Consider the following 144,179-nt stretch of genomic DNA (forward strand, 5'->3'; position numbering starts at 1 on the left):
CTTTATTTTGGGGGACTCCAAAATCACTGCAGATGGTGACTGCAGCCATGAAATTAAAAGACGCTTACTCCTTGGAAGGAAAGTTATGACAACCTAGATAGCATATTCAAAAGCAGAGACATTACTTTGCCAACAAAGGTCCGTCTAGTCAAAGCTATAGTTTTTCCAGTAGCCATGTATGGATGTGAGAGTTGGACTGTGAAGAAAGCTGAGTGCCAAAGAATTGATGCTTTTGAACTGTGGTGTTGGAGAAGACTCTTGAGAGTCCCTTGGACTGCAAGGAGATCCAACCAGTCCATTCTGAAGGAGATCAGCCCTGGGTGTACTTTGGAAGGAATGATGCTATAAAGCTGAAACTCCAATACTTTGGCCACCTCATGTGAAGAGTTGACTCATTGGAAAAGATTCTGATGCTGGGAGGGATTGGGGGCAGGAGGAAAAGGGGAAGACAGAGGATGAGATGGCTGGATGGCATCACTGACTTGATGGATGTGAGTCTGAGTGAATTCCGGGAGTTGGTGATGGACAGGGAGGCCTGGCATGCTGCAATTCATGGGGTGGCAAAGAGTTGGACACGACTGAGTGACTCAACTGAACTGATGCAGTGCTTGGGGGATAAAAGAGGTAAAAAATGGGCCCTGCCCTCCAGGAAGTTGGAATCTAGTTTGCTAAAGAACTGTAGATAAGAAATGGTAGCCATGGAAGGCAGCCTGTGTTGGGTATCCATTTTATGACTCAGGCAGGACCACTGCAGGCAGGGGGCAGCCAGAGGTCATTCAGAAAAGGTTGGTTTATGTAGTTTATGTTAGGTCTTTGGAGATCTGGAATGATTCAAACAGGGAAGAGAGAAGAAAGGACGTTCCCTAGGGAGAAATGAAATGTACAAAGATACTGAAGCAGGAATATACAGGTTGCATTCAGGGAACAATTAAAGGGCAGCTTACCTGGAATGGTGATTTCAAACTACCTCTCCAGGTGGTTAACTATAGCATCAGTAGGGCTTGAAGTACAAGAATTTTTTCACCATTATAGTTGTAGAAGTCATGGGTTATCCCCTAGGCTCCAAAATTTACTGTATCAGTTAGCTATTGCTGCATAACAAATAGCAAGCTTTGGTGGGATACAATAATAGTACAGATTTTTGTTCACAAGCCTATGGATCCGCTGATGAGAGCTGGATGATCTAGGATGGCCTTAGCTTGGACCCCTCTCACAGTCGTTGAACAGGCTAGCCTGGGCACGTTTTCACAGTAATGTCAGGGGTCCAAAAGGACTAGGAGAAACACATCAGTACTTTGGAAAGCTTCTGCTTGCATCATGACTGCTAACATCCTCAGATCAAAGCAAGTCACATGGCCAAGTCCAAAAGCAAGAGATGGGTTAATAGACTCCATCTCTTGAGTGAAGGAAACAGCAAAGTGGCAAAGCAAAAGAAGTGGAAGGGAACTGGGGCCACCTATGCAATCAATCTGCTACATGCACTGAAGAGAGAATTATGTTAGAAATAAGCACTGACCACAGAGACAATCATTGCCAATAATGTAGAGGACCCTGTATTCCTGAAATACACACAACCAAGTAGTGAAGTGAAAGTTGGTCAGTCGTGTCTGATTCTTTGAAATCCCATGGACGAATTCTCCAGGCTAGAATACTGAAGTGGGTAGCCTTTCCCTTCCCCAGGGGATCTTCCCAACCCAGGGGTTGAACCCAGGTCTTCCGCATTGCAGGCAGATTCTTTACCAGCTGAGCCACAAGGGAAGCCCAAGAATACTGGACTGGGTGGCCTTTCCCTTCTCCAGTGGATCTTCCCTACCCAGGAATCGAACCGGGGTCTCCCGCATTGCGGGCAGATTCTTTACCAATTGAGCTATGAGGGAAGCCCAACTAAGTAATGCTATAGCAATTTTTCACTCCTGGCTGTTGCCAATTTTTTTTTTCTTTCCATGTTAGCGGCTCTGGTTTCTGCCAGAATTTAACATTGACAGGGTGATGCTGCTTCTTTTCTGGAAGGAAAAAAGAAGCTTTATGTTATTAAGGGGAAAAGAAAAAAATGAGAAGAAAGAAAAAATAGAACCAGCGAGAGAGACAGTTATTCTATTACCTTGGGAATCACTGTAGTGCATGGCAACGGTATCAGTTGAAAGGAGTGTAAAAATGGAATTCCCAATTCAGATGGAGGGACAGGGCCAGTGATAGTCAAAGCAACACAACGATGTACTAAAGGAAAAAGTATTTTCGTAAGTTCCTAGAAGATTAATGAGAAGTGATGTATTTTTTTTCAGGTTTGACATGTTCAAATATTAATTCCACAAAATGACAAAAATTGCAAGTATCACGGATTCCTAGCCTAAGCATTCAGACCTAAGAAATATTTAAATGCAGACCTTTTACACGTCAAGTTCTGTGTGAGGCATATTCACCTATGCAGTGTTACACAATAGCTCACATCATTAATCCCATTTTATAGATGAGAAAACTGAGGCTCAGAGGGATCCATTAACTTGGCTAAGGTTGTACGGCTAGGAATGGGTGCATTCTATGGCTGCCTTCTCACTTTTGGCTCAGTGCCCTTTCTGTTATACTTTCTAGCTTGCCATTCACGATTTTCAGAAGGCGGAGTATGTGGGACAGTCAGTGACAGGAGGACAGAAAAGAAGATCCTGAAGGGGTGAGCAGAAACCTGATCAGAATTTTGCCCCTTTCCCTACTTGAGCTCCTGCAATTTAGGTCAGTGATTGCTACCCGCATGGGTGTCGGTCTTACCAAGGTACAGGAAGCCCCGGGTTCTGAGCCTTGCTCCTCCATGCATGGAACACCACTGTGAACTCAATCAATCATACAACAATGGAAGAAACTGAGGCCTAGAGCAGACCAGGTACAGCTTGGGTCCTATGACAGAGAACAACTCTCATGCCCTTTACTTCTCACCAGGCTGACTTCACCAGGAGCTGACAATTAGCTAACTGAGGCTGAGTTTTTCAAGGTGGGTGGCAACTCCTATCTGTGGGGAAAACCTTAAGTAGATTTCTGTGGGCAGAGGCAAAGGCCAGGGCACAAGAAGGACATTTTCTAGCCACACAATCTAGGCAGGTTAGTTGATTCCTCTGAGCCTCAGTTTTCTCATCTGTAAAACGGGATTAGTTAATACCTATCACATATGGTGTTGGAGAAGACTCTTGAGAGTCCCTTGGACTGCAAGGAGATCCAACCAGTCCATTCTAAAGGAGATCAGCCCTGGGATTTCTTTGGAAGGAATGATGCTGAAGCTGAAACTCCAGTACTTTGGCCACCTCATGAGAAGAGTTGACTCACTGGAAAAGACTCTGATGCTGGGAGGGATTGGGGGCAGGAGGAGAAGGGGACGACAGAGGATGAGATGGCTGGATGGCATCACTGACTCGATGGACGTGAGTCTGAGTGAACTCCGGGAGTTGGTGATGGACAGGGAGGCCTAGCGTGCTGCGATTCATGGGGTCGCAAAGAGTCGGACATGACTGAGCGACTGAACTGAACTGATCACATAGTGACATGAGTTATTCTATAATACTGCATATGTAAAAGAAAGGGGGTGAAGGAGGAGATGGGGACTAGGAGCTGGTGGCAGCAGAGAAAGTCCAACAGATGGGATTCCCAGGCCATCTTCTGGTTTCAGATATACCCTTGGGAAGAGCTACTTCTTCAATTCCCTAACAGGGAGTAACTGACAATGAGTTCTGATTTTAAAACAAGAAGGGGGTGGGGGAGGAGTGCTCAAAATAGGCCCCAAAGGGAGGAAGAAAGGGGGAGAAGGGACAGGAAGTTTGCTTTACCTGGGCTTTAGGTACAGGTGTACCCCTGACACAGATGACCTTTCATGGTCTCCTTGGCCCATAAAGCAGCCCAGGTGCCTACTCCCTTACTAAATAGTCACCTTTTCACCATAGTTTCAAACTGCCTCCTCTTCCCTCCCCTCTTCAAATCTGTGAGTTTCCCCATATTTTGTATTCTGCTTGATTTCCTAACTAGCCAGCACTTGAGCTCACCGTGATCTGGGCTTGACTTCACCCAAACACCCAAGGTCACAGCCATGGACAGTGTTCAGCTCTCCCTTGACTTGGTCCTTCGGTGGCATGAGGTATGACCGGCCATTGGCATACCTGCTCGGAATTCTTTCCTTCCTTCTCTGATACCATGGTCTTGCCGGGATTTTCCCTCCCCGCTTCGGAAGTTCCTTCCCAGTGACGCCCTTCTCAGGGTTCTGTCACCAGCCCTTTCTCCTCACGCTGCTTCCACATCTCATGCCCTGTCTGTATGCTGACAATCAATAATCTATCTCCGCCCCCAACTTCTCCCATAAGCTCCAGGCCAATTATCTAATTGCGCTGAACATTTCCACCTGAAGGTCCTGCAGAAAACTCAAACTTGTGTCCAAAGCTAAAATCATTGTTTTCTCCTTCACTGGTACTGTTGTTCATAGTGGTTGAGTGCACCGACATCCTCCCAGACCCACGGCTGGCCTCCGCATTCCACACCTAGTTATACAGTCCTGTCAGTTCTTCCTAAAACCTTTAATGAATTCACTGTAGCTGCTGGTGTCACAACTGAGAGCAGTGATTTTTCACCTGGATTAATGCAGTCCAGTTCATCTTCCAGCCTTGCCTGCACCCAGCCCCCGCTCTGCTAGAGTAATCTAAAATGCAAACATAGCCACATACTCTCCTGAATAAAGACTTTCAGGGGTTTCCCCGTGGTCCAGTGGCTAAGAATCCGCCTTGCAGTGCATGGGACACAGGTTCGATCTCTGGTCTGGGAAGGTCCTACATGCCGCAGAGCAGCTAAGCTCATACGCCACAGTTACTGAAGCCCGAGCATCCCAGAGCCTGTTCTCCACAAGAAGAGAAGCCACGGCAATGAGAAGCCCACACAAAGGAACAAAGAGCGAGACCCTGTTCACCACAACTAGAGAAAGCCTGCATGCAGCAAGGGAGACCTGCCACAGCCAAAAAATAAAATAAATCTTGTGCCTCCCCCCTGCCAAACTTTTAGATGACCAAGTCCCAACTCCTTGACTGGATCTTCATGAGCTGGTGCTTGAGAACTCTCCCATCACCTCACCTTTCAGACACAGAACCACTGTGTTTCTTTGAATGGCTCTTACCATCCTCTCTAATTTTGCATATACTGTCCCCTCTGCTAAGAGCCCTCCCTACCTGATATATGCCTATTTATTTAAAAAATTTAAAATTTGGGTTTGCATCTCCTATGCAAAACCTTTCTTGACACCTTGGAAAATGTACCACTCCTTCCTCTATCTCTGTCATGAACTGCTATAATTTTACTTATTCCACATAATAAAATGAATGATTTACATGCCCATGCCCTCTCCTACAAGTCCATGAATTTCCTAAGGGCAGGAATCAGTTCTTACTCATCTTTCTATCTCTTCAAAAAATACTGAATGGCTAAAATAGACACTGTAGCCGGTGCAGTGATTTAGAACATGTACACGCTTTGGAGCCAGAAAGACCTAGGTTCAAATCTTGAGCAAATTAGTTTCCTTAAGCCTCAATTTCCTCATCTCTAAGAATGGGGACAATAATGGGAGAAACTCCATTATCTGACACAATTAGAGCTATCAGTTGATCAATTAACAGAAATGTTAGGTAAAGATGAGAATTATCAAAAGACATTTATGTATCTTAAAAATTTTATTTTCACTTCAATCACATAGTACGTATTTGTTCAACAATCTCTTGACACAGGCCCAGGTTTATTATCTGGAGTCTCCTCTCTTTTTTTGCATAAACTAAACCTATCTTCTCTTCTACAACTTTCAGGTTTGATTTCTTTAAAACAGAGTAAGAATTAACAACAACAAAAAAACCAATGTTTGTAAAGTCAATGGAGTATAGATCTTCCTATGCTTTTATGATTTATAAAAACATAAATCGTTTATAGTTGTATTGCCTGGACTTAAATTGACAGCACTAAAAAAAAAAAAAAAGCAATCTGCCTCTATCTAGTCTTTTCAGGGAATTCATCTTCCTTTCATCAACACATCTTTCTCTGGCACTCATATTTCATTGATTTACATATTGTTCAATGAAATTATATAATCAGAGTAACCAGTACTGGTGGCACAAATACACTGGCAAACAGAACAGAGAGGACTCAGGTGAGCATTACTCCCCACCCCTAGTGGAGCTGAGCCAACCAGGTGTACAAGCCCCAAGCAGTGAGTGTATTAATCATGTCATTTTAGTTCTGGTTTTTCATGCTTTGACATCCAGAGCCTTGCTGACCCCGGAGACACTGCTCCTCCCAGGACTAACCAGTTCCTAGAGAAAGGAAGTCATTCCAATCTGCCTGTGAGCATGCCTTCCATCAGCTGGTAAAGAATCTGCCTGCAATGCAGGAGACCCCGGTTCGATTCCTGGGTTGGGAAGATCCCTTGGAGAAGGGAACAGCTACTCACTCCAGTATTCTGGCCTGGAGAATTCCATGGACTGTAGAGTCCATGGGGTTGCAAAGAGTCGGACACGACTGATCAACTTTCATTTTTTCACTTTCACGCCTTCTGTGTGCAAACCCCTCCTCCACTGAGCTCTTACACTCAGGACCACTGTTCCCTGCTCAGATCACCCCAAGGCCAGGAACCAGATGTGCTGGGGGGAGAAGGGGAATAGCTGGAGTATTAAATTAGGCATATGCAGACCACGACCTATTGAACAAGGAGCACAAACCACCCACATCGGGTCAGCAAGTTGCTCCCTCAGCATCTGAACCCCCACCCAGAGGAAGTGAAACCCAGGGTCATTTTGATTGAAGGCACAATTTCAATACACTCACACAAAGAATGTTAAGTCATAAGATTTATTACTTACAGACCCCAGGAACCAGGGCTGGGGGCCCAGCGAGCCAGGGGAAGGGTAGTCCTGCGACGTCCAGGTGTCCAGTGAGCAGGAGATAGAGAGCAGGGTAACAAGCGCCCATTACTTATCAGGTGGCTGCGGTGGAGGCTGCAGGCTCAACTCAAAAGGGTTATTTTAAAAGGAGCCTGGGGAAAAGCAAAGTGGGGACTTGGGGCAGGAACCGTAAGCTCAGGTCCTTATCTATACGTTCAGGCTTTGGCTGTGAGCAGCACTATTATCCTGTAAAATCCTAGGCAGCAACTCAAAATAGCTGTTTTCTCATCACACCTGCTAACTAGGGACACTTGCTACGCCCCAGAATCCGCTGAAATTCTCCAAACTAGTCAATCCAAAGCCAGCTTACCCTGACTTGCCTGTTCCTTCCTGTGAAAACCAAAACAAGGGCTGCAGTCCATGCTTTTCTCTTGCTCCCTCTGCTGCCTGAGGGATGCTGGTGCTTCCCCGTGTGGCCCCTGGGGTGTGGCGTGACCCCTCCTCTTGGGATCTGTGAGTGAAACAAGCTATCTTCTCAATGGCTGGCCCTGCTTCACCAAAATAATAAAACCTGTGTTTTGAAGTGGTGTGCTACACACACTGGTCTGTGGGTAAGAGGACATGGGGTGGCTGTTAGCTCGAAGATCCAGTTACATGAAGAGCACATAAGAAATCTGCAGTGGTCACCTCGGGTGACCTGAGGCTCTTGCCCAGGTGCGAGTGCATGCGTATGCATGCTCGGTCAAGTCTGACTCCTTGAGGCAAGAGTACTGGAGTGGGGCGCCCTTTCCTCTTCCAGGGGATCTTCCCACCCCAGGCACTGAACTCAGGTCTCCTGCATCTCCTGCATTGGCAGGCAGATTCTTTACTGCTTGAACCACCTGGGAAGCCCTCGTGCCCTCGCCCAAGTGCACAGCACATCAAAGCATCCCAGTGTTGGTTAGCTATTGTCACAGTGGGAAGAGGTCCCTGCCCTCGGGCCACTTTCAGACAACCAGAGCATCTGTCAGGGGTTTCTCTTATAACCTACAGAGGCAGATAAAGGCTCCCTGTGAGACCTGACAGAGAAGCAGGAGTTGGAACAGGTGGAAAGAGGTTTCTGGATGAGCCAACAGCAGCTGCCAAACCCTCTAGGAAAGGATATAAGTGGGAGGTTTTCTGCGCTGAGCACAATGCCTTGGCCACAGGAGTTATGTGAGCAAGTTTTTATTTTTCTTTTAATATAAACTGAGGCAGGTACAGGCTCAGCAAGAGGTGTGGGACTGCTGCAGACCAGCTCTGACTGTGTCAGTGTTTCGATGTGAGCAGAATCTTCCCTCTTCATGGAGAAGCATGCAGCATTGGGCCATTTCCCACAGGACAGCGTCACTGTGCATTCATAAACCTCTAGTCCCTTCTATGGCATTTCCCTGGTGGCTCAGTGGTAAAGAATTTGCCTGCCAATGCAGGATAGGTGGGTTCGATCCCTGGTCTGGGAAGATCTCCTGGAGAGGGAAATGGCAACCCACTCTAGTATTCTTGCCTGGGAAATCCCATGGACAGAGAAGCCTGGCGGGCTATATTCCATGGAGTCAAAAGAGTCAGACATGACTTGGCAGCTAAAAACAACAAGTCCCTTCCATATGTCTGGACTGGGGCCAAGCCCCAGGCGAGGTTAATTAACCAGGACACAGACCCAGCCTCTGAACACCTCACAAGTGAGATGGTCCCTGCCCGAGACACAAATAGGGAAGGCTGGCCGAGGCTGAGCAGCTGCTCCTGGGGCCAGCAGGGAGGTGGGAGCCCCAGCACTCTCTCCTATCCTGAACTCAGAAGCCAGCAGCCTGGGGAAAGGATTGTTTTTTCCTAATACAGGGGCTAACACCTTCTGGACCTGTTTGGCTCCAAGACTGGGTCATGAGTCAGAAAAGCTGTTCTGTTCCAGGCACGACATGGTCACAGAACTGGGGTGTGTTTCCTCATCCGCAGAGAGGAACAGCCTCTAACTTCTCTCTTTCCTGACAAGGGTCCTATAAGGTCGTGAGAATGCAGGGAGAGACCTAGAGACCATCCTCAGCAGGGGGCCCCAGCCCTCACCTATCTGCTTGGTGGAAATCTCACTATTAGTCCTGTTAAATCCATTTCTTCTTTTATCTTTGGTGAACATCTACAACATGTTCATGGGATTCCAAGAGATGAGAAGGTGCTCAAGTGGCAAGGGACTTCAGCCACAGTCCCTTATGCAGAGGAGATGAAAGGGTAACAGAGGCCAAGATCAAGTTCCTCACACAACTTCAGTTTAAATTAAACTTCCTTTAATGAAATAAAAAACAAACGGTGCATTGCATAATATTTTGTGGTCACAGTATAAAACAATACAATTAGTTCATATAACATTGGATATGGACAAAAATACACAAGACCCTTTCTTTTGTCTACGGAAAATTCGGCAGATCTGTATGTGCCACGCTAAAAAAGAAAGAAAGTCAACTTTTTTCTCCTAGTGATCTGCACACAATAATTATCACTGAGAATTTGGTCAAACAGCGGAGGAGAACTTACCCAAATCCCAGTTCCCTTCTTCCTCTGTTGTCATAGGTGAAGATTAAAAAAAAAAAAAGGGTTTTCTGAAAGTAGCAAGTTGTGTAGTATTGCTTATTATTCCTGCTAAAGAGGCTCAGTCTTTGGCTCACAGATGTCAGTGACAAAATCATGGCTGCAGGCAGTCTGCAAAGCAAGAAGCAAGAGCCACCAGGGAAAACAGACAAGGATCTGGGCAGGAGAAGCCACTTTGACCAGGATCTTAGGGAAAGCCACATAGATAGGAGAGGAGAAAAGACACAAATAAATACGTTTCTAAATTAAGATTTTAAATCCAGTTGGTGAGTCAGAGTTCCACTGTCCCATGAAAAATCTGAAAAGTTGTTAAAAAGTCAGAGCTGGCATTTTCTTTTTTTTAAAAAAGTGAAAAGTGTATGTAAACATTATAAAGTAAACAATGGAAAGTACTTCTCAGGCGTTTATCTGAATATAGCTTAGGCTCTTTCTGGGGATATTTTTACGATTAGAAGAAAAAAAACAAAGTCAAACTTTCTATCAAGGTTCTCTGTGTTAAGCAGTGCACTTTCATCCGTGTCAGTCGTGGCTGGGTCCTTGCCTTCATGCCAGCGCTTCTGCGGTAACCTTTTCCAGAAGAGCACTCAGCAGGGGGCCCCATTTGGTATAACAAGAGTACATCTCACACTCTGACCAGGACGCACGTTCCAGCATGTTCACGTCCCTGGAAGGAAGGCGGTCCTTGGTACCATGCCCTGTGACTTCTCCCTACTTTGTACCAGCCCAGTGGATGGAGGGTGGGGCTCGGGGCATGGTAGATGCCGTAGAAGCCCCAGCCTTGAAATGCAACAGCAGTCCGAAAGGAGAAGGTAGAGTGTGTGAGCACGTGCCACCTTCACTGCCACCGGCTGTCTGCTGCGACCCATCCACGTTTTTACACACACCTGGGGCCCCCGGGTCACATCCAAAGCCAAGTATCCTTTCCTCCTTCCAAGGGCCTGTACTACAACAATCCTAAACTTTCTTTTAGGAGGCTGATCACTGTGAGGGCTCAAAGGGCACTGGCTGTTCTGAACGCAGCACCTGTGTCTATTTCCTGTTTGCACAATCACCTGTGACTCACCTCCTCTGAGACGGCACAGTTGGGAAATGGCATGTAGGAAATACCCAAATCTAGCGCTATCGCAGCCTCTTCCCCTTCCCCTGGCCGTTCGTGCTCTGGGAGAGCGGGCCTGCGGTACGTCTTCCCGCCACAGATGCTAGGCCCGGAATCCCTCTGTTCTGCTACCGTTAGTACAGAATCTAGTTTCAATCATATGAGGGGTCCCCTGGGTGGGCAAAACCAAAAGGAAAAATTGGGTGGCAATCTGCTGTCTGGGGGGTGACTTGGTCATATGTGCAAAACGAATCGTGGGCAACAGAGGAGGGAAGTAGAAGGGAAGATGGTGAGCTGGGAGCAGTCTAGCTCGTCCGGCCCATTGTGACAGAGAGCCACACGTGAATGGCCATCATTTTGTATTACTTTATTGCTCAAAACAAACCAATCTTTTTTTCCCTTTTGGAAGACAAAGTAGTATTAGGTCCTTCAGGGTAAAAGCAGGCAGAATGCAATGTGGGGATTGAGTCACCAGTGAGCCTCAGGAAACCCCACTGGGATGCTTCTGAAAGGCCAGCGCTGTGTGGGGGCAAGACACAAATCTTTTTGGGACTGCTGTCCTACTCCTGGTACGAGTGATCGGGCAAAGCGGACCACTCTCAGATCTACTTTGTAGGCTGTTCACACAGCAATAAATTGCTGGGTTTCCTTTGTGTTCCTAATAGGAAAGCAAACACACCACAAAGTATACCCTTTCTCACTAACCCCCTGCAGGGGATTTTTTAAAAGACTTGAAGGACTGACAAGGTGACAGAAAATGCATGGTTCTTCTGGGTAATTTCTGATTCTGTGAAGTCAGTCTTGCAAGCAGCAATTCGACTTCACATTAAAGAGCCCAAGTGGCTCGTGAAGGACATGGGGTGTCAGTGGTTCCCCCTGAAGACCCACAAGGCTTTAGCCTCTAACAAAGGGCAGGACAGGGAAGAGAGGTGGCTCCGTCCGCCTGACACACCCCTGCACCACTGACCCTCTGGCACAAACTGCAGAAATCGAACTTCCAGGATATCCCCCTTCTGCAATCTCTGGGGCCCCCTGAGGCATGGTAGCCTCGGAACTGTGGGAGTGACTGTCTGTTCCTTTCCTTGTCTCTGACCTCTTCCTTGCAGGGCTTCTCACTGCCCTGGACAGAGGGGGCTGTGCATTTTTCTTCATACTCATTCTTAAGGCTAAGGTGGCAAGATAAGGTGCTTGGTGGAGAGCCAAATTCTCAATTCCAGGGCCATTTCAGCACTCGCACATAAAGCAAATACGAAAGAAGTGGAAAGGGGCAGAGAAGCAGAAAACCAAAACCAAAATGCATTTGGGCTTGATAGGAAGTCACGGACTGCAGGTTTAGATTTTAAATGTAGCCTAAACCCCCTGGAAAATAGGGGGTGGGGAGGGTAGTAAAAGCCACACATTAGCCTTCAGCACTGGTCTGTGTTGTCCCTCGGCCGGGGTAGAGGGTCGCCTTTAGCAGCTCTCTCAGCACATCTTCCTCTGACTCGGAAGACGTACGGATCTCACCCGAGACAAAGAACTCTGAACGCCTTCACCCCTTTCTCACTGCAACCCCTCAAAACAAAAGGTAGAAACACACACAAGTCAGAGATCTATAAGCCAGTAGGAGAAAAAAATTAGAGGTTAACCATTAAAAAGCCGCCGTCAGGAAAACACACACTCAATTGTTCCATCAGAAAGTGCCGTGGGAAGAAGAGCCGTGTGCTGGTAAACATGTCTGCGCTCAGGACTTGACATGCAGAAAAGAGAGAGCGCCGAGTCCCACCTGAGATTAGAGAGGACTGGTTTTTAGTGTAACACACTTCGCGTTAAAAGATTGCTGTCCTCATCTCGCCCAAACCGCTCCTCGACCGTCCCTCAGTCTCGGCCTTTCTGGCACCAATTAGTCCATCTCCATGGACATGAGCCGGCGGCGCTCTCGCCGGGTCTCCTGGACTTCCTTCTTACAGCACCAGTGGGAGCTGCAGTACCCGATGAGGCAGGACAGGAGCCCGATGACAGTGGACAGGCCGATGCCAATCAGCAGCGGGTACTTGAAGGCGTTCAGCACTGGGAGGGAGAGATCAGAGGGATAGAAATCATGATGCAAGTTGCAGGGTGTAGGGGGTGTTGCGGGGATGGGGACAGCTCAGGGAAGACCATCGCCTCCCCTCTCCACTGCCCCGGGTCTCCCCCAGGAGTCTGACCTCACAGGTCTTGCACCTAGCACAGGGCTTGAAACAAGAGCAGCTCAGCCATAGGTGTCCAAAAATGAGCAAATATATCCCCACCCAATTCCATAGCAGGCAGGGTGGTGGTGGGCGGAACCCAGAAAAAAAAAAAGATTTCCTTCAATATCTTTGAATGTCAACTTGCTTTTTAGGGTTTTGGCAGGAGATTGATTTTTAAAAGTCAGTATAAGGGCACCACACATTCAGCAGCAGATGCATCCTTAAAAAAAAAACCTACATAAATCAATTCTATGCATCAGATAACTGAAGTGTACTAGGGGAGCTATTTTAAGTAACACTATAGTAAATTATCTAGCAAAGTGAATAATCACTCCCTGCTTGTTCAGTAAATCTGGATTTTCATATGGAATGACTTCAAGCAAGACATTTCTAAGAGGCAAATATGGTATCACTGACTAAGTTGCAGGAACGCATACAGTTCAGATCCTGCACCTACAAAGTCCCCGTCCCCCGAATTACCAGCAAACCTTGGGTGGAGGCTGGCACCATGGTTGTTTGCCCGACATTTAGCACAACAGCCCCATGAGAGATTATCATCCCATTTAACAAGAGAGGACACACAGGATTAGAAAGACTAAGTCATCTGTGGAAGAGCTGGGGCTCCAATTCCAGTCCCCACCAAACTGACACATCGTCAGGGAAACGCACTCGAAGGCTCCTACTTAATCCTTCCAGGCACCTGGACTTGAATTCTGTCTGTGAGTTTTTTCAATTCACACTTACTCTGACACTTTCTGCAGAGAAGACAAGTTTTCCGTTAACCAAGGAAAATGTGTCCCCCACTCCAGGAGGCTAGAGAGCAGAAGGGTGGGGAGGGGGCCCCCTGACCACTTAGTTAGGCTGACTGGTCGTCAGTGTGAGCCAACAAGATGGGGAGCTCCCCCTCCCATCTCAGGGTTCTGTGAAGAACCCTCCCTATGCGAGTGAATGGGAGGAGCCCCCTTTCACCAAAGGTAGGACCAGTAAGGGGCTTTCCCAGATGGCTCAGTGGGTAAAGAATCCACTTGCAATGCAGGAGACAAGGAGACTAGGGGTTCGATCCCTGGGTCAGGAAGATCCCCCAGAGGAGGAAATGGCACCCCACTCCAGTATTCTTGCCTGAAAAAGCCCAAGGACAGAGAAGCCTGGTGTGCTGCAGTACATGGGTTCTCAAAGAGTCAGACACGACTGAGCGACTAGCACAGCACAGGACCAGTAGAAGGGTAAAAGGGGCAGGAACTCACTCACGGCCCCTCCAAGAGACCTTGACCCACCCTCTCGATGTTGTTCTCTGCCCCTGCCTGGCAGAATCCGTGCCAACCCTAGCATACAACAAAGCGACTATGTCTAGAATTTACAGAATGCATTGAAAATCTGTCCAGTAAGTTTAAAAAATCATTTCCCAGTGGTGCCTCCAGCACACCCGGTACCTAAGCTGGGAAAACAGCAAGGGCTGAGTGTGCTCTTTCTGGGTACACGCCTGAGCCAGGCTAGAGAGAAAGCAGGCACATTCCTCAAGGGTGAGAACCTGGATCCCATCCGCGGTGGCAAAGCACGCGGAGAAGCCATTCCCCAAACACTGAGAAGGTTATTTGTGTGTCATTCTTACCATCCATCTTCACAGTTATAAAGATGGGCTTGGACTGGATCTCTGCCTCCTTCTGCCAGGAACCTGTGGGTGACTTCACCCATGGAGTCACGGAGCAGTAGTAGTTGCCAAAGTCCTGGTCCTCGGAGCCATGCACTTGTAGCAAGAATTCCAGCATGCTCATGCGCTCCAGGCTGAGGCTGCTCTTCCAGTCCCTCTGGGCCGTGTTCACAATCCCCTTCCGATCCAGTGACGACAGGAGGACGGGAGCCTTGTCCAGGCCAAAAGAGTGCACGGCAAACCAGGACACGTCAAAGGCCATGTCGTCTACGGATGACCAAGCCAAAACCCTGGGATCAGTGGCACAGGCAGAAGAAGTTCCATGTATGGATAACACACCTCAGGTGACGTTAGTGGTAAAGAACCCGCCTGCCTAATGCAGGAGACATAAGAGACTCGGGTTTGATCCCTGGGTTGGGAAGATCCCCTGGAGAAGGACACGTCAACCCACTCCAGTATTCTTGCCTGGACAATCCCATGGACAGAAGAGCCTGGCAGGCTACGCTCCACAGTGTTGTAAAGAGTCGGACACAACTGAAGTGACTTAGCACACGTGCAGCCTGACTGGGGGCCAGCACGGTTCTGGGGACCTTAGGTGTCCCCGAATCCTCTCAACAACCATACATGAAGGTGCGGTCACATTTTCTAATCTCTGGAGGGACCCATTAACCTTGTTTGAGATCACATAGCCAGGAGGTTGCAGAGCATGTGGCTTAACCCAGGAGTTCAACTGCAGAATCCACCCTTTTAACCAGGCCACTGCCACCACCCAGCTGAAGGAGCACAGCCCCAAAATGTCTCCTCTACAGAACTTGGGAGGGAAAGCTTGTGTGTGGTGACATAGAATGCTCTCTCCTCCAAAGAAAGCAAGGCCCTTCAGCATTTCAGGCAGAAGAACCCAAGACTGGAAGGTCACTAGTCGTAAGCGACAATACGGACATAAAGTGAATTGTTCAAAGACTCTGTATGATTTCAGTATCTTTAGATCATGAAATTTTTGCACCTTGTTTTATGTCCCTGGATATGTTCCAGTGTCTCCTAGTTTATAGTCTATGGGAACTTGAGTAGAATTTGTATTCTAGTGTTGTGTGAAAATTGTATAAATCTTATTTATGTTGAATTGGCTCAAAAAAAAAAGATACAAGCTTTCAGTTATAAGAAAATAAATACTAGTGATGTAGTATACACATGATGACGATAGTTAACACTGCTCCGTGATGTATATGAACACTAAGAGAATAAATTCTAAGAGTTTTCATTACAGGGAAAAAAAACACTTTTTTGTATCTATGTGAGATGATGGATGTCCACTAAACTTATTGTGATAATCATTTCATGATGTATATAAGTGAAATCATTATGCTGTGTACCTTAAACCTGTACAGGGATGTATGTCAATTTTATCTTAATAAAACTGGAGGGAAAAACGGAAAAAAAATAATAAAATGAATCGTACAAAATGGAGAGTTGTAAACAGTTTAGATTTTTATCGTTCACTGTGATTTTTTTTCCCCCCTGAAGTGCTTAAGTTCAAAACAAGAGGAAAAAAATGTCAAGCTGAGAAAATTGAACACGGTTTAACAGTCCCAGTGAGTAATGCTGTGGAATCGTAAAGTACTCTGCAAAATTAAGGTTCTAACAGCCTCAAATAAATTAATGTGGGCACAAGAGTAAGATGACTTTGGCACAAGTGGTAATTCTCATCGAACGTGGAAATAAGACTGCACATCCTAAGCCTCTGACCTCTTCTTCTAACAGTTACCAAGTGACACCAGCTGCGTCAGGTCCGAGAGTCACCCAGCAGGCAAGAAAGCGGGCCACAAACACTGCTTTATCTTAAATTCACTTGACAAGACTTTCTATACAAATGTTAAATGACACAATTTTTATTAAACAAAAAGTAATATCCATTTGGTAAAAATACACTAATAACCTCAAAAAGCACATTATAAGGCAAATAAATCATATTCAGATGCTTACACAGAGAAAAAGAATGTAAGCAAAATTAAAAGCAAGAATTTTTTTCTTTTTTGTGGGAGGCCACGTCTCTCAGCTTGTGGGATATGAGTTCCCTAACCAGGGATAGAACCCTGCAGTGGTTAAGCATGGAGTCCTCACCACTGGACCACCAAGGAATTCCCCTAAAGTGAGAATTTCTACAAAATTGTTCAAATGATAATTCCTTTTCAACTCACAATAAAAATGTTAAGTGCCCAGTTGCTTTAGTCATGTCCGACTCAGCGATCCCGTGGATTGTAGCCTGCCAGGTTCCTCTGTCCATGGGATTCTCCAGGCAAGAATACTGTTAATGGCCACAGGCAAATCTCAACTCTACATGTGATGTCAGCTCTCTACTCTGAGGCACCAAAATATCATTTTTTTCCTTCCCATCAATCCACCAAGGCATTTGAGCAAAACCTTTGATTGTTCCCAGCATGCAGGCCATCTCTTGCCAAATGACCCACTCCCGGAGGGCAGAGGGCGTGTGGTCAGTGTCCTCACATCCTGGCCAGTGCCTGGGCACAGCAGATCACTCCCAGGCCCTCAGTGAAAACCAGCTCAGCGCGGCTGTCACCTGCAGACGCTGGGTGTTACTGAAGGCAGAGAGTCACAGCTGTGTCCATATTACTTGTGCCCGGACTCTAACCCCTGTCCCGCTATGCCTTACAGTATGGTGGCCAGGCTGTAGAGTCAGGCTACTCGGGCTAGAATCCTAGCTCTCATCAGCTGTGTGACCTGGGTGAGTCACTTAAGTTCACAGTGACTCAGTTGCCTCCTCTCTAAAAGGAAATTACAATAGCACCCATGGTTAGTCAGCTGTATAAAATGCTTAAAATAGCACCAGGAATGTAGTAAGTGCACAGTAAAAGGTGGCCGCCATGAACATCCTTATCTCCACAGTTCAACATACACACTCTGTACTAGGAGATGCTCTGACAGGAAGGGCACTGCCGCCTACAGCAGATGCTCCTGGCACTCTGCCCTGACCAGCTGGAGCGCTGGGCCCCCAACTGCTCCAGGGGTCGGCTGCTAAGCTCTCACACCTGAACCTTCTCCAGAGGACTGTCCTTAGCTGACAGAAGCCACCTCCAGGAGAGCCACCCCTGGAGGTGAAGAAACGCTACCCCTCCCCAGCCATTCACTGTGGACCATGACCAACGACTGGGGAGGGTAGGTATAAAAGCCTTAGCTCAACAAGGTCACTCACACTCTATGGTATAATCCATGCTCTGCAGCAACCCATAGGGAGTTACACTTGTTCTGAATTCAGATCTTTGCCTGGCTTCTTTCCTAGTTCTACCTTGATCCCCTCAGTCCCTCATGGTTCCTCCTGAGGGCACATCTTCAATTAATCACTCGCTCGCTTGTCTCAGGCTTTGCTTCTAGGGAATCTGACTTAAGACCCCGCCTCTAAAGAGCTGTGATCCTCTCCACCCCTCCCGCTGCGGTGGCACTCAGCCCACTTGGGCCACATGTCCTTTCCAGAAGAGAATTCCTTCACAGCCCATAGGAAACATGAGGAAAAATGAAACCACAACTTGTGTTTAATTATTCAGAATCTTCTACCCATGTAGTCCAAGAGTGCAAAGTTCTGGAAAATTGTGATGTGTAAGATAACAGCTACCTATAGCTTTTGCAATTACACTGCAATTACCTATAGCTTTTGAAATTACATTGGAGGGAAAGACATGTTAAGGGCACAATTGGTGACCCATTAATTTATGAGAAAGACATTGAAATGTTACATTTTTGTATACTTATAAATGAGCTTAACATTTTTTTTTTAATTTTTTATAAACAGAAGGATTGTGGGGGAGGGATAGTTAGGGAGGACATATACACACTGTTATATTTTAAATGGATAACCAACAAGAACCTAGGTGGCTTGTGCTCAATCATGACCAACTCTTTGCAACCCCAAGGACTGTAGCCCACTAGCCTCCTTTGTTCATGGGATTCTCTAGGCAAGAATATTGCAATGGACCATCTATATAGTATAGGCAACACTGTTCAGTGTTATGCGGCAACCTGGAGAGAAGAGGAGTTTGGGAGAGAATGGATACATGTACACCTACGGCTGAGTCCCTTCACTGCTCACCTGACACTATCACAATACTGCTTGTTAATTGGTTATACACCAAAACGAAATAAAAAGTTTAAAAAACATTTTTTTTTATAAATAAACTTTAGAGGCAAATATACTATTAAATCATTTCAACTTTTGCAAAGTACCTCCCTGCTCCCCCTTTCCTGGCAGCCTCCACAGGAGCGTTGGCTCCTTCCTGACCCCAGAGGACAGAGCTGACTGATCTTTGTTTTGGATGGTTTTTTTTTCCCTTTTCCTTTTCCTACGTTTTCCATAAACCCTTCTCCTTTTTTTTTTTTTTTTTACCTCTAAAGCTCAATCATATTTAGGTTCCTGACAAGAGTCAATTTTGGTATCAATCAACTTGTGCAGGGTTCAGTAAACTGTAGCCTGCAGGTCAAGCCAGCCCACCACCTGTTTTTGTAAATGAAGTTTCACTGGAACACAGCCAGGCCCATTTGTTTATTCTCTTTGGCTGCTTTCCCTCTACAACAGCAGAGTAGAGTAACTGCCTCAGAGATCATCTGGCCCACAGAGTCAAAAAAACTGAAAATACTCCCTACCTGGGTCCCTTACAGAGAGATTTGTTGACCCTGAGCTAGATACACGTGAACCTTCAGCCGGGGGCCATGCAGGAGTCAGACTTCAGGGGGTGGAGGCCCGGGCCTCTGCTCCTGTTGGTCACACAAGATCAACTACAGCCCACCCTCAGTTTACGGACAGCTTGCCCTTAACATAGAACGAAGACCTGCTTCATTTCCACCCCAGGGCCACATGTCCAGTGGTCTCCGCAAAGAACTCAGTGAGCTCTGCACAATTTGGCCTTTTCAAGGTGCTAATCTGTGTGAGGTCAAGGCTCTGCCTACGATGGAGAAGGCAGCACAAGACACCAGAGGTCAGAGCACGGGCGGCCCCTAGGCAGGGAGTCAGGGTCTCCACAGGCTCTGTAGGAGGCAGAGACACACCTGCATACATTTAATATTCTTTCAAACCCTGAGGATCTAAGTGAGAAGCACAGCACCTCATACTAAGGGGGCCAAGCAGGAAAGGTGTAAGGCTGCTGGCCCACAACTCTTGGGCATCCTGTTGGCCCTGCTAATATTTTCTGCAAAGAAAAGATTTACAAAGATTTCCTAAAAGTTTAAACTGCAATAGCATACTCTGGTTACTTGCCACTCATTTACTCTGATTTGTATTTCTCAAGTGTTAATCACTATCTGATACTACATATATGGTGATTTCTTTCTTGTCTGTTTAATAAACCAGGCTGCAAGCGCCATGAAAGAAGACGTAGAAAATTTTGATCATGCCTCTCTATTCCCAGTATCTAGAACAGCACCTGTTTATAGGAGTTCAATAACTATTTGAAGGAATAAACGAAAGACAAAATGGAAGGGAGCTGGACTCTTCCAGTGGGTTGCAAACCAGCTTGAATTAGCCCCTGAAGTGGCCACTGGATCACCATGAGAACTTACATTCAAATGTCTAGCTGTGTTTTCAAACCATCTAACAGATAGTGGCATCCACTTTAACAAGTCCTCAGTAAATATCTACTGAATACAAAGGACCGAGCTAGGCACTTTGGGAATAAATAGCCAATCCAATCCCCGACCTTCACATTTGTAACACAGTAGGGATGATATGAGAAACACTTAGAAAAGCAGTATGAGGAAGGGGAAAGGATGGAGAGAGGTACCTGGATCCAAGGCTGCTCCTTCGACAGTGACGATGCAAAACAATTTAATGAGATCTCCCCGGATAACCGACGGCGTGTCCGAATGCACAGAGGCATTGAATATAGGACCTGGAAGAAAGTAACATCACTTCATGATCCTCTTTCACACTTTTGTTTAAACCCCATTCTTGGTGCACAAATGTACATCTAAATGTGGGCTCCCTTTCCTTGGAACTGGGCTAGAAATCCACTAAACAGGTTTTTAAGTCCACAAAATAGGTTTTTAAGGATGTTTTTCTTCTTTTCAGAGAGACATGAATTAAGCTACTTCCAACTGAGCTTCACCTTAAGATTCCAACCACTGTCTCATTTCAAGACCACCCCACCTCCCATCCTGGTACAGTCAGGGATGTTTCTGGCTCCACACAGTTCACTTCCAGGCCAGAGTGGCTCAGAGATCAGAGCACTTGGGACTAAGTCAGGGACGCTTTTGGTCCCAACAGACTGAGTAGCTTCATTGTGCTGGGTGCTGGCAACGGGCCCTGCTGTTACGAGGCTGACATCCAGTAGGGAGATAGGCAAGCCAACAATGATGATGTTGCTGCAAGGTTCGGCTGAAGGCGATTTCACTCTGCTGGGGGAAACGGAGGCAGCTTGTAAATTCCTTTTAAATACCACCCAGACAGGACCTGTCCCTGCCTGCTTCACTGGAATTCTCCCTCAATACCCAGTTTACTTTTATAAATGACCCCTTTACTTCTCCCAAAGGCCAGAAGATGGATCTACACAAACCATGCTGACTCCTCACAGTATCACTGATTCACTGCTGTAAGTTGTAAGGTAATGAGCATATGTATGGACAAGAAAATATGAAGGGTAAAATAAAAATTTAGGGCTAGAAGTTAGTAATATTTACCACAGTCAGTTGGATGCATTTGGCTGTAGGGATAATCATCATTGGCTGTTTCATTACTAGGCACAAATAAATGACTTATATTAAAAAAAGGTATGCCTTGTATGGAAGAAATCTGTGGCTCCAATCCCCTCCTGAGGCAGAGAGAGGGGCTAGGTACTGCATTCTTTGGTTTTAACCCTTTGATAGCTTACTTTTTAGGTGAGATTATTAAGCAGCTTTAAGCTAATCTGATCCTAAGAGCTTAATAGTTACCATATCCCAATTCTAACATCTAGGAATAGGCAAGCCCGAAGATGATTCCAGAATACCAATGCTATGGGATTTCCCTTGCGTTTTCTTGAAAGCAAAGATAGATGGCCCTGGACACTGATTCTGAAACTCATTCGAAGCTAAGAATACAGATGTAGCTACCTTTAAAATCAGATTATCAGGAAGGAAAAGGTACTTTTTAACATCCAAAAGAAATGACTGTGAGAAAGAGAGTAAAAGGTCATGTGAACCAATGAGGCAAAGAATTGAAAAGCCTATACTTTTATTTCAACATGAGTAGTAAGATGAATTCAACAGAGGGCTTTTCTAACACGGAGTTCATGAGTAATCTGTGTTTGCTGGGAGAAAGGTGAAGGATGGTTGTAGAACATGGAAACCTTGAGGCATCAGACAGCTCTGGTTGGTTCTGCTGAGCACTCAGATTGGGCCTAGGGGATGGAGAACCCAACAGAATGGCAGTTCCAGGACACAGGGAATGGGATGAAAGTGAACAGGACAAGGAAACTTTACGCACTTCTGGGCATCATGTCCCTCAAGTAACTGGGCTCTTGGCCATGGTTTGCTCAGGTCCTTACCACCCTGGATCTGCTCTGTTTATAGCAGTGAGGTGGGAAAGGATCAAGCCCGTTGCTCTGAGTTGGCTCAGTGGTGATGACTGGGGGGACTTCATGCCATTTATGGTCATCTGTGAGGACAGGTTAGTAGCAACCATGGTGAGCAACGGGGACTACGTTTTTTTTCTCTGACTCGAAATTTCATGGTTAAAAATAGAACTATACTATGGGGCTTTCTTAAAGTGTTCCAGGCGCCTTCTCAGAGAACATGAGATAATAAAACACAAGGAGAGCCTCATGGTGGATTCCGGTTCCTCTTTACTTAATTAGAAACAGCAAAGAAATTTGGACATATTTTCTTTACCTTATTTGGACACATTTCCCTACCTAATTTGGACAAATTTCACTTTCTTTCCTTTACATTTCCAAAGAAACCCAACATGCCTTCTGGATCACACGTTACAGTTCTCGTTTCTCCTCGTGGCCGTGGGAACAACAGAGGATCTGTGCCATTCTCACCACACAGATGAGGACCAAGGAAAAGGCCTGCATTGTGAACTGGTCACAGCAGTGGATTTCCTTCGGACGAAATCAACAACTCACTGTTAATACGGGTCATTATCCCAGGCTTAGAAATATTTTTATTGTGGTCAATTTCTGGATAATGCTGCTTTTGTGAGGGAATGTGTCTGGTTAACTTCACATATGACAGATTATGGCACAGATAATCTAAGTGAACTTCTAGGGCCACTACATGTCCCCAGGTTCCTATCTGTAGAGTACACGGACCACTTAACTTTTAAACACAAACATTGACACAAACCATGCTCCAACTCTAGCCCCTAAGAAAAGGCTATAAAGGACAGTATTTCTGTGAAAGCCAAAACTGCAGACCATCTGCATGTCATCAGTAGGGAATTGGTTAGCCAAATTCTAGCAGGTGTAGTCATTAAAGTTGGTATTTACCTATAATTTTTTATAACATGGAAAATGCTTATCTTATAATGTTAAAGTGGGGGAAAGCAGGTCATAAAATTGCATATACAGCCTGATTTCAAAGTCACGAAGAAAACATGTAAGGGAAAAATTCTAAGATAACAAATACCACTAATTAACAGTCTCTGGTAAGATGAAGGGTGATTCTTCCTTGTATTTTATTATATTTTCAAACTTCTCCATTAAGAAGAAAAATGTTATTATTATTCTTTTAACATCAAATATTAAATATTTAACATCATCACATTTAAACCATATAACCACATTTAAACCCCTGATACTTTGAGTCAGAAGATGTCACAACTCAGTAAGGCCCCTTGGGGAACATGGTCCTTATACCAACAGGTAAGTGTGCTGAAAACAGAGGACAAAAGGGTGGGTACCAGGAAAGACCTCTCTGTTACATGTATTTTACTGTGTGCCGATGATTTTTAGGAAGTGAAAGCTCTTCAGCATCAAGTCAATATTCTCGTGGAGCTATGCAGGGCTACTGTAATGTGCTGGGTGTTAGATTTGATGCAGCTCCTCTTAATTAAACTGTGAGCCCATGACAACTCCCTGGATTCAATAAAGCAAAAACCTTAAGCAGTCTATTCAGCCTGTAAGCTACAGTGATTTTATCTGTTACGATGAGATTTAAAGAACTGAGTAATAGATTCAATACCCACTCCTCACCTAGAAATACATATAAAAGATTTTATGTCTCCCTTCTTTCTCATAATAGTTTTAAAGAAACATCAAATAACAAATGCAAAACAAAATGGAATAAAATCCTATAGACAATAAAAACAGATAACGCAAAGAACAAAACCCACATATTCATCTGAATCTCAATAGTCAGAGAGAAAGCATTTGATAACACCCAACACTAATTCGTAATAAAACATTCAACAGATTAGGGATGAAAGAAAACTTCCTCAACTCAATATTTGCTGTCTATGAAATACCCATAGCTAGCAAGATACTTAAGGGTAAAAGATACTTAACAGGAAAAATTCCCTCAAGATCAGGAAATAGACAAGGATGTCCACTTGTTCCACTACTATTCAACACTTTACTAGAGATTCTAGCCAGGACAATTAAGCAAGAAAAGTAATTAGAAGGCATTAAGGAAAACTGAATATAAGAAGTAAAACTACCTCTATTTGCAGATGATATGGTCCTATATTTAAAAAGCCTAAGCCACCAACAAAAACAACAAAAAACTATTAGGACTAATAAACAATTTCAGCAAGGTTGCAGGATATAAGACCAATTTATAAAAGTCAGTTCAGTTTCTATACACTCACAATAAATAACCTGAAAAGGAAATTAGGAAAGCAATTAATTTACAGTTGTATCAACAATAAAATACCTAGGACAAATTTAATGAAAGAAGTTCAACATTTGTATGCTGGAAACTACAAACACCACTGAAAATTTTTAAAAGACCCGAATACATGGAAAGACATCTAATGTATATGGATTAGAAAACCATATTGTTAAATGGTAATACTCTCCAAACTGATTTACAAATTTGGCACAATCCCTATCAAAGTCCCAGTTATCTGTAAAATGCAACTATTAATGAGCTGATCCTAAAATTCATTTGGAAATGCAAGTGGCCCATAAAGCCAAAACAGTTTTGAAAAACAACAAAGTCAGAGCAGAGTCACACTTATTTCAAAACTTACTAGAAAGCTATAGTAATGAAACAATGGGATTCTGGTACAGGAAAAGATACAAGGATCAACAGAATAGAACTGAAAGTTCAGAAATAAATCCTTTTATTTATGGTTAAATTATTTTTGACAAGTGTACCAAAGTCAATGGGGGAAAGAATATAGACTTTTCAACAAATGGTGCCAGGACAACTAAGTATTCACATACGAAAGAATAAAGCAGAGTCCCAACTTCATACCACAGACAAAAATTAACTCAAAATGGACCATAGCCCTGAATGTTTGAGCTAAAACCGTAAACTCTTAGAGGAAATCATAGGTGTAAATCCTCACAGCCATGGATTAGGCAATGGTTTCTTAGATATGACACCAAACCCACAAGCAACAAAAATAAACTATAGATAAATTGGACTTCATCAAAATTAAAAACTTGGGTGCTTCAAAGGACACAATTAAGAAAGTGAAAAGACTACATACAGAATAGATATTTTCAAATCACATATTTTGCTAAAGGACTTTTGTATTCAAACTACGAAAAGCTCCACTAGCCAACAATAAAAAAAAAAGTCAATGAAAAAAGAGTAAATGGTATGAAAAGACATCCCTCCAGAGAAGATACACATATGACCGAAAGCTATTAATATCTGAAAAGATGCTCAACATCAACAGTCATTAAGGAAATACAAATTAAAACCACAATGAAATACTACTTCATTTACACTTGTTGTTGCTCTTTGGTCACTAAGTCGTGTCTGACTCTTTTTATGACCCCATGGACTGTAGCCTGCCACGGGCCTCAGTCCATGCGATATCCCAGGCAAGTATCCTGGAGTGGGTTGCCATTTCTTCTCCAGGGGATCTTCCGCAATCCGGGGATCCAACCCTCATCTCTTATGTCTCCTGCACTGGCAGGCAGGTTCTTTACCACTGAGCCACGAGGGAAGCCCTCACGTATACTAGGTTGGCTATAATTTAAAAAAAAAAAAAAAAAAAAGATGGAGAATAACAATAACTAACCAGTGAGAATAAGGACAAATTGGAACCCTTACACATTGCTGGTGGGAATGCAAAATGGTGCAGCTGCTTTGGAAAAATATTTGGCAATTCCTCAAAGAATTAAAGAGTTATCTTATGACCCAGCATCACTCCTAGGTGAGAAATGAAAACTTAATGTCTACATAAAAACTTGTACACTAACGTTTATTCAGCATATTATTATTATAATGGCCAAAAGATGGAAACAATCTAAAGGTCCATCAACTGATGAACAGCTAAACAAAATGTGGTATATTCTCACACTGGAATATTATTCAGCGACAAAAAGGAATGAGTTATTGATACATGATATAATATGATAGACTCTGAAAACATAATGCTACAGGAGAAGAAGACAATACAAAAGCCCACATATACGTTTCAAGTTATATGAAATGTTTAAAAAGGCAAATCTATAGAGACAGAAAGTAGAATAGTGGTTGCCAGAGGCTAGGGGTAGAGTTAGGAGTGATTATTAACAGGTACAGAGTGTGCTTTTTTGGAATGATTAAAAAGTTCTAGAATTAGATACTAGCAATGGTTGTACAATATATATCTGTGAATATACTAAAAACCATTGAATTGATATTTTGAATGGGTGAATTTTATGGTATATTAACCTTATTTCAATAAAGCTATTATTAGAAAATAAATAAGAGACACTTGGTATTTTCTCTGTTCTTTCTAATTCCAAGGGTTTAAAATCAATATTCACTCTTTATTAATCTAAAGGTTGAGAGATTATTAGATGCCAGAACAGAAACCAACACAACACTGTAAAGCAATTATCCTCCAATTAAAAAATTAAAAAAAAAAAAAGAGATTATTAGATGCCAGAAGATTATTTCATTATACACTATAAAAAGTTACAATAATACAAAATAATACTAAAATAAAATAAACTTTACTAAGATTTAGTTTACCTTTAATATAAGTACAATTCAACAAATATCTTGCATTCATTGTACTGATTCAATTAACACTTGAATCTTTATAGGTGAGTATGATTTTATACATTTAGAAATTTCTAACTGGCAGATTTAGTGAAAACATTCAGTATTAAACTCAAAAGTGATGATCCTTCACTTTGATATTCTAAATAAGATTGGGAATCAAAAATTTTTAAATTATCTACCTGCTGAAACACACATAGATTTGTCAGAGGAGTTTAATGAATTACACAGATGAATAAGAAACATTTCCATTTGAGAATACGAAAGTGAAGAGGAACTAAAAAGCCTCTTGATGAAAGTGAAAGCGGAGAGTGAAAAAGTTGGCTTAAAGCTCAACATTCAGAAAACAAAGATCATGGCATCCGGTCCCATCACTTCATGGGAAATAGATGGGGAAACAGTAGAAACAGTGTCAGACTTTATTTTTTGGGGCGCCAAAATCACTGTAGATGGTGACTGCAGCCATGAAATTAAAAGACGCTTACTCCTTGGAAGGAAAGTTATGACCAACCTAGATAGCATATTCAAAAGCAGAGACATTACTTTGCCAACAAAGGTCCGTCTAGTCAAGGCTATGGTTTTTCCTGTGGTCATGTATGGATGTAAGAGTTGGACTGTGAAGAAGGCTGAGCGCTGAAGAATTGATGCTTTTGAACTGTGGTGTAGGAGAAGACTCTTGAGAGTCCCTTGGACTGCAAGGAGATCCAACCAGTCCATTCTGAAGGAGATCAGCCCTGGGATTTCTTTGGAAGGAATGATGCTGGGGCTGAAACTCCAGTACTTTGGCCACCTCATGCGAAGAGTTGACTCATTGGAAAAGACTCTGATGCTGGGAGGGATTGGGGGCAGGAGGAGAAGGGGACGACAGAGGATGAGACGGCTGGATGGCATCACTGACTCGATGGACGTGAGTCTGAGTGAACTCCGGGAGTTGGTGATCGACAGGGAGGCCTGGCGTGCTGCGATTCATGGGGTCGCAAAGAGTCGGACACAACTGAGCGACTGAACTGAACTGAACTGAACTGATGTGTGCTATTAAAAAAAAAAAGTAGATCTTCCCAACTTAAGGCATAAAAAAATAAAATAAAATAAAAACATTTGACTTACCAAAGATAAATCATTCAGAACAGACACCAAAATGCTCCTGTTTTAATTAACCCTCTCACAGATGAACACTGCTAATAACTACTGTTAACAAAGCAGATTGACAGACACAGTCACACATACCAGCACAGCTCTGGAGACTCGACTAACTGGAAATCTTTTCCCAGTCCAAAAGCAAAGGTGAGGCCCAAGGTTGGGATACTCACTCGTGTATGGAAATATTGCTGTGATAAATCAGACCAAGAATAGCACCTACCACCTTCAGTCCTAGGGACCTCAAAGAGTGAAAGCTATGAGCTGGATAAAACTTGGGTCTTAGCTCTGAATCTTTCACTCTTGGCAAGTCATTTAATCCCTCTAAAGGCCCAGTTCCCTCTTATCTTTATACTCTGCCATGTTCCCTGAAGGATTTGATATAGCTGTGTGTCAACTGATCTGTTTTAAAAATGAGGGGGTTGGGTTTCCCTGGGAGGCCAGTGGTTAAGAATCTGCCTTGCAACGCAGGGGATATGAGTTCAATCCCTGGCCTGGGAAGACTTCACATGCCGCAGGGAAACTAAGCCTGTGTACCACAACTACTGACCCTGTGCTCCAGAGCTGGGGAGCTGCAATTACTGAAGCCTGCACGCCTACGCCCTGTGCTCTGCAGCAAGAGAAGCCGCCACAGTGAGAAGCCCACACAGGGCACAGCTAGAGAGCAGCCCCCACTCTCCACAACTAGAGAAAGCCTGTGTACAGCAACAAAGACACAGCACAACCAAAAAGAAATAGATAGATATTTGGGGACTAACTAAGGGTCAAAGTAAAGGTAGTATGTTCACACAAAAATCTGCACCCAGATGTTCACAGCAGCATTACTCAGAATAATCAAGAACTGCAAACACTCAAATGTCCATTAGCTGATGAATAGATAAAATGTGGTACACTCACATTATAGAATATTATTCAGTCATAAAAATGAAGTGCTAATGAGAGTTTATTTTGCATTAAATGCTCAAGTACAAAAGGAGGGAATATGTGGTTTTCCTGTGTTTGATTCTTTAAAAAACAATCAGTGGTATTTGTAGTTGTGAGTTACATGGGTTTTTGCAGAGAGAACAGTTTGCTAGAGCCACCAAAAAAAAAAAAAAAAGTCTTGCTAACACTTCTCAAGCACTTTGAGATTCCTAAACTTATTTTCTGATATACAAAATGTATTTACTGGCATTACTTTGCATTTCTCAAGACAAAAATGACATTAAGTAAAAGTTGTGTGTAAATTTGATTCACAGGTACTTAAAAACTTTAAAGCTGCAAATGAAACGAAAGGTCCCCAATATTCAGACAATGATATTTTCTTTTTCTGACTAGGAGTTTATATCTCATTTATTTTATAAATGGTTTAGTTAAAGCAGGCTTCAATGGTGGCTCAGATGGTAAAGAATCTGCCAGCAGTGCAGGAGACCTGGGTTCCATCCCTGAGTTGGGAAGATCCCCTGGAGAAGGGAATGGCAACCCACTCCAATATTATTGCCTGGAGAATTCATTGGACAGAGGAGCCTGGTTCGCTATTGTCCATGGGGTCGCAAAGAGTTGGGCACAACTGAGCAACTAACTCTCCTTTTCTTCTTTAAAGCCCTGTTCCTTTTGACATTCAAGTTTTCATTGTACTACATTTTTCATGTAAGACCAAATCCAGAACTGCATTTTACAGTTTTTTACTGTTTTTTTCCTCTCAGTGCTGCTAAAAAGAAAAAGCAGCTAACATTTTGAATTTACAACATGCCAAAAATGACACAGAAATTATTACATTTATTTTTGTTCTTGTTAAAACTCTGTGAGCAACATTTACCAAGATAGCATGTTAAATTACTGGCATTCTCTGGGTACTAAATAAAAGGCTGCAACTCTCTAACATTAATGTATATACACAACATTCCCTAGCGGTCCAATGGTTAGGATTCTTGCTTTCACTGCTGAGGGCACAGGTTCAATTCCTGGTTAGGGAGCTAAGACCCAACAAGCTGCAAGGTACAACCAAAAAAATATAGACATAGAACAAAAAAGAAAAAATACTAAAAAAATAAAAAGAACAAAGTACTGATACATATTACAATGTGGGTGACTCTTGAAAACATGCTACATGAAAAAAGCCAGACATAAAGCTCTATATTACATTCCATTTATGTGAAATGTCCAGAATAGGCAAGTTTATAGAGACAGAACGAAATAAGTGGTTGCCAGGGGACAGGAGGTTGGGGAGCAGAGTTGGGGGTGTTGAGGGGGAGGACTGAGGGTGTCAGCTGAGGGTGCAGGTTTCTATTGATTGTAATGAAAATGTTCTGTAATTGATAGTGGTGATGGTCACACAACTCTGTGAATATACTATGCATTTATATTAATAGTGTAGTATAAATATTGGGTTGGCCAAAAAAGCTTGATTGGGTTTTTTCTGTAACATCTTATGGAAAAACTTGAATGGACTTTTTGGCCAACCCAACACCATAGTATAGTATTTAAATACTAAATATACTATAGTATAGTATATTCTCTGTTGACTCAGTGGTAAAGAATCCTCCAGCACATGTAGGAGACTCGGGTTCAATCCCTGGGTTGGAAGGATGACTTGGGGAAGGAAATGGCAACCTACTCTAGCATTCTTGCCTGGGAAATCCCATGCACAGAGGAGCCAGGTGGGCTATAGTCCATGAGGTCACCAAGAGTCAGACACAACTGAGCGCACACATAGTGTATTTAAATACATACTATGTATTTAGATGGGTGAATTGCATGGCATGTGAATTACATCTCATTTAAGCTGTTTAAAAAAAATGAAGACACTGGATCAAAACCCTAGGGTCTCTTCCAGTCAATCTATGACTTACCAAGCTCCCCTGCTCACCTGAGGTTTGGAAGTCTATCTCAATAGGATTGGAGAGACTGGTTGCTGCTTCTCGCCATAGGCTGCCCCTGACAGGAGACCAGGCTGTCACCACACAGCGGTATAGGCCTGCATCTGAGACCTGAGTCTGGTACATTCGATAGCGAAATTCATCTTCCTGCACTTTCTCTAACACAACACCATCCACCCGCGATGCATCTGTCCAGTTCTCCAGCTTCACCACGGAATCCTGGTCCAGGGAGATGATGTACTTGGTTTCGTTGGGACTAGAGAGGTCCCCAACAGGTTTCTCAGCCGTGATGAGAACAGAGTAGCGTGGCGACTTAATATTTTTGGAAGACACTTTGCAAGTCATCTCAAATGTATTTCCGGCAGCGAAGAAAGGCTTGGGCTGCCTTGCCTTCACCACAAGCACAGAATCTGCAATGAAGTACCAGAAAGATGTGATTTCTAACAGGATTAGCTAAATGGATATGTATCTGAAAGCACAATGTCAAGGAAATAGAAATTTATTTGCAAATTGCCGCACAATAGCATTTGGGAAAATCTGGAAACTCAGAAAGAAAATAGCGTGTGTCAGAAAGTAGACTGAACACCACCACGCTGCAGGAGGCAGAGCAGTCTGCCTCAATTTAATAGGTGTGAGGGAACAGAGGATCGATGGGTGAGAATTTGCTTTTAAGGATTTTCAAGTCCTTGAGAAGTCTCACCCAGAGTGAGAATTTGGGAAGCTACTGGTGCCATCACGGATGTGAGCGAGAACTTGCTTCTAGTAAAGTGGGGAAGATGCAGCTCTAGGCAGTTCCACCTGCCTCTCCCCACTGGGGCTCCCCTGGGTGCAAGGACAGTACCAGAGCAAGTGAGAAATGGGTTCTACTGCTGTTCCACCATACGATGGTAACATTATAGAACAGGTCATTACTAAAGTGACTGCAACATACACGTGTAGATCTTTGTATGAAGATCTGACTACAAAGATGCATAGTCATTTCCAGAGACGCAATTAAAATTTAATTAACTTTAATTCTGAACCAGCATCCAAGGCTACTATCTTAAAGGTTTAAGTGTGTTACTTCCTGTCTCTCTGTAAAAAAAAAAAAAAATTAATCTCTAAGCATATAAACATTAGAATTCATCTATATTATAATATTAATAGCTCAATATCTTCCAGGCACTTGGAAGATACCTAAATGTTTGCTGAGTGGATGGATAAATGAGTTAAATATAACCCTTTTACCCTTTAATGATATAATTCTGTAACCCATCCAGTTACAAAACAAAATTTTTATGTTGGGGTTTTTTGAGGAATAGTTGTTCCATCAAACTATTAGGACAACACGTATGTCACAGGGTCTCTCCAGAATTACTGATTCCTGAGGTTCCACTGAGCCATTCACATTCTTTCTTGAAGCTTCAATTTGTGAGATTAGAAGAGATAACTAGAGGTTAAACAGGAAAAGAGTTCAAGGACTGTGTCCTCAGGCATCTAATGTTTGAGGGTCAGAAAAGTAAACAGAAAGCAGCAAAGGAAGCTGAGAAGAGGTCAAGGTTGGAAAACAGCCCAGAGAGGATGGTGTCCCACAAACCAAGGAGAACCCAAAGTATTTCCAAGAAGAGGGAATGATCATCGTGGTAAATCCTGGTAAGTCAAGTAAGATGACTAACCATTAGATTTTGCAATATGTCACTCACTAGTCATCTGGATCAAAAGCCAGACGAGAGGAGATTAGAGAACAGGAGGAGACAGAGTAGAGATGCTGAGGACAGACAAATCAAAGGAAAGAAATAGAAAGGGGTAGGCAAGGGGTGTGGAGAATAGAAAGATGGAGGTGGGGGAAGCAAGATCAAGATTCAGTTCAGTTCAGTTCAGTCGCTCAGTCATGGCTGACTCTTTGCGACCCCATGGACTGCAGCACGCCAGCCTCCCTGTCCATCACCAACTCTGGGAGTTTACTCAAACTCATGTCCATTGAGCGGGTGATGCCATCCAACCATCCCATCCTCTGTCAACTCCTCCTCCTGTCTTCAATCTTTCCCAGCATCAGGATCTTTTCAAATGAGTCAGTTCTTTGCATCAGGTGGACAAAGTATTGGAGTTTCAGCTTCAGCATCTGTCTTTTCAATGAATATTCAAGACTGATTTCCTTCAGGATGGACTGATTGGATCTCCTTGCAGTCCAAGGGACTCTCAAGAGTCTTCTCCAACACCACAGTTCAAAAGCATCAATTCTTTGGCGCTCAGCTTTCTTTATTGTCCAACTGTCACATCCATACATGACTACTGGAAAAAGCATAGCTTTGACTAGATGATTACTATTACTTTGGCAAAGTAATGTCTCTGTTTTTTAATAATCTGTCTAGGTTGGTCATAACTTTTCTTCCAAGGAGCAAGAGTCTTTTAATTTCATGGCTACAGTCAGCATCTGCAGTGATTTTGGAGCCCCCCAAAATAAAGCCTGTCACTGTTTCCACTGTTTCCCCCTCTATTTGCCATGAAGTGATGGGACCAGATGCCATGATCTTGGTTTTCTGAATGTCGAGCTTAAAGCCAACTTTTTTACTCTCCTCTTTCACTTTCATCAAGAGGCTCTTTAGTTCTTCTTCGCTTTCTGGCATAAGGATGGTGTCATATGCATATCTGAGGTTATTGATATTTCTCCTGGCAATCTTGATTCCAGCCTGTGCTTCACCCAGTCCAACGTTTCTCATGATGTACTCTGCATATAAGTTAAATAAGCAGGGTGACAATATACAGCCTTGACGTACTCCTTTCCCAATCTGGAAGCATTCTCGTTCCATGTCCAGTTCTGTTGCTTCCTGACCTGCATAAAGATTTCTTAAGAGGCAGGTCAGGTGGTCTGGTATTCCCATCTCTTGAAGAATTTTCTACAGTTTGTTGTGATCCACACAATCAAAGGCTTTGGCATAGTCAATAAAGCAAAGGTAGATGTTTTTCTGGTACTCTCTTCCTTTTTCGATGATCCAAAGGATGCTGGCAATTTGATCTCTGGCTCTTCTGCCTTTTCTAAATCCAGCTTGAACATCTGGAAGTTCACAGTTCAAGTACTGTTGAAGCCTGGCTTGGAGAATTTTGAGCATTATTTTACCACCGTGTTTGAGATGAATGCAATTGTGTGGATAGTTTGAACATTCTTTGGCATCACCTTTCTTTGGAATTGGAATGAAACCTGACCTTTTCCAGTCCTGTGGCCACTGCTGAGTTTTCCAAATTTGCTGACATATTGAGTGCAGCCCTTTCACAGCATCATCTTTCAGGATTTGAAATAGCTCAACTGGAATTCCATCACCTCCACTAGCTTTGTTTGTAGTGATACTTCCTAAGGCCCACTTGACCTCGAATTCCAGGATGTCTGGCTCTAGGTGAGTGATCACACCATCGTGATTATTTGGGTCGTGAAGATCTTTTTTGATCAAGATTAGCTTAGCTTTAATTTAAAAAGACCACAACAAGAGATCTAACAGCATGTTAATAGGCCAATGGGCAACAATGGGAGTGATCTAGAAAGATAGGTGTGTTGAGAGGATAGGCTGCGTGGAATTCAGAGTATGGAGGGCTCTCAGTTATCAGAAGTGAGATTTCTAGTGTAGGGTGTAAGCTTGAAAGTGAATAACCCAAACAGGACAAAGGTCATGATGACTAGAGAAGGGGACAGGAGACTGAGAATGAAAGGCTTCTCAACCTCAGATGCCCCTGAGAACCATCTTGGGTGCATCTGAAAATTTCAATGCCCAGATTGCAAGTAACCTCAGGCCAGTTAAGACAGAACCTCTTGTGCGACTTAAGCTTCAGTACTTTTTTAAAGCTCCTCGGGTGACTCCAACATGCAGCCAAATATGACCCAGTGCCTATAAGGATCATGAAGACAGCAGGACAGAGGGGCTGTGAAACAAGAGTGAGCATCTCCACAGAATGCATGGGGAGGACCCAGGAGTGATGGCAATGAGAGGAGGTTCAACCATCTGATGACTGGAGACCTGAAGTTGGATGTTTTTAGGGAGGAGGGAAAAGGGCCTGGAGGCTGCAGTGAGGGATGAGCAGGGCACCTGCCCCATCTAGAATGGATTACACAGTGAGAAGAAAACAGCACCACTCAGGAAGACTTCGGGGAAAATGGTGTCCTTGGGGAGAGCTAGGTGGGGCATATTTACTGGGAGAATGAGAAAGGAATATTCAGAGATGAGGTCAGGAAGCGGGAGATTTTGCCAAGTTCTAGAGGGCCCAGTGTGGGGTTTGGGGATTTCAGAGGCATGGCAATGAGGCTACAAAAGCATGTGGAGGGCTGTGAAGGAGGTCCCAGGAGGCCTGGCCTTCCTGCAGTGACAGACTAGACAGAGGATAAAAGCCTTGACCAGTCTGATGTCCCAAGGCACACAGGGCTCTGAGCATTCAGGAGGAGACTGCATCAAAGAAACTGTTTCCCTGGAGTTCTTGTCAGCTAGCCCCAGGAACGGTCTCTCTGAATGGGTGACTGGCCGCTCAGGGGCAGGTGCCATGGCCTGGGGCTGCCCACTCACTCTGGGATTATCTCGAATGTGCCTGCGTCTAGCAGGAACTCATGGACACTGAAATATCCCCAAAGGACTGTGTGAAGTTTCGCTTGAGACCAGCCAACGGAGCAAGAGTGCTGATGGCTTCTCTGGGCACCTGAGAGCTTCCGTGAGATAGTCTTCTATCTCCAACCAAGCCCCAGCCCTCTCATTAGGACTTATCTCTCTCAGGGTCAGCACTGCAAAGGGATTCATGCTGAGGATAAAAGGAACAGTCTCTTGACTGCATTTCTTAGATTCCTAGTTTAAAGGGAAACCTGCCAGGTGACTGTGAATCTGAAATGCAGAGCAGGACGACCGAAGCCAAAACAAACCAAAAATGTTCATGAACGAGAAGAAAGTGCCTACCTTCCAACGCCCAAAATATGTTGATGGGCTTGGAGAAGACATCCTTGCTCTTCACCCAGCTATTGTTACGCTGTTTGGTCCAGGCAGACACAACACAGTAATAATTGCCCCTGTCTTCCTCTGTAGTCCTTTGGATCCGGAAATTGAACGTGTCTGGGTGCTCCTTAGAAAAAATGAAGTCTCCCTCCCGGGCCCGCTGCTTGCTCCGCTCTCCGTACTTGAGTGTCCAGTCCCCATTCATGACGGCCAGGAGCTCGCTGGTCACCACATCGTCATTGCGCCGGTTCACCCTGTAGTACCAGGACACTGTGAAACGGACGCTCGCCTCTGGGTTCTTCACATCCACTATCCGGCATTCTAGCTCGGTGAGGTCGTCTGAGAACTCGGGGACCTTAGAAGCATTCAGGTACACCTGATAGTCTGGTTCTGAATAAGAGGGGGCCAGGATAAAAGAAAAAAAAAATCAACCAATCAAATCAGACACAGCAATTTCCCAAGAATTAACAAAAGGAACAAGACAAGCACTATTCTTGTCCTGACGATTAAATGCCCATCCTACCAACTACAGAGAAAGAAACTGAAGTCTTTACAATGCACAAGGATCCTCTGAGGTTGTCACAAAACTTGATATCACAAGTTTTGTTATCACAAAACTTGACAAACACTGGCCCCACTATGACCCTCAAGAAAAACTCCCAAGGCCAGAAGCTAAATATCTCCAATCAGAGTCTTTATCTTCCCAGAGGGGTGGGGTCGGCTGTCAGTTTCCCCTGGAGGTTAGTCTTTTGAGAATCTCTTAACTGGTATCCATGCTTGACCAACATGTCCTCTAGCATGCAGGCAGTGCCCAGAGACCTCCAAAGCCCTCACTGGAAAATCTCAGAATCTCAGAATACGTTTTGTCCTTGAGGCCAGTCAACCCCCCATGGCTCCGGTTCCTGCCCTCCTTGGCTTTGGTCCACAGGTAAGGTCCTCATTTCCCATGTATGTTGGTCGCTCAGTCATGTCCACCTCTTTGCGACCCCATGGACTGTAGCTGGCCAGGCTCCTCTGTTCATGGGATTCTCTAGGCAAGAATACTGGAGTGGGTTGCCATTCTCCTCTGCAGGGGATCTTCCCAACCCGAGAGATTGAACCCAGGTCTCCTGCACTGCAGGCAGATTCTTTACCCTCTAAGCCACCAGGGAAGTCCCCATGTATAGTCATACTTAAACTCCTCAAATAGCATTTTTTTTCCACTGACACATGTAACTCTCCCATTCAATTCCACCAACCCTGAAGCTAGCTCACTGTGATCCTGGCTCTAGTAAAGCCTGCTCATGATGACCACTCTGCTTCTCGCCAGGCAGGTTCTGATGAGGAAGGGAGGGAAGTCAGAGTTCTCCTCATGTCCCCACTGCCACTGTCACAGGCCGGTTCTTTTTCACTTGTATAAAAAGCCCTCCTGCTACGAGGTCATGTTGGCATCTAATCCATTTTTGCAACTCAACATTTCACAGCCTCCCAGAAACTCCTACCGAGGCCCCTTCACGCTTCCTTCCCTCCACCATCACCCTCTCTGGGTGTCACACCTAGTCATCTGAAGTCCTCTGTTCATCACAGTCTCACACCTCTGGTGACCTGTCTGCCGAGGCCTCTCCTCTTGACTTCACTACAAATGCGCTCTTTCTTTCATCTCCTCTGCGCCCCCTTCCTGGGTCCCCAGGGCGTGACACCCTTTCTCTACGCTCCCATAAGCAGCAAGTTACTCCCTGTTTGAAGGTCTTGTCCCCAAGCTCCAAATACACAGCCTTCTATGCAGTAGTCACTTGGTGTGAAGCCTTTTAAAAAGGCTACATTTTTCTCCTGTAGCACTTTGCCTGTTAGGAGAAGAATAATTCTACCTACACAGAATTTTCCATTTGTCAATACGATATTCACATCACCTCCATCAGACAGTTTAGTTTTATTTAATGTTGCTTTTATTTATGACTCATACAAATTATAAACTGCTGAGGTCAAGGAACTGTTCTTTTGTGATTTATACTTCTAACGAAATGTATAACATCATGACTTCCCCAAGAGTGATTCAGTGGCCAGGAAATGGAAAGAACTCAAAATCTTAATTCCCTCAAATGTCATATTCACAAGCATTTAGTTGCAAGTGAGGCTGGACCCCGTGCCACAAAAAGTTCAATCAATGCTGCTCTGCCTGCTGATGAGAGAATGTCTGCAGTGACACGGATGTTACAGAGAAACACGCTACACTATCATCTGCCACCTTGTCTCAGGTGAATGCGTTGATGATGCATCGCTGGGGGGTTTCCTGGCCCTGGGCAGAGTGCTAACACACACACTGCCTCTCCAGCAGCTGCTGACTCTGGAGCTGACACTGAAATGTCACATGCATAAGGCAAGGCATTCCCAAATGACCCCACATCCAGGGTTTCAGATCCTTCCCTCATGTCAGAGTTGGGCACGGCAGCAGGGGTGAGGACAAGGTCAACCAAGTTTACTTAATGCGGAAAGGACAGACTTGAACAGGTTGTGCATGCAGCAGACTGCCCTCCTCAGTCCTGGCAGGATCAGCCACCAACACCGAATCACCAGAGTCCTCTCGAAGCAGGAGCAACCTGCTGCGCTCTGACCCTTCCCATGGGTCACCACATTAACCTGAACAACAAACCGTGAAGCCGTAAAGAGCAGTGGTGAGGAGCCAGGGGTCTGGAAGACAGACTGGGTCTGAACCTGACTGTGCCATGACTGGCTGTGTGACACTGGGCAGATTACTCAAGCTCTCTAGTGGTTCACCTGCAAAACTGGGGAGAATAACGGTAACCACCTCATGATGTTATCATGAGGATTAGTAGTTAAAATACAGGTGAAAGTGCTTAGACTGGTTGCTTAGCCCTGGGGTTGGGGGAGAGAGGGTATACTGGCAGAGGCAGGTGGGGAGCAAGATGAACTGGGTTGCAAACATGTTATTGTTGAGATGCAATGGAGACACCAAGTCAAGATGCCAAGGACAAAGCTTGGTGCCATCGTTTGAAACTGGAGACTAAGAAAGAGCTGAGGCCAAAGCAGGGGCACAAACACACCACCCCCCACAAACAAAGACAGCCGGCTCCTCCCTGTACCTTTTCAACCACTGTTCCTGGTACCAGACCCCCCTGTGCCCATTCCCACTCTCCGTGCAGATGGTCCCTAAGTCTCACAATTCTACCTCCTCAGCGTCTCTGCCACTTCTCGATGTCCAGGGCTCACACATAGTAGGTGCTGGATAGATATCTGTGCATAGAAGTGAAAACCTCACAACCGCCACTCCCATCCTGGCTCTCTGCCTCCATCCAAGACTATCGTGATAACCTTCCAACGTGCCTCTCAGTTCACACCAGCACTAGGGCATCTGTTCAAGAAGGCTGCCACAGCTTTTCCTGTCATCTAATGAGTTAGGGCTTCCCTGGTGGCTTAGCAGTAAACACTTCTGCCAGTGCAGAAGACGGGTTTGATCCCTGAGTCAGGAAGATCCCCTGGAGAAGGGCATGGCAATCCACTCCGGTATTCTTGCCTGGAGAATCCCATGGACAGAGTCTGGAGGGCCATAGTCCATGGGGTCGCACAGAGTCAGACACAACTGAAGCAACTGAGCACACACACACATGCACTGAGTTAAGAACACACTCCCCAGCCTGGTATTCAAGGCCCTACAGAACCGCTCTGTCCAGCCCCACTGCCCGCTTCCCTCAGTATCCACTCTAGACTCCACTCCCTCATCGCCTCCTCTGCCTTCTTCCTGCTGCCGCCTCTGCCTGAGCGCCTGGGACACCTGCTGAGTCAAGCACTGAGTAAAAGACTGAACAGATTCCTCTCCTCCGCTCCCCACAGAGGGTCTGTTTAAGTCTGTGTATTCAAATGTGGAGCGAGGACAGCACAGGGGGTACAGCACGTGTGCATCTGGCTTGGCAGAAGAGCAAAGTCTCTTCGTTGACAGGCTGGTCTCCTTGCTCTCTGTTAAAACTAAATCTTAGGTCCCCAGAGGAGGAACCTAATTAAAAAACAAACAGACACGTGGATTTTTGTGAACTTACAAGGCGTAAGTTACGGTGGTTTAAAGCAGTGGCCCCTAATCTTTTTTGGCACCAGGGACTGATTTCGGGGAAGACAATGCCTCCATGGACTGTGAAAGGGGGGAGGTGGTTTTGGAATGACTCAAGTACATTACACTTATTATGCACTTTATTTCTAACCCACTGGTGATCTAACAGGATACCGGTCTGAGGCCTGGAAGTTGGGGACCCCTGGTTTAGAGGATGCTCAAAGGTCATCTGAACTATCCCCCAGCCTTGGAGATCGTCTTTCAGACTTACACTGCTGGAGAAGATAGGACGTCACTGCATCCGACTGGTAGGGGTGTGCATGGGTTCTTATTTCCTTTTTGTTTTGGTGCATGTGTGGAAATCTTCCTTTATTGCTGTTTCACAATTTTTAAAAACTGTTGGCAGAGATTGGGCCTGTTCCTCATGGTCCAAGGTACACAGACCTCACTCTGAACAGACGGAAACAGCCTCTCCTACTGAACAGGAAGGCTTCCTTTGAACTCACCAGCCCATCCCACCTCTACTTCTTATTCAGCAAACGTTCAGAGAGACCCTACCACCTGCCAGGCTCCCTGCTCTCTAAGGACTTTCCTTGAACATTGCCTTGAATTTCAGTTACATGTCTGTTTGCCTCACGGACCTTCATTAGGGCCCTTCACTGGGTCTGGGACCCCCGACTTGATTCATCTGTGTGCACTGTGCATACAGTGCCTTGTACATAAAAGACATTAACACACTTGCTGAATTGGACTAAATTTAATACTTTGCATAAAAATGCTCATTTTCAGCATAAGCATTCCACTACTGATTACTGCTATATTCTGCTTGATCTCATCAAGAAATCATCTAAGAACGTAATGGTGGTTATGTTTAAAAATGCTTATCAGTGAAAGATGCATACTAAAGTATTTAATGGCAAAATGACATGATGTCTGGGATGTGTTTTAAATTCTTTCAGAAGGAAAAAAAAGAGGGTGGCAGGGGAAAAAAAGAAAGAGAGAGAGGAACAGGGTGTGTGTGTGTGTGTGTGTGTGTGTGTGTGTGTGTGTGTGTGTGAAAAAAAGAAAGAGAGAGAGGAACAGGGGGTGTGTGTGTGTGTGTGTGTGTGAAAAAAAGAAAGAGAGAGAGGAACAGGGGGTGTGTGTGTGTGTGTGTGTGTGTGTGTGTGTGTGTGAAAAAAAGAAAGAGAGAGAGGAACAGGGGTGTGTGTGTGTGTGTGTGTGTGTGTATCCAGGGGAGGGAAGAGAGATGAAGTAAGATCTCAAAATATTGGTAATTGTTGAAGCTGGTGGTTTGTTCTACTACTGTGTAAACTTCTGTTCCAAAAGCTTAAAACAAACAGCCCACCCACATAGTCAACCCTTTCACAGAATACTGAGGCCAGCGTAAGGCACGACATCACTAACCTTCCAGAAACAAAGATCCCCCCCTAACCTGTCTCCCAGGTCAACCTGCTCACTTACACATCACCTCCCGAAGCTTTCGCCTCCCATAGTGCAAACCCTATCACCATCAAGAAAGACTTTATTTTTTGATTATGGATTATTAAACTCCTTTGTTACTACTTTCAAGACAATGAAAATATTCAGGATTATTGGCAAGTGTGTAAAAGCAGGTATTTTGTGCCTACTGCATGCAGGAACCTGAACTGGGGGTTTCCATGGGTTACCTCCTCCTTTTACTCTCACAGTTCTGTGCGGAAGGTACAAGAATACTAAGAACTGGAATGTGTGCAGGGCCTCCTGTGAGCCAGGGACCACGTCATGTACTTTCCTTGCAATCTCGTTTAATCTTCAGAATATCCTTATGTAATAGGTACTACTTATTTACGTACATTTCCTAAACAAAAACAAAGCTAAAACCAAAGCTCAAAGGAGGTTAAATTCAAAGACTAAGGTCTTGCATGGTGTAGGGGAGCAGAATCATAGGAGAGGCTCTGGCTCCATGGCCTGGCTTCCACTAGCACCAAACTGCACATCATTACACACCCAATGATTAATGCTTCTCAAGGCCGGCTCCATCCCAGAAGACAAGAGTGATGATAACAGCTAAGGCACTAATCCTGAACTGTGTACAGTGCCATGTTCTAATACCCACTTTGAGGCTTAGTTAACTGGGAAGAGCTAATTAGATGAACAGGCTGCACGCACATGTCAGAAGAAACAGCAGGAACTGGGCCTTGGTTTCTGCCAATGCCGATTTTATCATCCTGAACTGGGCAGGTACTTTAGAGGCAGCTGAATGAGTTGACTGTCAAAGAGCTGCCATTATCATCATTGGTACGTGTATGTGTGCTCAGTCGCTAAGTCGTCTCTGACTCTTTGCAACCCCATGGACTATAGCCCGCCAGGCTCCTCTGTGCATGGGATTTCCCAGGCAAGAATACTGGAGTGGATTGCCATTTCCTCCTCCAGGGGATCTTCCCAACTCAGGGATCGAATTCACGTCTCTTGTGTCTCCTGCAATGGCAGGTGGATTCTTTACCATACCATAATTAAATATTCTCTAACATTTAAACAGAGAAGACTATAAATAAGTAGCTGTTATTGGCAGGGGTGGCACTTTACCCCACTTAGGAAAGCTGTTATGATGAGGTTGCATTCAGCATTATGGATTTCAGGGCAACAGAGATAACATTATTCAAATGGGATACCAGTGCCCCACACCCCAAGTGACACTTGTTCCATTTTGTTTTTTCTTTCTTCATCCTCACTCACTCCTCCCAGAGAAAGAAGAAAAAGTTATCAGATTTGGGGGGGCATAAGGGCTAGGTGTGCTCAACTCAGCTCCTCTTTGGACCCACACATTCCTCGTTCTCCATGTCCTAAGACACCCCCAATGGCTTATTTTTTTTCCCCATGATTTATTTAGTTAAGAGCTTGATGGAGAACAGCATGTTCTATATGGACTCTTCCTCCAAAACACAAATCAGTAACTGCCACTGCCACCACGAAAATGTGTGGAGCACTTAAGTGCCAGGCACTGCCCTAAGGCACTTCATATGCATTATCCCACAAAGCCAAGAAAACCAAAGCTTAGAAATCACAGGCATCAAGCCTGAGACAGAAGGCCTAGAAGGTGGTGGAACAGGACTCCATCGCTCTTCGGCCTTCAGAGATAATCTTGGACAGACAGTGGATTGTAGTTGCCTGTAAAATTCTGCAGATCTAAACCTTATCTTCTATAGATGGCAAAGAACTTTCAAATCTCTCCCAAGTACTTAGCAGATTAACAGCTCCTTTTAAAGAAAAATAATTACCTTCCTCACTGGCTCTCGGCTGGAAGAGGGGACAGTCCTTGAGTGGAGAAGAATGCAAATTAAGTGCTTAAGCCGGAATAGCAGAACTCGGCTCTGCCTCCTCCCGCTCTCCTATCTGAAGCCGGTGGAACCCTCTCCAATTAACACCAGAGAAGTCTGGGACTTCGGGCAGACAGCTCAACCATGAACTGATTAGTATCCAACTCTCGCCAAGGGCTCATTTAAGACATCTGATAGCAGAGAGAGATGGCTTAATATGCAGATTAACCAGCCATTCCTCCAGATTCTCTATAGTTTTAGCCATATACTAAATGGGATAGACACAAGGCAACATTTGTCCTCTGTAGTAATTCAGCTTCTTACAAAAACTCCTTCATACACTTAAGGTTTATGCCCTTGGCTTTTATAGGGAATGGATATAAGAAACATCCATTTAAACAATCACCCAGAGCTTTTGTAAAAGAACAGTTGAAAGCACTGTCCGTTATGTTATCTGATGCCCCTTAAAGAAAAAGCACGTGATATATTCAGTGCCAATAAAAAGTTTGTTTCTCTTTTATTTGTTTTGTATATGCAGAAGAGGACTGCATAATTACATCTCTTTTTGCCTCAACTCTCCAAAACTTCAGAGGCAAATTCAGTACTCAAATGCAATAACTAATTCATCCCAACCATCTTGCCATATCTATTCTTTGATTTTTTTTTTACCCCTTTTGATCTTGATTTTATTTTTGTGCCTCCTGCTTTAAATTGGACTTCGTTTTGCAAGCCAACTTATATCTTTTTCCCTTCAAAAGTAGGACATCCATCCTAAGTAAAGAGGCTTTTTCTTACCCTCTAAGAAAAATCACAGTCCTCCCAGATGCTACAAGTGCTCTTGGACTTGACAGACCCATTCATGCCTTTGCCCTAATCTGTCTGGTTAATACGGTGAACACGAGAAGACCCCAATCAGCTTCAACCCCTCACCTACTTAGTGCACCAACCCCAAGCAAATGAGAACAAGGACCACCCAGCTTTTAGGATTTTATGCTCTCAAGCTTCAGGAGTCAAGCTGATTCCCAAAGTCAAAATGTTTTCACTCAGGATGACAATACTTGGGACAGACCCCCCCTTAAGATAAAAACACTTGCGACAGACTTGACCCACAGCCATAATTTGTCCAAGCCATTCTAAACATTTTTTTTGAAATAAAAGAAACAAGCATTAACCACTGTGTAGATTCTATTTTCCAAACAGAGCTGCAGTAACGTTTCCCACTTCACACGCCCTTTTTGCAAAGTGACCTTGCTAGTCTCCCATTAAGAGATGGGGTCTCTTTCCCTACTCCTCTGGACTTGGACAAACTCTGTAGTGGGCCTGGCCAAGAGGAAACAGTGGGAGTGTGTTGTGCCAGTCCCAGGGACAGCTTTTAAGTAGCCTGGCACTTCCACTTCCTGTGTCTTGGCAGTCAGCTGCCATAAAAGGAGCATGACTGTCCCGAGAAGACAGTGCCATAAAAAGCACCACAAGGAAAGGGCCTGGATGAGACACCATGTGGGGACAGAGAGAGATGCCCCAGAATATGGTAACACATGCATGAGAAAGCCATCTGGAAGGGGATCCCCAGCCCGAACTGTCCTAGCTGTCACCATGTGCATCAGAGATGAATCTTGACTCATTCCCTAATTCCTGACCCTCAAAATTGTAAGCAAAATGAAAATCAGTGGTTTTCAAATGGGGACTGGGACAGTGTCTTAACTCACACTATGGCGAGGATCAAATATTTAATGCATGAAAGCCTCTGGCCCAGTCCCTGGCATGCAGTAAGTGTTCAACACATGGCAGTGATCATTTTTAACTGGTCTAAATAACAAAACTGAGCATTTTGAGTCATACCTGCACAGGGAGCCGGCTTTCTCAAGAGCTCTTCTGTGACAACACTCCACAGTCACACAACATAAGATGACCTATATAAATAGAATACTTCCTGTCTTATTACCTCCAACAGGCCGAATGTGGCATGGGATCGACATGCATATGCATACGTGTTGTAAATCTAGAGAATGTCACATAGTGTCAAGCCATGCCTGATCCCTGCCGGGCAGAGAATCCTTTCAGGAGGTCCTGGGGGAAGATCAACTGCTGTACTCGTGCCCAACTCGCCTTCTGACAAATGTCCAGAGAGCTTCGTGGTGTGAGTCGCAGGCACATGGAAGGAGGAGAGATTTAAGGGAAGACAAGAATACCACTTACACTTCTGGCAGGTTTACCCGTGTGCCTCTGAATATTCTGAGCTGAACATTACTGCTTTCTTTGCAATTCTTCTTTTCCGATGCACATATTTTAACATATCCATGTGTTGGTGCTGCCTTATCTCCCCATCTGCCCAATGTTTACCGAGGGTCCATTACTTACAAAGGTTCGGGGTGGAGGTGGGAGGGGGGTAGGTCAGTCAGGGAAAAGCACACTCACAGCTTTCACAACAGCAGTACTGAACCCTTAGAATAACTAAACCTTTCCCCGCAATTTAGTCTCCTTATTTCTTCCCACTTTCCGGAGAACACAGCCACCAACAAATCCCTCCCAGCTAAAAGAGCCCATTCCCTCCCAGAGCTCCCATCCTCTTCCCGCCAGTCCCGCCATCTCCCCTCAGGGTAGGCTGGGATCAATGCAGGAGGACTTCAAAGAGGCCCTCAAATTGGAGTGCAGGCAGCACTTTCTTTTAAAAAAAAAAAAAAAAGAGAAAGAAAAAAAACCCGCCGGAGCTGTGAGTCTAAGCCAGTGGGGGAGGGATGCAGGAGGCAGGGGTGGGATCTGACAGCAGGGCACAACGCACCGAGGATCAGGGCTGTGAGACACATTCAGCTCGAGATGAAAACTCTTCTTTCGGTGCTGACAACATCTGTTTTATTTTGAAGGTTGCTAAGGAGAGTTCTAGCTGGGCTAACATTGTTCCAGTTCAGTACTTCATAGTGAGTCTCTTTGCGCAGGGTTCAGGCGGCAAGAATAAAAGCTCGCCAGATAAACCCCGCTCCTTTCACTCTGTAGATATCAAAGAATCACTTTGCTACCAGGGATGACTAACAGCCCGCCTCGTCTCGCTCTGAATTGGAAGGACCCTCTGCTTACTTTCTTATTACTCTTCCCCTCCCTGCCCCCCTTCTGTCCCCACTTGCCAACTCCCCATCTCTGCCAAATAATGGCTTATTAGGAAGAAACAAGACAGTGAATGTGCCACTAGCCTGGGAGAAGATTTCAATGCAGAGACAAGAAAGGGCTGAGGAATGAGCTGGGGCTCATGGAGCGAGGATGTATAGCATTAAACAAAGGAGGAGATGATTTCCTAGCCTTTAAAGATCGGTTTCATCTCCTAGTAGAGCAATGCCAAATGCCTTCGTGTGGGCTTAGAATGGTCAGAGGACAGTAGAGAGATCAAGCTCAAAACAGGGAAGAGGCTGACCCGCAGGCCTGTGTCCATCTTTGCAGTAATGGACATGGGAAGCAAGGCGCTTCATCCTCCCCTTGGTCCCATCCTGCCTAAGTTCACTTGCAATTAATTACAAGATGGTAACAAAATTAGGAAAAGCACTCAGAAAAATAAGAGATGGGGAGGATGACAGTGGTAAAAAAAAAAGAAGAAGAAGAAAAGGATATGCCAATGACCTTCATATATATGACAAGTAGCAATTGCATGAGTGGCAAGGTGGGCAACGGTTGAGGGCACTCCGCCTCTCCCCAGGGAATCAGACTTGGGGAGAGGACCCTCCAGAAAAGGTGGGGAAACAGGAAGGCCCTTACATTTAATTGGTATCTGAAAAAAAAAAATCATTTTGGGATGCCAAGGCATTCAGTGAAAAACTGTGTTCCATTAACTGAAGGAATTCTTTTTCCTCCCTGGGCTTTAGAAAGCAGCAGCTCCTCCTACCAGAGAATACCTAGGAGTCTAGGGAAAAGAGAGGGAGAATGGCAGTGTGCTCCCTCCAACAAAGATCCATTTCAAAGAGCCAATCAGCAGGACCCCCGAGCCTGCAAATCTCTGACCACAAAAGGAAACTGTATCCTCTCAAATGAGGGCATTGAGACAACTGAGGCCACATCATCTAAACATCTCCCTTGACTGCCAGATTCTGTTTCAGCCAGTTTTGCCTTCTCTCCTCCCCAGCTTGGGATATCCAGGAGAAAGTATGCTTGTCGATATCAAGAATGCCACAATAATGCAAAACACACAGCTCCTTGACTCCTCTCCAGATCCCAGGGGAAGAATTAAGCCAGGGAGGTGAACAGCCACCCTCCAAAACCACTCACCTAGCCAGGTCACAGTCACGGCAGCCGGAGCCGACACAGCCTCCGCCACCTTGTGCCAGGTCCTGTTGTGGCCGGGGGTCCAGAGCGCCACATGGCAGAAATAGTAGCCAGCATTTTCTTTGCTGACATCTCGAACCAGTAGGTGGTAGGAGCGTGCATCCATGTGACTCAGGGCCACACGAGGAGAGCTGTGCACCAGGGAGTCATGGTCCAGCCGAGCCAGCACACGGGAGCCAGGCAACGCGCTGTCGGGCGTCCGGCTGAAGGACCACGTCACCTCGGGTCTGACGTCGTCCGCTCGGTCCGTCGTGATGTTGCAAGCCAGGCCCAGGTCCTTGCCTTCAGCTACGGACACATTCCTGGCCACAGCTGCTCGGAGAACTGGAAAACCAAAAACAAGGTCATCGAGATCATCTCAGTTACATTTGCCACTTCCACCCCATCCCCTTAGATCACCTCCTTTTACCTTCTTATGTACGACATTCAAGTTAGGAGACTTTGTACAGTTTTATGTGCTTGAGAAATATACTGAATAAATGAACGACATATTTCTTTTTATTGCATTAAAACAATAACAGCAGCAAACACTTATATAGATCCTTCTATATGCCAGGCACTCTTCTGAGTGCTTTATAAATATCATCTTCAAAACAACCCTACGAGGTGGTTCTATTATCATCTCCATTTTACCAATAAGGCAACTGAACCACAGAGAAGTTAAGTAACTTGCCCAATGTCACACAGCTACTATGTGGCAGGGTTAGGATTCAAATTCAGGCTGCCTGCCTCTAGGGACTCTGCTCTTCAGTGTTACACCATCATTACGTACATTACCATTTGAAAACAACTCTGTTGAACATTACAAAACTAAATTTATATTTTTTCCACATGCATGATAGACTTGGGTGACTTTCAGAGAAAGGATAGCTCAGCTCTGGCTGGTATATACTGTCACTTGGGGGCTAGGAGATGGAAGGTAGAAGTGAGGGTAAAACCATCTGCTGGGTGAAACGGGGTTGGGGATGTAAACAGAAGGACTGGGAAAGGGAAACCAGACCACATGCCGAGCAGGTCAAGTCTCCCAAATGCAATGTACTTAGAGCATCATTTATGCTGTTCTACACCCCCACCTTAAAGTCAAGGATAAAGGATATTCTAAAACCAAAACACAGTGATTTCTGGACAATGCCACTGTCCTCTCTCATTAGTGTGGATAATTAAAAGTAAGGATTTGGTGTGACAGTCCCCAGGCAGATCTGGTTTCAGCATTCCCCTATCAAAGCTTTTTATATGGAAACATTTCATTTCATTCGAGGGATTTTTTTGCAAAGAAGTTGAACATCTGAAATCAGAGTAGAAAAACATTCAACACGTGGTAATGCTCTGGGAACAACTGCTTAGATGATGAGGAGCCGACACCTCCCAGGGGATTCAAGTGGAAGCACAGCACAGGCCTGGTCTTCCAGCCAGAGTTGCTCAGCATCAGCTACAGACCTGGGTCAGGTCAGCGACAAACGCTGGCACTTGGTTCAGAAAAGACCCAACCTCCCGAACCCATGTGCTTTGAAGTAAATGACTTTCATTATAGATTTTTCCAAAGACTGATGATACTTCAAACAAGAGTTTCAGGCCAAGTTCAAGCTTCACTTTGATGAAGACAGAAAATGAGGTAGGCATAGTATTAGAAAAAGGAATTTAAAGTCTAATTTCTAACCACCACCCACCTCCTTCCAAAGTCTTCCTCTTCCTTCACCCCTTTAAAGAAGCCAAAAACAATATGAGATACCATTTGAGAGGAGTCAGGAAACTGCTGCTCTGAGCCCGTGCTGCTGTTTGAACCACTCCATGTGCAACAGTCAGAGACTCTGGAATACTACCAGAGTTGCTCTATGCCAGCCACCACTACAGCAGTTGTAAAAGAAGGCCCAGGAGGGAGCCAGCCAAGAAAAGAAGTAGACAGTAAGCAATTGCGGACAGTATGCATGGAGAAAATGGATTCTTGCATTTAGAAATATTAGCATCTCTGTAACAATATAGTTCGCTTTCTGATTTTTTTCTCTGCAAGTGGCTAAATATCTCATCACATCACTCAGCACAGTTTTTACATGTTCTATGGGATCGGAGGGTTCACTACTGGAACGGGATGAAGTACGGTGAAGGGAAAAAGGAAATCAGTTCTAAGGACTCATAGAGGAGACTTCAGACAAAGTCTGTGATGGTGTAAGCTTTCTCCTACTGGATATAACTGACCCTATAAATTAAGACACCAGGTTCAGCATTACAGGGGGTTTACTGCCACCTACATGGTACAGCCCCACCATGTAAGTCACTTCGTGCCATTTATCATAAGAATGCAGTAAGAATAGTTAGGAAGTTAGCTATGGACAACTTCATAGCAGCACTATTTACTATAGCCAAGACATGGAAACAACCTGTGTCCATCAACAGATGAATGGTTAAAGAAGACATGGTGTATATAGACAATGGATTATTACTCAGCCATAAAAAAGAATGAAAGTTAGCCATGTGCAACAGCATGGATGGACCTGTAGGGGATTACACTTAGTGAAGTAAGTCAGACAGAAAAAGACAAATATTATGTTTTTACTTATAGATGGAATCTAAGAAATAAACAATATAACAAAAACAAACAAACAAACAAAAGGCTCACAGATGCAGAAAACAAACTAGTGGTTACCAATGGGGAGGGGGGAGGTGGGGGGGGCAAGATAGAGGAAGGGGGGACTTCCCACGGGTTAAGAATCTGCCTAGCAATTCAGGGGACTTGGGTTTGATCCCTGGTCGAAGGACTAAGCCCTAGAACTAAGACACAGAGCAACTAAGCCTGCATGCTGCAACCACGGAGCCTGCACATCACAAGGAAAGATCCTACATGACATATTGAAGATCCTGCGTGTTGCAACTAAGCTCCAACACAGCCAAATAAATAATACAAATTAGTAAATACTTTTTTTAAAAAAGATAGAGGCAGGGAGTCAAGAGGCAAGAAGTACTAACTACTAAGTAGAAAGTAAGTAAGATTCAAGGATGTAATGCACAGCACAGAAAATAGAGCCAATATTTAAAAATAACTTTAATGGAATAAATGGGGCTTCCCTGGTGGCTCAGATGGTAAAGAATCTGCCTGCAATGCAGAAGACCTGGGTTCAATCCCTGGGTCAGGAAGATCCTCTGGAGAAGGGCATGGCAACCCACTCCAGTATTCTTGCCTGGAGAATTCCATGGACAGAGGAGCTGATGGGCTACAGTCCATGGGGTTGGACACGACTGAGTGACTAACACTTTCACTTTTAATGGAGCAAAATCTATAAAACTATTGAATCACAATGTTGTGAAACTAATCAGTTCAGTTTAGTTCCTCAGTCGTGTCCAAGTCTTGCGACCCCATGGACTCAGCACTCCAGGCTTCCCTGTCTATCACCATCTCCCAGAGCTTGCTCAAGCTCATGTCCATTGAGTTGGTCATGCCATCCAACCATTTCATCCTCTGTCGCCCCCTTCTCCTCCTGCCTTCAGTCTTTCACACAATCAGGGTCTTTTCCAATGAGTCAGTTCTTTGCATCAGATGGCTAAAGTACTGGAGCTTCAGCTTCAGCATCAGTCTTTCCAAACAATATTCAGGGCTGATTTCCTTTAGGATGGACTGCTTGGATCTCCTTGCAGTCTAAAGGACTCTCAAGAGTCTTCTCCAACACCACTAATATGATATTATAAATCAAATAAACTCTAATTTAAAAAAAAAAGAAGCTAGCTAGGGAGAATGCAAGTGTTTACAATGAGAGAAAGACTATCACTCTAGTGCAGTGGTTCTTAATCCAGGATCCACAAAGGGAATTTAAGGAGTCTGTGACATGGATGTGAAAACAAATTGCCTTTCTTTTACTAACCTCTACCTGAAAGACAACATCTCCTCTCATTATGAAACTAAGCAACAAACCAGTTAGTATTATCTGTCCCTGGGATCTTGCTCCCAATAGAAATCACAGATATTTTCACATTACATTTCAATTGTTGCAGATATCTTAAAATATTATTTACATTCCTCACTTATCAGAAATTACAGTAGTTGTTAGGTCTGCCACTCTACCTTATTATTTAATGCATTAATAAAAAACACTGGGCTTCCCAGGTGGCTCAGCGGTAAAAGAATCCAATGCAGGAGATGCAGGTTTGATTTTTGGGTCAGGAAAATCCCCAGGAGTAGGAAATGGCAACCCACTCCAGTATTTCTGCCTGGAAAATTCCGTGGACAGAGGAGGGCTATAGTCCATGGGGCCACAAAAAGTCGGACACAACTGAGAGACTGCATACACACACACGCAATAAAACACTATACTGTTATACAACAAACTTATCTTAAAGATTTTTGATAACTATTGTAATGTTATTGTTTTCCTATGTCATCCTCTTTATGTATTTTATTAATTAAAATATATTAACTCTGAAAACGGCTTGTGAACTTCAAAGGACTGTCAAAGACACCCATGCACAAAAGGCTATGAATCCTCAGGCTTGAGTAAGAGCCAGATGCTACTGCCTGCCTAATAGGCTCAGAGTGTTCAAGCCTTATAACTACATTCTGGGTTTTGTGGCTTGTTTGAAATTAAAAAAACAAACCTTTACAACTGAAATTCTTGCATTTGTTAAATCTGAAACTCTTAACCCTTTCTCCTTTTAAAATAGTTGTTTGATGCAAGATGAACATCCAAGGTTTCCTATGTCAGATTCCTGACAGATCATTTCCGAAAAGGCAGGTGACCTGAATCCATCTGGAAAGTGATTTCGGCAGCCAGGAGAATCAAGATTGAGTGCAACCTGTGGCCCTTCTAGTCGGCGAGAACACCTCCAACCTGCCTGACTGCCACAGTCAAGAACACTGGTCCTGCTTTTTACCAAATTCAGCTCTCATGCTGTGGTGTAAATTCAGGGGCAAGTGCTCAGGACAGCACGGCTTGCAGAGGAAAAACACTTCCCATGTGTATCGTTGCCTGCTTTCCTCAGATGGGAATCTGAGCAACAGAGTGGCCACGCTCTCTTGTTTACAGTCAGGAAACGAGTCCACCCAAGGTCTTCTCAGTTTCCAAAACAGGAGACAGCAGCAACAGTGCAAAGCACTCTGCAATCTGGCAATGTCAGACTCCTAGCAAACCAAGTCATCCAACCACCCGCAGGGACATCCCCCTGAGAGGGTCTCTTTACACCTTCCCTCTGCCGAGCCAGAAGCTCCGTGAGGCTTGGGCACAATCCCCAAGCATCTCTGACCCCAGAGCCCAGGACAGAACTTAGCCCACAGTAGGTTCTCTACTCATGCTTGCTGGACACTGGAGGCAAAACTGGCCTGTTTTTCTTGTTTGTCATTTATTTTTATGGGTTTTTGGAAATGTATTTTGCATTTCTTTAATTACTTCTCTAGTAAGAGTAAGAAGGTTTTTGGTTATTGTTTTTTAAAAAGATGGTTCACAGATGAAGACAACTCCTTGCATATAGATCCCAGAGTTGGATGCTTCTGGGGTTTGTGTCCTCAAGGAGATAAGAAGAGGCCCAGCCCTAGGGAATCCCTCACCTACAAGGGGATGTCACATCAGAGGGGACCCAAGTCAGACAGAGGTTTGGGGATGAGCCAAACACGCCCCCAACAGCTGTGGGGAAGGGCAGATCCAGAGATTAGGAAACACCAAACAAAATGAAGCCATGGGAGCAAGGCGGGGGCAGCCCCACCCCAAAGCCCCTCTGAACACCAGGCTGGACCTTGTCCTGGCACTTAAAAGGACTTAATCTTTCAGTCACAAAATTCTCTGTGTGTCTTATGTAACCTGCAGCTTCCCATGGGTATGAATCCAGAGAAAAAGCAGCTGCAGAGCAAAACTCGGCATTTGGCACAAAACAAATGCATCCTTTCCAAACCATCACCACCACCCTATACCCTCACCCATCAACAGGAGGCCTTCCAGGAGGAGGAGAGGTCTTGTCAGAGAGGAATAATGCTCTGGCCTAGCTCTTTATCCGGCTTCCCTGATGGCTCAGCGGAAAAGAATCAGTCTGCAAGGCAGGAGACCCAGGTTATACCCTGGGTGGGAAAGATCCCCTGGAGAAGGAAACTGCAACTCACTCCAGTATTCTTGCCTGGAAAATTCCATGGACAGAGGAGCCTGGTGGGCTACAGTCCATGGGGTTGCAAAGAGTCGGACACAACTGAGTGATTAAATAACAACAACAAATAGTCTAAAACATGCAATTTTCAGAAGCTTACCTGTTGGCTGGATCACCACGGTGGCCACATCCACGGCTTTTTCTTGAATTTCTTGCCAGTTTCCCTGCTCTCCGATCCACTCACTGACGATGCACCTGTAGGAGCCCTGGTCGGAGGACAGGGCCCGGGACACGGAGAGGCGGTACCCGTCGCTCCCCACAGTGTCCAGGCGTACGTCCCCGCCACGGTAGCGCTGCTCATAGCCAGGGCCGGGTCGGAACCTGCCCTCGTGGGTCAGGGAGAGGATGCTCCGCCGGGCGGGGCCGCGCCGCACCTCCCACTGCAGCGCCAGGTGCGTGTGCAGCGGCGACGTGGTGGAGGCCGAGCACCGCAGCTCGAAGGGCTCGCCCTCGCGCAGGCTGGGGCCCGGGGAGGGCTGAGGGCTGGCGGCCACATGCAGGGCGTCGGATAGCACTGTGGGGAGAAAGCAGAGCGGTCGGAACACTGCTGCCCCAAGCACTGGGCAAGGGCCCACCAACCTCCAGGCCTTGAGGGACAACTTCTTCCTCCCCTCCCCTGTTCTAATGCCCAGATGGGCCCATCTGCCCATTTCACTACATCTCTCATCTCAGCTGACATTCTGATCTGAGGAAACAGGTAGCACTAATAAGACCCCCCTGCTAGAACTGGGTGGTGCAAACTCCGTTTGGGAAGCTGTGCCTTGGGCTATACTTCTGTGACCCTTAGGCAAATCACTTAAACCCCTCTGTGCCTCAGTTTCCTCATTTCTAAAATGGGATGACAACTAGACCCAACTCAGGAAGCTGACTGAGAATTCAACTAGATATAAGGGAAGGTTCCCAGGACAGCGCTTGGTACTCAGTGATGACCAGCCATGACTGTCCAACATATCTTTGTTGGGACACAGGCTGGAGTAGGGAGCCTGGGGGATTGTCCAGAAGTTAAAGCAGTGTAATTTGAAGAGCACTAAAGTGTGGGAGAACTTCCTGCGCCCCCAGGTCTAGGCAATGAGTAAGAATAACTAGGTTGAGAAGAGGGCATCTGCAGGGTAGGAACCCATCAAGGAAAACCGAAGCCTTAGTTATTTATTAGGACCCATTGGGAAAAGGCCGGGTTTCTCTACAGTCTAGAAAAAGGGGGCAGGAGATCAGGCAAGTGTTGGTGAGAGCTATGAGGAAGGGAAGCCACACTTGATGTAGCAGTGAGGAGGCCCCTACCAAAGAGACTGCAGGGACCACCACCTCTCAGGTTTGCCTAAGGGCTGGCTGAGAGAATTCCCCAAACACCACTGTTCACCATCTCCTTGGGTTCTCCTGCCATTCCACGCTCGGAAATGAATTCAATGTCCTTGAAAAGGGACTACTTTAAATAACAGAAAAAACTGCTACATTTTTAGAAGGACATATCCCAAAGTCCTATCTCTACTGCAAATGAATATAATGACTTTCTAGTATATACATCAGTCTGTGACTCCAGCTAACATGACTCAGTTCCCAAGACCAGTTATCTCTGAGGCCATGGATATATAGTTTTAAGACCTGTGAAGCTGAAGGCCAGAGAGACCCTAGATCATGCATGGCAGCCACCAGAGGCTCCATCTGGGCAGCCAGCCAGTCTCTTTCATGGCCATCCATCTGCTTTCCTGACCCTGAAGAAAGCCTCTCCTTGCTTCTCCTTCCAAAGACTGGAGAAGAAACAGAAAGATACTGGGGTGGGGGGGAGGGGGGGGGGCAGGAAGTTCCTCCTGCGGCCTCCATCTCCTGAAGATGGGCATCGCACATGGAGACAAGTGTGTATCTGATCTAATGGAGGTGTAGCATGTGTGTGAGGACTACAGAAGCAATGGATCACTCAACTCCAATGCAAGAATGCATTATGAGACTTTGTTCTAAAAAGACATATTTGATTTTTGTATAGGAATGAGAAGAGGTAATAGAAGAGGTAGATTTGACATTTTAATGCTTGTATAATGGAAGTGGCTGTTTTTATCCCCTTATGAGTCTAGTCGGGGAACAGAATCTGGAATATGGTAGGAGTTAAGAAATCATTACAGAAGGAATGAATGCCTGAATCAACCCCTTCTTTTTATATCATATCATGTAGATTTTCTGCTTTCTTGATCATTTAATACACTACTACCCTGACATAATTTCTTTTTGGAACAAGGCAGGATACAAATAAATGCATAATTAAGTAATAATAATAACAACATTAATGTTTCTATTTTGCTAGCCTCAAATTAAAATTGTTTGTTCTAGCTCATTTACCAATTAGCTGTGTGATTTTAGGCAAGTAATTAACCTACACTTTTCCATCTCCTTGTGTGTAAATTAGGGAAATACCCTGCCCTCTCTTCTTCACTGGGTTGAGAACTGAATGGGTGAGTAAATCAAACAGGACTTAGAAAATGAAAACACAAACAAACCCAAATATTCCAGCTATGTTAGGTGTGATCACTTGCACAGCCAGGCCCACCAGCTTGCAGTGACCACATCATGCTTTCTCTACATATGACCCATACGACTTCTAGAAAACACAGGTACTTAAATCATGAAGAGCACAGAGAAAGACATGAGCTCCGAAGTATCTCTTATCCCCATAAACATGAAGAGTGTCCACGTGACCACCACCCTCGCATCCCTAACTTGATGGAGTGCTTACAATGGCACTGCTGAGGCTTTACATGTGCTAATTCACCTTGGGGGTTTCCCTGGTGGCTCAGTAGTAAAGGCTCTGCCTGCCAATGCAGGATCTTCCCTGGGTCAGGAAGATCCCCTGAAAAAGGAAATGGCAACCCACTCTAGTATTCTTGCCTGGGAAATCCCATGGACAGAGGAGCCTGGCGGGTTACAGTCCAGGTGGTCGCAAAAGAGTCGGACAAGACTTAGCGACTAAATAACAGCAGTTCACTTTGACCTTTATGGGAGGCACTGTTTTCCAGAGGAGGACGCTGAGGCATGGGACACACAAACAGCCAGAGAGGTGACCAACGGGAGAGCCAGCCATGGAACCAAGCGCAGGCAACCTGGCTCAGAGTTGGACTCTCCACCACACACCATGCTGCCTCCAGCTCTCCAGCCACGAGACAGTTCATATGCACCATGGAATGAAGAGTGGACCTCAGAGGCCCCCTGGCCCATCCTCTGCCTTTCATCAGGTAAGATACTATTACTCCCTTGGACAGAGGAGGGAGCAGAGCCCCAGGCACAGTCACTCATGGTGGGGTGGCAGAGGGAAGCATGGCCCCCTGGCACAGCACTCCCCTCCTCCCATGAGGATGTACCTTTAACCTGCACTGTATCCTCATAGTTGCCCTGCACGGTGGCGTCCGTGCTGGGGGTAGAGCACTTGTAGTGACCCTGGTCGGAGTGCTGGACGTTCTTGATGTGCAGCTCCACCGCGTCGTTGGCCGTCCGCCGCAGCAGGATGTCGCCCCTCTGCAGGCGCTCGCGGTACTGCTGGGCTGGGAAGCCCGCTTCCCAGGTGCTGGCAAGCTCCACGAAGCTGCTGCCCGAGGCCGAGAAGCTCCAGTCAAAGTTCTGCTCGCTGGGGCCATCGTAGTCACTGACGTTGCAGGGGATGACCAGCTCGGTGCCCACCACCCGCACCAGGCTGCCCGCAGGGACCCTCACCACGCGCCCTCGGCAAAGAGCTGCAACGACAAGAAGTCAAAGGGGCAGGCTTGAATCCAGTAAGCTCTTCCCGGAATAAATGTGGCAAGCCTGGGGGCGCTTCAGCTCCCAGGCACATGATGGAAAACATGACACTGACCAACATGCTGCCAGTGTCTGTGCAAAAGGTTCAGCCCACCCCAAGGACCCCGAGCCAGGAATAGCCCCTACAGTGAGCATCTCTCATGCACCAGTCTCCTAGGATCAACAGGGAGGAAGGTAAGTACTAAAAGTAGGCTAACTATAAATTTGAAGAGCTTTCTCCCTCCCGTTACTATTTAACCTACTGTGATCACTCAACGTGATGTGGAAATATTTTAGGTTTTGTGTGAAAGAAAAGGACACAGCTAATCAAGTATTTACATTTCTGCCCACCCTATATCAACCCTCTTCCCTAGAGACCATTCCCCAGGGCTCCTGAGACCTGATTTACAATGATAGATGCCAATTTTTTAGATCCTGAAGCAGCCTGCTGATAAAATGATTTAGCTCTGGTTATCTGACATTGCCTATAAATTAATTTTAAAATATGACGACTCTACCAAGTATTAATTTTCTATTTTCTGGCTCATTTCCTTCTCTCTACTCTTCACCCTGATCCAAATGCAGAATGAGGCTAGGGAAGCATAAAGTGAGAGAGTGCTGCTCTGGCCTGTTGCTGGGCATTGGTAGGAATGCAGCAGCTTACTGGGCACGGGCCGGGTGGACAACACCAAGAGTTCACTGGCATTTCCCGCCCCAAGAGCACAGACCTCTCGGGCCTCTGGGCAGGCCCTTGGGGCCTGTCGTGGGTGTCCTTTAAGATAGCTTCTTTGTGATGAACTTTGGCACATTCTTTGTAGTGAGTTTACTACCTGTGTAAGCATTTCAGTTTGGACCCAAAGAACTTGCATGTTTCTTTCCTGAGGTTCTATGAATATGTCCAGCATTAAGATATACAGGAGAAAGGATGGGCTCTGAAATCAAGGGGTGTGGGGGGTGTGTGTGTGTGTGTGTGTGTGTGTGTATCTCTTAGTTGTGTCCGACTCTTTGTGATCCCATGGACTGTAGCCCACCAGGTTCTTCTGTTCATGGAATTCTCCAGGCAAGAATATGGAATGGATTGCCATTCCCTCCTCCAGGGGACCTTCCCAACCCAGGGATCGAACCCAAGTCTCCTGCATTACAAGCAGATCTTTATTGTCTGAGCCACCAGAGAAGCCCTGAAATCAAGGGGACCTAAGTTGAAATTTGAGAGACTTCTTTTAGCTTTGGCTTCCTCAACAATAAAATGAGGAAAGGAGGAGTCATTGAGCTGATGAAATAAAATGGCTAGCTGAGACTCCATCATGTAAGAAGAGTTCAACCAAAGGGATCTTCTATTATTTATTTTCAATTTTGTGTTTTTGTCATTTGCTCTGGGTAGAATTGTGTCTCCCTACCACCACCTCCCCATTCATATTCTGAAGTCCAGGCCCTCAGCACCTCAGAGTATGACCTTATTTGAGAATAGGTTGTTGCAGTTGTAATTAGCTTAACCGTGATGAGGTCACACAGAGAAGGGTGGGCCCCTGATCCAATGACCAGTATCCTTTAAAGGGGGGTGAGGGAATTTGAACATAGATATGCACTCAAGGAGAGTGCCAGGTGAAGCTCAAGGAAGAGATTTGTCTACGATCCAAGGAATGCCCTGCACCCCAGTCTCAGGGACAGACACCGAGACTGAAACCAAGTCCAAGTCCTCCTGGCTCATTTCTGCTGAAACTTCTCAGAAAGATATTTTTACCTCCTTTGGGATCAGGGTACCAAAGGGATGCTTTGCTCTGAAGCAGCACATGGGCAGCCCTCTTGACTAGGCGAGAAAGCTGTCTATGGCAGAAGAGACTCAGGCCAACACCAGGAGAGGCACAAGGAATGTGTCCTCCTGACAGATAGCCTCATCTGAGCCACTAGATTTGGCCACACTCTCGCCCGTGCACACACATGTGCACGTCTTCCCCAGACATTTCAATTCCTTACAATTCCACTCACACTTATGGTCCTTAAGCTAATATCTGTCACTGGCAACTCAGGGCATTGAAATAAAACATACCTACCCAGCAGTGAGGTCATCATCACCACAGTTCACAAAAGAAACAGGCGATCTTTTTTATATTTAATTTCAGAGATGACCGGATAATCCCAAATCTCACAGAAACCCTTCAGAAGGAAGGTCACAATGGAGACCTGTAAGAGGGGTCACAGCCTAATGCTTTTTTTCCTCATGCCCAGTGTCCTCTTCTATGAAGTGGACACGTGACCCCTTAGGGCTTTGTAAAGCTTAAATGAGCCACAGAGCCCCCGTGACGGTGCATGAAATTCGGTAAGGCTCTGCTTTGCAGGTGGCATCTATAATAAACTTGATCACATTCATTCACTCTGCTTCCCTGGCAGGTTTACAAAGGAATTTCCTAATGTGTCAATCTTTGCAATTCCTAGCCCTTGTCAAGAGGCTGACCAGGTTAATAACCAGCTCAACAGGGCCCTTCGGCATGAGGCTATATTCCTTGTAAAGTCTCTGTCTTTATTCTTAGTGAGCAGAGCTTGGGGGACAGCCGGTTCGTCTCAGCTGTCCAGTCCTGCTTCCACACACAGCTGCCCAAATCATCTTTTAAGGCATACATCGTGTCACTTCACTGGTCAGAAGTCCTTCACGGCTCCTCATCACCTGCAGGATTCACTCTATCTTCCAGGTCCCCTACTGTGATCCCCCTGGTTCAAGCCACCTTCCCTCTCACCTGAATTACTGCAACAGTCTCCCAATTGGCTGCCCACCTGCCCTCTACTCTCAACATGGCCAAGCCATCGTTTAACAACTCAAGTTGTCTGACATCTTTACTCTGTTTAAAGCTTCAGATAAAAGGCAAGACCTCACAGGACAGGGCCCTCTTTGCTTCTCCACCCTCCTGCTCCTCCTTCCACTGTACTCTAGCCATCCTTAATTCCTAAGGCTCTTGAGCAAACAGAACTACTCCAGCCTCAGGGTCTCTGCACATTGCTAAGTCCAGAATATTCTCAGATGCTCACTATGCTCCATCATCAGCTCCACATTTCATTACAATGTTGTCTTCCCTTTCCTGACCATCTTAAAACTGCACATACCCATCCTTATTCTTGTCGTATTTTGTCACTTATCAATAATATTCTTTACGTGTATCCATATATTTTTACTATTATTTATTATCCACCTCCTCCCACTAGAATGTAAGGACTATATGAGCTGCGATTTTATCTGTTTCCTTTGCTCCTGAATGCCAGTGCCTAGAACTGGACCTGATACCAGATGTTTAGTAAATATTTGCTAAATGAGTGGATGAATAAAAATACACAAGATCCTTCAGAGTCTGGACCATGGCTACCATTCCAGCTTCATCAGCTATCACTCTTCCAGCCCTTAGTGCTTAGTTAGCTTAGTGCTAACAAAACGAATGACAGTTCGTTCTCTGGAAATGCCATGCTTCTCTCGTGTGCCACAGACTCTGCTTCTGGGCCTCATGCATCTGGAATTGCCATCCCAACAACCTCTCGGCCTCTTGCAAGAAGCAGCTCCAGCCCCATCTCCTGTGTGAAGCCTGCCTCATCTCCCCAGGTCACTCAGGCACGCCCGCCTCCACATCCAACTCAACCTGCAGAAGTACCTTCTTCCATGCTGGCTACTTTACAGTGCCACTGGGAAAAGCCAAGGAGATATGAACAGATGCTTGAAAGATCAAATTCTAATCTGAAAAAGATAGAAACCTGAGTGGTGGCATACATGAAGATCTGGGATGTCCTCTCATCTGGGCAAAGCAAGATTTTGAAGCTGAGAGAACAGAATTTCAACTTACTAACAGCAAGCTGGTATTTAGCACATATTTCCTTTAATACTGTTAGATAACAGTTAATAATATTTAAAAAGAAATACAACTTGTGAAACATAGAGCAGATGGCTCTTTCAGAATCAAAATGAATATCTGCAAAGTCACACATTGCCAACTTTAGTTGAAACCTCTCGTAACAGCTGATAACTAAGGGAAAAAGAACAAAACTCTCCTCTGGTTTTCCAAATTCTACCAAATTTCACATGAAGAGTCCCAAACACTTTGGCACCTGAACTGTATTCGTTTCACATTCTAGAAAAATATCTTTACTAAGAAATAATTTAAAATTGTAGTTTCATTTGTTTTCAGAGGTCAATATAAGAGACCTTCACATGAGATACATTTCTTTATTGGCCTTAGAAGGACTATTGAGGGCACTACTGTGTTGTTCAGTGACACAAGAAAACATATGCTAAGACTCTTAAAATTTAGTACCTGAACTCCTGTTGACGGCCCACTGTGTGCTCTTTCCCCAGAAAGTAAGAACTACATAGGCATCTCTCAGGCCAGAAACCACAGCCCAAGTACCTTTGAAACTCAACACAAAATTAGGGCACCTTAATAGCACATTTTGTGCAGTATATTAAGGCTCTGATGCTAAGGCTCTTCCTCATAATCCCAATTACCAAGTGGACCAGTACCACATCACCATGCCCCGACTAGATCAGACCTTCTTACATAGGTCTCAGAACCCTGCACTGCTTCCTAGTCCCTGTTTTTAAAATTTCTGCCTAAACCTCCCAGCAAACACACACACACACACACCCCCCTGAATACAACTGGGACTACTAACTTCATCATCTCCCTTTTCTCTATTCCAACTTCCAAGTCTTGTTTTCCCCATCATATATAAAATTCGCGTGTCCTTTTGTACTTTGGGCTTCCCTGCTGGCTCAGAGGGTGAAAAATCTGTCTACAATGGTGGAGACCTGGGTTTAATCCCTGGGTCTGGAAGATCCCCTGGAGGAGGACATGGCAACCCACTCCAGTATTCTTGCTTGGAGAATTCCCTGGACAGAAGAGCCTGGCGAGCTCTATAGTCCATGGAGTCCCAAAGAGTCAGACACGAATGAGTGACTAACACTTTCGCTTTTGTGCCTTAGCTTCAAGCAAATCTAGTACTAAATATGATAGTGAAATACGGAAACCATCACAACCTAACTTTCTAGTAACTGTCTCTTTCCTCTATCCTCAATCTCCTGCACTGGCAGGCAGATTCTTTACCACTGCATCACCTGGGGAGCTGGGGAAACAAAAACTGAAGTTCTGAGTTCACAAAGGAAGGTGGACTATAGTAAACACCCCAGAATGGATTACAGCCCTGGAAAGGGCTATGCCTTTGGAGTAAGAGCAAAGCTGAAGAAAAAAACCTGCTCTATCAATACTGAAATCTCATCTCAAAATATCTCAATTCCTCATTGGGTGACAGTGAGTTTCTCTTACTCTTTAGCCTGCTAAGAAAAAAAGAAAGTACATCTTGTGAAGAAGATGGCATCATACAGAGCCTCTACAACTTTTCAATATTTAATCAAAACCTACCAGACACCCCATATGACAGCAGCAAATGACTGAAAACAAAAGGCAACAAAACAGACAATAGAAACAGAGGCACGGGGACCCAGATACTGGTGTTATCAGACATGGGCTTAAAATAACTACAATTAATTTACCAAAGAAATAGACAACAGGATTTCATTTAACTTAATCTATTAAAATAATCAGATAAAAATCTAGAACTAAAAAAAAAAAAAATCTAGAATTAAGAGCCCAATAAATGGGTTTGATATCAGATTAGATGCAGAGAAAAAAGTCAGTATACGATATCCAATCCTGGAGAAGGAAATGGCGAGCTACACCAGTATTCCTGCCTGGAGAATTCCATGGACAGAGAGACTGCTGGGCTACAGTCCATGGGGTTGCAACAGTAGGACATGACTGAGCGACTATCAGTCACTCATAAGATATCCAAACTGAAGCCCAGGGTGTAAAAAAGATTAAAAATATAGGAAACAGTCTAAGAGACACATGAGAGATAGCAAAAAGGCCAAACATGTAACAGAGACCCAGGATGAGAGAGAAAGAAAGCGATAGAATTGGGCGGAATTAATTTCTGAAGAGATAATGGCTAAGATGTTTCTCAAACTGACAAATGCAGCATGCCACAGATTCAGGAAGTACTGCGTATCAGAGGCAGTGCAAAGACGAAGAAAACCACACCTAAGTGCACGACTGTAAAACTGCTGAATAGTAGAGAAGGGAGCAACAATACAATGATTCTGACTTTCAATAGAAATGATGCTCTTAAAACAATGTAATGACATCTTTAAAGTGATGAAAGAAAGTAACCACCAACTGAGAATTCTACACAGAAACGCCAAAATAAATTTTAAAAGGAAGGCAAAATAAATATGCTTTCAACTAACTCTCAACAAGGGAAAGAGAATTAATAAAAAGAAATAGTAACGAAATACCAAAAAGATATACGAAAGGGCATTCTTCAAATAGGAGAAGAATGATCCCAGATGGAATCATGGAGATGTACAAAGACATAAAGGGCAATAGAAAGGTTAAGTGTGTGGGTAAACCTACTGAGTGGGGACTATATAATACAATATTAATCATGTCTTCGGGAATTTAAAATATATGTGTAATTAAAATATATGACAACAGCAGCACAAAAAATGAGGGAAAGAATGAAATAAATGGAGCCTAAATGTTTTCTAAGGTCTTGCATATGATAAAAGGATCATCGGTAGACACTAAAAAGTCAACAATATATGTTTAATCTCTAGAATAATCATAAAAATAAAAGAATAGATAACAAACTAAAGAGAGAGGGATAATAAAAATTACTTGCTTAGGGACTTCTTTCGTGGTCCAGTGGTTAAGAATCCACCTGTCAATGCCCAGGACATGGATTTGATCCCTGATCCAGGAAGATCTCAGATGCTCCAGACCAACCAAAGACTGCATCATGACTACTGAGCCAGGGCTCCAGAGCCCTCCAGGCACAACTACTGAGCCCTCTACCACAACTACTGAGACCGTGTGCTGCTATTACTGAAGCCCATGCAACCCCCTCCAGTATTCTTGCCTGGAGAATCCCATGGACAGAGGAGCCTGGCAGGCCCCGTACAGTCTATAGGGTCACAGAGTCAGATAGGAGTGAAGCGATGTATGATGCACACATCTAGAGCCTGCAAGCCACAACAAGAGAGCCCACCACATTGAGAAGCCCATGCACCACCATAAAGAGTAGCCCCTGCTTGCAGCAACTAGAGAAAAGCCCGCACCCAGCAGCAAAGACCCAGCACAGCCAAAAATAAATAAATTAAGGAAAAAAAAAGAATCCACCTGCCAACGCAAGGGACACAGTTCTGGGAACTTAGATCCCACAAGCCTCGGGGCAACTAAGCCCTTGCCTAACAGCTACTGAGCCTGCGTGCCCTGGAGCCCGTGTTCTGCAACAAAAGAAACCACAACTGAGAATCCCACATACTGCAACCAGAGAAAGCCCATGCACAGCAACGAAGACCCACCACAGCCCAAAACAAATAAACACAAAAACAATTTTTAAAAAAGAGTCACCGTTCTAGTCCATTCTTAAATAAATTTAAAACATATATTTTAAAAACTTGATTAATAAAAGAATCTATAATTTCAGCTAAAATGACATAAGCATTTTTCAAGTATTTACTTTGTAATCTGTTCACTTTGATTCATCACCAGATTTCTCTCCACAAGGCTGAGATGGAGTAAGAGGAGGAATAGTAACATCCCATGTCTCTCTTATACGCCAGAACACCCCCATCACTGAACCGAAGAAACCGAGACTCAGACAAGCTAATAACTTGCATGAAACCATGAAGTGAGGGACTCCAGCCAGGTTTATCTGGTCCATGCACTGCCCTGTCAGGACAAAGACTGGCTGGGTTGGTTTTGTCTTCAACTGCACTGTTGATATTACCACCTTCTGTTGATTTTGTCTTTGTGCTGAGTGGGAAGAAGGAACAGCTTGACATTCCCTATAAAATATCTCAAATTCTCCAAGGACAATGTGAATCAGATAGGCAGCAAAGTAACCAAAATGAGTTACTAAAGAGAAGAAATATATATTCTTGATATAAAGTAGACAGAGGAGAAAAATAGAAAAACAGGATTATTAAAAATAACGTCCAGTTTCTTAAAAATTTTTTTCTGACAGACTGTCTTCATTATTTTAAGTGATACTAACTCTATGTCTTACACTTTCATATTCAAATAAGGTGAAGAGGACTTTATTCTAAAAACATATAGGAAGGACTTTTGGAAGCCTACTGCTCTTTCTTCAGTACAGACAATTAATATGCAAGCGGTAACCGTTTCCAGATTTCTATTTGCCTACCTTTGAAGTATTCAAGAAAATAATTAAATGCCTTCAACTTTCTTCCATCATGTAGAATGGATGGGGATAGGCTTGCTCTTTGGAAGAAAAGCTACGACCAACCTGCTGCTGCTGCTAAGTCACTTCAGTCGTGTCTAACTCTGTGCGACCCCATAGACGGCAGCCCACTAGGCTCCTCTGTCCCTGGGATTCTCCAGGCAAGAATACTGGAGTGGGTTGCCATTTCCTTCTCCAATGCATGAAAGGGAAAAGTGAAAGTGAAAAGTGAAAGTAAAGTTGCTCAGTCGTGCCCGACTCTTAGCAACCCCATGGACTGTAGCCCACCAGGCTTCTCCGTCCATGGGATTTTACAGGCAAGAGTACTGGAGTGGGGTGCCATTGCCTTCTCCATGACCAACCTAGACAGCATTTTAAAAAGCAGAGACATTACTTTACCAACAAAGGTCTGCATAGTCAAAGCTATGGTTTTTCCAGCAGTCATGTATGGATGTGAGAGTATGACCATAAAGAAAGATGAGAGCCGAAGAACTGATGCTCTTGAACTATGGTGTTGGAGAAGACTCTTGAGAGTCCCTTGGACTGCAAAGAGATCAAACCAGTCAATCCTAAAGGAAATCAATCCTGAATATTCACTGGAAGGATTGATGCTGAAGCTGAAGCTCCAATACTTTGGCCACCTGATGTGCAGGGCTGACTCATTCTAAAAGACCCTGATGCTGGGAAAGACTGAAGGCAGGAGGAGAAGGGGACAACAGAGGATGAGATGGTTGAGTGGCATCACCGACTTGATGGACATGAGTTTGAGCGAGTTCCAGAGATTGGTGATGGATAGGAAAGCCTGGTATGCTGCAGTCCATGAGGTCACCAAGAGTTGGACACAACTGAGTGACTGAACGGAACTGAGGCAAGAAAAATCAGGCAACTTTTTCAGTGCAATCATCCCTGCAATGTTTATTTCAATAAGCATTATTGGCAACCATGAGGAATCATTAAGAGAGACCAGCTAATGAAGACGAACTGGATTTATCCAGCCTCTTTCACGCCCTCATGATAGCCATGGGAAATAGATTTTATTTCCTGGGTTACCATCAACATTATTCTAAATCAAGACCTGCAGAGTAAAGAAGATCTGCAAAGGATATTTGCAGTTGTTTCTATTATTGCTCAGATGTTATCACCTCACTGAGCAGTCTAGAAGCAACAATCTGACTTTCCAATCAGAGTAATTTCTAAGAAAAGTATTGAAAGTTACTGAACCCAATAGCACAGATAGAACAGAAATACTGAAACTGAAGAGCTTGTGGTATTTTCACTTTGCCTTGTCAAATGACACCTAAATCCCCCTTTCCCAGTCCACAAGCCCTTTAAGAGAGACTAGGGGCCTATGGATTTCTACATGAAATTTCTAGTCCACACGAGATTTAGAAATGGATATACAAGGTCAAACCTATAAACCCTCATGGGGCCTTCACTGCAGCATCTGACTTAACAAATGCAAAACCTTTGTCTCTGCATGACTGCCACTGAGAGGTCTGGCAAGAAGGGAATACGCCGGCTTTCATTTAGACAGTCCCTATGTGATGAAAATGCAGCAATGTACACATTAAACAAGTTACAGCCAGCAGAGAATGTGTAATGAAGTCACATATGGCACTACTTCAAAACCTCATCCAAACGCAAATAAGGGTCTACTAGAGCAGGCCTCATAATCATTTTAAAAAAAAAGATTTAGCTAAGACCTTACAGAGATAAACTAGACAAATACAATATGACTTTTTAAACAAACAACTATTGAGCAAGAACCCCCCTAGCTAGATGATATGTGAGAGAGGAAGGTAAATCAGCCTTGGACCTTCTTTTAAGAGACTTAACGGTATATTGAGTTTTAGAGGCATATTGAGTCTTAGGGGCACATGAAAAACTAACAGGAGGAAGAATATTTGTAACCAAAGAAAGGTACTAACAAGTGCCAGGGGTTTGACAGAAACTGAGGGTGTGTCCCTAAAGAGATTAGGGAAAAGCTTCATGCAGTGTCAACATTTGTATCGGGCCTTTGAAAAATGGCTGGGGGCTAGGGGTTGGGCAGGGGACACTGAGGAGAAAGGTGACCAGTGTTAAAAGGAGGAGCATAAGCAAAGGCCTAGAGGGAACATGTGGGTTGCGGTGAAGAGTAGGGCAAGTGGAGAGTGCAGTATGAGCAGGCTGGAACGGACACACACAGGCGAGGTCAATCAGGAATCCTCAACGAGATGGGGGTGGGGAGGTTGGTATAAGAACCAAAAGAAGAACAAGGGCGGGAGTGGAAAGGCAGCAGCTCTGAGAGCCATGCTGGAAGAAGAATCCACTGACATACCTGAGATGAGAGATGTCCCAGGGAAGCCGAGAGCTGCTGAGGAAATACTGAGGAGAAAAGCAGTCAGTGAGACTCAGACAAGTTGAAAGGTCCACCAGGAATGGAAACCTGCGATATTTGAGCCCCATAACAATGTGGAGTCACGTGCCTGGAGAGGGGAGTGGGTGAAGATCTCAGAGATATGGAAGTCCATGGAGTCACCAGGGAACAGAGTGCAAACAAGAGGAAAGGAACAAAACCATAGAACCATTGCAAATTTCTATTATTTAAACACAAACGGAAGAAAAGGACTGAAAAGGGACCAGAAAAAAAAAAAAAAGGAAAAAGGAACAGCAGCCAGTTAGGAAGAAAACCAGAAAAGGCTTATGTCCTAGCAGCCACCAAGGGATGCAAGAATTCCAAGAAGCAAAGGTTGGGAGTGACATCTACTGTTTTCCTTACGGACATACCCATCTATGGGCTGTCCAAAACGTTTGTCTGTACTTTGCCATAAGGTGTTATAGAAAACCCGGAACAAACTTGATGGCCAACCCAAAACTTGCTCCTGGGAGGCTGCAAGCTCCTATGGCAGGATCTGGCTCCTATACTACGTGCATCTTGCACAGCATCCAGAGCAGAATCCTATTATGTTTCAGTTTGGAAAAAAACGAGCAACAGTGTCGCTCAAACCTGCAGAGAAGTCAAGGAAGATGGGTACTGAGAGAAGACTTCTGAACTGATGATCAAGTAACCACTGGTAACCTCCACAGAAATGCATTTGCAATGATGTGGTGTGGGACTTGGCGAGTAACAGCCAGGAGAAAGGAATAATCCAGATGCAAGGAAGAGAGGGTACAGCCACGAAAGAGACCCCAAAGTAGGCAAGCGGCAATGAAGGGCACAAGTGGGCAGTTTATCCTGGAAAGTCAGCCAGTTGGTCCTCTAAGCACCTTCTCGGCACGGCGGACATTCAGCCAAGGGTCCCTGCTCACAAGAAGCTTGAGCTCCAGTTAAGGAGCATGTGGGGAAACAAGCCGGGAGGGCTGATAAATGCTATCAAGATAAAATAGGCTGATGAGCTGGTGACTGGGGATGGGGATGGTGAAGGGCTGCTTTTAGCCAGTGTGGTCAGGAAAGTCTCCTCTGAGGTCACCAATGATTTCAGACCTGAATAAGGAGGAGGCAGGGGCAGAACTCCAGGGTAAGATTGCTCCAGGCAGAGAGACCAGCAAATATAAAAACACTAAGACCGGAGCAAGCCTGGGGTATTCAAGGGATGGAAAAAAAGACCAGTGTGGTTGGATTATAATGAACAAGGGGGCAGAGGCCTTGGACTCTGGTTGAAATGGGAAGCACATAAACTAGGGGATGATGAAGCTTACTTTATCACAGAAAGTCCACCCTGGCTGCTCTGTGAAAGATGGACAACAGTGGGCTAATTTGGATGTAAGGACACCGGAATGGGAGAAGTTACGGTAAATCAAGCAAAAGATGAGGGACGCTGGGCCTCAGCTTGTAGTAGTGGTGACTCTCAGGAGGAGTCAGATCCAAAACATGTTTTATAAATAAAGTGAAAAGATGCACTGCTATTTTGAATGTGGAGAATGAGGAAGACAGGAATAGGGGTGGTACAGGCTCTGGCTGGAGCATATGGGTTCATGGTGAAGCCATTTACTGAGATGGGAAAGTAACTGGCAGGAAGGAATTCATATCAGGCAAGACTAGAGCTCTTTTCCAGCCCTTTTAAGCTCGAGATGCTTATTGGACATGAGTAGGGGTGCAGTGGAGTAGGCAGTGGGTACATATGTCTGAAGCTCAGGGGGAAGGTCCAACCAGAGACAATCACTGAAGAGTCTTCAGCACACAGATGGTATTCAAAGCCACAAGTGACCCGGGAGTCACAGAAAGACACACTGCATACATACAGAAGAGAAAAGAGCCAAAGACAGGGTCCTTATTTTTTTTCAGAATTTAGGAGAAAAGGATGGGTAAAAATACAGCAAGGTTTTAAGGCAAAAAAAGCTCGAGGAGCCTTAGGCTAGTCTCCAGTGTCACAGTGAAGTAGTAGAAAAGGGATTAGATCCTGGAGATTGTGGACAAGGCTTAGAATACGAATTAGAAGGAATATAATGGCAAACCATCACAAAATTATTACAAGGTTCACTGAGATGCAGTAAAGACAATCTAAATGGTAAGAAAATGAGGTGCGCAGGATTTAAGATTTTGCAAGATGATAAAGCTTAGACTTAGAGACTATGGTTGATGTGGGTTACTCAACCACAATATGAGGACTGGCAAAGAAATGAAGCAGAGGGTCCTTAGGATGTTAACAAACTCACTGCTGACATGCTGACCACCAGGATAAGAGCTCATGAACTGAAAATGGCTTGGAGAAAAAGGAATTTTCAAGATCAGGGGATAACAATGAGGATGAAGAGTAGGTTCAACACATATGAGGGAACTTGTAAGGAGTAAAGAGACGCAATTGTGGTCACAGAGGGAAATATCAGAATGGACAATCAAAAAGGTGAAAGAATTTTGAATGACGACAAGGTCCAGGTGTGGCCATTAAATCTTATAAAGTGTGTTATTTTCTTAGGGGCTAAGGTGACCATGGAGAAGGCAATGGCACCCTACTCCAGTACTCTTGCCTGGAAAATCCCATGGACAGAGGAGCCTGGTAGGCTGCAGTCCATGGGGTTGCTAAGAGTCAGACATGACTGAGCGACTTCACTTTCACTTTTCCCTTTCATGCATTGGAGAAGGAAATGGCAACCCACTCCAGTGTTCTTGCCTGGAGAATCCCAGAGACGGGGAAGCCTGGTGGGCTGCCGTCTATGGGGTCGCACAGAGTCAGACACGACTGAAGTGACTTAGCAGCAACAGCAGCAGCAAGGTGACCATATGGTCTTCCCTGGTGGCTCAGAGGTTAAAATGTCTGCCTGCAATGCAGGAGACCTGGTTTTGAACCCTGGGTTGGGAAGATCCCCTGGAGAAGGAAATGGCAACCCACTCCAGTATTCTTGCCTGGAGAATCCCATGGATGGAGGAGTCTGGTGGGCTACAGTCCACGGGGTCGCAAAGAGTTGGACACAACAGAGTGAGCGACTTAAGGTGACCATAGAAGGCACTTCCTTAGCCCTCACTGACCTGAGATAGCTGCAGAAACACGAGGAAGGGGCCATATGACCAACAGACCACAGGAGTAAAGAAGGGCGGAGTTATCATTCTGACTCTTTGTGATCCCATGGACTGTAGCCCACCAGGCTCCTCTGTCCATGGGATTTCCCAGCCAAGAATACTGGAGTGGGTTGCCATTTCCTTCTCCAGGAGTTCTTCCTGATCCAGGGATCAAACCCAAATCTCCAGTGTCTCCTGTGTGGCAGGCAGATTCTTTACCACTGAGCCGCCTGGGAAACCTCGAAGAAGGGTGGTACAGGGATCTAAACTGTGTTCTCACTTAGCGTTTACACGACAGTTCCTGGCTCTAGTCTGCAATCATTCACGTCTGCAAATTTTCTTTTAGCCTTCGTAATGGAAGAGAAGAAAGAGTAAGTATGTGTTTCTCCAGGTCAAACAGGAACTTGATGGTAGAAACACTTCGTGCTTGGGACTTCCCTGATGGTTCAGTGGTTAAGAATCTGCCTGCCAATGCAGGAACATGGATTCAATCCCTGATCTTGGAAGCTCTCACATGCTAAGAGGCAACAAAGCCTCTGAGCCACATGCCCTAGAGCCTGTGCTCCACAGCAAGAGAAGTCACCACAATGAGAAGCCTTGGCACTGCGAGTAGAGCAGCCCCTGCTCTCTGCAACTAGAGGAAGCCCATGTGCAGCAACAAAGACCCAGAGCAGCCACAAATAAATAAATAAAACTTTAAAAAAGACTTCACGCTCCCTGGGAATTGACAGGCTCTTCAGTCAATGCAACTTTCCACAGCTTTTGCTGCTGAGATAACCATTCCCTCCGGCACTACAAGTAGGAAAGGCAAGGAAGACAGGAGAGGCAAATGAGGAACACAGCTGCAAGTCACTTCTTAAAGACTGGATCATTAACCAAGTGAACTTCTTACCAGGGAAGCCCCAGACCATGTAATCATGACATCACTCCAGCAATGTGGCCTTTGAGAGATCCTGAGAGGCCAGAGTCATGCCAAATCTTTAGTTCTGCCTTATGACACTGTGCAGGTTTGTACTGAGTCAATATGGTTATATGAACTACACCTCCCAGAGTCCTCCTTCCTGTGCAGTTCCGGGTTAGAGCTGGACAAAAGGGAAGTGAGTACATGCAAGATTTGGGAGCAGAAAGGAAGCAGGAGCCATAATGCTATAGGGGTCATCAAGGTTCAAGGAAGCGAGAGACAGATGCGCAGGTGTCGGTGGGTTCTAGTTTGTTCTTGCTCTTCTTTCTGCTCTGGGTTTCTTCCCGAATGTTAACTTTACTGGCCAAAGTGGCTCCAGGGCCACCAGGTAGTAGCTATGAAGAGGCAATTGTCTTTGCATAAACTCTTATGCCAGACCATTCCGCCTCTTCATGGCCCCACCCTGCCTGGCTCCTCCGTTCCTCGGCCAGCTTCGACATGTCCACCCCTACCAGTGCTTCAGGACAGCCGGCTTTTCCTTGACCCCTTTCAGACCTTCATTTACCAAGCTCCTCCCAAAATTGTACAGTCTAATTCCTCTACTAGATGTCTTATTCCATAACATTCACAGCGGCTCTGCTCCGCTGATGGAGCCCTGATACGTAAGCCAAGTATCGAGCAGAAAGCTTTGCCCTCAAGGACTCAGTAATTGACAGAAACCACCTTACATTTATAGCATGGCTTTACAGTTTGGAAATCCTGTTCACATGATTTAATACTCAACCTTGAGAGGATTAAATCAGGAAACTGAGGTTCGGAGAAGTTAGGTGACCACAGAAGAACAAAAAGACACAAAAAGCACTTTGAGACAATCTTTACTGGTGGGTAACCAAAATAACAACACGTGACATGATTCAAACAATTCTCTGTCCAAGGACCAGAGACAGGAAGAGCTGAGGCAAGATCTATCCAAGAGGATTATTTTAGAACATTCTGTAAAATTAACAGCTGCTGGAGGCCTCAGCACTGCCCTGCACCCCTTACTATTCAGCCATTTTCAATCCTCCCTGTGTTCAAACAGGCCAGCAGAGCCTGCCAAGTTGTGTGTGAACACCTGGCCCTCCTTGCAGTCTCAAGTTTATGGAGAATGGAGGATTCACGTGAGTTTAAACGTGCATCTGGGCGCGAATGCACCTGAGACAACTGTTGGGGAAATCCTCCCTTGCTCCTTTCCTTGGGCAGCTGTGTCCTCTCCTTCCCGATTTTACCATTTCCCATTTTCTGCCCTTCCTTTGCCTTGTCCATCCCTCTCCCCCAGCAAGGCTTAAGCCTATCCTTGATATTTACAGACACACCACCAGATGCCATGGGTGGTGGAGGGGCCCAGAGAGGGGTGCAGTGTGGTAGACTGACTTGAAAATGACTCTGAGTTCACATGCCCTTTAAGGAACAGGCCTTGACTCCATCACTCTGACCTCTCATTCCTTCATTCAGCGGTTCTTTATTGCACACCTGCTGGGTGCAGAACCATATCATCAGGTGAGTCAACACCTGGCCAAGGGTCAACGTCAAGGATGTTGGAACAATGTGGCAGATTCATAGAAAATCTCAGGGTGGGGGTGGGGAGGGATAAATTAGGAGTCTGGGATTAGTGGATACAAACTACTATATATAAAATAGTTAAACAACAAGGTCCCATTGTATAGCACATGGAACTATATTCAATATCCTATAAGAACCTATAATGAAAAAGAACCTGAAAAATAATATATATATATGTACACATATGCATACATGTGTACATATATGTGTACATGGGCTTCCCTGGTGGCTCAGTGGTAAAGAATCTGCCCACAATGCAGGAAACACAGGAGAATCAGGTTCGATCCCTGGGTCAGGAAGATCTGCTGGAGGAGGGCATGGCAACCCACTCCAGTATTTTTGCCTGGAGAATCCCAGGGACAAAAGGGCCTGGTGGGCTATAGTCCATAGGGTTGCAAAGAGTCAGACAGGATTGAAGTGACTGAGCATGTGCACACACACGTGTACACACATATATAACTGAATCACTCTGCTGTACACCAGAAACTAACACGGGCTTCCCTGGTGGCTCAGATGGTAAAGAATCCATCTGCAATACAGGAGACCTGGGTTCGATCCCTGGGTTGGGAAGATCCCCTGGAGGAAGGCATGGCAACCCACTCCAGGATTCTTGCCTGGAGAATCCCCATGGACAGAGGAGCCTGGTGGGCTACAGTCCATAGGGTCACAAAGAGTCGGACACAACTGAGTGACTAAGCACAGACCAGCACAACACAGAAACTAACACAGTATAAATACTATACCCCAATAAAAAAAGAAGAGAGAGAGATGAGTCCTCCAACAATGAGAACCTTTTAAAGTATCGAGTAAATAAAGGACACAAGGGACTTAGGACAGGCAGAACTAGTGAAAAATAGACATTCACTCACAACATCAGGCTTAAACTCCTCCAGGTGACATTCCAGGCTCTTCCCAATCTTACGACTTTCTCTCCAGTCTCAACCCTTTCCTTCTGAAGCCCTTACAACTTACCCCCAACTCAAGCCACCGAAAGGTTTTCTTCAGGCAAGACCAGCTTACTTTTAAAGTAATTATCCTCTAATTAAAATAAATACATTTCAAAAAATAAGCCAGTTCTCAGCACCCAGGAAGTGATCACTCAGGAAGTGATAACATCTCAATAATCCAAACCCCCAAATTTGCCACGTCAGTTTTATTATCACTCTTCTTTGGTGCTAGAGAAGCCAATGACCTGGATGCTCCAGATCCTTACAAAATATTCCCAATCCAGGCATGGCACTAAAACCTAAAAAATGGATATTCAGTACAGGTAGAGAGGATACAGGTAGTGATACAAGCAGGTGTAAAGGATTATGTCAGCTGTCCCACCTTTTCTGTAAGAGCACCTCTGTCTAAATTAGCCCAGAACACTCCGCCTTTCCTTTGAAGTTGTAGCATTTTTTTCCTAACAATCCTTAGACACTTTTTATTTTGGCTGCACTACACTGCTTGCAGGATCTCAGTTCCCCAACCAGGGGTCAAACCCATGCCCCCTGCAGTGGAAGCACAGAGTCTTAACTGCTGGACCCGCCAGGGAAATCCCCTTAGACACTTCTTCCAGGCCACCTCTCTTCTTGGGTATATGTCAGGCCTCCACATTGAGACCGGCAGCTCCAGGAGTTGAGGGTCTGTGACTACGTCCTTATATATGCCCAGAGCTCAGGTCTAATGCCTGGCACAGGGTAGATAATAAGGAGTCGTCACAAGCCAGGTCAACACATGCTGCAGGCAGCAGCCCCACTGCCCCTTCCTGCAGACGTGCCCAGAGCTTGCCGTCTATGAGAACAGTGATGGCAAGGAGGCAGTATGTGGTTTCGACTAACCCAGCCACCAGGCCCTTGAAACCTGTACTGGAACTCAACAAGAGTGCTTCCCCACGCTGTGAGCAACTAAGGTGAAGCCTAGGAGGGAGCAGATGCCAGTCAGGGATGGGAGAGGCTGTGCCAGTCCCACAAAGGTCAGAGCGGGTGGAGAGATGATAGTGAGAACACATGAGTCATTTGTCTTCCACAGGAGCTGCAAAGGGAAAAACTGAGAAAGATGAGGAAGAAAGAGGACTTCTTCCTCACCTCTTCCTCTTCATGGGTGGACTCCATTTTTTTCCCTCCCCTACCCAACCCTACAAACCTCTGCTCTGCAATTACTTCGAAAATGCTATGGTAGTAACAAAAAAAAAAAAAACCAGTAAAGTACACAAACGGAAGATAAAGATACTGAGGACACATAGATAAGCTCCATCCCCTTTGTGGCTTAAGGCCCACAATACAGATTTTATACATGTATCTCACATATGCTTTGTACATGTCATATGTAGTGTGTATATATATATATATGTATGTATATGAGATATATACATGAGATATATAGGCGTTTTCTAAATACATAATCATTCAAAGACTCAAAGTCCTAAGACACTGGAGTAAACAGAAACAGACCTGGCCCTGCTTGTATGGTATAGTCTGGGGTGAGACAGACACTCAACCTAGTAAGCAGATCGTTATAAATCTCCGGCTGTGCTCTGAAGGAATGGGGCCAGTGAGAGCCCAAGACACAGGAAAGGATGCAGCTGCATGCTTACGTTACAGGCAGTCTCCCCCTGGGTCAGGATGCGTGCTCGCCACTCCCACGGCGTGAGGCTTGAACCGGGCTCCAAAGAATTAAACAAACAGCAGTAACTCCAAGACAATATATAAGCATAACAGGGGCAATGTGTGGGCAGATTATACAGCTGTTTCTAAGGGCATGAAATGAGGGATGTTTGGAAAGCCTTCAACAGGTGTCATCAAAACTTGATTATGGAGACTTCCCTTGTCGTCCAGTGGCTAAGACTCCATGATCCCAATGCAGGGGGCCCAGGTTCAATCCCTGGTCAGGGAACTAGATCCCACATGCCACAACTAAAGATCCTGCCTGCTGCAACTAAGACCCAGCACAGCCAAATAAAATTTCTTCTAAATCTGATTTTGTACTTCTTTGTTCCGAGACTTAACACACTGTCAGTGAACACACCAGAGAGAACACAGAGCTTGTCTTACCTGTGCCATTTTCTTAGGACCACAGTGCTGTGGGGTAATTCCCATTAGGTCTGTGGATCCTGAAGGTGCAGTTGGGCAGTGCATACCACCTCGTGCCTCTGGGACACTCCACAGACGCAGCAACAGAAGCACCATCCCCAGGTACTTAGAAGCCAGGTTCAACACTAAGCTTTCTGGGACTCATATTGATGTTCAGAAAGAACTAGTCTGTGGGATAAACTGTATTAAAGTGGGACTCTGATGAATAGACCACATGATTGCATTAGCTTTGGTCCCAGAGAAAACCATCTAAAACTTCCCATCCTTCCTCTGAAACTTATCTGTGTCTCTTATCAGGCGATAGTCCTTTGAAGAAATGCTCTGATACACTACCTAAGGGGAACATCGGCAATTGTTTTGTGAGCCATTTTCCTCCTAAGAAACAACCAAAAATAAGATTATGGCCTGACTTATCACCTTAATTTAGCAGAGTAGCTTCCTGTGGGCCCCAGTGGACCTTGCCAGCCTCATGTATGTGGGTTCTTAGCTGCTCTGTGGGCACCAAAAATGCTGCTGACACCTTTCAGGGTGACTCTGCTCCCGTTCTTCCCCTCCACCAACCTCCTGGCCCCAGAGTTTAATTTCCACAACCCCTGAGGTCTGTTTTCCTTTTCCACCTTAAGTCAGCTAATCCCCAAACAGCACACCACCCGCACACGCTGATTTACTCCCCATATCTGAGATGCTGCGCTGGTCATTTTCTCACCTGAAGTGCTTTTTCCTGCTCTTGGCTCAAACAGCTTTCCAGACCCACCTGCTCCATGGAGCTTTATGATAAAGCAGCTCTCAGCCTCAATCTTATCCCTATAATTGTGAAAGCCCCATATGCACAGCTGTCCAGTAATCCATCCACTCAAGATTTTAAAAAAGCACCCACCATCCATTCCTGCTGTTCAGTTGTAACTGGTTCAGTTTCCACTTTGGACTCCACTTCCTAATCCCTATGTCATTTTCAGTGTCAGAAACATGATAGTGTTAGCCATTCAGTTGTGTCCAGTTCTTTGCAACCCCGTGCCCACCAGGCTCTTCTGTCCATGGAATTGCCCAGGCAAGAATACTAGAATGGGTTGCCATTTCCTTCTCCAGGGGATCTTCCCAACCCAGGGATTGAACCCAGGTCTTCTGCATTGCAGGCAGATTCTTTATCATCTGAGCCACCAGGGAAGACCAGAAACATAGTAAAGAGTCCCAAAATGCTGCTGAAGTGTGAAAAAAATAAGGCCATAAGAAAAAGCAGGAGTGTTGTATATTAACAGTTGGGCACAACGTATTCATTCACATCTGTGTTCACTTGACCAATGTGACCAAGCACCTGTCATGTGCCAGGCTCTGGGCTGGGCACTATGGTCCTCAGCTGGAACTTCCTGCATGGATTTCCCAATCAAAGATGATGGGCTATAATGCCTTCTAATAAATAAGAAAACATTTGGGTGTGCCAGCGTTGAGAAAATGGAAAGATGAAAAGCTGTGCCAAAAGTGGTTAGGTTTTGCCTTTTTTTAACTCCTCACCACAGCATAAGCCAAGTAGCAGCATGCAGGACAGACATTAAATCAGCCAACATTCTGTTCTGAGGACATCCTAGAGGGACAATGCATTTATAAAGCACTATCCTCTGCTTTGCCTCCAGGATAGCTCATGACAGCAAGCCACTTCAAACACAGTGGAGAATTCACTCCCAGAGGGTCCTTGCTGCAATTGTGTCTGACTCTGCACAACTCTATGGACTGCAGCCCACCAGGCTCCTTTGTCCATGGGATTCTCCAGGCAGCAATACTGGAGTGGGTTGCCATGCCCTGCTCCAGGGAATCTTCCAGACTCAGGGATCGAACATGCATCTCTTATGTCTCCTGCATTGGCAGGCAGGTTCTTTACCACAAGCACCACCTGGGAAGCTTGATGAGGGTCCTTGATGAGCCTCAGAAAGACCCCCGTCCAGGACATGGGTCAACACCACCATCCACAGGTGTACCTCAGAGTAGCCAGGAGGTCTGGGCAGCAGCCAGCATGCAGTAAGGACTGAGGTCCTAACACAAGCTCCTACCAACAATATGGAGTTTTTGAGAATGTATCCTTTTCATTGCTATTGTAGCCAACATCATTTGCACGTTCCCCTTTCAGACTAAGAGGATGAAAAGGAAGAAAGTCCACAAACGTTAGAACACATTGCTCAGCCAACTAAGGCTATGGATTGGAGATGCTGGAATTTCAACTCTCCTACTCTATAGGAGTGTGGAAAAATCCAAAGTAGTGTCAACATTTGGACCCAGTGAAAGGTGTCTGTGTCTCTTCTCACTGTGGTTTGGGGGAGTCAGGAAAAGGAGAACCAGTGGTGCATAACCATCTACTGATTCAAGGGCAGTTCTAAATGGGGAAGAAAACACATATTACTCAACTGAAACTTACCTGTGGCTGAGGTCCTCAACAAAACTTACACACACACACACAATCAGTAATAAGGAACAGTTTGCTGGGAACGAATGAAGGCAAAAGGAGAAGAGGGCAACAGAGGATGAGATGGTTGGATGGCATCACCAACTCAATGGACATGAGTTTGAGCAAACTTTGGGAGATGATGAAGGACAGGGAAGCCTGGTGTGCTGCAGTTCATGGGGACTTAGCAACTAAGCAACAACGGCCACCCAGAAACCTTGATCAGTTTTACGGTTTCTGTGACTTCTCAGAGGTCCATTGGAAACCGCAGATAGTCCATGGGAGGGACATCTCAGTAACCTAGAGCACTATGAGAAGAGAGCCCAATTTCAGGGCACGGGATGGGCTAGGAGGACAAAGCTGCTGCAGCAGTGACTAAACAGCAAACAGTTCCCCAGCCCTCTGAGGCACCAAAGCCCCATTGTGGAGAGGTGCCAGGCAGGTGAGAGATAAAAGGCCTAGGCTGCAGACAGGAGTGGTGGGAAAGATGGGCGAGGAGCCAGGGCTGGACCAAGCAGCCCATCTGGCCCGCAGCAGGGGTCAGCGTGAACTCAAAGACTTCTGGAGATGAACCGAGGCCTTGCAATCACCTAGCCCAGCCTCTTACTTTACAGAAGCTGAGAGCTATTCAGCAACTTGTTCAAGGTCACAAAACCAGTGAGTGGAAGATCAAGGGCCAGAATCCCAGCCTCCTGTTTTAAAAGACGAGGACACAAATGTTATCACATATTAACTAACCGCATCAATTCCTTTCTGTGTTTTCAAATATGTGTTTGACTGAGTATCTGGACTAAGACAGAGAGGCTGAACAGCGTGTTGTGGGGATAAGCCCAGACTCTGGAGCCAGGCCATCTGGGCTTGAACCACAGCAGCTCACCCACTTACTGTGTGACTTTGAGTAAGTTACTTCACCTCTCTGTGACTCAGTTTTCTCTTCTATCAAATGGAGGTCATAATAGTTCCTACCCCATTGGGTTATATACCTACCCCCTTGGGTTAAAAGACCCTGACGTTGGGAAAGATTTGAGAGCAGGAGGAAAAGGGGGGCAACGGAGGATAAGATGGTTGGATGGCATTATCGACTCAATGCACATGAGCCTGAGCGAACACCAGGAGATGGTGGAGGACAGGGAAGCCTGGAGTGCTACAATCCATGGGGTCAAGAAGAGTCAGACATGACTGAGCGACTGAACAACACTGGGTTATGTAGCCTACTGAATAAGTTAATAACTGGAAAATACAGTGCCTGGCACAAAATAAGTGCTATATAAATGGTAGGAAGGAATTTCTTTATTTTTTTTTAATTTTGTATTGGAGTAGAGCCGATTAATGGGCTTCCCTAGTAGCTCAGGTGGTAAAGAATCTGCCTGCAATGCGGGAGGCCTGGGTTCAATCCTTGGGTTGGGAAGATCCCCTGGAGGAAGGCAGGGCAACCTACTCCAGGATTCTTGCCTGGAGAATCCCCATGGACAGAAAAGCCTGGCAGGCTATAGTCCATGGGGTCACAAAGGTTCAGACTAAGTGACTAAGCACAGCACAGCAGAGCCGATTAACAATGTAATAGTTTCAGGTGGGCAGCAAAGGGACTCAGCCATACATATACACGTAAGAAGGAATTTCTTAAGGAGGAATAACCCTCATCCTAATGTTGGTTCCTCCCCAGCACACCTGCTCCCAACCCCCATGCATCTTCGTCACAGGTTAAGACTTTGTTCCTACAGTACTTGGAGCTTCTAAAACCTCACACCTTTGTCTCTTAATCCATTCAGCCCAACCCAGTCAGATGTTAGAGAGAAACTGGCCAAAATGATGTGAGAGGTGAAGGCTCTGGCTACTACCCACCAGGCCAACTGCCCCTCAGATTTGCATTTCTGAGACTCTGGACTCAGAAGTTACCTCTTCCAACCCCCACCTCCTACCTTCCTGGCCCACTTGTGCCCTTGGACCTCGGAATCTCCTTTTTTCACCTTCATCTTGTCCCCCACGCCCTCAAGCCTTCTGTGATTCACAGGCCTTCCAGCCCCTCAGCTGCCAGTCCCACCTGGACCCCTTGGCCAACTGTCTCCATGATGTTGTCAGAACTTTTTATGAACTCCTGCACCCTCCTCTCTTGGAGAGATCACACCATGTCCCTGTCTTGCTCCTCAGCTGCTGAACCTGGTAGAGAAGGTCAGGAGACCAGGCTAAGTGCCTCCACTATAGACCTTCTTTCATGGCTAACTGACGACCTGCTTCATTCCCACAGAGCCCACACCATCCCATACTCCTCTAGCTCTGATGCTCTGACCACGGCCTTTGCCTCAGAGTTCACCAGGGATGTCCAGGCCACCAAACAGCCCATGTGTCAAGCACTCTTCCAGATAAGGCTATCTCAAAATTCAGAGAATTTGAATCCCTCTAAATCCCTCATTTGAATCCCTTGGGGATATGGTTAAACCACAGACTCGAATTCAGCAGACTGGACCAGGTCCTGAGCTTTTTCTCAGGAGCTGTTGACACTCTTGACCCCCAGACCCCACTTTGAGTAGCAAAGTTCTAGGGATTAATATGTTGCTGTTGTCATTTTGGTCCCTAAGTTGTGTCCAATTCTTTTGCAATGGACTGTATCCCTCCAGGCTCCTCTCTCCACAGGATTCTCCAGGCAAGAATACTGGAGTGGGCCGCCATGCCCTCCTCTAGGGGATCTTCCCGACCCAGTGATTGAACCCAGGTCTCCCGCATTTCAGGCAGATTCTTTACCAGCTGAGCTACCAGGGAAGCCCAAGTATATATGCATGCATGCTAAGTCACTTCAGTCATGTCTGACTCTGTGTGACCCCATGGACAGCAGCCCACCAAGCTCCTCTGTCCACAGGATTCTCCAGCCAAGAATACTGGAGTGGGTTGCCATTTCCTTCTCCCCCAAGTGTGTGTGTATATATATATATATATATATATTTTTTTTTTTTTTTTAATTTTGGCTGTGCTGGGTCTTCATTGCTACATAGGCTTTCTCTAGTTGCAGTGGGGGGGGGAGGGGCGCAGGTCTACTCTTTGTTGCAAAGCACAGCCTTCTCATTGTGGTGGTTTTTCTTGTTACGGAGCACGGGTTCCAGGATACATGGGCTTCAGTAGTTTTCGTTCCCAGACTCTAGAGCACGGGCTCCACAGTTGTGGCACATGGGCTTAGTTGCTCCATGGCATGTGGGATCTTCCCAGACCAGGGATCAAACCCATGACTCCCACACTGGCAGGCAATTCTTTACCACTGAGCCACTAGGGAAGCCCACTGGCCATTTGTCCTTTAACAAATCTACAGCATTCACCTCTGCTTGGCTTCTGACAGTGATCTCCTGGTTCTCCTCCCTGGGACTACTCCTTCGAGAACGCTCCCTCCCATTTCCTGTCCCCTTGCTATAGGCATTCCCACGAACTCACCCTTGACCCTTGCCTCTATCATCCAGGGCAGGTGGTGCTGCACTTTCCGGGGACACCACCAACCACGCATTGAGTCCATCCTGTCCCATCCTTGGAGGGCAGAGCTGAGCTGGCTCTGTCTGATGCAGCATCCCCAGAGCTGAGAACAATGCTTGGCCTGGCTGGAGGTACTCTCTCAATATTCACTAAATAAATCAATGAGCGACATGCCATGTCACTTAGCTTCTCATCTTCCATCTTGAAACTACTCATCCCAAGGCCAGGCTGGGGCTCAGGGGCTGCAAGGCTCTCCCCCAGGTAAGAGGGAGAATGGCCAATCTCATCTGATCACAGCACACACAGGAAACGGTAATAGCTCTATGGCTGTCAGGGTAGACAGGGCTTCTGGTTTTGAGGCAGCTCTGACCTGTGAGTTCCAGGAGCTGAGGGTGTCAGTATAATGATATACCTACAACCCACTCGAACCCCATGTGGGTCCCTTATCATGACCCACAAGCAGGGAAGTTTGGTCCAGTCTAACCCTAAGTAGGGAGAAGGCAATGGCAGCCCACTCCAGTACTCTTGCCTGGAGAATCCCATGGATGGAGGAGCCTGGTAGGCTGCAGTCTGTGGGGTCGTGAAGAGTTGGACATGACTGACTGACTTCCCTTTCACTTTTCACTTTCATGCATTGGAGAAGGAAATGGCAACCCACTCCAGTGTTCTTGCCTGGAGAATCCCAGGGACAGGGGAGCCTGGTGGGCTGCCGTCTATGGGTCGAACAGAGTCAGACACGACTGAAGCGACTTAGCAGCAGCAACCCTAAGTAACAACAAGGAAGAACCATTATAAGGATGTTCTTGGCTTAGTATCACTTTTTAAAATTATTATTTATGGCTGTGCTGGATCTTCGTTGCAGCTTGTGAGCTACCCTCTAGTTGTAATGCTTCTGTCATTGCAGAGGCTTCTCCTGTTGCGGAACACAGGGCGCACGGGCTTCAGTAATTGTGGCCCTTGGACTCTAGAACAGTCTTAGTAGTGGTGGCACACGGACCCAGTTGCTCCGCAGCATGTAGCATTTTCCTGGACCAGGGATGGACTCACCTCTCCTGCACTGGCAGGCAGATTCTTAACCAGCGGACCGCCAGGGAAGTCCTGCTATCACTTTTAAGGTCTGAGAAGTAACCCATCTGTCTGCATTGCTGCCTCTATTTCATTAGGATTCCAAGGTATCACCCATTCTGAAAAGTCCCCTGAACCCTTATGTACAATGCTGCTCTTCACAGTTCTAAGGCAAATTCATCCTAGACAAGAGCAACTCTAAGCCAAACACTGTTTCTCCAATGCCCTGCAACATCCTGAGGGATATCAATGCCTTCACATTCAGCCACTTATAACAGCGCAAAGTAGGATGCAGTTGAGGTCCCAGAATGTTATATTTAAACTTGAATCCAGCTGCTTAGCGACCGCATAATCCAGTACGAACACACTGTGAGTGTTGGGGGGAAATCAACACTTGGAAGAACACAAATCTGCCCACAGTGCCAGTATCTCTAGACCCTGGAAACCACACTGTTGGTCCGTGAGAGTGTTAGTTACTGGGTTTAATTCTGTTGCTTCACAAAGACTACAGTTGGTATGGAGGAAAATATTCCAAGATCTAAAAAGCACTGGGTGTGCCAACTACAGCACTTTGCCTTTTCCAGAAGATAAATTATGACGAATTTTCTGCCAGTTCAAGTTATTTTCCCAAAGCAGAGCGTCAAATGGCCTTGCTACCCTGCCTTTAAGGAACCAAGGCAATTAAACCAAACAGCTATGAACTGCCCTGACAGCTTCCCCCAACTTCATTTGATAAAGTGAGACACAGACGTACACTGACAGATAAGCACACACCTTCTTCAGCTGTGAGACACAGCGCCAGTATGGAAATGTACATTCAGTCTATGGGGTAGAAATCAACTCGGCAGCTAGGCACAGCAACAAAATAGCCCTATACATGCCGACTGGCCCGACTGCCTTGTAAGGAATGATTGCCGATGACTAGAATTCCTATTCGGCAGGCTAATAAGAATAATTATAGCCAGGGCAGGCATTCATCAGCTTGGCAGATACAGGAATTCTGTTAACAAGGCTAAAATGAGAGCTGAGGACTCTCTGAAGGCCACGGCACTTCAAAGACGGTGGAGCTGGATGGATTGACTAGGGTTCCTCCCGCCAGCCTTCCTCCTCCAGAGCTTTCTGGAGGAAGCTGTAGTTTGGTCCGTGTCCTCAGAGCAGGGTGGTGATGCCTTAGGGATTACATCCTGACATGGACCCTCCCTTCGGGAATCCTGCCTGGGCTGCACTCACCCCAAACCACTTGCATCCTTTTTCACTTAAACTAATCTTTCAGGGTACATAGCCGAAGATGATGGCGAACCTTAGTCAATCCTAGCTCGGCAGAGACCAAATTTGGGTCCTGCGGTCAAATCCTGGCTCAACCATGGATTAGCTGTATGAATCCAGACAAGTTATTTAACTTTTCTGGCTGGCAGTTTCCTCATCTGTAACATGGAGAAAATAGCAGTACCTTTCTCAAACTGTTGTCAAGAGAATTCAATAGTCTCATGCTTGGTATGCATGTTTCAAATAGCAGCTATTATTACTCTGTGCCTGTTCTGAGTGGAACGCTGTGCAGAAGCTATGAAAAAAGCCCAAACAGGGCTTCCCTGATGGCTCATTGGTAAAGAATCCACCTACCAACGCAGGAGACACAGGTTTGATCCCTGATCTAGAAGGATCCCACATGCCACAGAGCAACTAAGCTCGTGCACCACTACTATTGAGACTGTGCTCAGTAGCCCTAACTACCGATCCCGTGTGCCCTACAGCCCAGGCTCCACAAGAGAAGCCACCGCATGGAGCAGCCTGTACATCACAACCTGGAGTAGCCCACCCACTCTCCACAGCTAGAGAAAGCACTCGTACAGCAACAAAGAGCCAGGACAACCATAAAAATAAATAAATAAAATTATATATATATAAATCAAACACAATATTTAGTATATGGACACATGTACATTATACACGAGTGGCTATGCCTGGGCAGTGGGAGGGTGGGCACGTTCATCCTTTTACCTTATATTCTTTATAAGTAACACAGAGACAGCCAGCTGTCCCCCAGATCTTTTCTTCTCTTCTTCCACAGTGGTCAGCACACTGCTACCAGCTTCCTCTGCATTTCCCAGCCTCCCTGGCACCTAGTGTGGCCTGGACCAAATCCTCTGCCATGAAGTGTATGCAGAAGTGATAGGAGCCACTTCCGAGCTTAGCCCAGGAAGCCTCTAGATAGCCTCCTCCATGCTCTTTTCCCTTTGTGCTATGCGCTCACTCAGTGTGTCTGACTCTCTGCAACCCTATAGGACTGTAGCCTGCCAGGGTCCTCTGTCCAGGGGTTTTCCAGACAAGAACACTGGAGTGGGCTGCCATTTCCTACTCCGGGGGATCTTCCTGACCCTGGGATCAAACCTGCATCTCCAGTGTCTCCCGCATTGGCAGGCGGATTCTTTACCACTGAGCCACCTGGGAAGCCCCCTATTTACTGGGCTGGAAAGGTGATGATGACAACCCAGGTAAACTTAGAAACTATGGGCTGAAGACAGCAAAACCACCATCAGCCTGGGAGCTCAGAATGCCCATGTGGAACAGCAATCCCACCCAACCATTTCACTGGAAACATCCCCAACCCCCTACCCTGCCCCCCAAGAACGGCTAGGAAAGACACTTCTGTTGTTTGAACCACTGTGCTTTCAGTCTATTTGTGAGAACAATTCAGCCTACCCAATAGAATAATACAGCACCCATCCATGAAATTTGGATTTCAAAAAAGATGTAATGTTTTTGTTGTTTAGAAACTATTTTGATGGATTTGCAACTTTTTTAAAAAAGATGCACATGAAGAGAGTATCTTAATCCCTCTCCACAGTCTTCACACCTCCCACTCTCTAATTCATGCTGCACACTAGGACTGACCTCCTCAAACACATCACCATGCTGTATCAATCTCACACTGCGAATTTGCAATGGCAGACCATAACCCACAGACAAAATGATATATACATGCCTTCATTCAGGCAGCCAGTATTTACCAAACACCTACTCTGTGCTGGACACTCAGTATGAGGAATACCATAGCGAACAATACCAACCTGGTCCCTGCCTCATGGGATATAATCAGAGTGGGGATTTAGAGCAGGAAAAATCATATACAGTGATAAATAAGTGCTCTGATGGGAGAAGCACAGTTGTGTGGCAGCACCTACAAGGCCAACAAGCCCATCCAAATGGCAAGGACTTCAGCACTGCAGGCACAGCTTTCAGAATCCAGCCCAGACCCACTTTTCCCTCCTAGTGTATCCTCCACCCTTCTCCAGTTTCATGGAACTTCCATGCCCTTTCTGAATGAACCATGTCCTTCCACTCATCCATGCTGGATGCCTTTCCCCGGAGCCTGGAAGCCTCTCCCATCCTTTCTCTCAAAATACTAATTATCCTCAAGGCTCAGCTCAGCTCAAATGTCACCTCTTCAGCAAAATCAACCTCAATCCCAAGTCAAAATTAATCATCCTCTTCCTTGCTTCCTACCAGTACCTGGTTTCTATGTCAGGTACGTCATTCTGGCTTGTAGTTAGCTTTTATTATTAACTGTCCGCCCATCCCACCTGACCACTCAGTGAGACGCTATGTCTTGGTCATTTGTCTGGGACACTCTTATTGCCACAGTGGGCATTCTAGAAATGCTGTATTAAATGGATGGATGAGACATAGGCCATGGAAGTGAAAACCTGAAGCTGAGTGTGTTCTGCTGTGATCGTGATAGGTAGACTCATTTAGAGAAGCTTTATGGAGGAAGCAGTTTTAAGGGGGAAAGGAAATAGACAGGTAAGAGGGAAGAAGGAGACAGTTTTCCAGATCATGAGAAATGGAAAGGCCCGAAGGTTTACATACATTCAATGTAAAGGGTAGCAAACAAGTTCCTTAGAATGAGAGTCCCTACTCAGAGAGAAGTAGTAGGGGAGAGAATACAAGGGGCAGAACATCCTCAGAAGAAAATCATAAGGGATCATGGAATTAAGGTGGCACCTCCAAAAACAATCTGAAGGGAGGCCGGTAGGAAAAGTCAAACAGGAAGATGTCAGATCTGTGTGGGGAGCTGTCAGAACTGGGGCTAGGACAGTAGTTTTAGATAAAGGAAGAACAGAAGATGCTGGAGTCTGCACTATGGGAAAAGCGACAGAGTTGAGAGACAGAGTGAATGTGGAGGTCAAAGAGAGTGACAGTAAGATCATGCCCAGGTTGCAATACAAGAGGAAAGATGATCTAGCTTATCAACACGCTGGGTGGCAGGGATCAGTACAGCGTAGAGTATCACAGGGAGGGCATCTGGGAGGTCAAACTGAAGCCACACCAAGTGAGATTCGGTATGGCAGAGTTACCACATAAACATGAAGTTCAGTAACTGTTAGGGGACAAGGCATTGACTGGTGACACCAGAGACATTCCCTGTGCATAGGTGACATGAGATGTCCAGCCAGGCAGCGTGGACTGGTATACCTCAAAGCTACAAGCCGGGCTCTCCCCACTTCTGTTTTTGCTTTTGTTAGTCTCTCTTTGCCCTTTCTCTCTTTTCCTCTTACCACAGTTACTCAAGGACATTCTTTTCAAATTTCTACCTGGCCCCACCCACTTAACTAGTGCAAGGGTTGTGAATCACACAACTCTAGGGAGGGTCATTCACACAGGCAGAAAGTGACAGCAGCTCCTCGAGTTGTTCCTAGAGCTGAGCAGTGCACAATCAGTGCAACCAGTGGCCGTGGCCCTGCCTGACCCAGACACATCAGCCAATTATGTAATGGGTGTGGACTATCACCAGCGGTGTGCAACAAAGGGAAAACCCACAAGGGTCCCAGAGTGAAAGGAAGAGAACTAAAGCACTAGGATCTGAGAGCACAGAAGAGACGCCACAAAATCAAGTGCAAGGTGTGCAAGCTTTCTGCACCTGGTGGCATCTAAAGCAGTGTGGTGGCTGGGTGAGCTCTCTTAGGGAGGAAGTTCCAGAAAACCCCTCAGAGGGGAAGGAAGAAAACACAGTAGCAGCTGGAAAGGCTGGCCCCCACCGGCGGCAGGGGTAACAGGGGTGGGGGCAGTGTGAGACCTGATGCCAGGCTGGGAGTGGCAATGCAAGGCCTCCACTGGGACCCTTGGACCATAAGTGCAGTGTAGTCACTTAGCCTGTGTGCAGCTGGGGCCTGGCTAGGACAGACACCACACACTGTGTGGCCTTATAAAAGATTCAGTTCTGCCATCTCCAGGGGTGAGGAAGAAAATCCCCGCGCAGGTCACAGGATTCCTTCTGTTCTGGTTGACACTGACTAAAGGCTTCAAGAACAGCTTTTAAGAGTCAGCCTCCCTGATCCACGGTGGGCACTTAATAAGCAGATGATTTCTGTGGCTGATAACCACTTGGTTATACTAATATAACCACATTATACGAGGTGAAGATGGTGTCTATGTGTATGGAAGATGGGGGCGGGGGGGAAACACCAAAGATTCCTTGGGTTGGGTGGAGGGCGCTGGGTCAAATGATCAGGAGGGACCTAGGTTTAGAGAGTGTGCAAGACAGGGGACAGCAAGGGAGAAAAGTAACAGGTAGGAAAAGTTGAAGAAGCCAAGGCACCCAGGTCTTTGTGTGCAAATATGCAGCGAGACAGCTTCTACAAGCGCTGAAGGAGAAGACTGAGGGAGAAGAGCTAGTTACAGCTAACACAACGGAGGGCCCCGCACACCCATTCTGACTGTAGCGCTCGGGGCCACCCAGTGACCTTCGGAGAAGGAAGTTGGTGGATTCTCTCGCTTCCCTGGAAAGGCAGCTGGGCGCGGGGTAGGGTGTGCGGAGCGCGGTTCTGCCGCTCTCGGCCATGGCGGGGCAGATGAAAGCCGCAGATTTCCGCTCGCAAGCCTGGGACTAGGGCCGGGACCGCGGGCACCTTCCGGGCCGGGAGTTCAAGGTGAGCCGGCAGCTGGCGACTAACAGGTACGGAGGGCCGGGGGAAGCCGGCCGCGGGCCACTCCCCCCCGCACATGGGGGCGAGGCTCGGCCTACTGGACGGCGACTCGCACCCCGCGCCCGGCTCCGGGCGGCCCCGCGCCCTCTCCCCAGCCGGGCCCTACCTCCCGCGGACCCCGGCCAGGTCTCCCGGGAGCGGCCCCGGCCCCGTTGGCGCTCCAGGCCGCGCGCGGCAGCCGCGCCCCGCCAGTCCCCCCGCACCCGGCCGAGCCCCCTGCGCCTCACCGGGCCCCGCGCGCACTCACCCAGCGACAGGAGCGCCAGCAGCAGCGGCCTCGGCGCCAGGCGCCCCATGCTCGCCGGGCGGGAGCGACTCTCCCCCTCCTCCTCCTTCCCCGCCGCCTCTCCTCCTCCTCCTCCTCCAGCTCCGGCTGCTCCAGAGTCAGCGCTCCTCCGCCTGGGCCGCGCGCCTGCTCCGCTCTCCTCGCGAGCCGAGAAATCCCAGCGCTGGGGCGGACGTGCGCCCCTCGTTCCGCTCCGCTCCCGCCCGCCTCTGCCCGCCTCCTCCAGCCGGCCGGGCACCGGGAGCCGGGCGCCAGGGCCGCCCCGCCGAGCCGAGCTTGCAGCCCCGACCGCTTCCCGAAAGCAGGAGGGAAGAACCGCAGCACCCGCCCGCCCGCGCCTCCCATCCGGCGCTTTGCCAGCAACAAACACAAACTTTCCCAAGCCCCTCCCCGCTCCAGGTAACGGAGGCAGCGCTGGGACCACCCGCTTAAAGGGGAGGAGGCGTCGCAGCCCACCCAGCTCCCCCCACCTCGGGGCCCCCGCCCCGCCACAAACTTTCCTCCGACCTTTAAAAGTTGGCCTTGGAAAGACTCGTCTGGAAATCCCATCGATTGAGCGCCATTCCGAGCCACCCCGCGTCCCACCACTCTGGAGTCCCCACGTGGGCCTCCGGGTCCCTCAGCTAACTCCCCGCACGGTCACCCACTCGTCCCGAACGAAGCACCCAGCAACCAGCCGCTAGGACTTGGCTAAATATTATCCAGATAGGACTGAAAGAGATGGAAGGACTGTAAACTCCGGGGATGCCAGCCTCCAAGGTGCAGAGGCGTGAAGTGTTTGGGTGCCTTGCCCGAAGATTCACCGCGAAGTGTCGAGATCAAAACCCAGATCTCACAGGCTCTGCTCACTGCCCTGTGGTTGGGTAGGCCTCACCTCCCTTCGCCCACCTCCTTCCTTCTCCGGAGTGCCTATGGCATTGATTAACACTTACCACAAATAGACCCACGGTGGGGGGGACGCGGACGCTCAGAACCCAAGTGTATTAATAGCTTCAGTACTTCATATGGAATGTACTCTTTAAACTTTTTATTTATTGCTTTAAGTGGACAGAACTGGTTGCCAATAAAGATTCTTTTCTTCTCCCACAATGGGGCTTTGTGCTTTTAATTTGAATACAAAAGAACCAGTATTAGGGGGAAATTTTTAGTGTTCATTGTTTAAAACTTCTCAAGGATAATTCAAACACAGCACTGGTGCCCCCCCCCACCCAGTGCCACAGCCTCTCATTAATATATGCAAAACAAATCCCAGATGTTAGTGGGAAACTGCCCCAACTGGGGAGAGGAACATTGCTTTTACCTCAGTACGTCATTTTTCCACTAACAAGTGTTTCTTATTTCCACTAACAAAAGTGACTTTAGCCAGGTATGAACCCATCTGCAAGAAACTTAAAAATTCGTCCCTGTTGGGCCAATAATATGAGTGTACTTAATGCCATTGGACTGTAGACTTTAAAAAGTTAAAATGGTAGATTCTATGTTATATATGGGACTTTCTAGTTGCTCAGTGGTAAAGAATTTGCCTTCCAATGTAGGAGATTCCAGTTAAATCCCTGAGTTGGGAAGACCCCTGTAAAAGGAAATGGCAACCCACTCCAGTATTCTTGCCTCGAGAATCCCATGGACAGAGGAGCCTGGCAGGCTACAGTCCATAGGATCGCAAAGAGTCAGATAATACTTATCAACTGCTACTGCTGCTAAGTCGCTTCAGTCGTGTCCGACTCTGTGCCGCCCCATAGACGGCAGTCCACCAGGCTCCCCCGTCCCTGGGATTTTCCAGGCAAGAACACTTAGCAACTAAACAACAAAAGGTTATATATGTTTTAACATGCTAAAAAAAATTTTTTTAGGTTTATTTTTATCACCAAGCCTTTCTTCATGCTATTCACCCACCCAGCAGTTCCTTTGCATTTCCCATCCCATGGAATCCTCTAGAATTTCTCTGGGAAGTCTTTCAATTTAATTCAATCAGCCTTAAATGCAAGCCTCATGTTAGGCCTTGAGAGATGCTGAAGCTACAGAGAAGAGTAAGACCTGACCCCTCCAGAAGCTCAAACCTTTCCCTTTCTTAACTACCCACAGTGCTTAACACCTGAAGCACACATTCTGGCACTTGGTCACATTCAGTTTAGCCCATGCTACGCACTGAATGTACTGTGTCCCCCCACCAAATTCATATATTGAAGCCCTAATCTCCAAAGGTATTTGGAGGTGGGGACTTCGGGGAGTAATTAAGTGCAGAGGATGGAGCCCTCATGCATGGGATTAGTGCCCTTATAAGTAGAAACGTGAGAGGCATTATATCTATATCTGTGCTGTGTGAAGGCATTTGTCTGCAAACCAGGAGAGGGCCCTCACCAGGTACTGAATGGGCCAGCATCTTGATCTTAGACTTCACAGCCTCCAGAAGTGGGAAACATAATTGTCTGTTGTTTGTGCCGCCCAGTTCATGATATTTGTTGTATCAACTCAAGCTGACGGCAAACACAGTGCTCCGTCTCTGTCTGATAGTGGAAGACAGACTGTCATACACTCGTTTTACGTCTCTCACATCACTGCAGAGTCGATGTTTGCGAAAAACTCTTTTGTTTAACAAAGTGCAAGTCAGGAAGTGTGCCTGGCACATGGTAGGTCTTCAGTAAACATTTGTGGAGTGAATTAATGCCACTTACTGGGCTCGAGCCTGGGGAAACAGAGGTAAATATAACCGTTCCTGCCCTTGAGGTGCTCACAGTCTGTGTCCTGACTCAGCAGGTGTGACAGCACTGCCAGATGCAGTTGTGACACAAGAGAGTGGTCAGTCCTGAGGAAGCTTGTCCAAAAAAGCTCAGGGGGGATGACTGTGAACCGAGTCTTGAACGACCAGCAGGTCTCTAGCTGTGAGGTGGACAGATGAGCCAACAATAGCAATTGTGCATTCAATGCGGAAGGGATTCTTCTCTCCTCCCTTCCCCACACCCAGATGTTATTAAATTAATGGTGCATCTTACAGTCATGGAAACAGCAGTAGTTAGTTGAAATAGAAAGAAGAAATAAGACTGTCCAGGCAGGGCCAGAACAATGAGGACAAAAGTGGATGGTTTCTTGGTAGTGGGTAGTCAGCTGTGTCATGTCATGAGAGTCAGCCCTAGATAACCGTTTATGTAGCAGAAAATGAGGCTAAATGAATCACTACAGGTGCTTGGACATAGCACCACACCCTTTGCACAGCCCTGACTACCAGAGGATAAAATATGTTTCCAGCTAAAGGAACAGAGCACCTGAAACAGACCAACACAATGTGTTAAGTCATAACTCTGGAATCTGATGATGCTTTCATTATGAAAGGCTTTTATTAATATTTTCGAGTGAGTAACCCCATTGGTAAGGCTTTTGCCCCAACCAATTGTTCTCAGTTTGCTTAGTCTGTAGGCTTGCCTGGGGCAGGAAGCCTCACTCTCCAGTAACTCTGATCCACACCCATCCCCAAGGAGGAGAGTCCCGCCTCTGTAGGTTTCCTGCCAGATCACGGAGACCCTCAGAGGCTCCGGTCACAACAGCCAACCGTTACTGTCTCTTGATTACAGGGATCTGTCTGCAGGCGTTGCCCCTGAAAACCCCCGAGGGTCCTACATTCTCACTTGTAACAGGTTTTCCTGCTGAGATCAGTAAAATCACCTTACTGTTTAAAGGTGAACGTGCAAATGTCAAAAGGTCCCAATGAATGAATTTGCCGATTATCCTAAGAGTCACCCAGACCCTGTGTGTTACCTGATCTGCTTCCATCAACCCATTCTCTCTCTCTTCTTCCCTCACTTTCTCTCTGCCTCTCTCTGTTTCTCTACAGATGACCCTGATGCTACTTAAGCAGAATGGCCAGCAAAAGAATATGTTCTACAGCAACATTTCATTCCACTAATCATTTTCACAACGTTTCCTTCGTATTGGTTCCAGGTGTCTATTTCTCCTATTGAAGTTAAACACAGGGATTACTAATCAAAAAGAACTTTAAGATTTAATCACAGAATGAGACAATGGAATTAAGAGTTAAAAAGGTAGGGGTTGGGGAGAGGAAGCCTTCATTTCCTGATGAGTGAAAGTCATTCAGTGAGGCCATGAGGGAAGTTGTGGAATGCCCATCTGACAAGTTTCAAAAACAGAAAGGGGCCTTATCTGCCTGGAATGGGTTAAGTATGGTCCTGCCAAAGGCTGTGCTCTGTGACCTCTGGCCTCAAAGACCAAAATGGGAGATAACAGAGAAAGTGTCCTTAGATGTCTAGAACTGACCCTGATTCCAGACCAGGAGTGACTTCCAATCATTTACTCCTGCAGCGACGCTGGGGTGAAAGTGTGAGGAGAAAAATAAGAAAATGGAATGAGACAAGGCTTTTGCAATAAAAGCTTTCTACAGAAGTGAGGCATTATTACTATATTAAGAGTATGCCTAGCCCTTGCCCTAGAGGAGTTTATAATCTAGTTTAATGTATCAAAAGACCTGAAATGCTATAAAGGAAGGGGGAGAAGATTGATGCCAAAAGAGCAAAGGAAATTGAAGGGGAGGTAAGTAGAGAGAGAGGCACCAGTTATCGTGTATAGTTTTGTGCCAATATGCTATCATCCGGGCTGGAAATACCTCCAACAATGAATAGAGACAGCAGAGTCCATTACGGGAAGGAAGTGTGGCCACATCACAGAAGTCGGAAATAGCTAGAGGGGGCTTAGGGATGTTGGAGGAGATGCTTTACCAAGTTACGGCTGCCAAGCATCATGGTATCCAAAGGTGCCCACCTGGCCTGACCTTGTGCCCTGGTCCCAAGATGGTATGTCAGGGAAGGGGCTTTCTGCCTTTACTGGAAGGCGCTTTACCCTGTTCTTCACACAGAAGCATGAGTGAAGGTAATGGGAAGCTGGTCAAGGGGTGAGGGGGTCCCCGTTCCTCTATCAGACTTTCTCACCCACCTTGAGCTCTGCTTGAAGGTTCAAATGGAACAATGCCTTAAGTTCTAGGCACTACCTTTCAAAAACATTTGCAAACTAAAATGCAACCAGAGTAGAGCTGCTACCTAAAATACAAGATGCCTGGTTGAATTTGAGTTTTAGATAAATAAGGAATACTTTTTCAGTGTAAATACATCCCAAATATTACATGAAGCATACTTATACTGAAAAAGTATTCCTTATTTATCTGAAACACAAATTCAGCTGGACATCCCACATTTGTATTTGCTAAGTCTGGCAACCCTCTTCCAGAGAGGAGTTACCTTATATGGAAATAGGCTCTTATGGAAGACTTGGAGAAGACAACAGGGAGCTCTGAGTAGTTATCTTTGGATTATGTGGAAGTTTTGCCTTTCAAAGGAGAAATAGACTTGCTTCGGGTGTTATATTGAGTCATTGGGTAAAAATTGCTTAGAGAACTGTACTGGCATCATTTGACATTAGAAGTTAGTCATCAGTGATGAGAGGAGCTTTATTATTTGGTGTTATCCTTTTAGTGAAAAGTTACATGCCTACCTGTAAGGGGGGCTGTGAGGGGATTACTGTACTGGGTGGGGACCCAGACAAGCTGCCTTGGAAGGAAGTCCTCAAGATTGTGTGATTTATCTAAATCCAGCCAACTGTCTTTTCTAGTTCCTCTTCCAAAGTTAAGTCTTTGTCCCTGCTGTTTCCTTTTCTTGAACTTCCACCCCTTAGGGCTGGGCTGGTGTGTGCCCTTGCAGTTAGAGAACAGAGCAAAGTCTGTGGAAGCTTTGCACAAAACTAGTTCCTGGTAGCTCAGAGGGTAAAGAGTCTGCCTGCAATGCAGGAGACCTGGGTTCAATCCTTGGGTCAGGAAAAGCCTCTGAAAAGGAAATGGCAACCCACTCCAGTGTTCTTGCCTGGAAAACCACATGGGCAGAGGAGCCTGAGGGGCTATAGTCCATGGGGTCACAAAGAGTTAGTTAAGACTGAACAACTCAGACAACAAGGAGGGTTACTACCCCTGCTACCTACCTACTCTATGTGGGGATGCTGAGTAGTGATTTTAAAACCAAGCCACCATTTCTGATAGACATCTTCCCATTTTCATCCACTTCGTAGCTCATAATCGCCTTCTGCAAGTCATTTAATAGAGAGGTACTTTTTTTGGTAACTTTGTCTCTCCTGGAAGGTGCGTGGGGAGTGGTAACAGCAAACCACTTCAGGAACACTTTACTGAATGGCTTTTCTTTCCCTGTGGCAGAAGCCTTTGGGGTCCCTGCTTCAATATGTTTTTTGGTGGTCTAAAATTGCTACATCCATGCTTTATGACGTAAAGCTGGTGGGGCCTAGCTCACCCATTTGCCTCTGAGTTAGAAATAATACGAAGTTACTTTCCGAGGAGAATCTTGGCCACCTGCCCAAGGAAATGTGGAGGTCTGCATCCCAGTCACAGTGGGCATCTGGGTCTGGCCCCAGCATTTCACAAGACAACGGCAGACCCGCCCCAGGTGGGCTGATGGATGGCTAGAGCAGGTGCTTTTGTGCTTAACCAGCCACCTGGACCAGCCACCATCCAGATGATGATTTCAGACTTTCTTCTGCCCGACACTTTTAAGAGCTCAGCTGCATGAAACAATATTTCCGGAAGATTGCCCTATGTGAATGTGGTCTATATATTCCTTTAGGTACCCTGAGAACCTACCCCTGAATTATGAATTAAGTAGACCATCAGCGAGTGTGACACCTAGCTCTATCCTAATATCACCCCATAGAGTTGCTCTTACTGAATTGCATTGAGGGACGTCCTAAGGAACAGCCCTAAGGACAGGTTTACAGATGCGCTTCATCACTTCCAGCAGCAGCCTCTCTACTTAGGACCCATGGAGAAATTTTACCGTGGTCTCAGTGCTACAAAGACTTGTGCTGATCTCGGCCACCGGTTTCTTTCTACCTTGTTGTTGTTCAGTTGCTCAGCGGTGTCCGACTCTTTGCGACCCCATGGACTGCAGCACGCCAGGCTTCCCTGTCCTTCACCACCTCCCGGAGCTTGCTCAAACTCATGTCCACTGAGTCAGTGATGCCATCCAGCCATCTCGTCCTCTGTCATCCCTTTCTCCTCCTGCCCTCCATCTTTCCCTATGGACTTTGTAAATATTGTAACTGGCAGTTTTCCTTTTCATGATAGTGGTTAGAAAGCTTATGGTCCAATCTGTGGCCTTCCTCTAGCAGACAGGAATAGGACATCCCCCATGAATTTTGAATTGCCTCACTTTCAGCTCCTCCTTATCTCGCCACTATAATTGGCAAGGGAAAGGAACTCCTTTCCCTCATTTTACCTTTTTTCATTTTCATTTCTCTTATTATGTTCAGGTAGGGGCACAACATAGGAAGTGGTTTTCTATTCTCCCTACTGTAAAATTCTATTCCACACCTCCTGCTCTTCAAGACACATTTTAAATTCTAACTCCTCATTTGCAGATTAAATACAATGAGGTAATAATCACAAGGAATGAACTCTGCTTCCAGGGAAAGGCTGGCTAGTGATTTGCCTGTGTCAGCCGCCCTTCAGCTTGAGGACTGGTGGGATGAGGAGGGCGCTGCAACCCAGCAGCTGGCGGTGGCCTCTCCTCTGCTCACCCTTGAAAAGTGCACTGTTGATTCGTCTGCCCTGATTAGCAAATCTTAGAATGAGCTTGCCCTCTCCAAGCACACATGGGTTGGAGGGTTGGAGTGGTCTGAGAGCGTCCTGGGCAGATGGATGGTAGTTGACCCCAGATTCTATGCAGACAACAGCTCGAGCTCAAATGTGCCGGTCCAGCCAGCCCCTGACCTACTCCGCGGCTTCTCATTCTCAGTGTTTGTTGCTGTCCTGTCCCAGCTCTGCACTCTCACACTGCAGCACATGGCCACCCCTTTAGGTTAGGTTCCCTTGAAAGCAAAACTGGAGATGTTGACTTGGGTGTGAGTGGCTGACTTGGGAAGTGCTCTCAGAAAGCAGCGCTGAGGGAGCAGGGGGGCAAGTCAGGGAAGGAGAGGGAGAGAAGAAAGAGTGTGCTCTTCGAGGAGGCCCTGCTGCGGGCCCTCTGTGTCCCTTGTACCTCAGAACCGTCCTCTAGGGGACAGAAGGCTCAAGCATTGACCCTCTGGTCCTCATGTCTTGACAGCTGAGACGCTTCTGTCTGCAGCTTTTGAGCCTGAGTCCTGATGCAGGCAGGTGGACAGATGCAGGTGTGCTTGGGCTGGGCCACTGGCAGCATGCGCTGAACTGTCCCACATGACTGTGTGGAAACCACTGGAGGGCCCCAGCACTGTGCCTGGACCATCTGCTATGGCTACGGCCCTCCCTGTTCCCCCAGGTTGCTGTCCCCCACCTGCCCGTGCCATGTGCCTCTCTCTAGCTCTGTATTTGAATGTGTCTTATAGTTGAACAGCTGTCCTGTATTTACCTCTGTCTCCCCCACCAGAATGAGAAAAGAAGCTGTGTTCTACTCACCCAGCACCAGTATTTGACACTTGGTAGGCCTGTTTAGTGGAGAAGGCAATGGCAGCCCACTCCAGTACTCTTGCCTGGAAAATCCCATGGACGGAGGAGCCTGGTAGGCTGCAGTCCCTGGGGTCGATAAGAGTCAGACACGACTGAGCGACTTCACTTTTACTTTTCACTTTCATGCATTGGAGAAGGAAATGGCAACCCACTCCAGTGTTCTTGCCTGGAGAGTCCCAGGGACGGGGGAGCCTGGTGGGCTGCCGTCTCTGGGGTCGCACAGAGTTGGACACGACTGAAATGACTTAGCAGCAGCAGCAGCAGCAGGCCTGTTTAGTAAAGGCTTCCTCTCCAACTAGAACTGGTATAATTTTATCCCTTATCTATTGGAACGCCATGTAAAAATTTTATTTGAAGGAAAAATAATCCAAAACCACTATCTACTCTAACCTCCTCATTTTACAGAGGAGCCATTTGAGGCCCAGAGAGCCTAAGTAACTTGTTCACGATTACACCATGTATTAAAGTGATTATGGAATATTAAAATGATTTCACAAAATATGCCAAATGCAGACAAGGGAGCCGACTGGAGTTACAATGTGAGTTATTAGCACTTCAAATGGAGGGTATGACCACCTCTGTGCTGGGTTTCCAGGAGGAAATTGCTTAAAATAAATTAACTTGGAAAGTTCTTGAGTTCTGATTAAAGAGGTGAATGGCTGGAATGAGGCTCTCTCCTCGAGGAGAAGAAATTCATCCTCGGTAAACACATTTTCAGGTAACGTACCAAGGACTTTGAGTCAGGAGGAACTCATTTAGCATTTTCTTCCTCCACCCTGTTCATCTCACAGTGGCAGCATAGGGAAAATGTTGTGTTTGTTTTTAATTTTAAAAATGAGATGTGGACAGTACTACCATTTGAATAAATTGGAAAAGCTTTCTGTCAGCCCTCCCCTTTGCCTGAACATCCTTTCTCCTTCAAGACCACACTTCTGCTGCCATCTTGGGTACGTGTGTGACATACAGAATGCCAGGTGTGGTGAAAGATTATGATGAAAACCAAGAAAAGTAAGATTTGATCACTTCTCACTGCAGGCTGGGCTTCCCTGAAGAATCTGACTGCAGTGCAGGAGACACAGGAGACTCGAGTTCAAGCCCTGGGTTGGGAAGATCTCCTGGAGAAGGGAATGGCAACCCACTCCAGTGTTCTTGCCAGGAAAATCCCATGGACAGAGGAGCCTCAAGGGCTATGCTCTGTGGGGTGGCGAAGACTCTGACAGGACTGAGCACACAAACTCAGGCCCTGCATGCTAGTATAAGAAAGAGAAAAGAGTGAAACATTGTATTTTGTGGGGAAAGAGTGGGGGTTGTCATGAGAACTACTTATTCCTGACAAATGAGAGAGTTAGGATTTATTTGAACAGCCCTGCTTGTACTACACTTTTCTTATTTGCCCAGACATGGGTCAACATTACTCTAGAAAAGAGGGGCTGGTGTAGCACTTCCATGGTCTAAATTACGGTGACAAAAAAAAGAACTTGGTGGGTGTACGGCAGACACCTGCTCCTCATCTGTGTGGTCCATTCTTAAAAGTTTTCCTTCTGACACTCATCTGAGCCAGAAACACTGCAAGTCAAACAAGAAAGAAAGAAGTGGTGATGGGTTTTTTCAGGTGATGTAGGAACCGAATTGGAATCACACAGCATAGATGAACATTCACGCTCTGCCACTTACAAAAGCTCTCTGACCTGACACAATTTATTTAACCTCTCTGGATCTTTTTCCACATCTGTAAGGTGGGGACAAAAATAATATTGTTTGGGGCATAACTGAGAAAGCATAAATAACATTTCCGTGGTAGAAACTGTTGGTTTGTCACTCAACAGTGAGTGCCCCACCCCCCAACCCCCATCAGAGGGGACACCCAGCTTGCCACCAAAATGTATGTCACATTCCACAGTGTGGAGTTACCACTGGCTCTCCTGCCAGGGACTATATTTCCAGCTCCCTTTCCAAGTGTTTATGGGTGAGCTGAAATTCCACATGTAACTTTGAGGGGAGCAGTTAAAGTAATTCTGTGGGTTCTTTACAGTCTCTTTCCCTCATCTGCTAGATGGAAGCAGACACCTAAGGTTTCAGGGCCACAGGATGGGGAAGAAATAAGAGTCCCTGAATCTCCCCATGGAGGAAAGCTGCCTGCAACCAGGAACATCTGTATTGTCCTGCCATGCTAGGTAGGAATTAGCTTTGAAGGTGTTTAGTCCCTGAAAGTTGAGGGCTTACTTGTTACAGCTGCTACAGTTACCGTAAGTAATGCACCTCCCTTCCTCTTTTTCTAATAGAACCTCACTGTTCCTAAGGGGCCCACCCACTTCTACTGAACCATATACCTCAAGGGAGACTGCCTCCATCCCCTCAGGTCTGATAGGTAATTCCTGGTTGCTCTATAACAGGAGATCTCCAGAGCTCCAAGGTTAAGCTTCAGAAATTCCATTCCCTTGTCAGTGATTGGTTAAGTATGAAAGTGAAAGTGGAAGTGAAGTCGCTCAGTCGTGTCTGACTCTTTAGGACTCCATGGACTGTAGCCTACCAAGCCCCTCCCTCCATGGGATTTTCCAGGCAAGAGTACTGAAGTGGGTTGCCATTTCCTTCTCCAGGGGATATTCCAGACCGAGAGATTGAACCCAGGTCTCCCGCATTGTAGGCAGATGCTTTATCGTCTGAGCCACCAGGGAAGTGGTTTAAGCATGAACATGAGCAAAATCTGGTCAATGAGATGTGAGGGGTAGGTCTTCTGAAGGGGAGCTGTTCTTGGAAAGGTTTTCTTTTTCTTCTATTAATATAGGTATTTTAGCTTTCTTCTCATTACAGGGTTTTTTGGTTTGTTTTGTTTGATTTTCATTTCCTTTTTATTATTTTTAAGATTTAGTGAGATGACGTATAATAAAACTGACCAATTTAAATACACAGTTTGATGAGTTTTTGCAGATCTAGACAGTCATGTAACCACAACCACCAAAATCATTATAAAAATTATTTCTTCTCCCAGAAGTTTCCCATGCTCCTTTGAGGTCAGTCTCCTTCCTCCACACCCTGGTCACTGGCAACCACTGATGTGCTTTCTATCACTAGAGTTTTATATTTTCTAAAATGTCATATAAATTGAATCATACAGATATAGTCTTACATGTCTGGATTCTTTCACCTAGCACAATGCTTTTGAGATTTATCCATGGTATTATATGTGTCAGCAGTTCATCTTTTTTTTTTTTTTTTTAATTGCTGAGCAGAATTCCATTATAGATATACACAATTTGTTATGCACTCATCAGCTGATGCACACTTATGTTCTTTTCAGTTTTTTTTTTGTCTATTATGAACATAGTTACTATGAACATTTGCAAGCAAGTGTTTATGTTGACATTTTTTTTTCTCTCGGGAAAATGACTAAGAGTGATATTATTAGATCACATGGTAGGTTTATGTTTAAATTTATAAGGCACTCCCAAACTGTTTTCCAGATAACATTTTGAAATATATTGTTTGGCATCTTTACCTGAAACATATGAGAGTTTCAGTTCTTCTACACTCTTGCCAACACTTGGTTTTGTCAGGAATTTTTAACTTAAGCTATCCTAGTGAGTCTGTAGTAGAATTACAATGTGGTTTTAGTCTGTATATCTCTAGAGACTTATCATGTGGAGTATCTTTTCATGTGTATATTTGCCATCTGAATTTTTTTAATCTGGTTGTTTCTCTTCTTATGAATAACTTATAGAATTTCATTGTTTTTGAAAACAAGTCGTTTATCAGCTACGTGTTTTGCAGACATTTTTTCCAGATTCATATTTGCATGGTATATCTTTTTCACCTTTTATCTTTACCTATCTGTGACTTTTTTACTTAAAATGCAATTTTAACAGGTTGTACCTAGTTGGATTTTGCCTTTATAATCTGTCTCTGCCTTGTAATGGGATTGTTTGAAACATTTACACTTAATGTAATTTCAGTATGGTTGAGTTTAATTCTATGATTCTGATGTTTTCTATTCATCTCATATGGTCTTTTTTTTTTCTGCCTTTATTTGATTGAGTTTTGTTTGATTTTTATGTATTCTCTTTTATCTCTTCTTTTGGTTTTTAGGTATACCTCTTTGCTATTCTTTTTAAAATTGGTTTCTGTATTTACAGTCTCATCTTTAACTTGTCACAGTCTACCTCATGTTCATATAAGAAGTTACAAACTACTTCCTTTTTCCTCTCTCCTCCCTTGTGCTATTGTTTTCATTAACTTTTTCTAATTTTGTTATAAATCGCAGACTACATTATTATTATTTTGTGGTTAGACAGTTACCTTTTAAAGTAGTCTTAAACTAAGGAAAAATATCTCATATTAATCCACATGCTTACATTCTAGAGCTCTTAATTCCCTTCTGTGGTTGCCAATGTCTATCTAGTATTGTTTTCCTTCCACTAAAAACTACCTTAACATTTCTTATATGTGTTCTACTGCAGATGATAAATTCTCCAGCTTTTGTTTGCCTGAAAACGTCTTTATTTTGTCTTCATTTTATGAAGGACACTATTTCCCCTGGATGTAGAATTTTAGATTGTAAGTTTTTCTTTCACTATTTTAAAGATGTCATTCACTGTCTTCTGGTTGGCAGTGTTTGTGACAAGAAGTCAGCCCTGTCAGCCTTATTTTTGTTTTCTTGTACACAATGTATCTCTTTCTGTGGCTACCTTAAAGAGTTCCTCTTTAAAATTGGTTTTCAATAACTTTTTTAAAGAATTTTAAAAATATGTATTATATATTTATTCTTGGCTGCATTGGGTCTTTGTTGCTCTGCATGGCCTTTCTCTAGTTGCAGAGAGAGGGGGCTACTGTCTAGCTGTGGTATGTGGGCTTCTGTTTGCAGTGGCATCTTGTTTCAGAGCATGGGCTGTAGGGCACTCAGGCTTCAGCAGCTGTGGCACACAGGCTTAGTTGCCCTCATGGCATGTGGGATCTTCCTGGACCAGGGATTGAACCCATGTCCCCTGCATTGCAAGGCAGATTCTTAATGACTGGACAACCAGGAAAGCCATCAATAATTTTATTATGATGTGTTTTGCTGAGATTTTCCTTATATTTATCTTCTCTTGAGTTTATTAAAATTTTAAGACCCATGGCTTATAGTTTTCATCAAAATTTTAAAAAATTTGGCCACTATTTTTTCAAATATATTTTTTGACGCAAAAGCCCTTTTTGTGTTTCTGAACTCCAGTTGAATGTGTGTTCAGTTCAGTTCAGTTGCTCAGTCGTGTCCGACTCTTCCCGACCCCATGAATCGCAGCACACCAGGCCTCCCTGTCCATCACCAACTCCCGGAGTTCACCCAGACTCACATCCATCGAGTCAGTGATGCCATCCAGCCATCTCATCCTCTGTCGTCCCCTTCTCCTCCTGCTCCCAATCCCTCCAAGCATCAGAGTCTTTTCCAATGAGTCAACTCTTCGCATGAGGTGGCCAAAGTACTGGAGTTTCAGCTTTAGCATCATTCCTTCCAAAGAAATCCCAGGGCTGATCTCCTTCTGAATGGACTGGTTGGATCTCCTTGCAGTCCAAGGGACTCTCAAGAGTCTTCTCCAACACCACAGTTCAAAAGCATCAATTCTTTGGCGCTCAGCCTTCTTCACAGTCCAACTCTCACATCCATACATGACCACAGGAAAAACCATAGCCTTGACTAGACGGATCTTTGTTGGCAAAGTAATGTCTCTGCTTTTGAATATGCTATCTAGGTTGGTCATAACTTTCCTTCCAAGGAGTAAGTGTCTTTTAATTTCATGGCTGCAGTCACCATCTGCAGTGATTTTGGAGCCCCCAAAAATAAAGTCTGACACTGTTTCTACTGTTTCCCCATCTATTTCCCATGAAGTGATGGGACCAGATGCCATGATCTTTGTTTTCTGAATGTTGAGCTTTAAGCCAGCTTTGTCACTCTCCACTTTCACTTTCATCAAGAGGCTTTTGAGTTCCTCTTCACTTTCTGCCATAAGGGTGGTATCATCTGCATATCTGAGGTGATTGATATTTCTCCCGGCAATCTTTATTCCAGCTTGTGCTTCTTCCAGTCCAGCATTTCTCATGATGTACTCTGCATAGAAGTTAAATAAGCAGGTGACAATATACAGCCTTGACATACTCCGTTTCCTATTTGGAACCAGTCTGTTGTTTCATGTCCAGTTCTAACTGTTGCTTCCTGACCTGCATACAAATTTCTCAAGAGGCAGACCTTGAAGTGGTCTGGTATTCCCATCTCTTTCAGAGTTTTCCACAGTTTATTGTGATCCACACAGTCAAAGGCTTTGGCATAGTCAAGAAAGCAGAAATAGATGTTTTTCTGGAACTCTCTTGCTTTTTCCATGATCCAGTGGATGTTGGCAATTTGACCTCTAGCTCCTCTGCCTTTTCTAAAAACTGCTTGAACATCAGGAAGTTCACGGTTCACATATTGCTAAAGCCTGGGTTGGAGAATTTTGAGCATTACTTTACTAGCTTGTGAGATGAGTTGGCATTGCCTTTCTTTGGGATTGGAATGAAAACTGATCTTTTCCAGTCCTGTGGCCACTGCTGAGTTTTCCAGATTTGCTGGCATATTGAGTGCAGCACTTTCACAGCATCATCTTTCAGGATTTGAAATAGCTCCACTGGAATTCCATCACCTCCACTAGCTTTGTTCGTAGTGATGCTTTCTAAGGCCCACTTGACTTCACATTCCAGGACGTCTGGCTCTAGGTTAGTGATCACACCATCGTGATTATCTGGGTCATTAAGATCTTTTTTGTACAGTTCTTCTGTGTATTCTTGCCATCTCTTCTTAATGTCTTCTGCTTCTGTTAGGTCCATACCTTTTCTGTCCTTTATCGAGCCCATCTTTGCATGAAATGTTCCCTTGGTATCTCTAATTTTCTTGAAGAGATCTCTAGTCTTTCCCATTCTGTTGTTTTCCTCTATTTCTTTGCATTGATCAATGAGGAAGGCTTTCTTATCTCTCCTTGCTATTCTTTGGAACTCTGCATTCAGATGCTTATATCTTTCCTTCTCTCCTTTGCTTTTTGCTTCTCTTCTTTTCACAGCTATTTGTAAGGCCTCCCGTGTGTTAGTCACAATATTATCCCAAAGGGCACCGTGACTCTGCTCATTGTTTGAAAAACATGTTTCTGTCTGTGCTTCAATTTGGATAGATTTTATTGCTATGTCTTCAAGTTCATTGATCTTTTCTTTTGTGGTATTGATTATACTGGTAAGTCCAATCAGCAAATTTTTAATTTCAGATATTTATATTTTCAGCTGTAGAAGTTTATTTTTGTAGTTTCCATTTATGTCTTCATTATCTTCATGTTTTACTTTGAAATCTTCAATATATTTATGAAAGTGAAAGTGAAGTCGCTCAGTCCTGTCCGACTCTTTGCGACCCCATGGACTGTAGCCCACCAGGCTTCTCAGTCCATGGGATTTTCCAGGCAAGAGTACTGGAGTGGGTTGCCATTCCCTTCTCCAGGGGATCTTCCCGACCCAGGGATTGAAGCCGGGTCTCCTGCATTGCAGGCAGACGCTTTACCCTCTGAGCCACCAGGGAAGCCCAAACTGTTTAAATTCTTTTTTTTTGGCTGCACCACACAGCTTGCAGGATCTTAGCTCTCTGATCACGGATCGAACCTGGGCTCCAGCAATGAAAGCACAGAGTCTCAACCACTGGACTGCCAAGGAATTCCCTTAAATTTCTTTTTTTGAAAATTTCACCATGATCTCATTTTTAATGTTTCTGCTGATTTTCTTCTGGTTAGCAGACACATTGCTCTGCTTCTTAGATGTTAGGCAATGTGAACATTATATTCTAGATTTTGTTATCTTCCCTAAAAGAGTGATAGGCTTTATATGGGCAGGCGGTTAAGTTACCTGCAGATAAGCTTGATTTTTTTTTAAACTATTTAAATTGTTTTAATTCTTAGAAGTAATGTATGCTTATTATACAAAAGCTAGAAGTCTAAAAAGTATAAAAAAGAAAATAAAAACAACAGAGGATATAATCATCTACCTATAACCACTGTTAATATTTATATATTTCCTTTCAATGTTTTTTACCCTTTAAGGATACATTTCTTTAAAAATATATATAAATAATACCATAATGAGCACACAGGTAAGTTTCCTGCTTTTTTTTTTACATAACATTTTCTCATGTAATTAAAAAACTTTTATAAACTTACTTGTCTAGACTTTTATTTTGAAATAATTTTAGATTTGCAGAAGAGTTGCAAAGGGAGTACAGAGTTCCTGTGTCTCCTTCAATCAGCTTCCCTTGATATTAACATCTTCTGTAACTACAGTAAGGCATACCTCACTTTATTGTATTTCAATTGGCTGTACTTTACAGACATTGAGCTTTTCACAATGGAAGGTTTGTGGCAACCCTGCATTGAGCAAATTTATCAGTGCCATTTTCCAATAGCATTTGATGAGTTCATGTCTCTATGTCACATTTTGGTAATTCTCACAGTATTTCACGAGTTTTCATAATTATTATATTTGTTATGGCGATCTGTGATCAGTGATCTTTTATGTTACTATAGCAAAAAGATTGCAACTCACTAAATAGTTAGATAATATTTATCATTTTTTAATTATTTATCAGATAGTAGTTATCATTTTTTAGCAATAAAGCATTTAAAATTAAGGGGTGTGTGTGTGTGTTAGTTGCTCAGTCGTGTCCAACTCTTTGCAACCTGTGGACTATAGCCCACCAGGCTCCTCTGTCCATGGAATTCTTCAGGCAAGAACACTGGAGTGGGTTGCCATTCCCTCCTCCAGGGGATCTTCCCGATGCAGGGATCAAACCCCTTCTCCTGCGTTGCAAGTAGATGCTTTACTGTCTGAGCCACCAGGGAAGATAAGGTATATATATATTTAGACATGACATTATTACATACTTAATAGACTACAGTATAGCTTAAACATAATTTTTATATGGGCTGGGAAACCAAAAAATTCATGTGACTTGCTTTATTGTGATAGGCACTTTATTTTGACAGTCTGGAATTTAACCTGTAATATCTCTAATATATGCCTGTACATTTTATCTTGAGTTTCCAGCCAGATTTAGCAAATAGAAACACAGAACACCTAGTTAATCTTGAATCTCAGACAAGCAGACAATGTATACACACACACATTTTTTTTTTTTAAAGACATCAATTCTTTTAAGGATTTTTAAATCTTTGTTATGGCAGGTAACCTTTATTCTAGGGTTCAGTTCAGTCGCTCAGTCGTGTCCGACTCTTCCCGACCCCATGAATCGCAGCACGCCAGGCCTCCCTGTCCATCACCACCTCCCGGAGTTCACCCAGACTCACGTCCATCGAGTCAGTAATGCCATCCAGCCATCTCACCCTCTGTCGTCCCCTTCTCCTCCTGCTCCCAATCCCTCCCAGCATCAGAGTCTTTTCCAATGAGTCAACTCTTCGCATGAGGTGGCCAAAGTACTGGAGTTTCAGCTTTAGCATCATTCCCTCCAAAGAAATCCCAGGGCTAATCTCCTTCAGAATGGACTGGTTGGATCTCCTTGCCGTCCAAGGGACTCTCAAGAGTCTTCTCCAACACCACAATTTAAAAGCATCAATTCTTTGGCGCTCAGCCTTCTTCACAGTCCAACTCTCACATCCATACATGACCACAGGAAAAACCATAGCCTTGACTAGACGGATCTTTGTTGGCAAAGTAATGTCTCTGCTTTTGAATATGCTATCTAGGTTGGTCATAACTTTCCTTCCAAGGAGTAAGTGTCTTTTAATTTCATGGCTGCAGTCACCATCTGCAGTGATTTTGGAGCCCCAAAAAATAAAGTCTGACACTGTTTCTACTGTTTCCCCATCTATTTCCCATGAAGTGATGGGACCAGATGCCATGATCTTTGTTTTCTGAATGTTGAGCTTTAAGCCAGCTTTGTCACTCTCCACTTTCACTTTCATCAAGAGGCTTTTGAGTTCCTCTTCACTTTCTGCCATAAGGGTGGTGTCATCTGCATATCTGAGGTGATTGATATTTCTCCTGGCAATCTTTATTCCAGCTTGTGCTTCTTCCAGTCCAGCATTTCTCATGATGTACTCTGCATAGAAGTTAAATAAGCAGGGTGACAATATACAGCCTTGACGTACTCCTTTTCCTCTTTGGAACCAGTCTGTTGTTCCATGTCCAGTTCTAACTGTTGCTTCCTGACCTGCATACAAATTTCTCAAGAGGCAGGTCAGGAGGTCTGGTATTCCCATCTCTTTCAGAATTTTCCACAGTTTATTGTGATCCACACAGTCAAAGGCTTTGGCATAGTCAAGAAAGCAGAAATAGATGTTTTTCTGGAACTCTCTTGCTTTTTCCATGATCCAGTGGATGTTGGCAATTTGATCTCTGGTTCCTCTGCCTTTTCTAAAACCAGCTTGAACATCAGGAAGTTCACGGTTCACATATTGCTGAAGCCTGGCTTGGAGAATTTTGAGAATTACTCTAGCGTTAGTTTAGCCTTACTACTAATGCAAGATCCTTCTGAATCTCTATTGAATGCTCAGGTATCCAGAGAAGACCCTCCTGTTCATGTAGCTGCTATACAGACAGCTGTTTTTCCTGTGTGAGAACTGGGAACTGTGCAGCTTCAAGACTTGTTTTATTGCCCAGTTTTGTACAGTTTTACTCTGAGTTTATTCAGCTTAGTATTCAACCAAAGACTCAAAGTTTTCCCTAAAGCTGATCACTGGGGGTTCTTTCTCTCTGTGGCTTTTGTCTCTCTAGCATTCTGCCCTACATTTCAAACCCTACATTCTAGATTCTGATTGTGTCTCCCAAACTCAGAGAGGCTACCTTCTCTGCATGGGTCCCCTTCCTGCTCTGTGATCCAGAAATGTCTGCAGGAAGAAAGTCAAAGCAATTGTGGGGCTCATCTATATTTTCCCTTCTCTTGGGGATTACCCTGCACTGCTTGTGAATGATGATGGAAAACAGTTTTTCATATATTATATCCAGTTTGATAGTTGTTTGTGACAGAAATCAATTCCAATATCAGCTACAGTTTCATAGCCAGAAACAGAAAAGTCTCCTTTTTCTTATTAAAAAAAAACAAAGCAAAACACATACACACATGGTGTCTTCTTTCTTGGCTGCTGTGCTTGATTGTGATGATGGCTGTGTTAGCCAAGTAATAGACTTGAGAAAAGCTGGCTTGCAGACAAAGCTAATATGACAAGAATGGCAGGGACTTCCCTGGTGGTCCAGTGATTAAGAGCCCGCCTGCCAATGCGGGGGACATGGGTTCAATCGTTGGTCCAGGAAGATTCCACACTGCAGGGCAACTAACCCCAGGCGCCCCAACTACTGAGTTCATGCTCTGGAGCCCATGCTCCACAGCAAGACAAGCCATTGCAATGAGAAGCCTATACAGTGCAATGAAGAGTAGCCCCTGCTCGCTGCAACCAGGGAAAACCCGTGCACGGCAACGAAGGCAGAGCACAGCCAAAAATAAATAATAAAATAATATTCATTTTTTTAAAAAATTATGGCAGGGACAAAGGGAGAATGCCTGTGTCCTTGGTGACATCATCGGTCCACTGAACTAATCAACTGGGGAACCCCTCCTGAAGAATTATTGGTATGTGAAAAACTTTTTTTCTTAATTTTTAAGCCAGTTGGGTTGCAGTTTTTGTTACTTGACGTCAAAGGTATCGTAATTAATACAAATTAGTGTACTAATAAAATAGCAAATGCTCAGTACTCGTTAGTAATAAAAGATATACAGTTGTAGAACACTGTGTGCCATCTAGGTTGTGCACTGAGAGATTTATGTGTAATTATCGCACTTAGGGCTTCCCTGTTGGCTCAGATGGTAAAGAATCTGCCTACAATGCGGGAGACCTGGGTTCCATCCCTGGGTTGGGAAGACTCCCTGGAGAAGGGAATAGCTACCACCCGCTCCAGTATTCTGGCCTGGAGAATTCCATGGACTGTATAGTCCATGGGGTTGCAAAGAGTCAGACACGATTGAAAGACTTTAACTCCACTATCTCACTTCATGTCATAGCCAACCTAGTAGGTAGTGAGTACCAACCCCACTTTACAGATGCAGAACTTGAGGCTGAGAGAAAAGCACAGTTTTCAAGCTTGCAGATTTAATCCAATCGCTGGCTTCTCTGGCTTCAAAGTTACACTGTTATTTAGTCTTTCTAATACTGGTTTTTAAGTCCCTAAACTTAATCTAGACCACAGATCTTTTCATTAAAAGGAGAAAACTGATCAATGAAAAAAAGTACCATTTAAGATGGGAAATCAGGACACCCAAATGTTAGCTCAATCAGGAGAGAGAAAGTTCTAATCTAGTCCTGGATCCTAAATTCCCCTGCCTGCCATTTCTGAGGATAAAGTTTGAGTGCTTTCTGCTAAGTCAGGACAGCTGGCCCAATCAGAATAAAGACCACCTGAAGCAGGCAAGCATCTGGGAATCAGAGTTAGGTCCCCAGCAGCAAAAGATCCAGATGTGCAACAAGGCTGAAACAGCAACCAGGGAGCATTATCAGGGCCACCCAACCTGAAGGAAGTTTTCAAGTCAGAGTCAGGGATACAGGAGGTAGGAAACAGAAGTTGCTGGGAAAAGCCCAGAGTCCCATGTCATAGCCCTGCTATCAGGAAACTGAACGATGCTTGTTTAGAGATGCTGGAAAGAGGGAAAGAGCCACAGCCCTTAAAGCTTACTCTGTTTGTGCTAGGAATGCCAAAGTGATAGCTTTAAAACTTTGAGAGATATAAAAATGGACTGCATTCTGGTGGATACGGAGTAAATCCTCTAGGAAACTCTTTATAAGTCACTTAGTATAAGTGAAGTTTCTGAGAGCTGCTGTCAGCAGAGAGAGAGAAAGGTGGAGAAACTCAGGAGCAGGCAAGAAGATGAGCCATACTGATGCAGGGCAGCAAGCCCAGAGCTGGGGTCCAGTGGGTCAACTGCACAGGATCCAGGCGATCCAGTAGATCATTGTAGAAAGATCCTTCTGCAATGACTGACTCTAGGCAGACTCAAGATGAGAATGGGCATGAGGCTGAAAAAGCACATTTCTGTTCCTAACTAGTGCCTTTCCCAAATAGGTTGGGCAATAAACCAGAATGAGTCATCAAGGCAGTGAAAACACGTCACCAACAGAAAGGAGGGTACCTGGAGGGATGAGGGGAGTGTGTGCATGTATGTGTGTGTGTTGTAGGGATATAAGCCAAGAGACAGAAGGAAGGGGACTCGTCTTTCTCCCCAATGCCAAGAAGTCTGAAAATGACAATAATTTGGGTAGAACTGCCTTCAGAAGTGGGGAGGAGACAAGAGACATCTAAGGCATGACAGATTGAGTAAAAAGAGCAATAAAAATTGCATTAGCTATGGAGGAGAACAAGGAAAAATGAAAACAGCGAATTTGCTGGTGGGGGAGGGTGGGACGGTGGATGCTTTTTAAAAAAAATCTGTTATTTCAATACATAGCTCTTTAAAAATGACATCCTGTGTTTGAGAGTCAGGATTTCATCTGGGTAGTCCTAAATCCCTGTCCTGGAATTTAGCTTGCTGCCCCAGGGGCTGGTAGCACTTTAAATTGATCCTGAGAACAAAGAAGGGAGACTTTGCCATATTTTAATGTCCTCCAGCTGCCGGGCCAGCCCCTCCCAGGCCTTAGCCCTGACCACACCCTCAGAGCACTCTGCTTTTGGGCAGTCTGTGCTCCCTGAGGTTTGGCTGTGGTGGAGTTAGATCGGCTCCCTGGAAAATGTCACTGGTTGCAGAAAGCATTCTGCCTTTGGCATGAGGGCCCTTGCTGGCTTTAATTTCTCAGGCTGTCCCATAGGGAGGGGAGGGATGAGGATGAGGGGAGCTCTCTTCTCCACAACTGCAGTGTGGATAGGGAGACTTGCTGGAAGGCCTGTGCTGGTTGATCAATGAAAGCCTGACACTCCCCTTGCTAAGTGGTCCTTCCAGCCTGGGTAAAATGATATGACATCCAGCTCCACCTTCGTGGCATCTCACAGGGGATGTTCAGCAAGCTAACCCATTTTACAAACCACCAGATTTGAAGGTCCCTCCCCCTGAAACCCAGCAAGGAGAACCTGGATGCTTAAATCTCCTATGTCCTGTATTAATTAAATTTTTAAACTTTAAAATTAAACGAAACACTGTGAAGGTTTCTCAAAAAATTAAAAATTATCATACACCCAGCAATTCCACTTCTAGATATTCCCCAAAGAGTTGAAAGCAGGTACTCATACAGATGTTTGTGCCTCAGCCTTCACAGCTTCATTATTCACAATAGTGAAAAGGCAGAAGTGACCCACATGTCCATCACCAGGTGGGTGGATAACAAAACCTGGTACATACAGACAATGGAATATTATTCAGCCTTAAAAAGGAAGGGGAAACCTGACGTATGCTACAACATCAATGAACCTTGAAAACATTGTGCTCAGTAAAAGAAGACAGTCACAAAAGGACAAATAGGATCCTACTTATATGTGGTACCTGGAGTAGTCAAAGGATAGAGATAGAAGAATGGTGGTTGCCAGGGGAAGTAGGGAATGGAGAGTTAATAAAGACGTCAGTCATGCCGATGAAAAGGTTCTAGACATGGATATTGGTGCTGACTGCCCAAGAATGTGAATGTGCTTAATGCCACTGAATTGTCCGCTTAAATGGTTCAGATGGTAAACTTCTGTATATTTTACTACAAAAATTAAATGAAATGCATTAAGTAATTTAGTTATTCACTTAGTTAATGAGCATTTATGGGGAACTCATATGCCAGTGTTGTATTACTAGACAGAATACAAAAAGAGAGTAAAAAATGTTACCGCTCCCAAAGAGGTCACCATCCAAGGTGCCAAATACAGTCTAGCCAAACTAGACTCATTTCCTTCCTAGACACTGTCAAGGGAATCCATAGATAGAAATGCATCTTTTTTTGCCAGACCTTTTTTAAAAATTCTTTCAAGTCTTAGTCCTCTCTACCTAGTCCCTTTCTCCCCTATACTTACACACACCTGTATGCCTTTCAGTTCAGTTCAGTCGCTCAGTCGTGTCCGACTCTTTGCGACCCCATGAGTCCCAGCACGCCAGGCCTCCCTGTCCATCACCAACTCCCGGAGTTCACCCAGACTCATGTCCATCGAGTCAGTGATGCCATCCAGCCATCTCACCCTCTGTCATCCCCTTCTCCTCCTGCCCCCAATCCCTCCCAGCATCAGAGTCTTTTCCAATGAGTCAACTCTTTGCATGAGGTGGCCAAAGTACTGGAGTTTCAGCCCCAGCATCATTCCTTCCAAAGAAAGCCCAGGGCTGATCCCCTTCAGAATGGACTGGTTGGATCTCCTTGCAGTCCAAGGGACTCTCAAGAGTCTTCTCCAACACCACAGTTCAAAAGCATCAATTCTTTGGCGCTCAGCCTTCTTCACAGTCCAACTGTCACATCCATACATGACCACAGGAAAAACCATAGCCTTGACTAGACGAACCTTTGTTGGCAAAGTAATGTCTCTGCTTTTGAATATGCTATCTAGGTTGGTCATAACTTTCCTTCCAAGGAGTAAGCGTCTTTTAATTTCATGGCTGCAGTCACCATCTGCAGTGATTTTGGAGCCCCAAAAAATAAAGTCTGACACTGTTTCCACTGTTTCCCCATCTATTTCCCATGAAGTGATGGGACCGGATGCCATGATCTTTGTTTTCTGAATGTTGAGCTTTAAGCCAGCTTTTTCATTTTCCACTTTCACTTTCATCAAGATTTTTAGTTCCTCTTTACTTTCTGCCATCAGGGTGGTGTCATCTGCATATCTGAGGTTATTGATATTTCTCCCAGCAATCTTTATTCCAGCTTGTGCTTCTTCCAGTCCAGCGTTTCTCATGATGTACTCTGCATATAAGTTAAATAAACAGGGTGACAATAAACAGCCTTGATGTACTCCTTTTCCTCTTTGGAACCAGTCTGTTGTTCCATGTCCAGTTCTAACTGTTGCTTTCTGACCTGCATACAAATTTCTCAAGAGGCAGGTCAGGTGGTCTGGTATTCCGATCTCTTTCAGAATTTTCCACAGTTTATTGTGATCCACACAGTCAAAGGCTTTGGCATAGTCAAGAAAGCAGAAATAGATGTTTTTCTGGAACTCTCTTGCTTTTTCCATGATCCAGCAGATGTTGGCAATTTGATCTCTGGTTCCTCTGCCTTTTCTAAAAACAGCTTGAACATCAGGAAGTTCACGGTTCACATATTGCTGAAGCATGACTTAGAGAATTTTGAGCATTACTTTACTAGCATGTGAGATGAGTGCAATTGTGCGGTAGTTTGAGCATTCTTTGGCATTGCCTTTCTTTGGGATTGGAATGAAAACTGATCTTTTCCAGTCCTGTGGCCACTGCTGAGTTTTCCAGATTTGCTGGCATATTGAGTGCAGCACTTTCACAGCATCATCTTTCAGGATTTGAAATAGCTCCACTGGAGTTCCATCACGTCCACTAGCTTTGTTCGTAGTGATGCTTTCTAAGGCCCACTTGACTTCACATTCCAGGTTGTCTGGCTCTAGGTCAGTGATCACACCATCATGATTATCTGGGTCGTGAAGATCTTTTTTGTACAGTTCTTCTGTGTATTCTTGCCACCTCTTCTTAATATCTTCTGCTTCTGTTAGGTCCATACCATTTCTGTCCTTTATCGAGCCTATCTTTGCATGAAATGTTCCCTTGGTATCTCTGATTTTCTTGAAGAGATCTCTAGTCTTTCCCATTCTGTTGTTTTCCTCTATTTCTTTGCATTGATCGCTGAGGAAGGCTTTCTTATCTCTCCTTGCTACGAACCCTTATAACATCATCATGTAATCACTGGCCTGTGTATTTATCACTTCTAGACTCTGGTCTCCCTGATTCATCCCGCCCCTAACACCAGAAATGCTGTATTCATGTGTCAGAGAATGTGGGATGAGCCTTGCTACTCCAAATGTGGTCTGAAAACCAGCTGTGTCAGCATCACTTGGAAGCTTATTAGCAATGCAGGCTCTGAGACCCCACTCAGACCTATTTAATCAGAATTTGCATTTTTATAGGTACCCCAGATGATCTGATTGGATTCCCTGTGGGCTCACATATAGAGTCTGCCTGCAATTCAGGAGACTCGGCTTTGATCCCTGGGTCAAGAAGATCCTAGAGAAGGAAATGGCAATCCACTCCAGTATTCTTGCCTGGAAAATCCCATGGGCGGAGGAGCCTGGCAGGTTACAGTCCATAGGATCACAAAGAGTCAGGCATGACTGAGCGACTTCACTTTCACTTGCAGATGATCTGTGCAGTACATTCCAATTTGAGCAGCCTGGGTGCAGGCGGGTAGAGGTTAACATAGGTGGGTGGGGAGCATGTACCTGGGTGTGTGTGTTCACACACACTTTTTTGTAGGGTTTGACCACCCCCTTAAGGAGACCCTAACTGGTAGCCTCTGGAAGCATCCCCTCTAATTATTCAACCCATCTCTAGATACATTAACCACAACTTTCTTCCCAAACAGTGACTGAACAGAAGTTAAGCAAGAAGTAGAAGAAAATGAGCCGTAATACAGAGGATTCGAGCCTGCCCGGGTGAAGCTCCATTCAGCACAATGGAACAGTTACTACTTCCTCCCGGAGTTAAATCTTAATACCACAGCAAAGTTGACATGGTAAAATCCCTCGCCTAGTAAACATTTCTGCTTTCCGGTTGACTGTTTATTTCTTTCAAGGAAGAATTTCAAAGAGTCATATGCTTGTAAAGGTAAATTTTTAAGCTTCTACTTTAATACCTCCATTTCACAGGAGAGCAAACTGAAGACCAAGTGGGGTTGAACGAGCCTGACCTGACTTGACCCCTAGGATCAAGGCTAGACTGAAGCCGTGAGCACCCGGCAGATTAATGAATTGATGTCCCTTCAACTTGTTAGTTTTGAAATATTTGTTCAACACTTATCTGGTATTCCATGGATAAACTGATCTTCTGTTAATAAAAATTGCGTACAGAAATGGATCCTATTGTTAATTTATATCTACTGGCCAAAACAGAGTCTTTGTACCAAAAAAACCTGGTAAAATATTTTCCACTTTTCTGATGTTCTTCTTCTCACTTCCATTTTCTTTTATAATTTTCTAAACATGACAACTTCATCATGGGAGTGTGAAAGGGTTTGCAATTTAAATAAAAACAATTAGCTGACTTGGTCTTAGTAAGTAGCACCATTTGCCCCTGTTCAGGTTTGGTATTCATGTAATCGTGACTGCTAACTTCAGATATGGCTGCATCAGGCATGTGTACGTGGCACTTCTGTGTACAATCCACAGAGGTAGGTCAATTTGGCAGAGTGGGTTTTTTGTCTTGTTTTTTTTTTTTTTTAATTTAAGTATAGTTGATTAACAGTGTTGTGTTAGTTTCTGATATACACTAAAGTGATCCAATTATATATATATTTATTTATGTATATTCCTTTTTATATTATTTTCCATTATGGTTTATCATAGGATATTGAGTAAAGTTCCCTGTGCTACACAGTAGTACTTTGCTGTTTATCTGTTTTGACAGACTGTTTTTAAATTTACTACTCAAGGGTGCTGTGTGGTTTGTGGAGACAGACCAATAGTCACATGACTTCAGGGGAAATCGAAATTAAGTGGCAATCGTTCCAATTTATAACAGCAGTGTTCTGTTACCCTGGGCAGTTGCTTGGCTGGATCTTATTAATCCAGCTCTGACTGAAATCTAGGCATCTGGGCATATCTGGAAGACTAAAGGGACAGGCTTCCAGGAGACTATTTGCATGAAGGGCCAAGAAAGGCCATGGAAGAAAGGATTACTGGAAAAAGAAGCATCCTAATGAGTCAGACCCACAAACTTGTCTCAGCACCTCCCATTTTCTAGTGGCAGCTCCATTTGCCCTAGGGACCTTCGGAATATTCCCTGACTTCTCCTGCTTCCTCTCCTGATCCAGAATGCGGCTCTGGCACTGAGGAGTAGTGAGCTCGGTGCTCTTCACCACAGGTACCAGCAGCAGAACATCAGGGGACCCGTGGAGACCAGAGAAGGAGAGGAGGAGCATGGAGGATGTCACGTGGGACTTGGACGGACTTGTTGATGAGCACAGGTGAGCCTTCCCGGGGTACCCAGAATAGGACCAGAGAGCCAGCTATAGCACTATTAGGGTTAGTCTATTTATTTCCTACGCTCTCTTGTTCTGATGGAAGAAACAATAAAGCAGGAGTCAGGACCTCTGCTTTTTCCTACTCACGTGACCATTGGCATTTGGTGATCTCTCTGATCCTCACTTTCCTCTTTTGTAAAACAGGACTCTAATAATTGCCTGATCCCTTTCCAAGAATATTGAGTTTCGTGTGATATAAAGTACTTGAAGGACTTCCCTGGTGGTCCAGTGGTTAAGAATCTGCCTGCCAGTGCAGGAGACATGGGTTCGATCCCTGGTCTGGGATCATTCTGCATGCTACAGGGCAACTGACCCCACTGACCCTGCGCACCACAATGACTAAGCCTGCTTCCTAGAGCCCACGAGCTGCGACTACTGAAGCTGCACAACAAGGAAACCACCACAAGGAGAAACTCGCGCCCCCCAACTGGAGGGCGGCCCCCACTCACTGCAATACAGAAGGTGCGTCCTGGCAACCAAGACCGAGCACAGCCATCAACAAAACAAAACAAAAACCCTGAAAGAGTTTTGCTACCTATAAACAAAAGTAAGGTATTAACCAGAAGAAAGTCAGCCCCCAAGGTTAGGGCCCGAGAGAGAAGGCTGTAAACTAAGATGAGAGAGGCACCTAGGAACCCAGGGTTAGAGATTTTACCTTTGTGCTAAAGGAACAAAGAAATACTATGAGAAAAAAAAAAAAAAGAAATACTATGAGATAGCTAACATCAGCTGCTTGACAGAGGAGCTGACTGAATGGTGCCCCCTGGAATTGTGTGACACAGAGCTCAGGTTCTTTGGGCCCCCACAACTCCTTGTGTTGCGTTAAAACTTGATTGTGTGTTTGAATCACCTGCACTGACTTGATGTTATTTGACTGTCAGCAGAGGTACTTTTTTGGGGGGAAGAAGCTAAGCAATGGGCAAAATCTCTGAGTGGACATGCCTATCTACATATTATCCTGGGTGGTGACTGAAAAAAGCTTAACCCAAGATCTCGCAGAGCCGCATGTCACATCCTGTCTAGAAGAGGGCTTTCCCAGGCAGGCCGGAGGCTCCCTCAGCATTCCGTAGTTATTGCCATTAGGTCATAGTCTCAGGTTCTTTGACAGACAGGTAACATACAGAGAAGTACAGGTTACGGCATGCGGTGCTCCAACAGGCTCTGGGCCACACAAACCAAAGTAGTGACTTGAATGGTAGAAAACCTTCTGTAAGAAGTTAAAGTGGCCTTGGTTATGTTAGAAATCATTGTTAGCCTCACCAGTGGATCCTATCACAATGGAAAATTTGGGTGTTCTTTCAGGTTAGGAAGGGTGTCCTTTCCTTGGGAAGGAATACTACAGAATGCTGTGCTAATCACATTTGGACAAAAAGTATTGCAGATATTTCCGTGTTCCACACAGAAAGCCTCAGCAGTGAAACCAGAAAATGCAATCTTGGCAGAAACCACTGGGGTTCCTGGAAACCCATTCAGTGCAGACACCTGGGGCCAGATCCCTGGAGCAAAAGAAGTATTCCCTTCTTATCCCGGCCGGTGACAGCTGCTTTGTGGTCCACTGCCCAGGGTCTAAATGGCTCAGTTGTCAATCAAACAGCCTTCAATCAGTCGTCAAGTTCTCAGTTTCTATGAGTCTGTCATCAAATTCTCCATTTGTAACTAAGTATCCAAGGGTCTATCTCTGACTCTATGGAAGTTACAGGGTCTCTTCTTCCCATCCCCCATTCTCCCAAGAGCTTATCTGTTTGAAAAACCAGTGACTAAAACTAAAGAGCATTCACATCTATTTAACATCTTCTGTTAAAGCCCTGCAAGCAAATTACTTTTCCAGATAACTGAAACTTACTTCATTAAGTGCCAAGGATTTATTTGAACTTGTTTTGATGGAAATCTTTTCAAAATGTATCATACAGCTTTCTATTTTCTTTTCTTTTTTTAAAAATTAAGACTGGGGAGATTTATTAATCTTTTCAGGAACTCTGATACAAAGCACAGTAAAAGGCCACAGACCAGTAAATAAACATCATGGTTTTTGGCTCTTTCAAACTGCTGCTACGGCCATAAGAGCAAAACACCCTTTTTCATCACTTTGAACGGAGGAGTACAAATGGCAAATAAAAAGCTTTAGTCACTTCTCTGATTTAAAAGTTTAATAAAGCTTTAAGTGTTTGCTGGTTTAAATACTACCTAAAAAAATAGTAATTAAAAAAAATTTAACATGAGATTTATATAGAAAGTGACTTGGTTTTTAAGGCAGTGCAGTTGGTTCCTATGCCATAAGAAACTCACCCTCCAGATTTATGAATTAGTAAAGTAATAGATCATATTATAGGCCCGAGTCACATAAATTTATATGTTATTAGCATGATCTTTAAAATTTACAATATAAACAAAACTGTATATATATATTAGCTTTGTTTTCCAAAATAATAGGCAACTCATTAGCCAAAGATACCATAGTCTAGAAAACAAAAAGGCGCATCTGTATAGATTCATGCTCTTATTCCCTCTATGATTCGGTTAGGTAGTCTACATTTTGACCAAGTAATAAATACAGTGTATTCTATTATTTTCATTCTATTTTCCACTTTTGTCTTCAGCAGCAAATTTTGGCATTTACGACATGACATTAAAGAGTTTAAGAACATTGGGTGTTATTTACAATTTTCCTAAATCTAAAAACTAGAAGATGGTCAAAGAGATTAAAAGATGATTAAAATCTGTATCATCACACACCCCCATATGTGTGTAAATTCACTACCTTAAAAAGTCTTGAATTCTACTTCTATTTTCTTAAAGTTATGGTACTGAACATGATATAGTCTTTATTTTTTTTAATGGAAACAAGTCTTTATTAAGTAACTTTTAACATCAGAAATATAAATAAAACTCTTGCAGTTCTCTTTACAGCAGATATATCATATCAGTGCTTTGGCTACCTTAAAAGCTCTTTACCATAAAATATTTGGTTTTAAAGTTTACTCAAATAGAATGCATAATCCCTATGACTCCCCTACATTACATAACAAAAGAGTGTGGTAAAATTAGTAAATACTTTTTTTTTTTAATTAGTAAATACTAAACTGAATTGATTATTTATCATTCTCAGTTTGTGGTTTTTAGAAACAGTACAATTATCTAACACATGTCGATTCCTCGGCTTACTAGTTGGGGTGTACAGTGCAACAAAATACAAAATACATACTTGGTGAACATCCGTTTTATCTGCAAGACAGCAGCTAAAGATTAGGTTTCAATACTGACATTTAACTATCCTACAAGCAATTAGCATTACCTCAGAAATGTAGCCTTTCTTTAAGTTACTATTCATTTGCAACCGTTTGTTCAACAGATGTTTTGTACGTAGCTAGTAAGGATTAGACCCTCCTAACTCCTGGGAATACAATGCACTGTACATGAATCCTGTCCTCTAAGAGCTTTCAGGCGATGGAGGAGATCGAGAAGTTAACAAGCAGTTGCTGTACAGCAAGCTACTACCCTGCTAGGGTACAGGGAGAGGAGGACTTTAATCTTGAGGTCGGGAAAGGCTTCCAAAGGCCCTTGCAAGTGGAAACTGAAGTACCAGCAGAACTTAGTTGAAGCAGGAATGAAGCACTGAAGGGCATCTTTCAAGAAGCTGCTGCTGCTCCTAAGTCGCTTCAGTTGTGTCCGACTCTGTGCGATCCCATAGACAGCAGCTCACCAGGCTGGGATTCTCCAGGCAAGAACACTGGAGTGGGTTGCCATTTCCTCTCCAATGCATGAGAGTGAAAAGTGAAAGTGAAGTTGCTCAGTCGTGCCCGACTCCGTGTGACCCTATGGACAGCAGCCCACCAGGCTCCTCCATCCATAGGCCTCTCCAGGCAAGAATACCGGAGTGGGTTGCCATTTCCTTCTCCATCGTTCAAGAAGAGAGAACTGCAAAAGCAAATGCCAGATGTACTATGGAGTTTGAAGGAAAACGCAGAGAAGACCAAGGGGGGGTAGGGGCACGCAGTAGTGGGGATGTGCTCTGATGAAACCACAGGGCATCTAATGCAAAGAAGGCTAGAGCCTGGAGACATGAACAGAACCAGGACACCAAGAGCTCCCTATGTCTTTGGATACCAATTGGATCTTCATCTTCTTTTCAGTCTGTGCACAGCACAGTTTGACTTATCAGCAAACAAACGTTAATTGGCCACCTACCAAATGCCAGGTGTTGATAATAATAATTGCTAACCATGAGTGCCTACTATATGCCAGACATGTCTCTAAGCACTTTTGAAGGTTGCCTTTTTTAATCCTTAGGAAATGGGCATTACCCCCAGGGGATTTCCCTGGTGGCACAGTGGCTAAGAATTCACCTGCCAATGCAGGGAACCCAAGTTTGATCCCTGGACTGGAGAGATTCCACATGCCAAGGGACAGCTAAGCCTGTGTGCCACACCTACTGACCCCGCATGCCTAGAGCCTGTGCTCTGCAACAAGAGAAGCCACCACAATGAGAAGTCTGCTCACAGCAATAGCACCCACTCACCATAGCTAAAGAAAGCTTGTACAAAGCAATGAAGACCCAGAGGAGCCAAAAATAAAGTAAATAAATAAATAAAAATTTTTAAAAATACTGTGCCCATTCTACGGATGAGGAAATTAAGATTCCAAGAACTTAGGCAGCTTGCTTATTGCTACCCTGTTCATCTGGCCCATGCCATAGTAGGTGCCACAGATAATGAAGACATATCTAGGCAGATTTTTGTAGAAGTGCATGGCATTTTTTTTATGATCTCCACCATCATTTCTGCCTTACTCTATGGATCAAAGCAGTCCCAAAGACCCTCCCAAGTAAAGGGGACTTTGACCTCACCACCGGATGCGAGGAGAACCAAAGTCACATTGTCAGAGGAGCATGAAGCGTAGGAGATATTTTGGCTCCTACGTTTGGAAAATGCAGTCTGCCTGGGAGTACCTTGGGAAAAGGTCCACAGACGGAAGGGCTTGACCCCCTGCCTGGCCAGGCCCATCGTGCAGTGCACAAACTAGAAACCCACGCAGCAACCTCGGGCCCATCAGTTTTGTTTTGGGAGACCCTGACCTGGGTGAATCACGGAGGGAGAGAGTGTTTTCTGAATCTCCATGCTGTACCACCTGGGATCATTTTTACCTTACGTTGCCAAGGTCTTATTAGCAAGACTGGTGTAGCTAGGTGCACAGGAAGAAATACCCAACGATGTGAAGGTCTCCAGTCTCCCAGGCAGTGGGGGAAGCTGCAACAGGGGGGCGGCTATGGGGGGTGGGGGCAGACGGTGGGCGGTAGTTGTAGTGTTTGTCCCTGAGAGTTGATGATACCTGAGTCACTACCTCTCCCCAGGAGGTTGTATTTCATTAATTACGAACATAGTGGTTACCCTTCGAGAGCCTATTTGGGAAGGAGTATCCTGGAAAAGACTGGAATTGCTGGTAGGACAGTGGATGGAGGCTCAATGTATCCAGGTAAGCATTGTGTCAGCTGCTGATTTCTAGCCAAGATAAAAAAGCAAGAAATTGTAAATACACGCACGCACACACACACACACACCCAGGACTCACTGGATGGCTGAATCTGTTTTATTGTAGTGAGTGGTCAGAGAAGTGAAATAGTGGAACAGAAGCTCAGATAGGTAAACTGCAGAGGCTCCTAAACATCAGGCTAGTATCTTCTTACTTAGACCAGTTATTTCCAAACAGTTTTGATCATACAATCCAATAATATGACATTTTTTTGAGCACCCCTTGTTGAAATAAATACTCATCATGGATATACTAATAAATGGTGTACATTATACAACCTTTCCAAGAAGAGAATTAAAGCAGAGGCCAGATAATTATTAAAGATAAACCTAATTATCTTTATTTAAAATTTTTTTTCTAATTATTTTCTGTATCCCAACAGATGAGCACACACACTTAATGTTAGAGGCCACTGGCTCAGACAATGGGGAAGCTTTGAAGGATCTTGATCCTACAAGAGACAAGGTCAAGGTGGCATAGGAGGAAATCTAGGTTGGTGGTGCTTATTATCTCCAGACCTCGGTGAGCCCTAGCCCTTGCCGTGGTTTTGTTACCAAAGAGAATCTATTATTCAGAGTGAACTCACCTGGCTCCCTCCTGGATTTCTTCATCTCTCTCCTTTCCCAGTTCTTCAGGGTTGGAATACTCACTGCATTGTTCAAGCCACTGAACAAACTGCATGGAGATCTATAGACCTGCAACATATCAAATAAAGGAAAATCATGTCTCATTCTGCCAAAGTTTTTCCTTGATCCAGCCTGAAAAGATACCCGGTCTGTCTTCCTTTGCTACCATGTGCTACAGTTTCTCTCATCACCAAAATCTTGATAGCTCCCTTTCTCTGGCGGCTTGTGTTGGAACCTTGTGAATCACCCGGTGGGCCAATACTGCTGTTCTGCGTAGGCGAATGTCTGATAATATTGTGTAATATGAGTTCAGCAGTGTGAATACGCACAGCTGTCGAATGTTAATTCTTTCGGCAGGCTTTAAAACACAAGCACCAGTCAGTCCTAAAGTCAAGCTTTGGAATGTCTGGTCCTCTTGTTTGTCAATAACCCCAAGGCTGGGAGTTGGTTGGAGTCCATGGGCTTACACTTTCCAACCAGTCATGGAAAGCCTGTCTGCCTACCCTCTTTCATCACTGCTACATTTTGGAGGATGTGGTTATTTATTTATTCATTTTTACTGCCTGATGTTGGGAACCCAGGTTTAACTGGTTTTTCAGAGTCTGTTAGGGAAGTGGGCTTAAGGTGCGTGGCAATGAATAAGCCACAGCCTTGCTCTGGTTCTAGGACCAGACTAGGGTGAGGCAAGTGTGGTGCCCAGGGTGCTGAGCTTTAGGAGGTATCAGTCTTAGCATCACCCACATGCAGGCCTGGCACCTGAGACAGATGCCTATTCAAATCTTACCTTGCTATTGGGGTCCCTTTCCTCTCCAGACTGTTTTTGTTCATTGTTCAGTGACTAAGTCATGTCTAACTCTTTGAGACTCCATGGACTGCAGGACGCCAGGCTTCTCTGTCCTTCACCATCTCCTGGAGCTTGCTCAAACTCATGTCCATCAAGTTGGTGATGCCATCCAACCATTTCGTCCTCTGTTACCCCTCTCTCCTTCTCGCTTCAATCTTTCCCAGCATCAAGGTCTTTTCCAATGAGTTGGCTCTTCGCATCAGGTTGCCAAAGTATTGGAGCTTTGGCTAGACTGACTTAGTGCCCAGGATAGAGCTGCTGAGATGTGAAGAGATGAATAATTTTTTTTTGCCAGGGTTTAAGCTGAATCCCATCTGGTCTAAGTACACACCAGACTCTGAAGTTTTAGTCCAGAGGGGCTGAGCCCAGATGGAGTTGGGAATGGAGCCCATGGTGATTCAGAGTTTTGAAAGTCTTTGAGGCTAGGAAAAATGAAATCGCAGAGATTGGGGGAGGAGAAATAATTCATGTCTCTTGCATACACACACGTCACTGCGGCCTGTGGTAAGTGGCTGGTGGCAGTTCCTTTGCTTGTGGGGAGCATTTGAGTCATTCACCTGCATCCTGCTGGCTTAAGGAGCCCTGGCCTTTTAAGCTCTGACCAGTGGGCCATCTGTTACTGAGTTAAAAATGTGACTTCTGCAAATTGGCTGCTCTCTCTGCTCGGTTTCTAGCACATTGGCACCAACAGTTTGAGTGTAATTCCGTTTGCTCTTTGATTCCTTCCAGGTCCTTTAGTAAAGAACAACATCTCATGAAATCCTTCCAGCTCACACACTTCTAACCTTTGAGTCAACCTTGATGGTTGGTCAAAGGCTATCAAAATGGCTCCAAATGCACAGATTAAGCAGCTCTTCACTGAATAGTTGGAGTATCCAAGAAAAGGACAAAAATGGAAGCAAAGATCGTCTTTTTTGCTTTGTTTCTTTCTTTTGAAATGGGGACAAGCTGGAAACAATCTAAATACCCAAAACAAGGAACTGGCTAAGTCAATTACGGTGCAGCAACTTGAGGGAATGCTATACAGCAATTAAAATAAGTGAGAAAATGACCTATGAAAATATCTTTATAATGTTAACACTTAAATCCAGAATACAGAACTATATGTTCACTGAATGAAATACATGAGTGCATGAACAGAAGAAACATGCATGCATAAAATTGTTTGCATGGGTGTGGTGATTTTTTTTCTCATTTAAACATGCTTTTAACGATGTTATCTATATAATGATATTGGTATCCAAAAAATTTCTAAGTACTTTGAAAAAAAAGGAAGACGATCTGATGAAGACTAGGGATTAGTGTCATTCAGTGACTGTCCAGACCCCAGTGTGACAGGCTGGAGTGTGGGCTCTGGTTTCTTCTTCTTTTATTTCTTTTTGTTTATTTAATGAATTTATTTGGCTGCACCAGGTCTTAGTTGAGGCATAAGGGGTCTTAGTTCCCTGACCAGGATTGAACCCAGGTCCCCTGCGTTGGGAGCATGGAGTCTTAGCCACTGGACCACCAGGGAAGTTCCTGGACTCTGGCTTCTACCTGTCTGGGTTGAGATCCGATTTTGCCACTTTGTCGAAACGTGACCTTGAGCATATTCTTATCTCACCTGTCAAATAGAGATAAAAATGGTGTCTGTTACATAGGCTATTACAAGTTGCTGCGAGTTAGTGTATGTAGAGTGCTTAGAAAAATTCCTGGCCCAGAGTGAGCACTCAGCAAATATTAGCTCTCATGATTATACTGTGGATGCAAGAAACATCAGCCTGGGCAGAAAGCTTAAGTCAGAGGAATTTCTCTGGCTTGACCATGACCCATTCTCATAGGTCTTCTCCGACTTTTTTCCAAGACGATTCATGAGTATTTGGAAAGAGAGGGGGTCCTGGCTGCCTCAGCTGGCTGGCAAAAAGGAAGCCTCCCCACTGCCCCTGGCTACCACTCTTGCTGAGTCCTGCTGCCCACCGTGGAGAGGCTGGTTATCCCTTCCAAGGACAGAGAGGCACCCGCTGCTGAAGCTGCAGGGCTGGCGGTCAGGGCGGCAGCTAATGCAGATGCCAAAGCTGGGGCCATCTCCTGTGGATGCCCAGAGTCACATGCTGGCTGCCCACTGTGAGTCTCCTCTGTGCGCCACCACCTTGTCCTGGGGAGAGCATGGCTTTCACTTTTCATGTGTGTGCAGCCCGCTCACCCTCAGTCCATGGGGACGGGACAGGTCTGAGTGACAACACTGCTACTCTCCACCCTGCCCCTCCTTCCACCGCTGAGTCAGTGATGAGCCACAGACTGTGTGTGGCTGACTCTGCCCTTATTCCCAGGAGGCCCCACCTGTCTTCTTGCCAGCCACCTCGCTCTTCCCAGCAGGACAAGCCCAGACCTGACCGTATCCTCACGGGAGGACAGTTCTGCTCCAGCTGAGACCCCATGCAGCATGACAGGGGACTGACATCCAACCTGGAGAAAACATCTGGATGCAGGAATGTGGAACAGATGCCCAGACAGACCAAGGGCAGGGATGGTCAGTGTGGGAGGCGAGTGACTGAGGCTGCTGCTGACTGGACACGAAGGGTGAGGAGAGGAGGAAGGACGAGAGGCAGCTGCTGAAAAGGAACAAGGGAGGTCCCCAGCAGAGGCTAGGAAAAAAAAAACAAAACCTCAAGCTCATTTGCACACATCAGCTTCAATCTCGCCAGAGTATCTTCCTCAATCCTTACCTCTCCATCCCCTACCCCGATTCTTTTCTGGCTTCTAATCTTCACGAAAGAAGAGTATTTGAGGTTGGGGGAGGGCAGGGGCTGTTCACTAGTGTGACTGTCTTACATATCTTGTTCTAGAGACAGACCTACGATTCAAGTAATGCTTTCTTTCCTCTTCACCAGAGTGGGATTGGAAATGGGGACAAGTTTCCTTACTAAAGGGGAGGCGGTGTGTTTGAGGAAAACTGGATGTTGTGAAAAGGGAAGAAGAGACAACAGTAAAAAGCCCTGGTGGAAATAAAGTGCTCCACCAGTCCTGTATCCATTAAAGTAATAACATCGTTGCATGGCAGGTTTATCACCCCCTTACAGCTCCTCAGCGTGGGAGCTGTGGCTCTTTTTAAAAATGAGAACGGAGTTGCGAGCTGCTGCTCCAGTGCGGAAGGGCAGGTCTCCGTGTGTCTCCCCTTCAGTTATCCTCCCTTACCACCCCCAATCTTGGACTTCTCCCAGCCTCTAGGACCATCACTAAAATTCATTTCACTCTTTAATTAGATTTCATGGAGTAAGGGATTGGGAGGGGTGCTGGGAAAGGCATTCATATGACCTCTTTCTGTAGAGAGGGGTAATGCTGTTGATAGGGGAGGTGGGACAATGGTTGCCATGGAGACATATTCCCAGACATACAGACACACACTCATTTAAATGCCTTTTTTTTTTTTTCCAGCAGGGGAAGGATCCGGTGCCCTATTTTTAGTGTCAGATTTCAGCAAAACAATTCACTTTCATTTCATCACACACACACTGCTGGGTTTTAAAGTAGGTCACATTTTCTAACCATATCAAGAGCTCAGATCTGCCTTGCTCAAGTAGTGCAAGGTTCCACAGAAGATTTTACTATTGAGACGGAGATCTCAGACTTGCCTGGGTACAGTTTCCTTTCATCTCTGCTTGACAGGCATTAGAATAGGCAGAATGAAGAGCTGTAGGTAAATTTACATTTTAAAGACTAACACAAAATGTCTAAGCAGTGATGATGGTAAGGGGAGGCATAGAAATTAAAAACGACAAACTGGTCTGTTATTCTGTTATCAGATTATCACTGATAATTATAAAAAATATTCCTTGAGTGCCAATCTATACAGCCCATTGGGGAGGAAATAAGTCCTGACTGGTAGCTGTCCAACTTAAATCTTTAATCTTTATTCCAGCTTGACAGGGTATGCGAGAATATGTGAATCCAGAGTTTGGGGTTTTATTTCTGCTCCGTGCCAAATTGCAGTTTTTAAGTGTTTTCGTCTGCATTTCTTGTTTCATGCTCTTTGCCAAATTTCACAGCCCCTTGGTAACCAGAATACCCTATTGACTGGAATGAACGGGACACTCCCCAGCAGAATTAGCCTGAAGCAAGATTGTGAATTGGCCCAGAATTTCCGGTCGCCCTAAACTCACACACTTCCCCAGATGGTGTCAGTGCCTCCTCTTCCTTGGGTTTGGTTCTTTCTGAGGTGGCAATAAATCTAGAGTAATTTAGGAAGGATTACCCTCTCTTTCCTTGAAACTCATTTTATATCGAGTCCTTTTGTTTCTAATGGGGGAGTTATTTTTACACTGGCAGAGAATGCTGGCTTCCCTTTCATAGTACGGAGTGGGAAACTGCCTGTGTGTAGAATCAAAGGGTACCCTGTGGCCCGCAGTCTTAAAAATATAATAGCCTGATAGAAAAAGGAAGACTGAAATGAAATCATCATGATAGAATACTAACAGTGTTATCCCAAGTAGAGAGAGATCAGTTGACTAATTTTCTCCTTCCTAACTTTTTGTATTTTCTAAACTTCATTGAGCATACACTGCCTTATTAATCAGGAAGTAATAAAAAAATGATAAACTCAGACAGGCACTGGCTTCAGCACCCCAGGCTATGTAGTCAGCTATGCCAGGACCCAGTCTTGCCCACCAGTGGGCCAGCAGCCTTTGCACCTCACAAAGCCTGGCAGCCAACAGTGCCAGGGGCCAGCCCTACCCACCAGCACACTCACAGCAGTCAGTCCTGCCACCATAGCAGGGCACATGCACCCCACATATGAGGTGCCCCTAAAGCATATAGTTCTGGTGACCAGAAGGCAGTGTGCTACCAGACCCCACAGAACATCTACCTAAAGCTACTTCTCTAAGATTCAGGGCTTCCCAGGTGGCTCAGTGGTAAATAATCCACCTGCCAAAGCAGGAGATGCAAGAGATGCAGGTTTAATCCCTGGGTTGGGAAGATCCTCTGGGGTAGGAATTGGCAACCCACTCCAGTATTCTTGCCTGGGAGAGCCCATGGACAGAGGAGCCAGTCCATTGGGTGGCAAAGAGTCAGACACACCTGAGCACACAAGCACACGGAAGCAGCAAGATCAGAAAGTGTAACCAACCTGCATTCTACATACAAATAAACACAGAGTATTAGGCAAAGTGAGGTGACAAGAGAATGTGCTCCAGATGAAAGAATAAGATAAACCTCCAGAAACAGAACTAAGTAAAATAGAAATAAGCAATCTACCTGATAAAGAGTTCAAGGCAATGATCATAAAGATGCTAAATGAGCTGGGGAGAAGAATGAATGAACACTGTGAGAAGCTTAACAGAGAGAAAATATAAAGAAGACCCAAACAAACCCAAGAACACAATAACTGAAACGAAAAATACAGTAACAGGAATCAGTGGTAGATTAGATGAAATAGGGAAGGATCAACAAGCTGATTTGGAAGACAGACTCATGGAAGTCACCCAAGCTAAACAGAAAAAAAAAAAAAAAGAATTAAAAAAACTGAGGATGATTTAAAAGACTAGTGGGACAACATCAAGCATACTAACATTCACATTATAGGTGTCCTAGAAGAAGAGAGAGAGAAAGGGGAAGAGAACTTATTTAAAGGAATAATAGCTGAAAACTTCCCTAACCTGAGAAAGGAAACAGACATCCAGGTCCAAGATCTACACAATTCCAAACAAGATGAACCCAACAAGGTCTCCCCAATACACATTGTAATTAAAATAGCAAAAATTAAAGATAAAGCGAGAATCTTTAAAAGCAGCAAGGGAAAAGCAGCTAGTTATGTACAAGGGAACTCCCTTAAGGCTGTCAGTTTACTCTTTAGCAGAAACTTTTCAGGCCAGAGGGAGCGGAATGATATATTCAAAGTGATGAAAGAAAAAGCTACAACAAAGAATACTCTAGCATCCAAGCAAGAATACTAGAGTGGGTTGCCATTTCCTTTCCCAGGGTATCTCCCTGACCCAAGGGTTGAACCTGCTTCTCTTTCATCTCCTGCACTGCAGGTGGATTCTTTACCATTGCCATCTAGTAAATACTAAATGCCAAACATTGTGTGTATGTATATATATATATCTATGTTAATATATATACATTATAAAATTATTATGACCATTCTACATGTATGTATACACATATATGTATATGTGTATATATAATCATATCTGTACAAGTAGTTTTATTTTTTAAACTATATTTAAGAAAACTGAGATTCATAAGGTAATTTCCCTAAAGTCACAGAGGTAGTAAGTAATTGGAGTAGGGGATATTTTACCCAGGTTTTTGCAAAGCTTATGTTAGCTCCTTGGGGCTGTGGGGTTGAATTAGGGTATTGGACATCTGGTCTAGTCTCTCAGTTAAGGGATGAACATTGTCTAATATAGATACACTATTGTCATACATGTAAAACTCTATTCAATGAAAACTCTGAGTTTTGACTACCTAGCAAAATGTATTTTTCTGCTGTGTAGATTGCAGGTGGGCTCCATCGCTCTTCATAGCAAAAGGTCCTATCCTATAGGTGGTTGTTGTTGTTTGGTCTCTAAGTCATGTCCCATTCTTTCACAATCCCATGGACTCTCGCCTGCCAGGCTCCTCTGTCCATGGGATTTCCCAGGCAATAATACTGGAGTGGGTCGCCATTTCCCAGCCTATTCTCAGTAATGGCTGTTTTGTTTATGAAGACAGCCTCAGGTGGCCTGAAGCATGCTGCAACCAAGACCTGGCACAGTCAAGTAAATAAATAAATAAATATTAAAAGATTTATCCTAAAAGGGTAATTTATTCAAGTCACTGAACAGGCCAGGAGGAGAGGTCTTAGGCACGGTCAGTATCATAGTCTCACTGAGTGGCAATTTAACTTCAGCGATTAAAATTACTTTTTATTTGATTGTTTTGTAATATGGTCTGTATTACGTTTAAAATTTGTTTTAATTGTTGTATAAAAGCTATAAGCCTAAGGAGTTTATACTGTATGTTTGTACTATTTAAGTAAAATAAAAATAATTTAATACCAAAAAAAAAAAGATTTATCCTAAAAGGTGATGCTTTGAAAGTGTTGCACTCAATATGCCAGCAAATTTGGAAAACTCAGGAGTGGCCATGGGACTGGAAAAGGTCAGTTTTCATTTCAATCCCAAAGAAAGGCAGTGCCAAAGAATGCTCAAACTATCACACAATTGCACTCATCTCACAAGCTAGTAAAGTAATGCTTAAAATTCTCCAAGCCAGGCTTCAACAGTATGTGAACCATGAAACTTCCAAATGTCCAAGCTAAATTTAGAAAAGGCAGAGGAGCCAGAGATCAAATTGCCAACATCCACTGGATCATGGAAAAAGCAAGAGAGTTCCAGAAAAACATCTATTTCTGCTTTCTTGACTATGCCAAAGCCTTTGACTGTGTGGATCACAATAAACTGTGGAAAATTCTGAAAGAGATGGGAATACCAGACCACCTGACCTGCCTCTTGAGAAACCTGTATGCAGGTCAGGAAGCAACAGTTAGAACTGGATATGGAACAGCAGACTGGTTCCAAATAGGAAAAAAAGTACGTCAAGGCTGTATATTGTCACCCTGCTTATTTAACTTATATACAGAGTACATCATGAGAAACGCTGGGCTAGATGAAGCACAAGCTGGAATCAAGATTGCCGGGAGAAATATCAATAACCTCAGATATGCAGATGACATCATCCTTATGGAAGAAAGTGAAGAAGAGCTAGAGCCTCTTGATGAAAGTGAAAGAGGAGAGTGAAAAAGTTGACTTAAAGCTCAACATTCAGAAAACTAAGATCATGGCATCCAGTCCCATCACTTCACGGCAAATAGAGAAACAGTGGAAATAGTGAGAGATTTTATTTTGGGGGGCTCCAAAATCACTGCAGATGGTGACTGCAGCCATGAAATTGAAAGACGCTGTTTGGAAGAAAAGTTATGACCAACCTAGACAGCATATTAAAAAGCAGAGACATTACTTCGCCAACAAAGGTCTGTCTAGTCAAGGCTATGGTCTTCCCAGTGGTCATGTATGGATGTGAGAGTTGGACTATAAAGGAAGCTGAGTGCTGAAGAATTGGTGCTTTTGAACTGTAGTGTTGGAAAAGACTCTTGAGAGTCCCGTGGACAGCAAGGAGATCCAACCAGTCCACCCTAAAGGAAATCAGTCCTGAATGTTCATTGGAAGGACTGATGTTGAAGCTGAAACTCCAATCCTTTGGCCACCTGATGTGAAGAGCTGACTCATTTGAAAAGACCCTGATGCTGGGAAAGATTGAAGGCGGGAGGAGAAGGGGTCGACAGAGGATGAGATGGTGGGATGGCATCACTGACTCAATGGGCATGAGTTTGAGTAAACTCAGAGAGTTGGTGATGGACAGGGAGGCCTGGCATGCTGCAGTCCATGGAGTCGCAGAGTCGGACATGACTGAGCGGCTGAACTGAACTGAACTGAAAAAAGAGAACAAAAGAAAGAAAAAGAAAAACCATCTCTTTGCCAGACAATAGGTGATAGCTTAGCTATGTTAAAAAAAAAGGTGTTGCTGTCTTTCCAAAATTTACTATTTCAGATAGCCTCAACTAAGTGTCATTAAACCAGGGGAGGGATGGAAAGAGGACAAAGGTCTACAATTCAAAGATCTAAGTCTTCAGGTTTAAAAGCTAATTTTAGACGAGATCTTTGGTTGTTACTTGTGCATGGAACTGATAGAAGACACATGGAAGAGACGCCTACTGAGTTTTTGAGGGAATTGCATGGCCAAAGACACCATAAGCCTAACCTGCAAAAGTCTGTGACTATTCAACGCCTAAGGCAAAACTTGTGTTTCCAAACCTGCGTCAGCAGGAAATAGACTCTGAAAGCTGAGCAGCCCTCAAAAGGCATACTCACTGTTTGCTGCCCCAGCCATGGCCATGGAGAGTAATGGATGCCAAAGAACCTCCCAGAGGACAGTTGGCTGACCTCTTCTGTTTCAGAAGACAGTCTCTATTTTTGCTCAGCAGGATTTGATCGATGTTTTAGACTGTGACTTCTGAGGGTTTCCCGTTTTCTGAATGGCAGTTTTAATTATAGTTTTCCCATTCTTACTCCAACACTGTATATGTAATGTGATGGGGGCAGATAAGAAGCCTTTTAGTTTCTGGTTTGCAAGATCTTGTAACATCGCATTTGGACTCAAACAGGGAGACTACATATCACCCAAAATCTTGATTCTGAGTTGGAGACAATCCCAGGATAAGATTTGGGTGTACCTTCTTTTGGGGACAGAGTGCATCCTATGAGGAGGAAGAAGGGTACAAGTTTACCTTTAGGAGGCCAAAGGGGTAAATTATGGTAGAAACTGCTTAATTGTCCCAAAACATTAGTCTTCTTCAACTTTATAGCATTAGAACCCTTAATATTTAGCCAGGAGAGATGATCTCTTCTCTTTGTCTTTTTCTACCTTCTTTCTCCTGGAGGAAATGGGGATGAAGGGCTGGAGCTAAAGCAGCCATTTTGGATCATGAGATCATTTGGGAACTGGAGATTATGCCAGGCAGAAAATTAAGGAAAAAGAACCCGAATCCCTGCTACTGTGTAGCACTTTACAATCAATGAACCACTTATCTAGCTTTATATGAAAGAGAAATAAATTTCTGTGTTGTTTAAGCCACTGTTTTGGTTTGTTTGGGATCAGGAGAGAAGGGTAAGGATAGCTCAGCCTCCTTCTCTGAAACCTAACTAGTACATGAGAAACTACTTTCTTGAGTTATCCCAATTTCCCCAAAACAAGCATATTTTAGAGGCTGAAGACCAAAAACATTCAGAGAAGCTATGAATTAAAGTAAATATGATACCACCTTTCCTTATGATACATAAGTTGTAGGAGGGCCCCACGCTCAGGGTGTTCACATTCTGTTATACTACAGTTTATCTCATCATCAGTATCTCTAGGAGACACGAATACAAGTATCCCTTGGTCTCAAAAATTTGCTTCACACCAGTTCACTTTTAAGAAAAACCTACATTAGTACCTGTTTTCCCTAACCAAAAGAAATCTGAAGAGAAGTTTTGCTTTACTGACAATTATTTTACAGTGAGCTGTTTTAGAAGCAGCGTGCACCTGTAGGAATAAGAATGGCACTGCCAAGCTCCTTCCAGGGGATCTACACTCAGTATCAAACCACCATGGATGTGAACTGTGAGCATCTGTGCTGTATCTCAATTTATTTTGTGCATCTATTAGCAAGATGTGTTGTAAAGTAATTGGTTTTTGCTTCACACCACCTTGACTTAGGAAAGGTTTCTAGGAATTCTCTACTTTTGGATCGTTGGGAACAAGAGTACCCATCCCTCTGTATTGAGGCACTGGAGCTTCAGAAATTAAATTCATTTACTTCTCTGAGTTTTAGCCAAGGAGCTTGTCTGCAAAGCCCCCTTTTTAGATAATTGTCTGCCAAGTTGGTTTAGGAAAAATTGCCCAACTGGCAAAGAATATCTGTGGCTCTGGAAAATGACTCAACTATTCCAAACTGTTGAAAAAGTAAATCCATTCTTAATATCCCAACAACTGTTTAAATTTTGTTCCATCTAGTTTGGTATAAACCTATTTTTACTTAACTCCTAATATCCTCATTGACTTCAGTTTTTATTTGGAAATGTATGCTGTGATTCATGGGGTCACAAAGAGTCGGACACGACTGAGCGACTGAACTGAACTGAACTGAATATTTGATTTCTTCCAAATGATATCTTATTAGTTCGATGCTGTTGCAGCTTACCTCTGATGCACATCCTTATTTAATCACTTCAGTATAGCATCGATTCAACGATTTTGCTCTTGGTTACCTAAATATTACTAGTTTCCTTCCATTTCCTCTCTTGTACAATGATAGTGCTTGTTTATAAAATTTCTTTGAAATTACTAAGGGGAAAGAGCTACATCAAGATAAAGTGCTGTGTTGTTCTTCCCTTGGAAATATGCCTGGACTCAAATTTGAACTTGGGGTATAAACTGTAAAAGATTCTGCCAAGAGTATTCCAGTTCTGATAGGCAATGCTAGATGAGTCTCTGCTTCCAAGCCAGGTCATTATGCAACTTGAGGGAGAGATGGGAAAGGAGAGTCCGGCAGGAGAAGGACAGGTTTTTTTAATTGTATCATGAAGGAAAGGAAGTTGAGTTCCATTTTCCCTTCTCTCCCTCCTCTCCTCCCTCCCCCTTTCCTTCCTTTTTTCCTTCTTTCTAAAGTTTGTAATTTCTTCCCTCCCACAACCTCCCCTCCCTTCCTGCTTTCCTTCCACCCACAAATACTTAGTGAATCTGGTGGCAGCTGATCTTCAGAGATGCTATCCACAATGAACTTGGAGAGGTCATATGCAGGCACTCTGGACCACAGACTTAGCTCAACTCCTAGCCAGTAGCCAGCCTTACATGTCAGCCATGTCTTTCAGATGACACCAGCCCCATATGCCACCTGACTGCAAGCATGAAAGATTTCCACTGGAGAACCACCCAGCTGAGCCCAGTCAACCCATGGGATAGTGGGATTTTAATGAACTGTTGCTTAAAGTCACTATGTTTTAAGATGGTTTATGGTACATCACAGATCATTAAAATGAGCATTTATTTACTATGAGCTGTTTTAGAATCTGGAGGTGGACAAAACAAAAATCCGTTCCCTTATGAACCCACATGCTAGTGGGAGAGATAGGCAATGAAAAAGATAAATATGTGAATAATGAACCCACTAAGAGAAAATAAAGTATAATAGAAAAAGGGAGTATGAAGTATGGGGGGACGGGAAAAGTTTGATTAGGTTTGCTAAGGAAGGCTCACTGAGAAAATGATTTCTGAGTCATGAACCAAGAGCAGTGCAGGTGTAGCTGGGGCAGAGAGCAAATGGCTGGGGATGAGGTTGAAGAGGGTAGGCGTACACAAATTTGCAGGAGAGACATGATGGCAGCTTGGATCCAGGTGGTGGCCACAGCAAATGGTGAGGAAGAGGTTGAATTCTGGCTTATTTTGAAACTATCACTGATGGTGGACTGAATTTGGGTTGAGAGAGAAAGTGAGGCATCAAGCATGATACCAAGGTCTCAGCCGCTGGAAAATGAAGACACTATTAATTGAGATGGAGGATAAAATAGAAGGAGCTGTCTTGGGGAGAATATTTTGTGTTTATTAATTTCCTAATTTGTGCCCTTCCTCCCTCCCTCCCTTCCTTTTTTTCCTTCTTGTTGAAGTGGGATGTCTCACTACCTAGTTTCAGATGCAAAATGTGTGCCCAGTCAGTTGACAGAGCACCTCATTGTATGTATTGGCAATAGCTGCTGCTGCTGCTGCTGCTAAGTCGCTTCAGTCGTGTCCGACTCTGCGACCCCATAGACCGCAGCTCACCAGGCTCCCCTGTCCCTGGGATTCTCCAGGCAAGAACACTGGAGTGGGTTGCCATTTCCTTCTCCAATGCATGAAAGTGAAAAGTGAAAGTTAAGTCGCTCAGTCGTGTCCGACTCCTAGTGACCCCATGGACTGCAGCCTACCAGGCTCCTCCAACCATGGGATTTTCCAGGCAAGAGTAGTGGAATGGGCTGCCATTGCCTTCTCCAATTGGCAATAGCAGGAAGCCCAAAAGGAGAAGCCGGTCTTACCCTTCTAAATCTGTAGCCAGCATTTTACATCTGAGGATCTCAAGAGTGTAAATAAGAGTCCAGTCCAGTCTGGGCCTCTCTTAGTATGCTCTCTGGGCAGAGAGATGCTGGTGGCTGAGTAAAGTTTGGCCAACATGGATCCTATTTAGAATCTGGAGACTACTCAAAGTCCTTTCCTCTAGTATCAACCTCGGGTCCTTGGATGGCCTGCCTTGTCTTGCAAAAGCATCTTTCTGAGGGCTAGCCCATTCAACCAGAGCTATGCTCAGTGATGGATACTTTTGACCAAACTGCCAGGACAGTTCAGAACACCCTGGTGTCCCTCCTTCTGTTGCTTCCCCAAGGAACAGTAGGATCTCATAGACACCCAGGAGCAAAGATGTGGACTAAGGAGTGATATTACCACAAGCTAACTTAGAACCTTGGCAGAGGAAAAGTTGGATCAGTGGTTGAGTCTCTCTGATGGAAGGTAAGAATTTCAGGTCCCAGGTGATGCTAATGGTAAAAAACTTGCCTGCCAATGCAGGTTAGACACAAGACATGCCAGTTTGATCCCTGGGTCAGGAAGATCCTCTGGAGAAGGGAATGGCAATCCACTCCAGTATTCTTGCCTGGAGAATCCCATGGACAGAGGAGTCTGGCAGGCTACAGTCCATAGGGTTGCACAGAGTTGGACACAACTGAAGCGACTCAGCACTGGAAGCAATTCCAGAATCAGTCAAGCCTGGAGAATAGTGGTAGTTTCTGAGCTGCTCCAGATCCTCCAGTGTATGCTCTCTGAGTGTGCTCAGTCACGAGGACCTTACACCCTAGCTGGTTTCAGGGTTATAGGTTATAGTCCTGGATATATTGCTAAATGTATAACAACTGGCTCCCCCAGGGAGTGGGGATTGGGAGGAAGCATTGATTAATAGAGTCTGTCAATTTTAAGGTATAAATACTCTCACCATGACTGATTTCAAGCTAGCAATGTGGACATCACTGAAGGCTGAGCTGGTAATCTATAGTGGCTCACCATTATGTACAAAACTTCCCCCATACAGCAACAATAGATGTAAATAACCTCCAGAACATAGATAATAGTAAAATGTGAGAAAATAATTAGTAGGTGATGAGTTTCAAGGGTTTATTGTCTTTGTTTTTAATATAATCATTTAATTATAAGTTTACATAATTTAATATTTAATAATGATTATATTTAACAATTGGTTTGCACAATTTCTGAAAAATTTACCATCAATTCTTGCAAGCCATTATGAGTGACTTCCAGAATACCATGAGTTTATAGCTTTTGCCAGCCAACTTTTTTGTCCACACACACACACACACACCCACCCACCCACCCACCCACCCACCCACTTCCCTGGTGTCAAGCTGGCCAAATACAGTGAGTTTAGGACTGGTGCCAGCCTCATCTGACTTGCTGGGGATCTGACCACCTGGTAAAGCTTTCTATCAAGGACAAAGGAATGCCAGTTGCTCTCCTGCCTCCTGGGAATTTTATTGCCCAGACCCTGAGTCATGCCACCATGAGATAACTCAGGGAGGCTCAGGGAGCAGGGACTTGAACTTTAATCCTTTCCCTCCCAGGAGGCATTGATCTCTCAGGCAAACAGCTCTTCTACTTCCACAAGGCCTAAATCTGCAAAAGAAAGAATGGGGATGGTTTTCATCAGGAAGGGGTGAGAGAAGGGAGAGGGGGGGAAAAATCAACCTACTAAAACTTCTTCCCAAGGGGTTTCCCTGGTGGCTCAGATGGTAAAGAATCCGCCTGCAATGAGGAAGACCCAGGTCCAATCCCTGGGTTGGGAAGATCCCCCTGGAGAAAGGAATGACAACCCACTCCAGTACTCTTGCCCAGAGAATTCCATGGACAGAGGAGCCTGGTGGGCTGCAGTCTATTGTGCTGCAAAGAGTCGGACACAATGAGCGAATAAGACACACAAAGCTTCTCCTAGGACAAAGGGCCTATTTGTCCTACATTTATGCAACTAAGGGAGATGATGAGTGACTTGTCACTGAGCAAGGAGCACCTGCTTCAGGATGATTCAATAGGTCCAATACTCCTATGTTATGTAAGCAACTGCAGGAAGCTACTTAGAGGTTCTTCAGAGAATACAGACACACTCTAATGCAATTTTCTGCCCTTGACTACAGAGAGAAGCAACTCCTGCTGCAGAAAAGCAAAGGATAAGTTTAATCTATGTTGTCTCCCTGTGGGGAAGCCTCTGGTCTCCCTTCCCCTCTCTTTCTGTCTTCTCCCCTCCACCACTTCCTTCCTTCTCAAAATATTTACTTAGTGCCTTTCTCAAAGCATTCTACTAGGAATGCCAAGAGGAGGAAGAGGACAATCCATTCTGTTGCCCTTCAATTCCTTCTCGACAAATCTGCCTGAATGCTCTTTTAAAAATGCAGGTCAAAAGGTAACCCAACTCTTTTGCTTTACATTTCTATCCCATTTGCTTATCTTCTTTTTCTCTTCTTGTCTTTGGGAAATATTTATTGGGTGGCTTCCTTTCTTCAGTAAAAGTCTTAACGAGGTAGGTAGCCGGTTTGGAGGATGCAAGCTGGAGGAGCAGTGAGCTAGGGGGCATGACCTGGTGAGGTAAGAGACTGACTACATAGAGATAGTTTGGGATGGTGGGAGCAAGTTTACCACTGTTGAAGAAGGAAGGCACAAATATGGCAAGGGAGAAACAAAAATAAACCTCACAGTGTTGGATTGAAACTGGAACTTATCTGTGTATAGTACGGGTTAGGGACATACATAGATGGAGAGCTGAAGGAAAAGAGATGTAAATGTGTGTATACATGTCCATATATTTATTGTCTAGCTCTGTCCAGTGAAAGAACCTGGGGTGTCTAACACTCAAGTAGCAACAAGTACACTTAGTGCTCAGAACCGTGCTACTCAACACCACTCCTTACAGGAACCGTGGTTTCCTTGGACAGATGGCTGATTCCAAGGGTGGGGCTGGGAAAGAACAAGATTGACCTGGAACATCTTGTACCACAGTGGAAGGAATTTCTCTAAGAATGATGATCACATGCTGAAACAACACAGAAATAATCTTGCTGCTACTGCTGCTAAGTTGCTCCATTTGTGTCTGACTCTGTGCGACCCCTGAGACGGCAGCTTACCAGGCTCCCCCGTCCCTGGGATTCTCCAGGCAAGAACACTGGAATGGGTTGCCATTTCCTTCTCCAATGCATGAAAGTGAAAAGTGAAAGTGAAGTCGCTCAGTCATGTCCGACTCTTAACAACCCCATGGACTGCAGCCCTACCAGGCTCCTCCATCCATGGGAGTTTCCAGGCAAGAGTACTGGAGTGGGTTGCCATTGCCTTCTCTGCAAACAATCTTGAAGGGGCTTCTATTGATCAAATCTGGGACAATTTGAGGGTCAAAATGAATAATGATAACCCATTAAAAAAAACAGAAGCTATGAGTCTGTAGATACAGTCATGTGTATGGGTGTTAGTTCCTCAGTCATGTCTGACTCTTTGTGACCCCATGGACTGTAGCCTGCCAGGCTCTTCTGTCCATGGGATTTCCCAGGCAAGAATACTGGAGTGGGTTGCCATTTTCTTCTCCAGGGGATCTTCCCAAAGAGGGATCGAACCCAGGTCTCCAGCATTGCAGGCAGATTCTTTACCATCTGATCCATCAGGGAATCCCCAGATAGAGTCATGGACATTAACAAATAAATGTGAAGAAATTTCTTACAGTAAAAAGTCAACCAATAAATGTAGAAGGAATAGTGGTATTAGAAATACACCATTTGACAATCATCAGTGTTAATAATTTAGGCAAGAAACATCAATGGGTGGTGGTGAATATGGGTAACAGTCTGGTGAGGAGAGGACCCAAAGCACATCCCACATCTCCTGGGCATTCCTGAATCAGTGTGGGTAGCAGTGCCAGGCAAGGTTCCCTCAGAATTGTACCTTCATGGCTGACCTGGATGTACACCTTTCCCTGTCTCCTGGGCTTTGCTTCTTTCCTTATTGCTTATGACCTTTCTAAATCACAAGCTTGAACTAAATTTTATGGAAGGATTTTAAAAAATGGTTCCTTAGAGTTAAGCATCATATTGTAATCTTTTAGTAAAGTAATGATAAAATAATAGCTAAATATTTGTTTCACATGTGTTCTCCCATTTAATCCTTACAATAATTCCAGGGAGGACTGCTCTCATCCATACTCTACACGTGAAGACATTTGGGCCCAAAGACATGAAATAATAACTTAGTGAGAAAAAAAAGAGCTGGCTTTTAAATGCTGATAATGTGACTCAAGAAATAGAAGTGAGAGATGTGCCTTAGACAGGCCCCCAAAGATGAAGTTTAAACAACTAAGATTGCCACTGACCTGCCAAAGGAACGCATGCCCACATAGCTATGGGCACTTGTTTCCCAGCCACATTCATGTCTTCAAATGTAAGCTTTTTCTCTTGCCCTTTGTTAGAATGCCTATGATGGCCTAAACTAGGGGAGTGACTGAAAACAGATTATGGTGAAGGGCCAGCGGGAAAAGTCAGTCCAGGTGCAGGCAAATAAGGCATGTATTAGTCTGTAGAGAGTTTAAAAAAAATAATAAAACCAACTAAAAGCCATCTGGTTTGTATTATCACCATGCACCATGGCGATTCTAAATAATATCATTGACAAAATGCTCCTCCCAGCCAAGGCTGACTCTTACCCTCCACCACCTTGGAATGCCACTGGTTGGATGAGATTCATCCTCTTCGATAGTAAACTTTATCCAGTTTTGATGTCCCAGAATCTGTAGTGCCTGGGTATAATAGATGCTCAATAAACCTTACCACAAACAAAAAAAGTAACCTTGAACTCAGATATGTATGTGGCCCTTTAAAACTAGGCTGATGTTCCCCCAAAGACTTGCCTGGGTGTCACCTATCACAAAGGAAACTTGAGGCAACACAGGCCCACTCAGTTAAAACACAGAGGAAAACTGAAGCAATCACCCAAGATCTGTAGGCGAAGCTGGAGCTCTGCCCGAATGATATAGACAGCTGCCTTCATTTTTCACTCTGCGTTGGCAGTGGTTATCAGGCACACCACCAAGTGATTTTATTCATATATTTTATTTCCCTTCTTTGGAAAACCAGTGAAAATCACCTCATAATTCAGGCTATTAAAGGATCCATTAGTTCTCGTTGGGTTTAGGGTCCTAAGGGAAGCTAAGTGCTTAAGAAAACCCTTCTCCTACTGCACAGACACCCTCCAAACTCTCAAATTACCAAACCAGCTCATAATTGGGACCAGCTGGCAGGATGAGAAAAGAGGCCTCTTGCACCAAGCCAGGAATCATGTTACAAATTTCATCCCTAGAAAGGAGTTCATCTTGTTCCCTTAAGGGTTAAGATGTGGGAGGTCAGAGGAATAGTGCTTAGGAGCTGGAACTGAAGTTGGCCAAACAGATCCTGGAAGCAAAGGGTGCTCAGAGTAGCAACTATAACTCCTCCATTTGTCTAGGAAAAAGCATGTATGAAATAACTTAGTTGACTCTGCAGGCTATAGCATCAGCTGAATTTCACTTTGTTTTTCCAGAATTGGTGTAATTGATATGTTAACAACCCAATAGCTTTCCCTTTCCCTTATGCCCACTCAGCTTGGAAGCACAGACCTTGCCATCTGCAAACCAGGAATGGGGAGGATTTGAAATGAGTGATGACTATGACACCTGGTATTCTTGAGATCTGCTTTTGCCTGCTTTCTTGATAGACTACCAGCGCCTGGGCTCTGCGCCCCTCACCTCCCTCCAGCCTGAGCCAGAACTACAGCTCTGCTTTCGGCAGCAGCTCATGAAGGCTGTCCTTCCAGCATTGGCACTGGGTCCTCCAGCCTGAACTGGGAATCTGGAGGAAATGAATCAAGCCCTTGGAGGGAGAGCAGGCTTTTTCAGTAGAGTCCAGTGGCAGCCGTGGCTGTTAGCAGCTGGGGGCCGTAGTGCTGAGGGCACTGTCCCAGCTGAGTGGTTTTCAGTGGTGTGACCTTGGCTGTCCTCTCTGGTGCCAATCTCTTTTGGTTCTTGCCTGTTGGCTGAGTTAGATTCTCCAGGCTTCCTGTCGATTCCGCTAACGACTTGATGGCTTTCCAGTATTTTTTTTCTACTTAACAGAGTCAATTTCTGGTGTCAGAAACCAAGAACCCTGCCTGGTACAGCATCTGTCCCCGCTCAAGACTTAAGAGGCTGATGCCAGCACTCACGAGGGAAAAGGAGAGATCAAAGGAAACAGGAGAATCAGAATAAAGAAGGGGCGTTAGGCAGCAGAAAAGGCTGAGGCTTCATGGAGTGTGGGGCAAAGGAAGAGTCATAGAGGAGGGGAAAACGGCGGGGGGTTGGGGGGGTGGGGGGGGCGGATAAGGGAATTGGCAGGTGAGGCAGAACAGCCTATAAGGGGTCAGTCACCTTGTTAATGCTTGTAATAGAAGCCTTGAAGGAAATTGCCAAGCAGCCTCCCTGAGGTATTTCTACATTTCTATTTCTGCAGACAATGTGGTTTAGATGGTTTTCTATGACTATTTCAGGAACAACAATTCCTTGAATTGGATTTGGTTGTGGAGATAACTGAAGGTGTGAGGTTTTACCTCAGACATTTATCAAGTGCTCTGCATGCTTGGAAGCACACAGATGTATGGGCATGCATATGCATACTGTGATGTGATAAATATATGCGTGAAGAAAATGGGTCTCGGGCTAGTTATGTAGGTGGGGGCATTTTATGTAACAAGCCTATTGAATATCTCAAAGGGAAAACATTACTTACTATGCCATATTAGCATATCATTCGTCTTACTGGGAAGACAGAATGAAAAAAATATTTAACAATTAATAGAAATCATAGGAAAAATTATGATTAAGTGCCATCTGCTGGCTTCTGTGGGTTTTATTTTCATACAGCTTCAAGCCTGTTCGCATAATCATCGGATGTCTCTGTTGCTGAGAGTGAACTCACTCATTGCATTATTTGGCCTATTAATAAATGCCTCATTGTGTGTATGTGTGTGTGCCTGTGTGTGTGAATGAAATTAATTTGGGAGAACAAATTCACCCTACAAAAATCCATTTTCCTCTAAATTCTTATTTGAGAGAGCAGACGAGGGTTTATTTTAAAATTCTGTTTTCGTAGCAGATTGCAAAAGCTCTGTGTGCTTAGCATGTGTATGGAAGGGGAATGCAGGGGGGATGGTTCTCTGAAAGTGACTTCTCTCTCCTATTCCACTGCTCTCCTCTGAGAATGGCTATGGTTTGCATCTCAAAAGCTCTGTCTAGCTTA

At 44.8% G+C, this 144,179-nt stretch overlaps 1 protein-coding gene across 1 annotated transcript; it reads right to left on the minus strand.

Annotated features, from left to right (window-relative positions):
* Positions 1 to 9,156: 9,156 nt before the first annotated feature.
* On the minus strand, positions 9,157 to 89,882 carry PTGFRN (prostaglandin F2 receptor inhibitor). The gene is made up of 9 exons (XM_027535793.1): positions 89,539 to 89,882; positions 56,620 to 56,988; positions 53,376 to 53,789; positions 47,105 to 47,485; positions 35,483 to 35,908; positions 30,566 to 30,985; positions 20,217 to 20,324; positions 14,395 to 14,700; positions 9,157 to 12,624 (listed from the first exon to the last, which is right to left on the minus strand). The coding sequence occupies exons 1-9, from the start codon at positions 89,585 to 89,587 to the stop codon at positions 12,458 to 12,460; spliced, it is 2,640 nt and encodes an 879-aa protein (XP_027391594.1). The 5' UTR covers positions 89,588 to 89,882; the 3' UTR covers positions 9,157 to 12,457.
* Between the last annotated feature and the right edge of the window lie 54,297 nt (positions 89,883 to 144,179).

This window comes from Bos indicus x Bos taurus, chromosome 3 (genome assembly GCF_003369695.1).
Source record: "Bos indicus x Bos taurus breed Angus x Brahman F1 hybrid chromosome 3, Bos_hybrid_MaternalHap_v2.0, whole genome shotgun sequence".
NCBI classification, from domain to species: domain Eukaryota; kingdom Metazoa; phylum Chordata; class Mammalia; order Artiodactyla; family Bovidae; genus Bos; species Bos indicus x Bos taurus.

Bases quoted from the DNA above. Each gene is read 5' to 3' on its own strand.
- PTGFRN (XM_027535793.1), bottom strand. From the start codon at position 89,587: ATGGGGCGCCTGGCGCCGAGGCCGCTGCTGCTGGCGCTCCTGTCGCTG. The intron at 53,790-56,619 runs GTACATCCTCAT...TTCTCCCCACAG, and splicing joins GGATACAGTGCAGGTTAAAG to TGCTATCCGACGCCCTGCAT. The intron at 35,909-47,104 runs GTGAGTGGTTTT...CCTCTTATTCAG, and splicing joins CGTGACTGTGACCTGGCTAG to AACCAGACTATCAGGTGTAC.